The 144,179-nt window shown below is 40.1% G+C and overlaps 4 protein-coding genes across 8 annotated transcripts; 2 read left to right on the top strand and 2 right to left on the bottom strand.

The window, feature by feature from the left end:
• Positions 1-7,089: 7,089 nt before the first annotated feature.
• On the top strand, positions 7,090-14,774 carry LOC140267431 (serine/threonine-protein kinase pdik1l-B). The gene is made up of 4 exons (XM_072362703.1): positions 7,090-7,257; positions 7,709-8,470; positions 9,406-9,631; positions 13,968-14,774. The coding sequence occupies exons 2-4, from the start codon at positions 7,724-7,726 to the stop codon at positions 14,210-14,212; spliced, it is 1,218 nt and encodes a 405-aa protein (XP_072218804.1). The 5' UTR covers positions 7,090-7,257; positions 7,709-7,723; the 3' UTR covers positions 14,213-14,774.
• Positions 14,775-18,316: 3,542 nt separating this feature from the next.
• Positions 18,317-42,900, bottom strand: elp3 (elongator acetyltransferase complex subunit 3). The gene is made up of 15 exons (XM_072362523.1): positions 42,746-42,900; positions 42,358-42,457; positions 41,908-42,046; positions 41,168-41,238; positions 40,816-40,879; positions 40,574-40,642; positions 39,790-39,944; positions 33,328-33,489; positions 31,827-31,953; positions 25,146-25,339; positions 24,016-24,106; positions 22,036-22,101; positions 21,645-21,872; positions 21,335-21,416; positions 18,317-18,981 (listed from the first exon to the last, which is right to left on the bottom strand). The coding sequence occupies exons 1-15, from the start codon at positions 42,765-42,767 to the stop codon at positions 18,890-18,892; spliced, it is 1,662 nt and encodes a 553-aa protein (XP_072218624.1). The 5' UTR covers positions 42,768-42,900; the 3' UTR covers positions 18,317-18,889.
• A 282-nt stretch (positions 42,901-43,182) lies between these two features.
• Positions 43,183-77,669, top strand: LOC140267294 (kinesin-like protein KIF13B). Its single transcript, XM_072362524.1, has 42 exons — positions 43,183-43,311; positions 43,434-43,525; positions 43,792-43,874; positions 44,424-44,517; positions 49,994-50,006; positions 50,123-50,183; positions 50,685-50,777; positions 52,585-52,765; positions 52,881-52,968; positions 53,072-53,206; positions 53,516-53,628; positions 54,569-54,680; positions 54,953-55,165; positions 55,269-55,379; positions 55,632-55,766; positions 55,916-56,046; positions 56,201-56,287; positions 56,467-56,657; positions 57,473-57,701; positions 57,851-58,013; positions 58,900-59,046; positions 59,322-59,471; positions 59,673-59,801; positions 60,083-60,256; positions 60,347-60,504; positions 60,723-60,855; positions 61,131-61,274; positions 61,387-61,416; positions 61,501-61,600; positions 62,053-62,179; positions 63,256-63,311; positions 63,412-63,530; positions 63,614-63,790; positions 66,866-66,958; positions 67,141-67,293; positions 67,620-67,697; positions 68,086-68,142; positions 69,707-69,800; positions 70,091-70,173; positions 73,826-73,891; positions 75,415-76,696; positions 76,781-77,669. The coding sequence occupies exons 3-42, from the start codon at positions 43,805-43,807 to the stop codon at positions 77,023-77,025; spliced, it is 6,015 nt and encodes a 2,004-aa protein (XP_072218625.1). The 5' UTR covers positions 43,183-43,311; positions 43,434-43,525; positions 43,792-43,804; the 3' UTR covers positions 77,026-77,669.
• A 943-nt stretch (positions 77,670-78,612) lies between these two features.
• Positions 78,613-103,448, bottom strand: LOC140267295 (homeobox-containing protein 1-like). 5 transcript variants are annotated; one of them, XM_072362526.1, is made up of 10 exons: positions 103,259-103,448; positions 100,610-101,281; positions 92,958-93,043; positions 91,128-91,238; positions 86,684-86,837; positions 86,400-86,482; positions 85,216-85,311; positions 84,672-84,766; positions 84,247-84,330; positions 78,613-82,438 (listed from the first exon to the last, which is right to left on the bottom strand). In XM_072362526.1, exons 2-10 carry the CDS (start codon positions 101,275-101,277, stop codon positions 82,265-82,267), a joined length of 1,551 nt encoding a protein of 516 aa, XP_072218627.1. In that variant the 5' UTR covers positions 101,278-101,281; positions 103,259-103,448; the 3' UTR covers positions 78,613-82,264. The 5 variants fall into 5 exon arrangements, with proteins under 5 accessions (XP_072218627.1, XP_072218628.1, XP_072218630.1 ...); XM_072362527.1 differs by having other exon boundaries at positions 84,672-84,763; positions 100,610-101,284; XM_072362529.1 differs by having other exon boundaries at positions 78,613-82,451; positions 84,672-84,763; positions 100,610-101,284.
• Positions 103,449-144,179: the final 40,731 nt, after the last annotated feature.

The following is a 144,179-nucleotide window of genomic DNA, read 5'->3' on the forward strand; positions in this document are numbered from 1 at the left end:
AATGATTAGAAACACAAATAGTAGAAATAATTGCTTCAAAAAACAGCCATCTCACAATATTAAAGCAGTAAAGCGAACGAAAGTGAGCAATTCAGTGAAGGTTAATTTAATGTGATGAGAAATAAAGACAAATATAAATGGAACCATAAAATATTTTGATTGGTACTTACTTCTTTAACATAAAGAATGATTAATAAAATGCTGAGATAAAAAGGAAACGGTTATTCTTTCCAGGTTTGCAAGATGTTTAATATGCTTTGTTCTAAAATATCTTAGTGGACAGACAAGCAGAACTTGTGTATGTATCATCTACTTCAAGATATTCTTGCTGATAAACTCTGTTTTCCAGTAATGAAACATAATCACATATGAATACTTGATTCTTCTTATAAAGTACAAAATAGTTTTATTCAACATCTGTAACAAACTCACTTTCACTTCCATCTTTTTCTTCTCGATGGGCGGCAAAACTGCTGACTGATGGTCCATAAGCTCCCTGCCAAGGGTGTGTACAGCTCTCACAAATAGCTGCAAGCAAAACTGACTTGTGTTTGGCTCAAGCTCCTTGCCCCCTCTCCGTCTCATCCAGCTGAGGTGTTTTACCGTCCTGCTGCACAATCAAACCCAACCATGTGAAACCGAGTGAGGGATCTCTGTGGTTTGTTTATGGCGGCCAGGGCTCGCTCCTGTCAAGACACAACTGACTGTTATTAACAGCAGGACCGAAAATTAATTTGGCCTGGAAAAGGATTTAATTTCCATCCCAAAAGCCACTGTAATTTCATATAGAAGAAGAATTACACCTATACTTGGGAAATCTGCTGAGTCAACCACTAAAGACTCAGGAAACTTTTATTTCAGAGTGTAAGTATTCAACCAGACATATAGCATTATATTATTTTTGTGTATACGGCCCATGCCGCATAACTTCCCCACATATTTTCTTTCCAGTGCCACATGCTGCTTCAAGAGGGAAATATGAAAAGCATTTTATTTCCATAAAAACTATATAAACAGATTTTGTATACATATAACACTCTTTATATGTATATACATTGGGTTTTCACAACAAACATGTTGTGGAAGACAACGTGTTCCAATGGATAGCTGGCTTGCTGAGGAAGAAATTAAACATTTATAGGAATGGCTGCTGTGTAACTAAATATGATGCACTGAAGAGATGTGTACTGATGTTAACTCTGTGTTGGGAAGCTCGGGATGGACCTCAGGTTTAATGCAGGGGTTTTGACCTCAATCACAGTAATAATTGCTCTTGCCCCTCCTGTTGGTGTACTACTTAATTAGCATGCAAAGCTGCCACAGAAACACCATTAGTCTGAAAACAGCTGTAATTAAAACTATAATTCTATTTGGACTCGTCAACATCTTTATGGGGAGCCAGCAAATTTAATTTGTAAAAAAAAATCATATTTGGGATTCTTTTGTTTGGTTCCCAAAAATGGCTTCCTGGAAAATTCCTCAACCAGAATGCACTCTGTCTTTGCCCAATAGTGGCATCCAAAAATCTGTCAAAGCAAGTGATATATTATAATAGAATAAAGGGCATCTGCTTCGAGATAAAAACAAGTGAAGTGTGACTGACTCCATCTTCTTCAAGTAATGGAGAGATTTCATAATTGGCATTGTTGATAAAAGCTATGGATCACCTCCGTGACGCACACTCTTCAAACCTGCTCTTTTTCTTTCACAGCATGCTTCAGTGGAATGAATCACCATGTTTCCTATTATATTATCTAAGAATACACACACAAACACAAGGTATTAACAGTCATCACCACCGTTGTTGCTCCTCCACCAAAAAACAGTCAATACTGATTCAGCACCCACTCACTGTGTGTGTGTGTGTGTGTGTTTGCGTGCGTGCGTGTGTGTGTGCTGCGTGCGTGTGTGTGTGTGTTTTGCTCACAAAGTCTTGTGATTGAGACTGCAGCAAAAGCAGGGAGTTTGGTCTTATTTTGGTGTATTTCTTTTTTATAAAAAAGGCTTTTTTACAAAACCGCCCCAGACCATAATAATCTACTAAGCCATTTATAACTAATTATACTCTCAATGACTGTTTTTTTTCTGTGCATCACAATCTTCGTATGTTGTTATGTGTACATAATTGTACAGCTATCTGTAGTATAATGTGATTTTAAAGCAATAAAATATTTACATGTACATTTTCAATCATATTGTATATGGAAAGGATCAAATACAGACAGAAATTAAACATTTGCCATAAACTCCCTTTGCAGCACATCAGTTTCATGCTCATCATCACTATCAAATAAATTCAAATCAATGATTATTGTAAAACACAATATGTATTTTTTTTCTTTAGGCAGAGTAAAACTGAACAGCTTCTTGAGTATGCATATGGGGACAGAAACATAACCATAAACTATTTGTTTACTATAAACAAATTGTATCTGCATCATTAAAGTCTGGTAAAGCAGATATAAATGTTTGTTCAGGTTTGTCACATCACAGCAAAATGTGTTATTATCTACCCAGCCAAAAATGACAGATTAAAACAATTACCAAGTAAATTAGATTTCACAGTCATGTGAAAATGAGCAGTGTTCTCTGCTCTGAGACACTGGGCAAACTATGGGGCAAACAGAGCTGAACTAATTTAAAATTAACGAAAGTACTTAGATGTGGAATCACAAACAAACACTGAAATTAAATATTTTGGTCACTCTGGACTAACATCATTAAATTGCGCATCTTACAGGGTGTGGTATAGCTCACACAACTCGTTAAGCTGGCGCCCCATGTAAAGAGTTCTGTAGTTCCTTGATGCAAGTTTGAGTTCTGGCCTGGACCTCTACCCCCTTTTCTGTCTACCTACTTTCAAATAAAGGCCACTAGCGCCAAAAAAATAAATAAATACATTGAAAAAAATTGTGCATCTAACATTCTAATAATGGGTATGTAGGTGTTATATTAAGCCAAGAGTGCAGTGTGACTACGCCAGCAGAGGTGGGGGAGAGTCAATCTGATGATTGCAGCAGTGTATCTGGTAATCTCAGCTGTCTCTGGTAAAAGTTTGTAAAACCACCAGGTGAAAAAATGAGGCAGGTGTTGACAATGATTTTCAAAACTATCACTGTGGCTTTCACGGATCATTGTTACTTCCTCAGTTCTCAGAGTAGGTACACAGCACTGTGACCTTAGTGGTGCAGGGCTTATTCTTCACAAATGTAACCCATGATGTGTAGTAACTCCACTAAGTATGTGCACACAAAGTCCCCAACTTGAACCTTAACTTGGGCCATCTAACCGCTAAGTATAAACAGATTTTCTGAGCTTGTTGCAGTCCCTCCAACACCTGCAGTGGTGCCATGTTTCAATTTTGCTCTTCACAAATACCAGTTGTTCTCATTTTTTCTTGTCAATTTTAATGAGCAGTTCAAGTTCAGGAGACTGTCATCCAGTGCAATTCTATGATGACGGCATAACAGCAAGCTTGTTTTCAGCTACACAATTAAATTGTAAGGTTTGCTTGTCCAAGGCTAATTCATTGTAGTACGTCTATTCATATAATCACACGGTCAGAGACAGAGGTGGCCACAATTAACATTTTTCCATACAAATAAAATTGACCAAATGTGTTTCTGTTGTTCTGGTGGCATTTTCTGTGACTCTTTATCATCCCAACCTACAAATTTTGGAATTCAGTTTGAACAGACAGATGAACCATCATGCTCAATACTCTCCCAGTTGCTATTCTGTATTCAAAAAACTTGAAAAAGCAGACCTGTCCACTGGCTATTGGAGTCAGATGCTTTTAATAACAGCATGTGCCAGTATCCAGGCAAACAAAATTCCCAGCCAGGACATACAATCTTCATCTGCACAAGAAGCCATAACTTGCTAATGCAGAAGGGGAAGGAAGTATATACCATATACAATAAGAAAAAACAAAAGACAACATAGATTTTAAAAAAAAAATAGAAAAGCAAACACAGTAGTGTTGTGTATGTGTTTTAACTAATGTCACAGAGAGTTGGTCTCTCTTGAAACATGAATATCAGTTATTCAGTTTCATCACTCAATATGGTTATGTTGTGAAAACTTTGTTTTGGAGAAATTAAAATGACTAATCAGAGGAGATAACGTTAGATAACGGCTTATAAAACCTACCGACGTTTATAAAACCTGCACATACCCTCTAATTTTGGTTTACAAAGGGTTCATCCCTTCAATAAGGCAAGCTCAAATGCCCAGTGTGCATAATGTTGCTTGTCTCTTGAGGAATACTGTAATAACACCTAGTGATTCAACATGGTATAGCAAACAAAGCCCTCCTAAGAAGGGAACTATAAATAGCTTTTTTAAATTACCCTACACCAATAAAAACATAGTTAGGAATATGACAAATTCACAGAGCTGTTTAAATTGTTCTGAACTATAATCAAGACAGTCAGTATGCCTATCAACCCTGACAGTAACTTAACACGATCAGGCATCTTCATAAACTATATCAGCATGCCAACTGGGCATCAGGTCTGTCACTGAAGGAGCTCACTCTGACTGGCTGTTCAAAATAGTGAATGAGTACACAAGAAAGACGGCAGCAGTAACTTTAGAAAGTATACGGCTAACGTTATCTAATAGTTTGCTGACTTATATATATATATATATATATATATATATATATATATATATATATATATATATATATACATAGGTATGTATTTGTATCTGCTGATACTTAACAATAAAATCTAGTACATCCAATCTTGTTGCAAAGGGAGGAGTTGGCATTCACTATAATATATTAGAATTATAAAAAGAAAAAAAAGAGCAAAGTTAAAATGAATATCTCTTACAATATTTGTGCAGCTCATTTGAAATACCACTGGTATGTCAACTAAATAGTCAACACGCAACTCAACATATTAATATTTATAACATTGAAACAGCATAAATGTTTTTGATAATGCACAGTTTAGCCTACAGAAATACCACACAGTATTATTTGAAAAGTCATTCATTTTAAAAGATTTTATTTGGCCTTTGTGTTTCAGGATAAAAAGTTTAACCTAATGTTTTATTAAGCTGACTGTCTGTCCTCTCTCTGACCTACTGTAAATCCCCATTTGATCAGAATAAGAGGTACTGTGTCGTCTCAAAGACAGTTATAAATAATGATAATGTCATTAAGTCATTTTCTAGATACAGTCAGTAATCTTTAGCCAGTGGTGTTGCAAGACACAAAGCTCTTCTCTAGGGTAGAGGCTCCCTCATTACTCAAATCATATCTTCATTTTGTTGTTACGTGTGTAAACAATGCTATATATGTTAGATGCTAAGCTCTCTATTACTGTTATTGCCACACAGCTTATGTTGAAACTATTACAATGACGAGTAAAGGTAAAAATATAGAATAGGAATAGGAATATTTATGAAAAAAATGTTTCCACATACATTATGAACTCTGATAAATATTTAGTAATAAAAGTGACACTTTGAATGTTAAAGCAAATAACAGTAAGATGTTCTAGGTTACTGTGGTAAGTGCCCCCTCAGTTCCATCTCTGGGATGTGGTCTTTTCTGTCTCACATCTGCCTCGTCTACTTTTTGTTTTGTCCTGACATACTTCTCAAATTCTTTCTCTAGGTCTCTTTACTGCTTTCTCTCATCATCCTCTGTGACCTCCCATGTGGTCATCCAGGAGGCAATCAAACAAACCAAACAGAATTTAAAGCCTAATCATAAGTAAAAGGGTAAGCAGCTCGGATAAAGCTAACATTAATCATCCATCACCATCATAGCTAGGCTTGATATAGTTTGTTACTAAACTCACTTCAGTTGTCTGTTGTGTTATGCTGCAGTCAAACTTGCTCTGTCAGCTGCATCTGAACCTTTCTCTATGCTGAACTCTTGATGCGATATACTCAAAAGTGAGAAGATACTGGGGTACAGCTTATCAATGCTGGGACATGTTACTTATTTGGCAGAAATACAACCTGCTCTTTCTAGCTAGGTTTCAATTAGAACGGCATGAAAATGTGAACAGGCCTAGCTATCTTTTCATTTCCTTGAAATGAGAAGTTTAAGATGAGCCTAATTTTTTCAACTTCTGTGGTCCTCGAAACGTTGGAATCTGAAACAGAAATTGCTGGAAAAAAATTAGAGAAATAAAGAAGTAGAATTAAAGAATAGATGTCACTGAAAGTAATAAACATTTTAGTCAACCATAGAAAAAAGTCCAATAAGTAGTTTCATAAATTAACATTGGCATGATATAACCTGTCGAATCGGAAACCAGTCCTTTTTTCACTTTAGGGAACTTGCCAACAAACCAAAAGCTGCCGCTTAAAGACCAGAGCAATTAACCTTTGTCTTTTTATCCAAGATGGCAGTGAAATATGAATTGTCACTCCTTTCTTGCATTTCCTTCAACTTCGGACATGGATCAGTTTATCCCACAGAATTTGACTCACCCTCCCCAGCTGGTATTAAGGGGAAAAAATAACAATTCTACCAATTCAGGCCAAATAGTTGGCAAAATGATCTTCAGATAAATTACAAACATGCAACATAAATATTTTTAGTCCTGGCGTTAATGCATAAATACTGTATATATGCATCAATATATATTTATCTGGCTTAAAGACGTCCACTCCGCTTACTTCGCCACCCTACCTACACACGACAACAATTTTCCCTCCTCACCATCGTCTCTATGTATTGCAATAGACCGAGGTCCAGCTAATGTACTGCTACAATGAATAATCTCTTGGGTGCGTTATATCAACGCATTTTGGCTAAGATAACATTTATAAACCTGTTTGAGCTATCAGGCATTGCCACTTTATCGTTTTTAAATGTATTATTATGACGTAAAGTCATCGTTTGTGAACACTGGCTCTTCGTCAACTATTTCTATTCCCTTCATATTCTGTTCATTTCCGTATCACAACAGGCCATGTACGGCTCAGAGCTTACTGTCGGTTGGTTTAAACAGTTCGAATCTTTTTAAGAGCTCTGCTCCCAACCAATTGTAACAAGCGTCTTAGATACGGTAGCCAATCGTGATGCACGTTTACGTTGAGCGGGACGTTCCGAAATTAGACACGGAAGTCTGTTTTGTTTGTTGACCGTCGCTTTTCTGTTATTTAACTTTATTCGATTATCAGAGACTGAGACAAGGCTAAAGTAATTCGACGTAGTACGAAACGGACTGTCACTTATGTGGCCTGCGTACGTAAGGCTTTATGATATAAACTGCTCTTGCGTGGGTAAGTCGGAAATCAAAATAACAGATCAGATCTAACGTTAGAGGATTGCGTTTCGCTTCCCTTTTTGACTAGTTGCCACAGTCAGTGTTATGTTTAACTTGCTCAGGAAGTTAACTGGTCTCGAGGGTCACTTTGAATATTTATATCATTGTATAAGTTTCTAAATTTTCATCTGAAAACCTATGGTCACTTGACATCAGCCCATGAATAACGGTTAAAGATTTGTTTTGTATTTACCTTGAGTAAAAGGTTAGCAGTAGCACAGCGGCGAAGTTTGCTAGTTGTGACTAGCTATACAATGTCATATTTTAGCTTTTAGAACCCCTGAACGTTTACCTACTGTTTTACAGAGCTGTCCATATGTTAGTTAATCAACCACTTTATTCAGCCTTTCTTTATCTATGACTTATTGATCATGCTAAAAAAAAAAAACATGTTTTGTTTTTGTCAGGCCCCCAGTTTAAAGATGGAGGAGCTGTACACCTTAGAGAAGGAGGTTGGACGAGGCAGTTATGGTGTCGTCTTTGAGGGCCATATGGCCAAAACAGGACACAGGGTGGCCATTAAACGACTCCCCTGCAGCAACCCGGAGTGTATTGAACTCTACCTGCAAGAACTGTGGGCCATGAGAACCATGGGCCATGCAAAGAACCATCTCAATGTCATCGCCCTTCACAGCTGCCTCCTGCAGACCGGACAAAGGAGCCTGAAACCTTTAAGACCAGGGAAGCTGCCTCTGCGTCTAGTTGAGAGTGTGCTAAAGGGCAGTATGGGTGGAGCACCACAAAGTCAGGAAAGAAACAACGTCCAGTCCACCACCCAGAGAAGGACTAACCCTGCCTCTAGACTTCAGGATCGGACAAACACTGCCCAGGGGGGAGCTAAGCTCCCTGACACGACTAAATCGAGTACATCTGATTCGACAACCCCACAAAGGCCTCCAAACCGAGCCAGGAAGAGATCTGCCCAGAGGGAGGAAGAGCAGCCTGGACCTCTGCGCTGCTTGGCCCTGTGGCTTGTGATGGAGTACTGTGATGGAGGTGACTTGAATCAGTACCTGCTCTCCAGACCCCCAGATGCCCAGCGTAACCATAGCGTGGTGCAACAGCTCTGCAGTGCTGTGGCCTTTCTGCATAGTTTGGGTGTCATTCATAGAGACCTGAAGCCTGACAATGTTCTGGTCTGTGTGACGCCAAAAGGCCCTGTTGTTAAGGTTGGTATATTGTTGTGGTGTGTCACTATTTTCCTCTCATATCATGGCATCAAACTTTTAGTGAAACTAACTGTTCAGAATTGAGGGAAGTACAGTACTTTTTTCTCAGTGAGTGTTTGATCTTCACAGATCACAGAAGCAAACAAAACAAAGCTAAATCTGATCTGCTGATATAAAATCTAAATGCCAAACATATCTATATCTTGGACTCTTGGACATCAAAATGAGCACTTGAAAAGGCCGATATGTATTTGTGTATTGATTCAGGACTCTAGATAAGGGCTGCAGCTACTGATTTTCTCTTTCGCTTGATCTACAAAACATCAAATGGTTGTGAAAAATGTCTGTCAAAATTTCCCCTAAGCCAAAGGTAAGTCATTATCATCAAAGCCAAAGATATTCAATTTCGCTTATTAGAAATAATGTGGCATTTGAGATGCTAAGACATTGACATGTTTGGCATTTTCAAAAGAAAAATGGAGGGGGGTAAGTTAGGCAGCCAGTTGTTACAGCGCCATGTTTTCCAAACCTTGAATTTTTTTTCTTTTGTTTACATACTCACATGTCAATAGAATGATAGAAAGCAAACAAAGAAAATCCCTATCCTAACCACCAATCACAAACTAATGAATGTTCAGTTGATTGTCAAAGAAGACAAACAAAATCTAGAAAACACTTAGTTTCTGAGAAGCTTGAATTGGCAAAATCAACAGTTAAGGGACTTTGTTTTTCAACTATTCAAACAGTTGTTGATTATTTGTTTTCCACATCTTGACATGTAGAGCAAGCCCATGTCGGTAGACTCATGTAAAGATTTAAAAGGGGGGAAATAAATGTCTTGGAGTCACATATTTAAGCAAAGTGTGCTGAAGCTTTGTGCTGACATAAGTCATATTGTGTATCTCTGTCAATTAATCTCCCTGCTCCACCTCAAGGTGGCAGATTTTGGTCTGAGTAAGATGTGTGAAGGCGTGATGGACGGCGATCGGACCAGGCAGCGCTTCTCCTCCACCTGTGGCTCTGACTTCTACATGGCTCCAGAGGTGTGGGGCGGGCTGAGCTACACTGCACAGGCAGACATCTTCTCCCTGGGTGTGATGTTCTGGGCTGTCCTGGAGAGAATCACTTTTCTGGAGGAAGGGGCGACGCAGGAGCAGCTGGGTAAGTGTAAAAAAGAGACACCAACATTACACATCATGACAACTGGCTGTTGACTGTCCTCACCAATCACAGCGCTTTCAGAGAGGCGGCAGAGGTTGAGTGTGTGGTCAGACAGGTTGACGTGTCACACTGAATCAAGTTTGACTTAATGAACTGGTACATATTAAAAATGTCAAAGACTATACATCATACATTCATCACCCATGGATAGTACAATTACCTAAATGGCGAAGAGATGAATGATGATTCATGATCATGTTGATATGGATTGTTGTACCTTGAATTCCTAATGCAAGCTGACAGTATGTAATTCAGCCTTCTGCGCTACAAAAGTAGTGTTGCTGCTGGCAACATATATCTGAGCAGTGTCTGTGGCATAGTGTCATTTTTTTTTGTATATGTTCTATTACCTCTACCCACATTTGGGCCATAATGGAGTGCATTAATATAGCATCAGCCTTCATCAATGAAGATTGGTTACATTTTGCAAAACTATAGATGAGTTGGTATTTGAGTAATGTAATTATACTTTATTTGTCTGTATTATACATTAAGCTAGACACACTCACAGATAATGAACTGTTTTTTTTCCCCAGAAAACCGCACAATTCCAGTTAGAAAGTTTGGGAGAAAAGTCGAAATTGACTTGGTTTTAGAGCTGCACTCCTTAAGTTTGGTGTGGGAACATTTTGGATGTAAGATGAACGTGGGAGGACAGCCCATTAACGGGACCTTGCTGATATATCAACTTTGATATATATAAACAATCTCACAAAAGTGGCTATGCGGCTAACCCTAAAAGCATCTGTTATTAAATGTCCTAACCACTCTAGACACTGGAGTGGGTGCATGTCGCCTGTTAAGGAATGAATGGCTCTGCTGCACAATGTTTTGTTAGCGGAACCCAAGAGTTATTTTTCCAGATAATGTGATGCTGACGTTACACATAGATGACAGTCAAAGACTGCGTAGATTTGGAATATTTGACACATTTGCTAAGGTCTAAATTAAATGTCTGTTTTTTTATTAATTAAAAGTTTTGGCCAAATTACTCTTAGGCAGTCCCTAAACTCCCCTTTCATCCACAAATCTCAACCTCTTTTAAATCAGTCTGTTTTAGGGTGTGGTGTGACCCGCTCACTCACTCCACTCCACTGCTCTGTTCCACATGGTCTGTCTCTTTTGAGAAATTGGAAGTACTCAGTAACCTTTGAAGCACATTATTATCATATGAAACAGCATGCAGTGTATAACCTAACACTTTCACACACTTGAAACTGATTTTCTTCTCTCACATTTCCTATTTCTGCAGTTCGATCAAACCATGTTGCGAGCCATGTGTTGAACTGGCCCAGGTTGTTAAAACACATCCCCACACACAGAGGAATGCAACCGCCAGCTGGCCATTTAGTACACCAGTCAAAAATCACGTTACTTATACTGGCTCTCTAAACTCTGGGTTTCACTGTTGCATCATTTCTCTGTGAAAAAGCAAAACGCAAGATTCAACTTCACACTTCTGAGGTCCAGCGAATGCAGTATGATTTGGAGTTGAAGGGAAATATCAATGATGTATCTAGATCTCTCTAATCAAACCAAGAAAAAAATTAATGTTTTGTTATTTTCCTTCATATACTGTAGGTCTTCTATTTGCATGCAGTCTGTCTCCTTTAAACCTGCACAGAGTGCATTCACTTAGGTAAAAAAGTAGGTAAATCAAAGGTGGTGCATTCGAGTCCGGCCGGGTATGGATATGTGAAGTTTATCTTGTTCCTTGGCTGCACGATTCGAGTTTTCTCACTTTTAACTTTTAGCTGTAATAAACAAAATCCAATCAGTCAACAGCAGTGGTTCAGATAATAAGATAAGATCTGATATGAATCAGAAACAGTTTTCATCGCAAAGTAGGTTTACACATTCAAGGATTTTGTTGTGGTGTGCTGGTGCTTTGTTTTCTGAATAATTGAATAAAAACAATAATTAAGAACAGTAAGTGAAAGTTAAAGTGACACAATGGAATAGATAGATAGATAGATAGATAGATAGATAGATAGATAGATAGATAGATAGATAGATAGATAGATAGATAGATAGATAGATAGATACTTTATTGATCCAGAAGCAAAATTCAAGCATCCAGTAGCAGTAACATAACATATATTGAACATACATTAGAATTAATTAATTAAGCATACACAGGTTCTGGTACTGGTAAGCATTAAAATGACAATATCATTGATCACACATATTTTTTGGATTATATATCTTGCAAGTGAAATTAGTGCAGGACTAGTCACTGCAAAGCCTACAGTCGCTGTGCAGTTCTGTTGAGAGAGATTTTGATTCATCTTTCTCTGTCCCGGTTTCCCATCAAAACCCCATGTGGCCCCACCACGTCTTAATACATGAGAGCACGGCAACTCAGTTCTGCTCTGCGCGCCGCTGTCAGAGAGAAATTAAATGGCCGTAATACAAATGTCTCATTTCATTCACAAAAATGGGGACCGACCACAGCAGCTGGCTGGGGAATATGGACTATTATCTCTGAATTTAGTGCCTGCAAAACTGCTTGAGTCACTGAGACTTCATCAGGCTGATTGACAGGGTTACTGTTGGTGGGAGAGGGGACATTTGAGTAGATTTTAACATAAAAAGCAAAAAGGAATTTAACAGCCCCGATCCTTTCTTTTAGGGAGAGGCTTTTTAAGGCTTTTTGCAGTTGATATATATTGGTCCATTATTTAACGTTCTCCTCCCTCGAGATGCACAAATCTACAGTTATTAGACAAGGCAGGATAGGGGGAAAGAAGAAAGACTACACATGCAGTGTGTAGAATCAGAGCTGACCATTAAAATAGTTCTACATGTGCTTGAGGCCTATAAGTAATCAAGAGATTAAGTACCAGTTGATGAATTTATTTATTATTTTCATGGATAATCCTCTTTGATTTCAGCACTTGATGTATTTTAGGTTTGCAACAACATTTTTTAAAAAGATTTCTCTTCATTAACCTGCAAATTTATTTCAATTTATCATGTAGTCTAAAGAAATGTAAAGCATTGACAAATGACAAATTCGAATTGGTAGTGGCCAAAGTTTTTCTTATGCTCTTTTAATTATTCTGATCAGCAACCAAGAACAAGAACTGTGGCTTCCTCTCTACTGAGGAAGAAAGTAAAAGGAACTTGGCCCAACTTGGCAAGTCTGAATAAACATATTGGCAGATGTAGCGTTGGCTATTTAAAAGGGTTATTATGTGCAATAAAACATGTAACATATAACATCCAGAGGATGTCATGGTTGGTTGAACATATAAAGGCAACACAGGAACATGCCATTAGAAAAAACTTGTTGACAGTGTTCTAAAATGTTGCTCAAAAACGAGCAGTTTTGCCTTAAAAATGAAACACGGAGATATGGACTGCCAGTGAGGTCTGTGGTTTACGGAGTCTAGACGTGACAGGGTAATATTGACATGATTTTCACTCCACCAACCGCCAGCTGTCTGTTTAGTCTCTTAAGTATTCTTGTCTGTTGTGCAAATACAACTCACAGTACTTTAGCTACCAGACTGTAGCTTGTTGTTATGAAAAGCAATAACAATGTCAGGACCTTGTTTTAATTAATTATCTTTTTTTTTTTTTAGATGTGGAAATATTAGCTCCTTTTTATTTAATTTCTGTTATATGGTTTGTGTCCCTTAAAGCTTTACGGCACACAACAAGCTCATTCCCAGTTTGGTTCTGTGGTTTTGCAGATTAGCGTGTGCCCACTTGTAATCAACTGTCCCCCTCCTCTGTCAAATGTCGATTTGCAGCACTCTAAACCCACACTAGTTTACTCTAAATGCTCCTTTGCAAGAGCCAGAGAGCCAAGTATGACCCACAGTGAATCAAGACCTCATGCATTGGACCCAAATAGAATCAAAGTCCAGTACAGCTGAGAATGGTAATTGAATTTTATGATATTTATAGCTTTGGTGAAGCCTCCAAAAAAAGTCAGAGCAACTCGTTATTACTCCAGTTTAAAAAAACAAAAACAAAAACCGACAAAGCAAAACATACTTTTGGTTTGAATGAGATTCATAACATTTATTAACTTTTATTGGTCACATTTCTCATAGAAAAAATGTTGTTGGCTGGTCATAGTATAATTTTTGATTTATAAACTGAACGATTAACTAATCACATCTTTTACACAATTTGCAGTTTCTGAAAAATATGCAAACCAGCAGTTACTGAGACCAGGGGACTCCCTGCAGTCTATGTTGCTAGAGAGAGACGGGAAGCTCCTGGATGGTAAATTATCTGGATTTCCCAAATGTTTGTTCTGTAGGTGCCTACGTGTGCAAGGGCCGCTCAGGCTGGTTGATGCCACTCGGGGAAGCTCTGTGGGAGAATGCTGACCTTCAGCTGTGCATCCCTATGAAGTTTAAGAGAGCGCCCCCGCTGCCACCCCCTCCTGGTCCAGCCATGTGTGCCCTGCTTTTAGACATGCTCGCCTCAAACCCGGATGCTCGGCCCCCAGCAGACCAGCTGGAGGCCAGAGTGCGCTCTGCTTTGAAAGTGGACTCCCACTGACACAAAGTGTGCTTAAGAGACTGTAATGGCTCCTCTGTAGCCACGATGAAACCAACTCTGGACCCTTCTGACTGCAGTTCTTCCTGCAGGAGTCAACAATAGCTGCTTTGCTGTCTCAGGATAGCGGGGATAATATATTTGTATAACATGGGATTACAGGTGCTTTTTCTTTCATGGAAACAGGAGCTCAGGTTATTAACGGTGTGGATGGTGACATAAAGGGAAAACGGGGATTAACTAGTAGAGGTCCACTCAAGCTTTGAGATTCTCTTGTCGAAAGTGGTCCCTTTGACCTCAAACCCTCTGCTTATAAAACACAGAGTCATGTTCAAACAAATCCATGCAGAGATTTAGTGGGACCCTATGTGTTTCCTGTGAGCATGCTGTGGCGCTTTGCCTTGAATACTTGACATAGAAAATCTATTTTAATCCTTGTATACAAGGTTGAACTGGGCTACAGAGGATTGCTGCTGTTTGTCTTGCAGTGTTTTGTGCGTAATATCTGCTTTAAGTTGGGTTTTGATTTTCTTCTTTGTGGACATCAAACCTTTTTACTTGTTTAAAATATATACATAGGCATATATATATATATATATATATATATATATATATATATATATATATATATATATATGCCTGATATTTGAACAGTTTGTGCTTGTGTTGTTTGCCCAGATATTTCACTGTATTTACATGTAGCATTCACCGAGACATAGGATGTCTTAAAAGATGGGGGGAAAATTAAATCGGAACAGTATAAAGCCCTACCATAAATAACTGCAACACTAATTATTTATATTAATTGTCTACACTGTATTGTTGCAGTGTGGTAGCATTTCTTCAAATAAAGTATATGTGCATAAGCTAAATGTGACTGAGAACTTTCCAAAGAGAAAAAAGAATTCTGTCTTTAACTTTTAAAGTAATTTTTCTGGGTTGTTGCATCACATAACTTTGCGTTTGAGTTTTAGTTTCCTGTTTTGTGTCTCTGCAGTTTTTTCCCCTCTCATTTGTTCCATGTGTGAATTTCCTTTTTTTTGTCTTTCTTTTTTTTAATATTGCTTGAAAATGTCTAGATTTCTTGTTGGGGCTTATTTTTATTGTAAACATTTCCTCATCATTTCACCAGTTTGTACAAAAAAAAGTTTAAGTTACGGTATATTTTGTTGGATCTGTACTTACGCCTGAAAGAGCTTGCAGCATGAGGGTCACTGTCACTAATGATCACTGATATACTATCCTCTTATGAACAGGAAATTAAAAACAGGCATTAGGAATGTTGCCGATCATATATCATATCCTCGTCACATCTACACCATTTATTACTGATCATCAATCTTAGTCACAGACTTGCAGTTACTTAAGTTTTGTTTTCACAAGCTTGGGAAAAAGTATTCTGTATTACTACATGGACTGTGTCCAGAAACTCTTAAATGGAATATGAATTAAATAAAGATGAAATTTTAAACAATGATTGGTGACATCTGTTTTGTGATTCATGAGAAACGTGTTTGTAGTCTTGTTAAAGTCAGTATGGCGATCTACAAAATGACACTGCAATAAAATGCAATGCAACGTAACCACCGATCTATTTTCTCAGTTTGTGGTGCTCAGCGGTGTCAGTTCAGACGAGAAGAGTAACCCCAACCCCCCTGCTCTGCTCCATAAATTGTTTGACACATCTGTGATCTCTCCTAGTCTCCGACAGTAGATACTTTAACTTAAAAAAAAAAGGAAGAAGTCTCCAACGATGAGAGATGATGTTAGCTGATATGAGGCCTCAGCAGTCTGAGATGTATTTTGTTAAGGTACACACATCCCCTCAATTCTTCACTGAGCTTCTTGGAGGAATAACAGGAGAGAATTTAGAGCTAAAAAGAAAATCTTTGGTGGACCGGAGGTCAAAAGGGCACTCGCACATAACATTTTGTGTTAAAGTGTGAAAAAACAAAGTTCACATCATAGTTGTTTCAGACAGAAACCCATGTACACTACGTGGGGAAAAGAAAAAATAATTCAGTGGCTGAAATCTAATTTCTTTGTTAGCTAAGTAGTAGCACCACGATGCTTTTACAAGGAGTTGATGTTAAGCGTTCAGTAGTAATGTCTTCAACATCACCTTAGCTTAGCATCAGCTTATTACAGTAAGAGGCCATATTGAATAGTTCCCATATGAAAGCTCAAGGAAGAGAATGCCCTCTTCGCTAGACAAGTGGCAAAATTAGACACCATAATGGCAATCAGTGGTTATGCTACTGGCATAATTTCAGAATTGTGCTAAATCAAATGGAAATTTAAACAAATACACCAATTATTTTGTTATATTAAGTGAGGATGGACAGTTGTAATGACAAATTTGAAGAGATATAGATCTCAAGAGTGTTTTATTTTGTTTTATGGTTATATTATATATCCATGCACCTCTATGACTATTTTGCTTTCAGGTGGTTTTATGCTACAAAATCTGAACTGGTCACTACTACTGATATTTGCCTTTAACACTTCTTCTGAGTATAACAATTGCATCCTCATGGCTTCTCTTCACCCAGTACACTACAGTTCCAGTACAACTTGAGATGTTGGTGTTGGGCAGGAAGCTGGATACTGGGAACATTTGCATGGTGTTGGAACAATTGCTTCATTTTAAACGTAAAAAACAAAGCTAACTGTTGCATTTGGGAGGATCAAGAATAAGCTGGACACTCTTTCCAGACCATGAAAAGAGGTAGAGGTGGTGAAGAGGTATCCATTCCTAGGTGTTCTTTCATTTTCATTTCAGTCATCTGATCTTCGCAGGTTCAGAGCCAATGACTCAAAGAAATGAACAAATAAGCAGTAAGGACAGTTACAGGAGTTCATTCCTGAAATAGCCTTACTTTATGACATTTGTTTTTATTTAGTTTTTTTTTCTGATGATCAATAATATATTGCAACAATCTAATTTCACTTTGTGATTAATAAAGTATAATTCAAGTCTGAAATGTATGAAATAGTTGTAAAACAGGACTTATGCTGTTTGTAAATCTAGTATTATAATTGCATCTAGCAATGCAAAGTAAAAACACCTCCAGTACGTTCTCCTCTTTCACTGTAGAAATCTTTGCAGACAAGCCCTGTAACCTTCAGTTAAGTGAACTCTCATCACTTCTGCTAATGCTGCAGTGAAGATTAGAGTAATGAAACTCTGCCTCTAGTACAGCACAAATCAGCTCAGCACAGACTCTGCGAGTGTGAGGCTGGGTGGGGGGTGGCTTTCAGATTTCACAGCTGATAGCAGAGGTGAGCAAGCATGGAGGGGAAATGCGAATGCGGCCTATTCCTCAATGCGTCAGGACTGCAACACCAACACAGTCCCAACACAGGGGCCGCATCCAGGAAATTGTGCGTGACCGTTCAGCTTCAGTCACCCCATGCAGTTGGAATCTATATGAGACATAGGTTGTCGAAGGCTTTCGGGCTTTATTGCTTACTATTCTTCAAATGACAAATCCTTTCCAGTAACAGTGTGGCTGAACACAGCATTCAGTCAATGTTCAATAGACATGTAGCTGATGGAGATGTAACTGGAAAGGCTGGATCAAATGAGCCAGGTAAACAGTCTCATAAGGCAATCATTAGGGGTCTTCTGGAAGGGCTGGCACCATTGACATTGTGGAATACATTACAGGAGCCACTATGATGTTGTGACCTTTCTTCAGAGGCTGAGACCTTTTTGGCTATTCATTCATTTAAGTTAAATTACTGAAATGTCTCGCCACATGAAAGACTCACACAGTGAAGGGCACAAAACAGTAACTGAAATTAACTTTATTCTTTGAGAAAGAAGAATAAATGGTTTTGTGATTGTCTGGGTTTCTCTGCTCCAGCTGCTGCCCCGCAACCCGATCCTCGGAGCAGCGGCAGACGATGGATGGATGGACATGAGGCCCAAGAATGCATGACAAATAAACAAGAAAAATGATTCATCTGAGGGGCTTTAAAAAGCAATTTATGTAATATTACTATTAATTTCTTGCCCCATAATTCAAAACTGTGAAATTATAAAACGGGTACCCAGTGAGGACCCTTCATTCATCCACTGCCAACCATTAATGAACGCTTGACTCAAAATGGATTTTCTTTTTAATAGCAACATAAAACACGATTAACTCAAACCATGATGTTCTCAGGCATCTCATCTCAGACAAACACACAGGAACTACTCAAGAAGTATCTAAACATTATGGAACATTTAACATTGGAGTGAAATTGAAAATCCTTTGGCAGGTTTGTTTTTACTCCATATCAGATGCAATCGGTGCTGCTTGTGAGTTCAAAGTCAAGACACCGGTGGCATCCAGGACCCACTGGCTTGAACGTCGAATTCCAGATGCGTCTACATCTCGCTGTCTTTGCCATGACTGTGCCTGTAAAATATGTTTGCCTCTTAAAGTGACCTCTAAACCTCAGCAAAAAGATGAGAGTGATAAATAGTAAATAGCTTTACTTTCATAGTCCTTTCACACATCTTCTTATCTTAATAAAACCGAGGAAATGCAGCAGCATTGCCTGATGTGTTTTAGATAAAAGCAGATACACGGGCTGTGCAAAGAATCTATGATACTGGAACAGTTTCACTGCAAAATGTGCAGCAATTATTGTTTGATTTAAAAAAAAAAGGTAAAAACACAGCAGGGTTCAGTCCATTCTTGGACCATAGAGGTCCTTCACCATATATGGTCCCTCCAACTCATAACCCATCTTTCTGTAGTAGTTCCTTGTTCCTACACCTGCAATAAAAAGCACACAAAACAACAGTATTTGAGAATTTGAGCAACTGCCACAATGAAAAATTCACTGCTGCTTCTACTGCTGCTTTTTGTCATACATCAACATTTTACTTTTCATCACAAAGTTACTTTGTGTCTGACTGTTGCAATGGTACAAATGTGGCTGTTCCAGCTTACCACATCTCTATAGATGCATTTGTCAGCAGATAAGAAAACTATAGCAGCAAATTTAGAAACCACTAACGTGCACTGGCCAATTTGTTTTAATACTCAAAGCTCCCTACTCACTACATAGAGCTCAGAAATTCATATACAGTCAATGCGGATAAATGCTGTACACTGGTTTAACTGATTTAGTTATTTCTATCTAAAATTTAAAAAAAGATTATATCAAAATTACATGTTTGTAAAAGATATAAATTAAACAACTTAGGTATTTGAGTATTTGTATAAATGTATATGGCAGAAGAGGAAGAGTTCAACTAAACTTAGGCTACGTTCAGACTGCAGGTCTTAATGCACAATTCCAATTTACTGCTCAAATTTGATTTTTTGTTTGGCTGTTCACATCCCCTCTTTAAATGTGGCCCGTCTATGGATTGCTGTGTGAACAGCTCACGCTCCTGAAGTGACCCGCAAGTGCAGTTGATCATTGATGACATCACCATAGACCACCCAGGATGGTGTTTACAGAAGCTACCATGGCAACGGCAACCGGTACGGCAGGACTGACTGTATGGCTAATTGCTAAAAATCAGGACACTCAAGTCTCACGAGACACGCATTTCAACAAGTTCTCACGCTCACATGCCACACATGGTATTTCTCAAACTGAAAAAAAAAAAAATCTATATAATATAAATGTTTCTGCCGCGCCACTATCGCTACGGAAACAGCAGGAAACAACATGTCTCCCATAAGTCTGGGCAGAGCAACACGAACAACAACACTAATAATAATATAAGTAATGAAAGACCTGTCTAACCCCCCACCCCGGCTGGGATTCTCACTCTTGCCTTCATTCATAACTTGAGACCCCTGCTAAAAAGAAGAAAATTCAGATGTTAGTGATGGCTCTATGCGGAGCAATAACCGCAACAACCACAGAGAAGTATTTGTATGCGGCGTCGGATCCAGGAGTGGTGGGATCAAGTTGTGGCTGGTTACACGGAGCAGGAATTCTTCCAGAACTTTAGAATGTCGAGGAATACCTTTCATCACATTTGTCAGCGCCTCTCACTGAGACTTTCAAGAGGAGACATGTCGTTCAGGAGATCTCGCGAGTGGGAGTGGGGCTATATTGGGTAGCAACGGGGGCGAGTTACCGCACCTTGGCCAACCTGTTTTACATCGCAAAGTCCTCCGTTTGCGCTGTTGTGCATGACTTCTGCAAAGCTGTGCACCAGGTCCTCATGCCCGACTATATTAAATACCCCAGGCAGACGATCTCCAGGAGGTGCTGCATGGTTTCAGGCAGAGATGGGGAATCCCCCCAGTGTGCTGGGGCGATCGACGGGAGCAGTGCAACACGGCTCAGAATGACGTCAAAGTTGCATTAAATGCGACCAGGCTGTTCAGACTGCGGTCGCAAAAAAATAAATAAATAAATAAATCAGATACATATCCGATTCAGAACCCCATTTAAAAGTGGCCTGATTCCGATTAGAAAATGTCAGCTTCAATGAGACTTGTGCTGTTCACACTGTCAAAAGCAGATTGGATATGGGTCACATATGAGCGAGGCCTTAATGTCTTTTTGCCATGAACCCAACTTATGTGTTCCATCTGTCCAGATATTTTCAATAGAGCTGATGTCTTTGGGGTCATCGTCCTGCTGGAACACCTTTTTATGTTTTCAACTGCCTGCTTGATGGCTTTAGTTTATGCTGACGCAGTCTCCCTTATGATTCCACCTACTTCGTTTCAGACAGGCAGCAAAACAGTCCCAGAGCATGATGCTACTTCCACCATACAAAACCATGTTCCTTGGAATGAATTATTAAACTTAGTTCCACCAAACATACTTTTGGTCATTGTGGCCAAACAACTCAATCATTGTTTAATCTTTTCTTTAAAGGAATTTTAACAAAGTGGAAGTCTGAAAGAATAGTAAAAGTGACTACACCTCCAAAGAACTTGTATTTGCATACAAATGTTTGAACTGATGATTCTGGAGTCTACTGTAGTTTATAAATGGCTCCATTAGACATTTCCTGACTTGAGTAAATCTAAAATCCGAAATCCGAGTTTCTCAGACGCCATCAGCTGCAGTCATTCATGATCACTAACAATGCGTAGTCAGATTGAAAGAGGCCTGAAAATAAATGACACCAAACCGTGCCTCATTTCTTACCCGAAATAACAGCCAGTTTTCCAGAGCCATGTTCATCTCTGGCAATTCTCTCAGCCTCCTCCATCAGCATCATACCAAATCCCTACAGAGGAAGGAGAACAGATAAAAAGGATCCAGCATTTTTCAAAACATTTTGAGCCTATTAATCTGAAACATCTCCTTTCTGCGGTGTGACAAAGAAAACAGGGCAGGCGGGATCTGTGACAGTGCAGGAGAAAAACAGTCCCATCCATAGCGAGGAAAAACATTCAATGTGCTGGGTGAGGCAGCCAATTCTTGTTTGCGTGTATGTCTGTATAAATATAGCCACCTGATGCTGGAACTTGCTGGGGTCTCGGCTGCTCACAGGAACCACGCTGCCGTACACATGCAGTTCTCGGACGATGGATACTCCTCCTTTCAGCTCTGGGCGAAACGATTGCGGAGAGCAGCGGCGCAGTCGTAGCAGGCCAATCAGGATGTCCTGCTCCGGGTCCTCGTAGGACAGGAAGGTCTCCCAGCCACCGTTGGCAACATAGTCCCTCCTCACAAGCTCCACCTGTATACACATCCGTTAATTGTTGGGGTGTTCAAAAATACATTTCTCTCTCTATTAGTTTAAAGCAAACTATACAAGTTCTTTATCTTTTTGCATGAATAGTTTCTTAACCATTGCAAAACCCCATCTTTCATCTGCTGTTTTCAGTCTCTGAACAGGTTACCTGGTAAGGCCTGACTTTGTGGTGAATCTCCTGAATGCCCACTTCTCGAGTTCTCACATCCCGACACTGAACACATAGACAGACAAATGGGTAAAACTAATTAAGAGACAAAATCTTAGGACAGACCTGAGAACTGCCCTTACATGCACAAGGAATGTACAGGAAATACTGTATACTGGTTTATGCGTTGCAGTATGTAAAACTGTGAAGTAAAAGTGACATCAGTGACTTAGTGATATTATCCACTCTTTACACCACATTACTGTTAGTGCTAACCCAACATTTTCTAGAGACACTAGCTCAATTTAAAAAGCAGACGGGTAGCATGCAGATAGAAAGAGTTACAGAGAAAAGAACACATTTTGCAGTTACTTTCATGGTGTTTTAGAAAGTGGGTCAGTATAAATCATTACAGAAAGCAATGGAATAAGAATACGTGGACACGGTGAGCTGTTAAATAAAAAGCTCCTCAACAAGACAGACAACATTGCTGTGTCTCAAACTGTGCAGTATGAAATAACACGCTCTCAATGACAGGAAAGGGCAAAAAGGGAACAAATAAAATATGAAGTACAACTGTACAAATGCATCAGTGGCTCAGATGTTTACGATAGTTTCTCAAAAGTATTTGCTGTTGTATTAAAGAAATCTGCCATTACTATGGCAACCACTAATGTTTCCACATCAACCAGTTCAACCAAATTAACTGTGTTTAAATTATGATGTTTAAGACTTTCTGTTTCAAGGATAAATACTGACATTCTGCCTGAATGGCAACAGAAATATCAGAGCAGAATAGCAGAGAAGATGAAAACCAGTTAGAAAAGTTTTTTTTAGCAGGAAACTAGGTCAAAGTTTGGATAATTATAGTTATCACTATGTACAACATAATCACAACAGTTTTGTAGATAGGTAGTGCAATATCTGACATGAAATGCAACACAGTTCTTAGCCAGTTTCTACCACTCTGTGAAAAAGAGATTTTGCTAATGAATTATACTAAATTACAAAGAAAAGCTAAGAAAATGCACTCAGTGTGTTTAAAGAAAGAAAAGAGAAAACAGCTAATATTTGTATGGCAGCACTTCAACCTGACACTCAATAAATTCTACTTGAATGCTCTTGCAAAGGCTTATGTCACAACTGGGTCCCTCCGTTTGTCGCAGGATTGTCGTCTAGCAGCTCCTACACCACGCTTAAGACAATCAGAACTCTTTTCATGTGTCGTCCCACGATGGTGGAATGACCTACCGAGCGCTACCAGAACAGGGGCGTCCCTGTCTATCTTCAAGAAGCTCTTGAAAACCCAGCTCTTCAGAGAGCACCTCCTATCCTAGCACTTACCTTGTACTTCCCTGCCCCCTCTATCTCTGCATTTTATCTTTCTGTATTTTCCTCTATTCCTGCACTCCATCTCTACACTGTCACCTCTGACTAGTGGTTTCCTTCTATGTAGTTTATTGTTAGTTGTTTTGTAAATATATATATATATATTGCTTGTTATATCCTTATTTGTAAGTCGCTTTGGATAAAAGCGTCTGCTAAATACATAAACAAACATAAATACCTGTAGTGTTTTTAAATGAAGCTAACAGAGAGCTCTTTATCTCATAGTCTTCCTGTGATGATAGTTTTTATCTCAAGTCTTCTTTGATGGAAATTGGTAGGGGGTCTCCTGCCTCAAGTGACTAAAGTTGCAATCCACTTCTACTTGCCGACATGGATCCAATAAATTTGGAAGAGAAGGTGCTCAGTTCTATCTTCATCTATACCTATTTTAGAGGTTTTCTGCCACCTTATCCTATCATAGTAACACATGAAAATGGCTCTGACAGTCAGCATTTGTTGTTTGGCAGCCACCACCTGAGTCTTACAGAACCTTTTATGGATTGCATCCCAGCTGGAAAGTCTATTAGCTTCCTGACTCACAATAAGCTGACACAGTCTTTGAGGCTAAAATGAAAGACCTTTGAGTCTTACCTCAGTGCCCATGTCCTTCATCCTGGAGAGCGCCAGCTCTCTCAGGTTGCCGTGTTCCACCCCAGAGCTAACCAGCGGCATGGGGATGTCCCTGGTGGGTGGTGCAGCAGTAAGAAACAGGAAAGTGAAAGATGGCAGGTGAGATAATGGAAGAATAGCTTTAAACCGCAGTAAAGAGGCAACCATATGACTTTAAACTATGCCATATTCTGCTACAGCATTTCAATCAAGTTGAGGTCTGGACTATTGCAACACCTTAATTATTTTCTTTTTCAGATATTCGGTTTTAGATTTGCTGCTGTGTTTGGGATCATCGTCCTGTTGATTACGCAGTTTCAGCCAAGCTTTAGCTGTCAGACAGATGGCCTCACATTCGACTCTTGAATACTTTGGCATTCAGTTCAATGACTGCAAGCACCCAGGTCCTGTTGCTGAAAAACAAGCCCAAATCATCAGCCCTTCAACACTGTATTTAACAGTCAGTATGAAGTGTTTGTGCCGTTATGCTGCGTTTGGGTTTTCTTCAAACATGGAGCTGTGTATTATGACCAAACATCTCCACTTTGTTCTCGTCTGTCCAAAGGACATGACTCTAGAAGTCCGAAACTGTGCTGTCATGTCATGCTCTTCTTTATTTATGAGGAGAAAGAAGAGGCTTTTTCCTGCAACCTTACAAAGAGGTCATAGTCGTTTTGTAATTGTACCGTCATCTACTTCAACATTTAATATCCTATTGAGGCCTGTAGAGTCTGAGGTGTAGCTCGTGTTTTTTAAATTTCTCTGAACATTGCATTCTGAGCTTGACCTCAGGTGGAGATTGTTTAGAAATGGTCTTATAATCCTTCTCAGATTGATGGGCTGCAATTGTTTCTCTAAGGTCATTGCAGATGTCTCTCCTACTTGGCATTGTTTTAACAAACACCTGAATGCTCCAGACCAGCAAAGTACCAAAACGTCTGTTTTTATAGAGGTGCTCAGATTTGCTGATGATCAGTTTACTAAGTGGATAATGTCTTGATTTTAAACTGATGTCTTCCCACAGTGAGACCAAAATAGGATAATTAATCAATAATAACATAAAAGTATTGCCTAATGCCAAGCCTTATAATTGGGACTATAAATTCCCTCACCTCTGCACCCGGTACACTCGTGTCCAGGGTGGCACCAGTGCCAAAATTCTGGCCACCAGGTCCACCAGAGCACTCGGCGTGTAACTCTTGTACCGCCCCGTCTTCCACAGCTCATATAGACCTGTACCTCGGATTACAAGGGTTGGGTAGAGCTTCAAACCATCAGGTCTGAACGCCGGATTCTCAAAAAACTCCTGCAACACAGTCCATCATTACACAACCATTAAACCGTCACACGTGTTTAACAATAACTGCTTAAAACATGTTTAAAGGCTATTTTACTGAAATGTGGATTTGTACAAACAATATTTAGCTGATTTTCTGTTCTGGGTTTTCAGAGCAGGTCTATAACAAGTATTCCATGGAGCAGAGGGATTTAGTATATTAGCTGAGTAAAAGTGGACTCTAACAATGGAAGATTATAAATAGGTCTATTACAGTGCATAAGCCTAAGACTTGCAACTAGCTAACTAACTGTTCTGCCTGCATCACAGAAATGAGTCCACCTCCGCCAGAACACAAGCTGTCTAATTAAACTGCAGATTAATAATGAAAACAAGAAAACTGGATTCATTTTGTGAAAAGTGAAGCTGAAATAAAATAATAATACATTTGTAGTGCCCTTTACATCGCAAGATCTCAAAGGGCTACAGTTTAAAAAAAGAAAATAAAAACAAGTAAGCAGTTCAGTATAAAAGTAAAACGAATTTGGCAGACATCTAAGAGGGGGGACCATATGTTTTGCAAAAAAGAAATGTGACAACATCGCAGACTTGGCATCACCTCAGCTCACCTGATAGTTTCACAAACTTTGACTGTCAGGTATGATTTAATGGATCTCTTCTTTTCCCTGTTGGTGTGTTCACATTGTGCCGGTATCTCAGCTGAATCCTCAGCAGGACACACCCGCCACCAGAATGGAAGTTGCACAATTCAACAATGTTGGCAACTTATTCCAAAGCTGGAAGATGATGAAAATATTTCATATCTGCGGTGTGCATTTGCGATTTCACATTCAAGAAGATTAAGATTCGGCTAAAACAAGCTTGTGTTTAAACTGGTTCATTTGAGCTGTTCTGAGATCTGTCTGTGAGGGTCTTCAGTGAACATGCCATGAGAGTACTGCACATTTTCTTATAATTAAATAGTTAATAACACATCTGTCTGAGATGTGACAAACTTAAAACGTAGATTTATTTTACTCAGGCTCTGTAATTGCATTTCTGACAAAATCAGGTTAACATAACACACATACTACTTTCTCAAGTTACTGTGTTGTGTAATAAATCATGTAAACAGAAAGACTGAAGTAAAAATAAATACGTTCGTCTAAACTATGAAAAAAAGGGAAAATATTTAATGCTTATCAAATTTTGACACTGGCAAATAGAAATGGTGAAAGTTCAGTATAAATTAGTACATTTGCAAAGGCACTTAATCCTTAACCTGAAAGCAGACATCCACTGTGCTCATTCAAAGCAAAGAACATCACTGCAGTGCTCAGTTATATAATAGAAGGGCACAAATGTTGTGACCTGGTTTAGTGCAGTGAGGGGAATCGGTGCAATTTCCAGTCATTCTCCTCCCCTCTGCGCGAACTGTCATGATCAGGACCGTGAAGATCTGGAATCGAGGCACATTCTCCAAAATAGGCTGCATTATCAGTATCTCATAATCTCTCTCCCGTCACAGCTCATAATCACACGAGGACGTGTCCCACATGGCCCTGCAGTAAACCTAAAGGGAGGGGGCAGCTAATCTGACAAATAATGCGTGTTTGAGATAATTTTAGGAGATTCTGCACCTGCCACCATTTTGAATGGCACATCACAGCTCCTAAATGTTGGTAGAGAGGAACACTGTTAAGCACGACTAACCTAAGGCACGAAATAAGTGAGAGACAGACTCAGGCTGGAAGGAAATGGCAATCGAATTCCACCCTCAGGACACAAGACAGATGCAAAGTCCACCTGGTGTTGCCCTCTGCAGGGACCGAAATGGCCCATGACGACAGCAGACACCCGGTGGGATCATTAAAAAACAAAGTCTCAGTTAATAGTTGTAAAGGAACCATGTTTGCCTGAATGAGAATAATGAAAAAAAGAAAGGGAAAAGAAGAATTCCTGCTTGCTTAAATGGAAAATCGGGGTTGATCCCGTGATCGGATCGGGACATCCCTAGTTTTCATGGATGCTCTTTCAGAGTTAATATGCCACCACTGAAATCTCAGCTCCCGCTTACATCTTATGTGCAATGTTTACTTCAAATCAAAATCCCATTGGACAGTGCAAGCAAACAAATATTTAAAAATGTAAGAGCTGGACATTTTGTTAATCCATTTCCTGCTTAATCTCTTTAAGAGTTACAGTCAAGCTGGACCCTGGGTGCAGGACAGCAGTGTAAACGTGGCTGAAATCAACCACAGATATCTCACTCAGGATAGAGAAAACATGTTTAACTCACTGATGTTATGTGGACATTTACAGTATTGTGGAAAATTATTGAACCACACCACATTTCTTTAGATTTTTATTCCAAAGAGCCATACTTCCTTCTAAGTGCTCTTAAGCAGCAGCTCTCGAGGCTTTCTGAAGTGATGATTCATCTGTTTTCTCTGTACACTCGCTTCTTTTTCACAAATTTTCAGTCCAGTCTGACAATTTTCAGAGGAACATGTTTAGAGTTTATCATGCCACTTAACATGCCACTTAACACTGACATATGATTCATTCAAGCATAAAACTAACTCAAACTCGCTCAAGGGATGAATCAGTTTAGTGTCTAAACATAACATAACAGAAAAACTTGAACCAACAGAAAAAAGAACCAATTTAAAAATAGTATCTTTTGGCTCTTTGTTACCAGCAGCCTGCCCCAAAGACACATCATTTGCCCCGATTTCTTTAGTTACATCTACAAATCATGCCAAAGATAACACAGTCTGACCATTCTAAATCAGAATAAGAACAACTGGACTTCTTTTTTGGTTCTTGAAGACTTTTCACCTCTCACCAGAAAGGCTCCTTCAGTTTTAACTAGATGGTTGGGAGTTTCACCTTATAAGTAGCTTATAAGTAATTCCTGTCTAAAAGTTGGCCTCAAGGGGGGACAACCTTTACATAGAAGGATGTGAAAAACAATGACCTGCAATAAAAGAACACCAAGCAACTGGTACAGATATGTGGTTGACTCAAGATGTCAAGGCTTTCACAGAACACATCAACAGCAATATAAAGTCCCCAAGGGAGGAAGCAAAAAAACAACAAGCTATCTTTTTCAGACTGTGCTGTGAACATTGAGGAACGACGGAAGCCTCAACTTTGGGGTTTATCGGAAACCTAAACACACAGAGCATACATACCTGCTTTTTGACCAGCCATTGAAATACAATCTGGCTGTAATCAGAACTCTAAACCATTGGGCTGAGAATGTTCCTACAAAATCAGTGGGAAAACACATTAAAAAAAGCACCTCAGATTTGTAGATGTCCAAACTGGGCCTTTGTCAAATTAGCTAAGAAATCTGGAGAAAACAACACGAACAAAGAAGATAAAAAGAAGTGGCACAAAAATGTCGTCACTCTCTCCCCACAACACCCTCAGACAGAGACTGGTGCACCCAAACACAATGGTGGCATTGTACGTCCATTGTTAAACTGGAAAAAAAACATCCTTGAACAGCTGAGGTATCACCTTCGCAGCACCACAATGCAGCTTTGATGGGATGTGAAATATCTACAAGAACCAAGAAAAGACATTGAGTTACCCTCATTCAATCTCTTAGGATTACGGTGACCTGGATGACTGTGAGTCTACACCAACAACACAGTTTGACAGACTAAATAGTATTTTTGCACCAACAAGGTGATTCCCAAAAAGCAATTAGTCAATAACTCAGCATATCTCAGCATGGTGTGCAGTGTCTGCAGAGAGTGAACAAGTGGAGGGCAAAAGAAAAGGTGTCAGGCCCAAACAGGTATCTACAGAAAATGGATGTGATGTTTGAAGCTCCACAGGCAGTCATATCAAATACTAACTTTCAGAATTATTATTATTATTATTATTAAAACTATATTTCTGTATTATATACTGTATTTCTGCATAAATTCTAATAAACTGATGTTGTCATTTTCCTGGTAATATATAAAGAAATGAGTGATTCAAGACTTCTGCACAGTACTGTAGATCAGGATTTAACTTCTCAACTGAGTAACGATAGCATGACGGTTATTTTCTGTATCACAGATTTTCACAAATGGAATATGTTAAAATGCAAATGAGACTTCAGTTAATCAAACATGCAGCGATTTGCATATGTGTCAAATTGACAAAGTGGAGTGAAAATTTAAATGTCAAGTTTTTGCAAATGATCTCTCTGCGACACTGAAATTAGACAAATTGTTTCCTGGACTGTCTAAGCTTACGCTATCAAAAGCTAGAAACCTGTAAACAGTTAGTCTACAGTAGCTGTCACACTTGCTGGGAAAAGTCTGCCAGTGCTCACTGTGCCGTGGAAGATTAGTTATAGTGAAGAGATTAGATATGGTGAAGAGGAGCAAAAAGAAGTCACACACAAGTCGTATAATCTAAGTGTCAGTTTGATAAGAAAAGAGAGGAGCAAGGCAGAGAGGGAGAGGGTGTGATTGGAAGAGGACAAAGGGGTGATGGCAGGGAGATTGGTGACAGGAGGGAAGAGACAGCATCAAGTGGAAAGTTAGGACTGGAGAGGGAAGAGATAAGGACGAAGGGAGAAATAGCAGAGGAGGGGAAAAAAAGGTATATGGCAAAAGAGACAAACAAGGAAACAGGACAGATAAAATATTGAGAGCGAAAAGAAGAACTGAAGTCTAGACAGGAGAAGTGACGGTAGAAACGCAACAGAAGAAGAAAGGAAGAGACTTTGAGGGCCAAATAAACATTTAATCCGCTTCCTCTCACGGTGTTGACTAGCTGCTGCTCTTTGTTTTACCACCATAATATAATTCACTTCGATGTTTTTTTGGAAAAAGAAATGCTGGTGCTTCTACAAAGTACTGCACAACAGACCATAATACATTTACAGGAGAGTCAATTAAATTTGTCAATCTAAAAGAATTTAAATGTTTTACAAACACATTTGTGCACATTTACGATTGGGAAAATGTGTACTGAAAACCTCAAAATTTTCAAATTCACACTGAAACACAAAGCCAGTGTGTTGGAATATATCCACAATGGAAAATCCTTCTACGCTTCCATATTACATCTTTACACCTTTTTCATGTTTAAAAAAAAAACAAAAAACTTTTATAAGCAGTTAAAAAATGCATTAGCAGTTTAAATGTACACGTAAAAGAGGGAGAAAGCAAAATCACCGTGGGCTCTGACATAGTGATGTTTTTAGTTTAGAGTCTCACCTGCGTAGATAATAATAATAAGAGGCATTTTAATCACTTGATTTATGTTTTAGTACTGAAGAAATAAACCAAATGAGCTGGAACTGCACGCAGCTTCAAATCCAGCCTCCATTAACATCCTACAGTCAGGCATGTTGGGAGGAAACGTTGCCTCAATCTGCACATACATATCATAGCTGTTTCTAATCAGAAAAGCAAAGTGAGCCTGCTGCTGAGGAACATCTGATAGGATTTTCTATCAAGTCACATCAGAGTGACGGCTGTGAGCAACTGTCACGGCTTTTGCTCTGCTATTTTAAGCTGATACACCAAGGACTCACTGTAAGGTACGTGCTGATAATGCACTCTGATACCAAGTAAAGAAAGTAGGATTACTAATATCACAAGTGATAAACTTCATGATCAACTAGGTGCGTGAATTTAATGCTATTTTTAGTCAGAAGTTCTGAAGTTTTCCTTTATTTTGTTTCACTTGTTAGTGACTGCAACTTTGTATGCTTAAATCCAGCCAACAAATAATATCTAGGTGTCTTTGTTGTTGTGTCATTAAAAGTTGAGCACAGCCACAGTGTGACTATCTGCAGAGAGCTTATGTTTCCCTTATATTCCATAACAAATCTATATTTAAATGACTTGAGCAGAATATGGTGATTGAAAGTTGGGTCGAATCTAGCAAACTTCAGATCAGCTCCAAACAAAACATGTCAGCTTCTCTCCTGGGACGATTAATCCGTTACAGGAATATTTTCATCGGGTCCTTTTCTTATGACATTGTTTCGAGTTGCTTTCCTCGGTAGGGAGTTGCTGCCAGGGCTGGAAGTTGATAAACTTCTCTTGTAGGACATTCAATCATTACTTCTGTTTAGTCATGATCTGAAGGGATGTTCACACGCCTGCTTCCGAAGAGCAAAACCTCTGACAAAACCTTGGACTGGCCAGAGACTCCAGTTACTGGTTTTATTAACAAAAGCCTGAAAACAGAGCTTAAAGGATTTGTAGAGGTCCACTTTCCCTCACCTGAATTACATAACGCTGACAAGTCATTATGGACTTTTTCTGCCCAATGATGCCACATAATAACTGCCTAAAATGGAAGTATTTTCAGTCTTTTAGGAGATAAAATTCATAGGGACATGTTTTCCTTTACCCCTGACCTATTAATGTGGACTTTGTTATGAACGAATAATGAAAATATTCTAACTTCCACAATCTCTCCTAGGTCTGGAATGTATTTGCACTTTCAGTGAAAACCTTATGGTTCTGTGTTGGTAAGAAAACATGCTTACAATAAACTGCTCCACATCCCTCTCCATGCCCACGTTCGGCAGGTCTGGCATCATATGTGCGACCACTTTGAAGCCAGCGTCCTTTGCCAGGTGGAAAGATTCACACACAGCTCGTACTGTGTGGCCTCTGGAGAAGACACACATGTGAACAGACCAAATTAAATTGATAATACAAAGATTAAATACTCATATCCACCCATCTATCATTTAAACACAATCAGATCTACAGCCATGGTGTTATGACTACTGCCTTGTGTAAAGTACTGTTCAAAAGTCTTGAGCCACCTCTCTTTTCTTTATACACTGCCTGGAAAATATAAAAAGGTATGCCAGTTTTTTTAGAATTATTGCAAACATAAATTAAAGGAAACAAGCTTGAAAGTCAATATTTGGGATGAGCGCCTTTATTCTTCAACACAGCCTGAACCCTCTCAGACAAGCTTTCTTGTTATTTCTTTTGTTGTCTTAGGGAACCGTTCTCCAGGCTTCTCGACGGACATTCCAAAGTTATTCCTTTGATGTTGGATGCTTTCTGTTTCATTCTCTGTCAAGATGAACCCACACTGCTTCAATAATGTTAAGGTTTGGCCTGAAAATCAGTGTGTGATCACAGTCCAGTTCTTTGGCATATCTCAGTCTTTTCTCCCTGTTACCCTACCTTAAGAATAATTTCTTGACAGCCATCCTTCCATGGAGACCATTTCTGATGAGGCTTCAGTGAACAGTAGATGGAGCAACTGACAGACCAGATGTATCTCTCAGGTCTTTGCTGGATTCTGTTCCAATTTCTTAAGGACATCACTTTTAGATACTGTTCATGTGCCATTATTTTATTTTTTTTTGGTCTGCCACTTCTTTTGTCCTCAACTTCTCCAGTTTATTTTAATTCTTTGATGAAATATGCCAAGATTTCTGCTCATAGCTCTTCAGGAACCATTTTGTTGACGCATAAATATTATATTAGGGCTTTAAAATTGAGTTATTTTACCGTTTTAATCAATGCAACTTAATAAACGGGGAACAAATATTGAGCTTTCTTTTGACAGGTTGCGAGTGTAAAAGTGCCCGAAGAGACAATTGAAAATCAGTTCTTTTCTAAGTTGTTAGTTATGCATAAACAGAACCCTGGTTCATCCCTCAAATTAGGTGGGGTTCATTTATACTTAAATGATTCCTAGGTCAGTGTTAAGTTAACAAAGACAAACAAAAAAAAAACAATGACGACAACAACAACAAAAGAAACAACAACACATTCCTCTGAAAATGGATAGGTACAAGGTCTGGACTGAAAATATGAGGGGGGGGGGGGGGGGGAGCCAATCTACCAAGAAAAACTTATTTAAAAGACCGTCAACAAGTCTGGAGAACGACTACTCAAGAGAGTAAAAAGACTACAAGAAGTCTGGCTTCTTGGAAAAAAAAAACACAAAATAATGAGGGGTGGCTCAAGAATTTTGCGCTGTATAGTACAAGTATATGCAGCTTCCTGAGTCATGCTTACCTGTTCGTGTCGCGGGCCACATCTTCATAAACACTCTGGACTCCTATCTCCAGCCGGGTGCAGCCGTAGCTCAGCATGTCACTGAGGTGGCGCTTCAAGCAATAATCTGGCCGCGTCTCTATAGTGATTCCTACACATTTGGTATTACTGCGCTCGGAGTACCTGCAGGAAGAAACCGTTTCAGTCACTTCAGTCGATGTTATTTCTGTACATTATATTAATCTAATCACATTTTTAAATCCATTTTTAGTACATAGATGATGGCTTTTTAATTCAACCATTTAGTCTCAATGAGACTTAATATTACTAAATATTTGAGGGTGTTATGTGGATGGGAAATATTACTAGCATCATTTAGCAACATCAATTTACACGCTGTAAGTTTAAATGGCTCATTAACCAGGCAGTTAACACTAACCTCACAGTAATGACAAACTAATGCAGAAAAGATAAAGCCCCTATTCACCCCTATTTATTTATTTGTTTTTTTTTAAGTTGAGTTTTGGTGTTTACAGGTTAATATAAGTATCTCTGTTTCTCATACAGGTCGAGAGTCAAAAATAATATTTTCAATGACAAAGGATCAACTAACTCTGTAATATGAGAGGCCCCACCACACTGCAATTCCCTCACCATATTTTCATGATCTTTTAGCTCAGTGTTTCCATTTTGAGGCCAAGAAACTTTAACTTTGTCAACTGGGGACAAAAGCATGTAAGCAAAACTTACATTAGCAAAAAAGATTAATACCTTTGAAACAAAGGAAAAAGTACATCTACAAGATCAGATTTGTTTTCCCATTTTGTTGTCATATTCTTTATTTTCATTGGAGGACAAAGCAAAAGTATCCGTTTTTTTTTCCAGTTATCATCTCTATCCCCTTGCTGTACTTATATATACATACCATATTCCCTACGTAGCTTACAGTAAAACACATCACCATTCCCAAAAAAAACAAAACAAAAAAACCCAGAATGCAATGATTTCCAATTTTCATAGACAAATGTTTTATTCACAATAAAATGCAGAAAAAGAAAATTCTAATGTTGAAAGAGAGAAATTTTGCTACTTCATGAAAAAAATTAGCTCATTTTGAATTGGACTACAACATGTCTCAAAGTTTGGACGGGCCTGTGTTCACCACTGTGTGGTCTTTTCTTTTAACAGTCTGTTGTTGAACCTTTAGAGGAGGATTATTGTACGATGTAGGATACTAGTTGCTTGATAGTCCTGGATCTTATTTGTTGTATTTTTTTCCGTTTTATGAAGCGCTAAATTAATTGGTGAAAGGTCATGACTGCACACAGACCAGCCCCACACCTGGACTCTACTACTTGAATTTGGCTGCCACCGAAATCCAATCAACATGCCAACAAGATCATCAGGAAGGCTGGCTCCGTCCTGGGGGTCCAGCTGGACTCTTTGTTGGTGGTGTCTGAGAGGAGGATGCTGTGTAAACTGCACAGCATCCTGGACAACAACACTCACCCTCTCTACCAGGTGCTTACCTCCCACAGAAGCACCTTCAGCAACAGACTCATTCCACCCCTTTGTAGGATTGAACGCCAGAGGAAGTCCTTTCTGCCTGTGGCCATCAGACTCTCAAATTCATCTACCTCAGGTCGAGAGAGGATTAGTGGAAACACTGCGTCCTGAGGCCAAATACCAATGTCACTTTACCCACTTTACAATGACACTTCTCCTAATCACTTGCTTGTACATAATGTTTTCTTTATTGAGGCTGCTATTTGCACTCAGTTACTTGTGTTATTTTATCTTATTTGTCTATTTTGTTTTTATTTTGTACTTTCCCCCTTGTTCCATAACTGTTGCACAGCAATTTCCCTCGGGATAAATAAAGCCTCTTGAATCTTGAACAACAACATGAGATCATATTTTAGTAAAATATCAAAATGTCTCATTTATTGAGACTCGTAGCAAAATGTATATGTTCCCATCCATCCATTTTCTATACCTGCTTAATCAAAATAGTGGTTTATGAGATCTGTAAATCATTACATCCTGTCTACCTACATTTTACGTAAGGTGTCCCAGGTTTTTGGGGACTGTATTCAACATTCGGAAGAATACAAATGTAGCTGACTGCAGGACAATCTCAAACCTTTGCAAATGATCACCTAATGAAGTTTATCAGCCTGCCACACTAAAAACTCTAATGTTGTAAATCATGATAATAAAACAACTTATTGCTACAAGAAGCATGCAGATGTAGAATGTGACCATCAGTGATGCAGCATGTTTTCCTGTCTTCTGTAAATGTAATCTCAAGACGGATGCATTCTCAGAGTCATCTAGCCTGAATCTGACTCACAAAACACAAAAACAACACAAGTGACCCAACAGAAACGTCATCTCAAAACACTAGCCAGTTGTCATTTTCTCCACTCCAGCTGCTCCAATGACCATTAGCTCTTCTCATGCAAGTCCACATTCCCTCGAATTTTGTATCTGCTGACAATAAATGTCCATCTTTTACAGTCTGCTGCCTGATTTACTCTAATTACAAGAGTTTATGCTCCAGAGAGGATGATCAGATTGTGTGAGGTGAATCAATAAAAAGTCTATTATCTCAGGCGATTATCTCAAGGCATCTCGCTGCTGCAATCAGATCAAGAGAATGGAGCGCGTGGTGAGAAGCAGAGATGTGAGCATCATACTCACAAGCTTTTTTTGATGCCCTAACATTGGATATATCACAAGCACAGATGCACACAATGAGCCTGGGGCTCTCCCTTCACCAAACCAAGTGCGTCGTCCTTTCAAAGCCAAACGACAGTCTCCACAATTACTGTAATCACAGTATCTTAAAGCATGCTGATAGCAGAACAGGGTATTTTTAGGCACACCTGCACCAACGAGTATACCAACGCACCCAGTGATAGATGCATACATATGACAAAGGAGACACACACACAAATAATTAAACTGGCCTCTTGGGTCTTGTTAGGCTTTAAGAAAGAAAATGGGTCCTGCTGACAAAACTGTCAGTGAGCTTTTCATTCCTGTGAAAAAGCCATCATTTGGTCCAATCATACGAATGAGGTAACTCTTAAGAAAGTGCACTTTTTTTTTTCTTTGACTATTCCTGCTCCAAATTATCGTGAAAGTTACAACTCATCCATACTGAGCAGACGTGTGCCTGATTTCATTCAAAGCTGGCCTAACTGAGCAAGCGAGAAATCGATTGAAGTAACTGAAAAGGACTTATGGAGAGTGGCCTCACTTATCTTCCCCCCACATTTTCAATGGGTTTATTCAACAGTTGAGTCTGTGGAGCTGGCCGTCAAGTCTTAGCTTTCCACAGGATGTTACAGTCTGAGCAGAACAAGGATGGGCCGAATAATTCTTATAATACATAGTAATATGTAATCCCAAAACAAAAAGGTTGGGATAATATGGGGAAAATATATAATAATAGTAATATTGTTAAATCTAGTTGACGTCAAACAAGTGATTTAAACAGATAATTACAATAATGAGAACAAAAGCAGCATAGAAGATTTAGAAACAATAGAACCAGGATAAAAATAAAATGGCATAATCCATCGTTACCAGATGTTGTGGCAGTAACTAATAACCAGATCTATGAAAACATGCACCAATAAAGCTTTCTATAAAAGGGTTCTATAAAAGAAGCCCAAGAAAAATAGACTTTTCCACGCCCTGTCTGAGAGAATGCGGTCATTAAGTGTTAAAACGAAAATTTGTAAGGCGATGGACGAAAATACATTCAAATGATCTACATTTGTTTTTTCAAAAATTAATCTCTTAGTTTTGTATGTTGCCCGAATTCTTTTTAGTTGAATTTTTAATTGCATTTTAAATAAATTACTATAAAATAAATATAGTTAAAATGAGTAGCATATTATTGCAACAAAAGTAGCAATACTGCCATGTTAAAATATTCCTTTACAGATGTGATGTGAAGTCCTCATTCCAATCTGATGCACGCAGCCTTTTAAATGCATCCATTTGTGACCAAATCCATATTTTTGACACACTCGTTATGCATTTCATTCGCACTTCAGCCGCTGAGTAACCTGCACTGTTAACAAAATAGGTAGATGTCTCACTGACTGACTGCCACCTGTAAGCACTGGAAAAGGAGAGCTGTGGAGGGTACAGGGTAGTGACAGATCCTGCAGCAGGAGGCAAAACTGTACGATTTATGCTTGTTTTGACAGGCAAAATTCTTATTTTGAGGAAAACAAATAACCAACTGCACATTACTCATACAGTCACACACCTGGCAACACTACCACAGATTCCACCATAACGTTCTTCTTCTTCTTCGTCGCTCTCTACACAGTATCCATCTTTTACTTATGTCCGTGATATGGACAAGATTTTAATACCAAAAAAAACTACTTTTAAAAAATACAGTGAAAATTTGTCATAGATCTTTGGCATAGTCACACATTTTGGAACGTGTTGCAAACCTGAAATACTAAAAAAAATACTTTTTTTTAAAAATTCTTTTGCATTGTCCCATGTATCCCTGCGACCCTGAATTGGATTAAGCGGGTAGAGTAAATAGATGTATGGATTTTTCTGTGCCTTCCCAAATTTTTTCCGAGTCTGGTTTTAACACCAACTGGCTGGGGAACACAACAGATAAAACCAAAAGAAAACCAGAATCATTTTCATGAAGGTGAACCGTTGTTCATTTTAATGCAGTGTACTGAGTATGTAATACAAATCGATAGAAAATAATAAAACAAATGCCTGACACATCTGAAATAAGTGATGCCACCTGTTAAAGATTCTCTGAAAATATAGTAACAAAACCTGTAACTGAGGAAGAAATATAAACAGCAACGCTGCCTAAAACAACGCTGCTAACATGTCAGCTCGGCCTTTTTGTTATTCTTAGTTAATGCAGGTCAAGTCTTGATCAGATTTTCTCATTTCTGTTTTAAAGCCCTTGCAGTAATATCCAGGAGGACATTATACAGTGAATCAAAAAGAAAGAAACAGTGCATGGTAGACTGATTCCCTCTGGTGGACAGAATAAGAAAAACAAGAAAAAGCATTGTTGCTTCAGAACTCTTTTGCTGTCAAAAAAGAGTGACAACACAAATGTACTGTATAAAAATGGTTCTAAAAAGACTATAGACAAATAAAGTTAAACTCAAGTTAAGTTCATGAAAGCAAACTCTGAAAACCCAAAGCAACTACGATGCCACCTGAAGGACCAAAATGGTGTCACAATTCTCTCAAAAGAGCTAAATGAAATCCATTCAAAGGCCAACACATGACTACTATTAATTGTCACACTATCCCATTAAAGTAAGAAAACTTCCTGTGTCTGTATATGGGAAGAGGTTAGCAAAAGAATGGAAAGAAAATAAAGAGAGAGCAAAAGGGAATGGAGGTCATTAATTTGGGCGGGTTAGGAAGAAGTGGTCTGATGGTCCTCCCCCTGTTTATTCTGAATATTACCCACTTTACTTCATGGTTCAAGCAAAATCTTAAACACAACTCTCGCCTTTTCTACAGCCAATTATGTTGGAGATATCTTAGATATAAAGGAAAACACAAAACCTGGCTCCAGATGACAATTTGAAATATAAGAACAATCAAGTCTTCAGGTTTCTAGTAACCCTATGAAGTATATCCCTGCTGATTCAACACACATAAAGGCATAATGTTCTCTTCTGTAGCTTTAATTTTAGAAAGTAATCTCGTTAAATGTGCACGTGAAGATACTTGTTAGTTTGACCAAATCTGGACTTTTTTAAATACATGTAAGGACCACATCATCTACAAAAAGTAAAGAGGAAATTCTAAGTCAACCAAATTTCCAAGTTGTAATGCTAAGATGATTATGTTAAAGGTGTTATTGGTGTTAAATTCAACATTAGTATATATTCTTTAAAAAAAATCAATTTCTTAGTTTCAGCACTTCATGATCTTTTTTTATTATTTTCAGAAATAGAATATAAGTATCTGTAGGGTTTATATATTGCAAAAATTCAGTCTTATTGACATGAAGTATCTTCATAAAGCAAGATTACATGACAAAAAAAAGTTATTTGTTAGTCTGACCAAATCTGGACTTTTTTAAATACATGTAAACACGTTAAGTCTGACCAAAATTGTATGACACTGAGATTCTCAAAACCTGATTTACACACCCAGAATAGATTAGGCATAATGTAAATAAATAAAAAAGAATCCATCGCAACCATTTTTGAAACACTAGTTCATCTGTTGGTCTCTCAACAGAACTACCAAAACAAGCCAAATGAAACATTGAGAGTTGGAGCATGAGCAAAGGAACTCAATGTTAGTGTGGATCTTGTTTTCTACAAGTTTGTGTTGATCTTCATATGCTGGACTGGGTCACCACAGATGTCATTATTACAACAGTGCAGTGTGTTAGTGCTGCGAGACACCAAAGAAAAGACACAGACAGTATCACTTTAGCTTAATGAGTACCTGACGGCCTCGGTGACATTGTTGGAGGTGTGTCCTGACAGGGCATCATGGAGGTTCCTGATGAAGTAGTCTCTGTACTCTTCAGGCAGAGCCATGAAGGTCCCACCCATGACAATGAACTCTACTTTGTCAACACTGTGGCCCAGCTGCTTCAGCTGCAAATCACACACAAGGTTGCAAACAATTTGGTCATATGGAGGGATTTAATTGGTTGGGATTGGGATTACAGTGAGATTAAATAACATCTGGAAAAACATATAAAGATAAAAGATATAAAATATATTGGAATAATAAATAAAACCTTCAACCTGATTCACATGAAACTGACTTCCAAAAGGCAAAACACCACGAAAAACATAAAAACTGAGACAAACTGAGATTAACATCACAGATTTCCACATAAAACTGCTTTAGCTAATGGCTTTGGACTAGTGAATTAGATTAATGGGAACAATGGCATAAAAACAGTGGCATAATGAGGGTCAGGTCATGTGTGCTGATGAAAGCTATGATGCTCATTACAGCATTCAAAATAAATCATCATTGCTCATAATGATGTAACTGCAGAGGCTGATTTGTGGAAGTTGCTGCTTTAATGAGAGGTTAATCATGTGACCATATGAAAGTAGCCAAATTCCACAGCTACCAAACAGAGGACAATGCATCGAGCAAATAAATTGAGCAGTTTTAATGCTACTCCAACCAAACCACGTGCAATTTGCATGGGTCATTAATGGGACATAAAATGGCTATGAATACAGTAGAAGTGTATCGAGTCACTGACCTGCTCAACTCGGTGTCTGGTTTGAAGATAGGGGTCATAGCGAGCTCGGATTGCTCTCATGGACGTTGGCTAATGGAGACAAAAGACAAACAAAAAATAATTATTCAAATACAAAAAATAAAATATTTAAAGTCTGATTTACTAGAAATAAAGTGAACTGGGTTCATTAAAAGAAAAGCAAACAAATTTCCAGCAAAAACACGACTTTATTTAGGCATACAGATAGAAAATAAGAGCTTTACCTCATAGCCTGTGTAAGATTGTGTGGAGTACTCAAAATCTGAATCCGGTCCACCAGGACAGTAGCTGCCAAAATAAAGATGGATTTAACACAAAAATACATATCTGAACATGAGATCAGAGAAAGAAAAAAAAAAAGCATTCTTTACATCCATGTCAGGAAAAGGTCAGAAAGCAAAACGAAGGCTTCAAAAATTACATTTACCAATTTGAAGTTTTTGTAAGAACAATCATTTGCATTACCAAGTTCTGTTCACAGCACCAGAGTATAGATTAAACGAAAAAAGCCCACAATATTTACATTTATTTCACAAGAACAACAAAATAAAAAAACAAAATGAGTGTGTCACTTACACACAGATGTTTCCTGTAAAGCTGATGTGAGGGCATCGATGAGGTTTGCACATCACAGCCACAACTGCGATCTATGACAGACCCATTTGTGTTGAACATTTAAAGAACATTTTTAGGATCAATTCAAACTTTAATCATTCAATTATCATCTTTTTAAAAGAAAAATGTATGTAAAATGAAAGCTAAAGCTGAACAACATCATTCCACCACTCTTATACAGTACAGCCATCTTTACACAGAAATATAAAAAAATTTCAGGCTTAAGTAGGGGCAAATCGGTTCGCACTTTTCCCGCAGTTGCTGTTCATGCATGCTTCAGAAGACTTTCTGCTGGAGACGTGCTCTCACAGCTTGAAATGTGAGGGAGGTGGTACAAGGGAATTTCTGAATGGAGCACGCAGGAGGGCAGGTATGAAGCAGTCATCATGTCAGAAATAATTTGCTGCTACATTTGCACAGAGATTTTACCCGAGTGCCGGGGAAATAAGTCTGCACAGGAAGTCTAAAGCCAATGCATGCGGTCAACCTTGTTCACAAATTCCAGCCCAACCCCCTGGAACATTTTCAAAACATTTCAGGACGTTAGTGCAACTGTGAATACTGCTTATGGACGGGGCTGAATCACGTCTCTTATTGGAAATTATGAAGGAAGTTGGGGAAAATTATGAAGAAAATTTGGGGAAATTTAGAGGATGCCACTAGAAGACAGAATGACAGATGGAAGAATGAGTGCTTCTCACCCCACTGGCAGTACGGATAGGTTTCGCTTTGAGTTTGGGAACCAGAGCACGACGATACTGCGGTGGGACAGCTGCAATGATATCCACCAAACGAGGCTGGGCTTCTAGTCCATATTTAGCTGAGGTCTTAGTCTTCACCCTGTTCGAAAACAGGTTCAGTGTATGTTGTAGAGTTTGAAAGAAAAAGAGTGTCGCCACAATGTGACTGAAAAAGGAAATGTACACAGTAATGGATAGTCGTGCTAGGAAAATGACCAATTACCACACACATGGTTGCCTACAGTATCAATGTTTTTTTTAATAAGTCTGTGAATATATTTCTTAACAAATAATGATACCTACATAAATATATTTATCATCCAGAGCTGTAATGTAGATCAGTTTTAAGCTTCTGATGAAAAAGCTATTGACAGCAAGGAGTTGAGTGTCTTCGTAAAAAAAATGTCTTACTTGTTGAGATTGATGTCTTTGCCCTCTTCGTGGGCTTCGACCAGCTGCTTGATGACATCAGCGATGGTCATCATCATCAACTCAGCTCTGCTGAGGTCACCTGTCAGTGAGCAATATTTAAACGGAGATTAAGCAAGCTGCGTTTATATGCTCCAGGAGTCCTAAACGCAAACTAGATAAAACTTTTTACAAACGTGAAATTTATATTTAAAAAAAACCCCTTCAAAACCACCTAATCCACTTTACAAAAGGAAAACGTTACCAACTCCTCTGCGGTTATCATAAGACGAAGACATACTAGCGGTTAGCATTAGCAAGAAGCTACAGCCAGTCGAGCCACTTTAAAAAGCCATTTCAGATATTTTTGAATAATTCGTCGCACACTCACTCTTTTTCTTTGGCTTCCCCATATCTTCTTGTGGACACAAAGTTAAGTTTCACACGAATTGGCGTTTCTTAAACCGCCTACATCTACCTTATAACTCAAGAGAGCCCGGAAAAAAATAGTAAACAACTCCACGTTGCGTCAAATTACGGCATCTATCGCACACACGTCGAAATTGTCGTAAAATAATGCAAACGCTCATTTTTCCCCTTCATAAAGTGGCACTCATGTATAAATGTCTTCATTATTTAGTAGTGCGACAGGTGTAGCTTTGCTCTGTTAATAAAACCAGCGCCAAAGTGAGGATATCTTTATTAAAACATCTCAATGTGGTTTTGATAACCGTCCACGGAGGAGCACAGACTTGTATTGCATGTGGATCCACGCAGTGGCGCTGAATCCCCTCTTAAACCCACTGTTGTAGCGCGTGCGGGGCAGCTTGAAGCTCACTGACTAAATCTTACCGCAAATCCCTTTAGCTGAGAGGTGACATGGCTTGACTGATCTCTGCGGGAAGTTTCAGGAAATGCAACAGGTGGAATAGCTGGGGGAATCAACTGTAGACTCTCGTAAGTGTTACTAGACTTCCAAACAGACATAAAGTTTACCAGTGTGGGCTCTGTTGGGGGGCAGTTACAGTTGCGGTAAGTATGAACAAATTTGACTCTGTATGTTCGCCGCTGTTACCCAGCCCTCATTTAGCGTCCCCGGCTAGCTGTGTGTAACTACTTGAAGGTGCCTGTGAGAGACGGACAGAGCAACAACTGCGCAATCCTTCGCACGGTTAGTTAACTGCTCTTAACGAAATAGTTTGTCCCAAACTGTATTTTTGCCTGTTTGTTTATGTATATTTTTTATCTCGTTATAAAGTATTCGGAAGTTATTGTGAATGTAGAATAAACACAGATACAGTTTCAAACTGTACAGACGGCCAAATTAAATCATGTCTTCGTGTATAATTCGGGGGAATACGCGGTATTTAGATCTTGTTTGAAGTACATACAGAGTATAACTGGTTTTATTTGTATTCATTCATTGACTTGCCGCAGGTCAAGTGGCACCATGGATGACAACAACCTCAGTGACTCCAATGTAAAGGTCGCAGTTCGCGTCCGGCCCATGAACAGGAGAGGTGAGTATTGTGTCACAGAAAACTCCTCTCTTTAATACAAATGACCAATGCTAGGAAATGTTATTCGTTTTTCTTTCTTTCTTTTGTTTGTTCTTGATGGGTTTGAGAGGCTAGAACAAATTTTCAGTATTTGAAAGTATTTTTCAAAGTATTTCCTCCACTCCTCCGCTTTTCTTCGCGGTCTTCTTCGGGAGTATTAAACTGGTCGTAATGTTTGCTCAGGCAAGTCCTGGATGAATCATCCTCAATAAAACTATTTCCTGCCTGTCTGTGTTGTGATCATGAGGGACTGGCACACACAGTGAGTGAGTGACACCTGTTAGAGCAGTCGGTGACCCCACTGAAAAAGTCACTAACAGTGCATTATTGCTGCTTTTTAAACAGTTTAGATAGTACATTGTGATAGATGGAGAGCCCCCTTTCTAGTGGGCTCTGCTCTGAATTTAAGTCTAAAAAAAGCATTTAGTTAATAGTTAGTATATATATATATATATATATATATATATATATATATATATAAATAAATGTTCAATATTCTTCTCATTTCAGAAAAAGACCTAAAAACAAAATGTGTGGTGGAGATGGAGGGAAACCAGACAGTTCTTCATCCAGCCATCACTAATGTGAACAAAGGAGACCCCCGGTAAGATGAAAGATGCAATGGTTTTGCGCCCTAGTTTGACACATTATCATCCGTGTATGGTTATGCCCTTTACCTTTGCAGTCATTGCTCCAGTTAAGTTTTTATTTCTTTCATACTTTTGCCATAACAGATTCCAAACTTGATATTTATATTGATATTTTTAACTTCTCCTGCCGTCTGTAATGTTGTTTAACATAGTGCTTTGTGTTTGTTAGCTTGATTTGAACCCTTGTGACAGAACATCGTGTTTTTTGGAGGAATCTAATTGTTGAAAGATGTTTGAAATTGGAGTTTTTCTAGTGCAGCTTCTCTGACAAGCTGCTGTGATGGTGTGAAGATGCTTTCCTTCGGTGAAATAAACTTTTTCTTGAGCACTGTAGTGCCATAATGGATTATTATTAAAAATAGCATAATATCTGTAAAAAGACAAATCCAATAATTGTACTTGTAGCCATCTGCAACATCTGCAATTTTGAAAAGAAAGTGTCTGATTGTCATTTAAAACCAACATATTGGGTTTAAACGTCCCCGTTAGCGGTTGCTGGTGCCGAAAAAAGTCTTTACTTCTAGGTCCCCTGGCAGGCCTCCTCTTTCCTTGATCCTCCAAGGTGATTTTAGGACCTTAGACATCCTTTTACAATATTTGGCTGCAAAGTGTTTCCAGGTCACAAGCAGGATGACTGAGGAGAGGAGAAAGGGCTGAAATTTGACAAATGAGATGAGATGAGCAAGTGCTCTGTAAGCCCCACCCCCACGACTGTGACATCACTTGAAGGCCCAGAATGTCTTGTTCGCTGTACAGTAGGACTTCAAGAGATTGCATAAAAGAGATTTGACTCAGAGGTCTCAGACTCATTCTCCTGACATCTGCAAAAAATGAATAGGCAGCTGCTTGCTTACTGAACAGTAGGCAGTGGAATTGATGCATAATTAAACCACACAACAGCTTTTAAACTCAATAGAAAGGTCATCAGCTCTTAAAATTCTTGATCCCTGTTGAGTCATGTCTCTGTTTTCTTCTGGGAAAGGGCCCAATCATATGGGTGTGTTGAATAAGGGCAGGACACTTTCTGCACGTTCAGAGATTTCTTAATCAAGCAGGGTTTCTGGGGGTCCTCAAATGCTTCAGTGCTAAGGATGAACAAAAACCCGTCTGGTTAGCACGCACAGTTTCGTGGAAGCGCTTGGGATCAAAACCTCGCCTACCCTCCTTGTGTTTCTCCCTTCCATTTCTTCCTCCTCCCCCATCTGTCCTCACTTTATCGTTGCTCTCTTTACAAAGGGTGTGTCTGTTCCAGCTCAGTCCTGCTCAGGTAGTCAGCTATGCATTCAAGGAATAAGAACAAAAGACAAAGAAGCAGGGAAAGAATTCAGACAGGTTTTTAATCACTTATTTATGCTTGCAGTGAGTTTAAAAATGTGTCTGTGTCATATCTGACAGCACAATAGGTCAGTTATTCAAATGTTGAGAAAATTCTGCTGTCGCCGGTAGGTGTTCCCTGAAGGTTTTGGCCCTTGCTCGGTTTTTCTTGCTCAGTAAATGTGCTTCAGAGTAATCCCCTGCAGACACGAAAGAATAAATCTCTGTCTTTGTGAGGAAAGTTTTCTATTTCATAATTTTTTGTTCTGCATGTATCTGTGCGCTTCCTCTGCCCCAACATGCTTCAGCGCTGGTATGTTTCCCCGTTGGGGATCGACGTGAACGGGTTTTACAGGCTCTTACAGGCTCTTACAGGCTCTCACAGGCTCTCACAGGCTCTCACAGGCTCTCACAATAGAAAAGCGCTGTCAAGGCTCCACAGCAGTACCAAGGTCAAACGGTGTCTAAACTGAAAAATTTACAACAGCCAATGAGCACTGTCCTAAACTTGGAAGCATATTTTTCCGTATTAAGGCACCCTTGATTATTGTCCAAGTAGACTGTAGTGTGAGTATGTTGGCTGCATTATCGTGATCAAAATTTGTGTGAAGCTTTGTTTGTTGGAGAACTTACTGACCAGCCACTTTTGAAAAGTTTTTGCTAAGTCAGCTTACTGCCTGAGTGGTTGAACTGAATTAGGCACATCCCTCCGGGAGTGTTAATATGTTACAGCACCCCTGGTAGCTGCAACCAAGAATTCAGCAGGGGCTGTCAGACTATTGAGACTGTAGAGATTAATGAAGCCCTGTTACTGCTTTCATAACTTGGAAGAACACCAGCAGTCAGCAGACCTTTAAAACTACAGTCCCCTTTAACCGCACCAGCTTTCAACAGAACATTTCTATATAACCTTTTATTAGAATGACCAGTTTAGATAGTTGTATTCATATATAGCATCCCAAGTGTTTGCTGGTTTGATACTCTGATGCTGCACAGGTGATGTAAAGTATCTGTAATGTAGTTTAGACAAGCCGTGTAGGCTAGCATGTCATTGTTGTTCAGACTTTGATGACCTATCTTCTTCCTCCTCCTGAAGTGACTCCTTGGCAATGCAAAGCTCCGCCAGTTATCTCAGGAATGTCCTCGCCAGCCCAGTAGAAGAGAGGAGTTAATGCTGCTCTTTCATGGATCAGCCAGTTTTCACATAGGGAGGCCTTGTTTCATTGCAGCTCCCCCATTTGTTTGGCCACGACTAAATTCTTTTTAAACCCCAAAGTGAAATACTTCTACCTGAGTGAAGGCAATGTTTTGAGTGCTGCATTTCAAATAGAATTTCCCTGGAGACTGAGGTTTAATGACAATTTATTTGATATACAGCCACGGTTCTTTTTGGTACTTTTAAATGCCTCTGCAGTGGTGTATTTGAAAATGCTGCCAAGTCACCTCTTTCATACCATTTATTTATTCATTTTTTTTACGTTGGCTTGCATTAATATTCTGTAGAATTGGCACCAGTCTCAAATTTCTTTTTAGAAGGCAGTAGCTGTGATTCAGTTCTCCGGTTTAAAGAAGCATTTTGATGTTTTATCGCAGTTACAGGGCAAGAGCCAGTGTTAGCCTAACTAGACAGCCTCTTTTTTTCAGGTATTTCAACTATGTTTATGTCTTAGAAAAAGAATCTCTGTAACAAGACTAACTGCGGGAGAAAAGAGAACGGGGAAAATGGCAAATCCTAACTGACAGCCTTTTAAAGATTTGCTTCCAAGTTAGTGTTTGTTAATCTAAACAATTAAACTTATATCAGCCCATCAGTTTATGTGAATGGACATTTAGTGCCGACAGAACATGTATTTGTGTGTGTACAAAGATAAATAAAAAAGTAAATTTTTCTTGTTATTTTTTTTTTTTTTTGTCTTCACTTCCCTACTTCTACACACAAAACATTCATTACAAAGGCATTCTTTGTAATGAATTCAGCTGAAACAAGGAAAATACCAGCATGGGCAGGAACATACCACCACGTGCTTCTATGGCATGATTGAGATTGATTGATTTGGTATTTGGAGTTTATGCTTCATTGCTGGAACACCCAACTCATAAGAAGCAACAGTAGCATTCATGGAAGTGCACAGAACAACAGCATCAGTGGAAAAGTTTAGTCTTATAGTCATGACATTATCCCTTTTGATGTAGCAATGTTGATCACAGCAACTTGTGTTAAATTGAGCTCTCATGTTGATTTTATACTCGAGCAGAAATGGTCCACTTGTAATGGAGAACAACCCAGAAGCTGCACTAGACCGTAGAACATGTTTGATAATTAAATTCAACAATCATTTGCTGGAATGCAGGGATGGGTTGAGTGACTGATGCATGGGATGCCACTGTGGTTGGGATGAACACACTGACTATGTTTTAAAGTGATCTGTGAAGAATGTAGAGGTTTGGGGAGGGTTGGCATCTCAGGGACACCAGAAGGCTGGGAGGTCCTAGTGCTGCTCACAGTCATTTTTTTTTTTTAAAGCTTTGCTATGGTTAAAACACCTTTGACTATATCCTTGAAACCCTCTCTTCCAGCTCCACTGACTCCCAGCCGGACTCATGTCACACTCATTTGCTAACTCTGCCTCTCCTGCGAACATTTGCTGGGCCTAAAGCATCTGTTCAGAGAGCGCAAGTCACAGCACAAGCATGTTTATGTATTTTACTCATGTACTCGTCCATAGAAATGTGCAGTATGTGAGCAGGACTTTGTTATCAAGCATAGACGGAGTATAAAATGATTGATCCTTAGGCACTGGCACAGACATAAATTGTCTCGCTTCTCAATTACTTTGAATTAGATGACATCTTTCACTGCTGAACTGACTTCTGGGTCTGCTGCTTTTACTTCGCTAGCATAGCTTGCAGTGGAGAAGTTGAGAATAGTTAAACTTTTCAAGCAGAGGCAGAGACTTGCCAGAATAGTCATGGTCTTGTGACTGTTTCTCGCTACAATTCCAAACGTCAGGCCCACACACCTCAGTGCGTTGAGCCAGCGCACAAGAAGCTGCAGAAAATGTCGTGATTTGTGTGGGCTTTGGTGACTAAAATTATAAGTTTGCTGTCATGGTTGTCTGTTTTTAGTAACTATGTTGAAAAATGTGTATTTTGAATAGTAATATTATGTCTGAAAAGCAGCAGAACCGCCTGCATAGTTGGGAATTTATACTGTACTAGCAAAGGGACAATGCACATAATTACTTTTACGTTGCTAAAATGACTTGTATTGTAAGTATTGTGAGCAGTTCTCACCATAGAAATGTTTTCACACACGTTCAGACATTTTAAACTTCTGGGTGGATACACACTGCTTGCTCTTGATTTTTCTGTACTGTACCACAGAATTATGGATCTCAAAGCTCTGATTATTTCTTGAGCTTAACAAATAATCTTGCTTTATCCATTTTACAAATATTACAAAAATTAAAAAGCGGGGCAGAAATATCATTTTAACAACAAAAAAAAGGGAAGAATAAGCTAAAGCACCACAGAGGAAGGGCTGCTACAGTATGGAATACATGTTGCGAAGAGGTTATATTTCCCTGCTTTTCTTCAAGCTTGATATCAACAGAGTTTTTTTCTTTTCTTTTTTTTAAACATTCTAACTATTAAAATCCTTCATTGTACATATAAGTAGTGGGCACCTCAAAGAGCAGCAAGGTTATAGAAACAGTCTTGCAACTTCAAGGGTTAGTAGATAAAGATGCTTCAGACTGGTATGATAAATTATTTGATCAACGGCTACTGCCTCGACAGCTTAAGGATGCGACTGTACTGCATGTGTGAAGTGACCATTAAGCTTTATCAGGTCACAGTTGACTTACTATGAATGTTCATAAAAGGCGTTAGCGTGACATTTCTGTGCTTTGTCCTAAATCTTGAGATATTTCTAATTGGACCAAAAGGTCAGGGGAATGAATTTTTTTCAGTGCTGCACAGGATGCCATGCAATAAATATTGTGTTGGAATGTTCCTGTAGTGTATAGATTTATGGTTTGGTTGTAGTCACCGCAAGATTTTCAGTAGTTCAGTTCATTTGAAATTGATTTATTTTTTTCTCTCTTCTATCTGCAGGAACCAACCAAAGGTAAATATTAAACTGAACTTTTATTTTTACAATGAGGGCCACACAATTCTAGTGATATAGGCAATCTTTGTAGTTTTATGTGTAAATACAAATTTCATCTTGCATGTTTCCTTCAGGCTTTTGCCTATGACTACTGTTTCTGGTCTATGGATGAATCCCAAAAAGATAAGTTTGCAGGTTGGTACATTTTCTCAGTGTCACTGCATGCTTAATGATTTGGCACGCTCTGTTTTTAGCTCATGTGTAGCTCCACTGGGTGAGTCATTTCTTCAACTTATCTCCTGACAGAATGTTTCCTGAGATTCAGAGCTATTTGTGGAGTTGAAGAAAGGGACTGCTTAGGGGGCAGCATGAGGAGTTACACATTGTTTGACTCTAGATTAGTTCTGTGGTCTGTGATATTACTATTGTGGTTTTGATAGTTTCTCAACTTCATCAGATACATCTGATGCATTAGAAACTAATGTGCCCCCCGCCTGTTCTCTGCCTTTGGTCTTGTCCTGTAAGGAAAGAGAACAGTTACCTCTCTGTTTTCTTTGTATGAATCTTTTTTGCTCTTTAACATCTCCGCCCTTATTGGGTTTTTTTTTTTTCAACTTCTTTTTAAAAAACTTTTCGGTCTAATGTTTTTAAAGTCTGTACTTTGAAATGCTGATGTGATTTGTGATGTTGGTGCAGGTCAGGATGTGGTGTTCCAGTGTCTTGGGGAGAGTCTGCTGGACAATGCCTTCATGGGCTACAATGCCTGCATCTTTGCTTACGGACAAACAGGTAACATTACACCTGTAATAGTTGCCATATTCAGACCTATTTGAAGGTGGGATTGATTTAATCATTATTAGTAGTAGTAGTAGTAGTATTTCCACTGTAAGACAAAGACTTCCCTCTTATGTACTTATTTCCCTCTGCTCAAAAACATTTCATGTGTGTGATTTTTGGTTTTCTGTTCATCGTGATGGAACATCATGACAAGACTTAAAAAAAGGAAAAGTGTGCGGTTTAGGTTGGACTGAAAAAATCTTACAGGAGGAGCATCTGTGCTGCCCCATTTCTGATCTATCTGAAACCCATAATCTCACATTCAATAACCATTTTTGGCCAACTGTTAAGGGAGGAGTCAGGCTGTACTCTCTGCTTCTTTCTAGAGATGCACTGATCTGCTTTCATTTTGGGCTGAGTTCTGGATACCTGAATTTGGACATTTTCTGGTAGATTTCCTAAAGATGCTGGAAGCACACTGTTGGCTATACTGCTGCATTTTGGACTTGGGTTTATAGTTATATTTACATATTTACAGATGAGAGGATGACTTCGTGGTCAAACAGCACTTCTTGTGTAGTATGTTCAGGGGACTAAAACAGCGGTCTTTATTGATTCCATGGCTTTATTTTATGGAAGCGTTCCTACAAGCTGTGTAGGGTGACTCTGAAAGTGAAGAATCTAAACTGGAATTTGGACATTAATGATTTTATTGTTTGCATTTATGTTTTTGCTACTCTGACACGTTTAAACATTTTCTATGAACAAAGGGCTGCGTGGTATGTCAAAAAGAATTGTGCCTTGGTATTTTCAGACAGAATAGGCTTTTACTGTATTCTCGATGTATATTTACTATTATGATGTTGAACAGCAAGTACAGTATTTGCATTCTGCTTTCTGTCAACCAGCTGTTAACATCTGTTAAACAATGAATGGACCATGATGCAGCAGCACGTGTGGTGTTTGATCGACCAAAAAAGTACACGTCACTCAATTACTCAATGAACTCCAGTGCCTTCTCATGGCTGCCCAAATCAAATTCAAGTCACTAATTCTCGCCCACAGAGGGGATTGCAGGGTCTTCACCCTGCTATCTAAACTCATTCAGACAGTCTTATGCTCCTTATAGAGCACTATGTTCATCTTGGGAATGCTTTACTGGTACTGCCATCCCTACACAAAAGGCTGTCTTGTTCAAAACTTTTCTTATTCGCAGTTCCATGATGATTAAAAAAAAAAAGCTAACAAGTGATGTCAGAGCAGAGGTATCCCTCTCCTTTTGAAAACTCATCTCTGCACTTGGCTATTGATTTAGCACTCGTTGTATAAACAAGGGTTTTTTTGCATTCAGGCTTGAATGTTGTTTCCTTACTTTCAAGTGGCTTTGGATAAAATTGTCTGCTAAATAACTGAATGTAAATGTAAACCTCTGTCTGCTTCTCTTTTACAGTCTCTGCTCACATGTCCTGTATTTTAGTACAACAGAATTCCTAATGAGGCCGTTCTTACCTGCGCTTTTTTACATTTCTGTCATCAGACAGTGTAATGAGTCAGAAATGACAACTGAAGTAACGTCCCTTAAGACTACATTTTAAACTAGCAGCCACTGATTTTACAAATGCAACGTTGTCAGAATCTATATGCAACTCTCTATGAGTCTCCTTTAGGCATATTGCTGTTCCTTCCACATCACTGAGAGAAACTTGTCCATACGGTGATTTACTTAATGTCTGCAGTTAACATAATGAAATGCACAAAGTTTGGATCATTGCCTGGTTTGTTATTCTGTATGATGGGCCTCTACTCTGTGTGTCTTCAGGTTCTGGGAAGTCGTACACCATGATGGGTTCGGCAGAGCAGCCCGGTCTGATCCCTCGTCTCTGCAGCTCCCTGTTTAGCAGAACTGTGCAGGAGGCTCGCGAGGGAGAGAACTTTACTGTTGAGGTGTCCTTCATGGAGATTTACAACGAGAAGGTCCGAGACCTGCTTGACCCAAAAGGGTGAGGACATGGAGCCATACTGTATTTCATTGCTCCTGTTTCTGTGACTTTGTTTTGACTTCAAGGGGACATAATTCATCAGTCAGTCCTCATTTTTGCTTGCTTCCTTCTATAGGAATCGACAAGCTCTTAGAGTAAGAGAGCACAAGGTTTTGGGGCCTTATGTTGACTGTCTGTCCCGCCTGGCAGTGGCCAGCTACAAGGTAACACAAATCTTATAAACCCTTTTTTTTTTTTTTTTTACTTTAAATACACTGTGTTGCCATGGGAAAGAAGATATATTATAGGGATGGATGTTTTCAACAGGACATAGAGTCTCTGATGTCAGAAGGAAATAAATCTCGCACAGTGGCAGCCACAAACATGAACGAAGAGAGCAGTAGATCCCATGCTGTGTTCAACATCATCCTCACACACACACTCTTGGACCTGCAGTCTGGGGTAAGATGCAGATTTTTCTAGTATTTCTTCTTTTGGGACTAAGATCTGAACATACACATGTCTTTTAAATAGCTTGTTTTGTCCTATTGGTGAGTTCCAAGAGTATTGTTTTCCACCACTGTTGTTTTTTCTCGATGTCATACTTTTGGATCCTGTTTTGATTAACAGTATCAATAGTATATCGGTGTCGAAGTACTATATAGTCATTAATTTTTTATTTTCGCATTACTGCACAAATCATGCCGTGGCTAATACAAATGAAGGGATTTTAATGTGCTGAATGTGTGTGTTCTTATGTGTTTGCTCCAGACGAGTGGAGAGAAGGTGAGCAAGCTGAGTCTGGTGGATCTTGCTGGAAGTGAGCGGGCAGCAAAGACCGGAGCTGCGGGGGAAAGGCTCAAAGAAGGCAGCAACATCAACAAGTGAGCTGACGTCAAATAATACTTCATAATGTTTTTACCTTCAGAGTCGAAATCAAATGACCAAGCAGTCTTCCTCAAAAGGGATTACTGGTTGCTATTTGATATTACTCTGAATATCATTAGCCGCATTTGGACAGAGATGTTCCAAGAACTGTCCACCTCGAATTGAGTTCTGTGAACTGCCCTTCCCCAGGGGAACCGTTTCATTTTTCATTCGCACATGAGTCAGGGACCTTGACAGGGACTGATGTGACGCAATCGTCTGCGACAGAGACGTGTTACTTTAGCGCCACACACAACAACAAAATAAAAGTAAGGATAGAAGAAAACAACACCACCAAGAAGCTAATATGGAGAGCGAGGAGGCCACCATGTTCATGGTCTGCATGACGATAATATTAATCATGGACGATCACATCAGGCGTCTAAGATCAAGGCTGGAAGAGCACACAGCGAGAGTCAGGAGACGAAGAATCCAGCAGCAGGCGATACTTCTTTGTTTCATGAAGGAAAGAAGGAGAGCAGAGCGCCACAGACAAAGGGGACGACGTGTAAGTTTAACTTATTAAACATGCACCGGTTGTGTTCCTGTCATATGAGTAAACATTTCAGACAAGGGGCGTAGCAACCAACCACCAAACACCTACGTCATATGTGTTCCTATGGAACCCAGAAAAGACCCTGCGTCGGAGAAGGAGCTAAAATGGTTATAGGAACTATTATGGTCCCTAGTTCCTGTATGTCTGAATGTGCGAAAAACATCCCCAATTCCTGAAAAGGTTATAGGAACTGCAAAAAGTTCCTACAGTGGGAATGCGCCTATTAATGATATTCAATGGGCCTTTTTTAAGCTAAGATTAGTTGGGGAATGTGTGGACTTTTTATCCATCCATTATGGCTTCTGCCCTAAAATCTCCCCCCTTTCTGTGCATCCTTGCAGGTCTCTCAGCACTCTGGGGTTAGTCATCTCAGCCTTGGCTGATCAGGGAGCAGGAAAGAACAAAAGCAAGTTTGTTCCTTACAGAGACTCTGTGCTCACCTGGCTCCTCAAGGTACAAAAGAAAAGAAGTTTCAAAGCCCAGCTGGTTATTTTCATTAGTTCTGCTTAATTCGGAGGACTCTAATTAATTAAAAAGTTTATTTTTAACGGTTAAATATAGCTTTGCTTTCAGCAACTTAGCTCTCTGCTTATAAAACATTCTCGTTTTAGATATTTAGTTAAAAATCCAAGAAATCAAACTGGTGCATTTTATTTGTTTTACATGGTACCAGTGTTTTTTATGACATTACATGCACATTTAGAGTTTTGGCTTTACAACTGCAGGACAGCCTCGGAGGGAACAGCCGGACTGCCATGGTTGCCACCATCAGCCCAGCAGCAGACAACTATGACGAGACGCTTTCCACTCTGCGTTATGCCGACAGGGCCAAGAGCATCATCAACCACGCTGTGGTGAACGAAGATCCCAACGCCAGGATCATCCGCGAGCTCCGAGAGGAGGTGGAGAAGCTGAGGGAGCAGCTCACTGAGGCTGAGGTGCGGAGTTATCTAAGCTTGGCTCAGCCTGTGAAAGTGCAGGGAGTATGATGGATGACACAGTAATGTGTGCAGAATGTAATGCAGCTGCTGTCACTTTCAGTCTATGAAGGCCCCGGAGCTGAAGGAGCGACTGGAAGAGTCAGAGAAACTCATCCAAGGGATGACTGTGACTTGGGAAGAGAAACTCAGGAAGACTGAGGCAATCGCACAGGTAACACACACATACACGCACACACATCCTTCTGCATATTAAACTCATTCTTGTTAAACTTGAACACCTCAAAAATTGGAGTTGGCACCCTGAATTAAGTCAAAACATGAGACTTTTTTTTAAATTCAGGATTTACTTATTTTGAATGGTGTTCTCAGTTTAGCTGCTTCTCTGTTTTGTCCTATATTAATTTTATCAAGCAAAACAGCTAATCTACTCAGGTATTTATTATGATATATGTACTTTCTTTAGGAGCGTCAGAAGCAGCTGGAAAGCCTGGGTATCTCTCTTCAGTCATCTGGCATCAGAGTTGTGGAAGACAAGTGTTTTCTGGTCAACCTTAATGCTGACCCCGCCCTCAACGAGTTGCTGGTCTACTACCTCAAAGTACTGGACACAAATATGTGCTATGAAATATTTGTATAAAACTCATTGATCAGCTTGCTTAACAAATGCACACATCTTCATTCTATTCATCCTGGTTAATGATGTGTTTTCTGAGCATCTCTTCTCTGTGTGCTGCTGCCTCGGCCCAGGAGCACACCCGTGTGGGCTCAGCCAACTCTCAGGACATCCAACTATGTGGGATGGCCATCCAAGCCGAGCATTGCGTCATCGACATCACAGAGAACAACAGCGTGGTGCTCACGCCTCACCGCAACGCGCGGTATGTAGTCACACAATACTGCAAGTCCTGCATCTTCACTGAGTGCAGCACAGGGATAAGTAGTTTTAGCTCACAAACACTCAGCAAGGGGCTTTTTTTAACATCCTGTACGGGAACCACATTGTGTTTCAAGCTTCCGTTTTTACTTCTTCAGAACATATGTAAACGGTGCTGCAGTCACCAGTCCAGTTCAGCTGCAACATGGTGACAGAATTCTCTGGGGAAACAACCACTTCTTCAGGTCTGTGTCAGATTTGTAACTGCTGTTTTATTTCTCACAATAACATATCACTATGGTATTTTTAACGTTCTCCAAAAAAACACTTCTTTGTTTTTCCTTCCTATTTTTACACTTCCTCTTTTTCTCACTCTGTCACATACACCCTCACACAATTACCATCTGTCCATGCACAAGCACAGGATCAACCTACCCAGGCATATGATCCACGCAGGGAGTGAGGACGAAGAAGGCGGAGCAGCGATGAAGACGTGCCTGAGCACAGAGCGGCTTGAGGTCGATTTGGACACGTTCAGCGACGTGTCGAGCGAGCTGAGCTTCGGCTACGAGTTTGCCCAGGCCGAGGTCATGATGAAAGGCATGGGCACCAATGGTGAGTCGCACTGAAATCACAAACACGATAAAAAATATGGTGCTTTACATCAAGAAATAACATAAGAATTTCTATTAAAAATGCGCTTGTTTTGTGATTGTGGTCATGCAGTGACAGAGCATTATTCATCATTTTGTACAGCCAGTGGCTCAGTTTCATCACCCTTGTCTCTTCTTTCAACCAAAAACAAACACCGCTTAATTTTTTAGTACGAGTCTCCAGCCCAATCAAACAACATATTGTTTATTACTAGAGCTAATTGTTCATTAGTGTTAGACTTCTTTTCATAAAAATGCATTTTCAGCGTGAAACTTTTAGAGTGGCTTTATTCTTCAAGATAAACAAAATACTTGCCTAACAGCCTTATCAATGGCAGCTTGTGCAATACAATCCAAATGATCAGAGCCCAGATGATTCTAAAGTGGGCCCTGATTTGAGTATTTACCATATAATAATTTGCCACTGGGTTGTGGTTTGAGTAAAGAATGCAGTGCTTTAACAACACACTCTGCTTACCAGAGCCGAGATAATGAGGCAAATATTGGACTGAGAGCTACAAAGCAATTCCACTTTGTTTGGTTTGCCTAAACAACAGTTCATTAGTTTGTCAGGATGGACTGTTCTTCTAAACTTTCCCATATTTCTCAAGGAAGCTGACATGAACTGGCTGGCGAAATCTTGCACATTAATCTTGAATGATTCACCGATACTTTAGGTGCTAATTTTCATTTGATAAGACAAACACTTTTGCTGTTGTTCTTAATCTATTCTTCTCCCTTTCTTTTGTCATCTGTGTCATCCTCCTCCTCATCCAGACCCCATGCAGTCAGTTTTGAAGACCCTGGGGAGGCAGTACGAGGAGGAGAAGCGCTGTGCCCTGGAGCGCCAGAGGCTGATGTACGAGCAGGAGCTGCAACAGCTCCGCCAGAGACTCACCCCTGAGAAACCCTCCCACCTCCTGGATGCATCAGGCCTCGCGGTCAGTGCTACTGCTGTAACATCATCCGCCTCTCATAAACGGATGCGGCGCTGGAGCGAGGACAGGTGACACCCAGCTACAGAATGTGGAACTTCTACCGTGTCCTGTAGTTCACATGAGTTTAACTACAGATACAGATACAGATATCCAGCACACTCTGTATAACTTACATGTTTATGCTTGTGTGTTTAGTTTTTTTTCTTTTCTGTTATAGAGAAGCGATGATGACCCGCAGCCTGCGGCGTCTGAGGGAGCAGATAGTTCGGGCCAAACTGCTGGCCCAGGAGGCTACCTTCATTGCTGAGGAGCTCAACAAGAGGACTGAGTATCTTGTAACTCTACAGATACCTGCTGCTAACCTGGATGCTAACAGGAAGGTAGGATGTGTGGAGTCTTTGAGTCTAAATAAGAAAAAAATGTCAAATTAGCTGTGTAACACTGCAGCTGTTGGAGGAGGCTCTATCGGAAACACCATCTAGGAAGCAGGAAGTGATGTGGAGACAGTAACACCTATGTTATAGAGAAACATATCAATAATCAGCTAAAGCCCGTCTCTAAAACAGCAGTTTTTGTTCAGCATTTCAGATTTAATCATGTGTAAAAACAGCTGTCTTTTCATCGATTCGCCTCCTGATGATATCCCAGACAGCAAAATCCAATCTAAACATTTAAATGCAATCAGACAGAAGTACATGTGTATATATGTTGTTTCCTGACATTGTATTATTAAAATTTACATTGAATAAACATTAGATTGGCAAACCATAACTTTATTAGAATTAATTTTAATAAGAAAAAAGGGATGGTGTGTTGACATTTCAATTTCATATTTAACCATAATACTTTGTTGATTCTATGTCTTTTCAATATTTTATCTATTAAAAGGTAGACCCTCCCAACTTTTTCAACTTTTTCACAAATTTTCATCACTGCAAATATTAGTAATATCATATAGTTATAGATTATTATATAGAATGTAATATTATATAGATTTCTTAGTAAGAAGTTGTTTGAATAACTGAGGAGATTTCCAGTTATCCTCTATTATGGGTCAGAGCTAAGTTTCAGTGTTTAAAGTTTAGGAGCGTTATGAGCTGATGTTATCCACCGGCTGTCTGTGTGGAATGACATGCAAAACTCTCAAGGGTAGCTCTAGTTAATAAAAAAGAATTAAAAAAACACCTTTAGTTCCTTTTCGGAATCTGATGTCAGGTAAGCGTATAAAAATGTGTTTTGTTTTGGTTTTTTTCCCCGTCACCATAGCGGGATGCAGTTCTGAGTGAGCCGGCCATCCAGGTTCGTCGTAAAAGTAAGGGGAACCAGATCTGGGCTCTGGAGAAGATGGAGAACAGGCTGGTGGACATGAGGGAGCTCTACCAAGAGTGGAAGGACTTTGATGAGGATAATCCTGTGAGTGAATACATAGCTAGTTATATCAGATGACATTCTGCAACTCTGAGTTATTCAGTATTTAATATTAGAGAAACAAAACATGTAAAGTAAGAGCAAAGTATGTAGACAGGAAACGTAAGCCAAAATTCCTGTTTTTACAATGTTTGAGATACCCTTAGAAACTACTTACAAAGGGAGCTGACGAGGAGCCTGTTGTCAGACCAGATTCATTCATCACTCACAACAATTCACAACACAGTTTTTTTTGTTTGTTATTTTTTACCTTCATCCAGGTGATGTGGTCCTATTTCAAACGTGCCGACCCCTTCTTTGACGAGCAGGAGAACCACAGTCTGATTGGCGTGGCCAACATTTTCTTGGCCTGCCTGTTCTATGACGTCAAACTGACATATGCAGTGCCCATCATCAACCAGAAAGGAGAGGTGGGAGTCCAGTAGGAGATTCAGTTTTTTATGTAGTACAGTTCTGTTATTTGTATCAGTCCCTATGGTCTGTGTCTGAGGCATGTAGCACATTGTAGGCCCAAACAAGGAGACCAAAAACGGACACAAAAGACTTTTTCATTTGTCAAGTGACCAGAAACACAACTCCAGATTAAAGCTGTGCCTGTGTGTGTTTGTCAGGTTGCAGGTCGGTTGCATGTGGGGGTGTGGCGAGGTACAGAGAGCTCTGAAGATGAAAGTGCCGAACAGCCTGGCACTCAGCTGAGCAACACAGAAGGAGATCCTCAGGAGCGCAATCTGGACTGTGTGGTGAGAGGATGAAAATATTGTCTCCTTTATTTATTCATTGATTTATTTAGTTGGTTAGTTAATCAGTCATTCATGTATTAATGGAAGTGAGCCAAATCCAAGAAGACATTCAGTAAAACATCTAATAATTAATTGCTAAACTCTCTCTCTCTTGGACATTTGTATCATGATTTTGTAGGCAGTAGCTTTTTAGCTAAAGGTGCCATAAATGGTTCCAAACTAATAATGGTTCAGGTAGAAAGTATAGTTGTTGTATCGCTGTCTGTTTATCTGTCGCCCAGATAAAAATCCTCCAGGCCACTGGTCTTCCTCGCCACCTCTCCAACTTCGTCTTCTGTCAGTATCACTTCTGGGGGCAGGAGATGCCTGTGTTCACTGCTCCAGAGGTGGCGTCATCCAGTTCATCATCTGCCTCCAGAGACCCTCAGTGCACTGTGGTCTTTGACAGTGCCAAGGTAAAGACTTAAAGAAAAACCGAAACAAACAAGAGACAGTTGTCACTGAAAAAACCCAGATATTTTCATCCTCTGTTCCTTTCTCCTAAGGAGTTGTCTGTTCCCCTATCAGAGGACTTTGTGGAGTTTCTGGCAGAGGGGGCAGTAGCTATTGAAGTTTACGGCCACAAACAGGCCAACCATCGCAGGAACCTGGCGTTGTGGGACCTGGGAGTGATTCAAGCGAAGACCAGATCTCTCAGAGAGAGGTTTGGTTACAGAAACACTCATTTTCAAATCTTACAGTTTTATATGTAGCTGTTTATTAGTTCGCTGTTTTTCTCTGAGCTAGATGTGTAAATGTGGCATTATTTTGATCCAGTGTATAGATGTACTACATGCTTACAAAAAAATGACAAAATGTGATCATGCAGGTGTGTTGAACATAATTTTTACTGCTGTGCCCTGATGATTCGGCCTTTTGCAGGTGGAGTGAAGTGACCCGGCGGCTGGAGCTGTGGGTGCAGCTGATGGAGCTGAATGAGGCGGGAGAATTCACTGCTGTAGAAGTTATTCCTGCTAATGATGTCCGCACTGGAGGAATCTTCCAGCTCAGACAGGTATCTTGACTTTTAAAACCTTTTTTGTATATTTGAACATCTTAATTCCCAATAGGGACAAATTTAATAGGGTCACAATAAATTCTGAGTTTTGCTCCTTTGAGTCCTAATAACCAGAATTTAATTATAAGACGGGCCCAGCTTGTTCTGCATTGAACTGTATGTCATTCCTTTATTGAGTGTTAATATAAGTAAAAAAGGGAATTAGACTCTGCCTTACTGTGACTGCCTGTCAGTAACTGTTACTGTTCTCTGATATGAATCTATACCTGCAGGGTCAGTCTCGTAGGGTTCGGGTGGCATTACGTTCAGTCCCAGACTCGGGCACCATGCCCCTCATCACAGCCTCTATCCTGTCTGTGTCCATTGGGGATGTGAAAGTTCAGCAAATGCGTCACTCCAAAAATTACACCCAACTGGTGAGGGCTCCTTTTCTTCACAGTCCCTGCTGCTGATTAGAAATATTACTTGGCAATATTTCTAATCAAATGTCTGACTTGGGAAAAAAATGTTCTCTCAATTTCAATTTAGGATAGTGGTGAAGAAATGGACAGCTATCAAGTAAGTCAATTTTAACTAAATTAGCAGAATATGTAACTTGAACAGAGGGAAAACCTGAACATGACTGTGTATCCCTGTGTGTAGGAGGTGGACCTGGAGAGGATGAGGGAACAATGGTTGGTCACACTCACTCAGAGGCAGGAGTATCTGGACCAGCAGCTACAGAAGATAGTCTCCAAACCAGGTAGAGCTGCAAACACACACAGCCTAAGAAAGTCTATCTCAGAACACAAGTCTAATAGGGGAAGAAAAATGATGAATAGCTGCAGCATCAGCAAAGCTCTGCCACAAAAGATCAACTGTGACTTCATTTTTACGCCTGACTCCTTTTCATTAAAAAATGTATGTGTAGGTGTATAATTTTTTGCAGCACAAGGACTGTATTTTTTATTTTTATTTAGCTGTCACTGACTGTCAGTGATTTGAAAGTCAGCTTTAATATAAAGTCACAATAAAGCAGATTCAGTAGTGCAGCCATGTAGATAAATGGCATTAGAAGTATTAGATTTTCTCTTTAATATCTGCATACTCCATTTGTAACATTGTATTTTCTAACAGGTAAAGGTTTTTATTGTAACTGTTTTTTACTTGATTGTGTGTGTTTGTTTGTTTTTTTGTTTGTGTGTGTGCATGAAGACAAGTCAGAGGATGATGTTGAAAGAGAATCCCAGCTGCTGGAGTGTCGTTTGACCCTCACAGAAGAACGGAATGCTGTCCTGGTCCCGTCAGCAGGAAGTGGCATCCCTGGTGCACCGGTGGAGAGGTGTGTTCGTGTGTATGTTTTTTGACCTCATTAAGACAGCTTTTGGTAAAATCACTGACCTTACAGAGACCAGTAGTCCATATGTGAACCGACTTGTGGTTCTAATGAGGCAGAATGTAATTTCTGACATCCTGCTTCAGGTTAAGGATCTTTATTACACTTAGAAATGTAAAAACATTTATCTGTAAGCTGTAGTTATCAGTTATCTTGCAGATGAAATATTAACATTATGGTTCCTCATATGTAGCATACCTTAGCAAACCTGTATCCACTGCACTGTGTCAGCAGTGAAGGATGGTCCGGCTTCTCCACCTAAACATTCTATTCTTGTGGTGTAGAAGACTTTGGCTGGCTTGTAGTTTAAACCAATCACAATTGTCCTGGGCGGGGCTTACAGTACCCCTGTAAAATGACGCTTAAGAGGAACATGTTGTGGTGAAATGGGTGTGTAAACATGCAAACTTATCACCACCGATGTAGTAAACATAGCATTTGTAGCTCTTTACAACCATTTATATAAAGAACCAGACAGGTCAGATCTTTGTCAGAACTTTACATTTTCAGCAAGCCAGTTTCACCTTAGAGTGGCCAAAATGAGCAGCCGGTCGACAGGCTTATCCCATCCCACATTAGTCAACATCTAGAGAGTCAAACTATCAAACAGATGGTATTATAGGTGGCTATAAATTAAACTTCATAAAAGTAGTATGTAAAGAAAGACCTTGTATCTTTTGGTTATGCACTTTTCCTTACAGAGCACTCAGTCAGTTGAGGATTCAAAGAATAAAACAAAATTGCAGAATCTGAGATTAATTATCACACCACAAGTCCCTGTTACACTGAACAGGATCTAAAAGCTTAGATAATTTAGTCAAAAACTGTGACCAAACATTTTTCACTCTTTCTGCTCAGAAGTGGCAGTTATTAAGATAAAATGTTAATCACTCACTAATAAAACATATCCATGTAAGTGTTAATAATCTAGTCTTTTTTGCAAGTAATTACTGTCTTATTAGAAACGTTGACGGAACCATCAAAGCCTCTGTTTCATGGAGTTTAATCAGAGATTTCCACAGAGTTCCTGTCTCTGGAATGGAAACACACATTCCTGTCCTGTTCCTGGATCTCAGTGGTATGTTGTCCTCACTGTTTTTTGCTGTTGAAAATTAGCAAAATGATCCATTCTGAAGGCACTCATCTTCTGTCATTTTCTGTCTTTCTCCTCCCTCCAGCCGATGATTTCCAGGCCAGTCTGTCAGCTCCACTGGCTGGAGGACTCGATGCACTACTCAGTGGGGAAGATGACGATGACTTCTTTGAACTTCATATTGTTAAGAACTACAGTCCAGAGGTACGTAGACATTGGCTTGTCTTGTGCAACCCCTTCGATTTCAAAGCTGCAAATCCTAACTGTCCATCCTGATTTTGATCCAGGTGAAGGTGGAGGCCTCCTGGGACTCGACAGTTCACGAGTGTCCCCAGCTGAGTCGGGTGGCGTCCGCTGACCAGAGGGTCTACCTAACAGTCCGTGCTGTGGTGCAGCTGAGCCACCCAGCCCACATGCAGCTGGTCCTCAGGAAACGCATCTGTGTAAATGTCGCAGGGAGGCAGGTGGGTGGCCATGGGGCATGATGGCAAACTGACATAGTCACATATTTTATTGGCACATTTCCACCAGGGTTGGGCGATATATCTCCAACTTAACCTCCCAAAAACTGAACTGCTTGTCTTTCCAGCCAATCCAACCATACAACACAGCATCTGCATCCAAACTGAATCCCTATCTCTTGCTCCATCAAAGGTTGCTAGAAACTTGGGTGTCATGATTGATGACCAACTAACCTTCAAAGATCACGTTACCTCAGTTGCTCGTTCGTGCCGCTTTGCATTGCTAAACATAAGAAAGATCAGACCATACCTAACCCAACATATCACCCAACTCCTGGTGCAGGCCATGGTCATCTCCCGCCTTGACTACTGCAATGCTCTCCTAACTGGTCTCCCAGCCTGTGCTGTGAAACCTCTGCAGATGGTCCAGAACGCGGCGGCGCGTCTGGTCTTCGATCAGCCTAAAAGAACACACGTCACCCCTCTGTTCATTGAACTGGCTACCCTTAGCCGCCCGCATCAAATTCAAGTCTCTGATGTTAGCCTACAAAGTGCTTAATGGAACGGTTCCCATCTACTTGAATGCTCTTGCAAAGGCTTATGTCACAACTCGGTCCCTCCGTTGGTCCCAGGATTGTCATCTAGCAGTGCCTACACCACGCCTAAGACAATCCAAACTCTTTTCATGTGTCGTCCCACGATGGTGGAATGACCTACCGAGCGCTACCAGAACAGGGGCGTCCCTGTCTATCTTCAAGAAGCTCTTGAAAACCCAGCTCTTCAGAGAGCATCTCCTATCCCAGCACTTACCTTGCACTTACCTACCCCCTCTATCTCTGCACTTTATCTTTCTGCACTTCTTTCTATGCCTGCACCCTATCTCTACTCTGTCACCTCTGACATAGTCAGACAAGTGGGTTCCTTTTATGTAGTTTATTGTTAGCTTTATATAGCTTGTTAAATCTTCATTTTTATGTCGCTTTGGATAAAAGCGTCTGCTAAATACATAAACACATAAACACAAACACATATACTGACTTTTTTTTATATATATGCTGGTATTTTTTTCTTTTCAAACAGTTTATGAAATTAGGGAATGATATTTAGACCAATATCATCTGGAGAGCTGCCAGTGTGTATTTTTTCTGGCTGCGCACCCTCACCTTTCCCTGTTTGTCAGTAACATGCTGAGCTGCCCTTAATTGTAACTTTTCCTCTTTGTTATAAACTTGAAGGCTTTATTTACAAAAAAATAAATAAATATGTAACCAGCCTTGTATAAATGATTTATTAGACAAAATGTGTCTCAATACTTAAGTCTTAAGACCAATGAAGCTGCAGCTTTTTGTTAACACAGAATACCCCAAACTAACCCAAATTGTTGACTCACATATTTAGATTTTTTTCAAGCCTAAATAGTGAAATCTACACAGCAGAGCTCCGTTAAGAGTTTCAGTTCTGCCTTAAATCCCTCTTTGTCTCTCTCACACATGCATGTTACATCAACGTTCCCTTTTTAATACACCCACAGCTGACAGAAACACAATCAACAAGAAGAATACTTGTTGGCTTACCTCAGCCAGATTTGCAGGAGGAGCAATTGACGTGAATGTGAGTGAGAGGGTATAAAATGAAGGCCTTGTGTTGCTTCTGATGTCAATATAATGAGAGAAAATCTTGAGTATTGGCAAAAGGTTGATGGTAAAGTACTGAGGAAAACATGAGAGGGTTTTAATTTGTTTGGTCTTTGCAACATTTATGTCATTTAATTTAATCTAAAATATAGTGCTTGTGACTTAAATTGTGCATGTGGCATCGAGTTAAAACTGAACTTAAAGCCGATTTCTAAAAAAAATGTTTTTGTACTTATATATATATATATATATATATACAGGGTATTCGTAGTGTATTTAAAAAGTCTTAAAACGTCTAAAATACAATAATTTGCATTTAAGGCCTTAAAATGTCTAAAATTATCTTAAAATTTCATAAAATGTCTTAAATACGATTTTGAAAGGTCTTAAAAATGTATTAACATTACTTTTATTTAAAACAAATGCATAAACTTCAGACTTGCTTTTAATTATTTAATTTTTTGAGGACGCTATAACATAACAACAAAACTGAATTAAAGTACCTGTGCACCCCGGTCAGAATTTATCGAGCACAACTAGTTAGTGTGTTGTGCGTGCGCCCCGGTGTGTTGGCGTACGACATCTTTTTTTCTGTTATTGCTCCGTTGCGGTGTTTTAATGAAGCGGGGGATCACCGGCGGCACGGCGCACCCAGCATGTGTTCACACCCAGGCAGGTGTCTCTCGTCCGTGTGCGCTGTTACCGACACACGTAAACTTCGATCTGACTACATATATTCTCTGTCATAGTGACAAGCTGCTGTTGCATATAAGCGACGTCCCGTGTCCCGTTAACGATGTTTTTTCCTCTGGAATCCGCTCCGGAAACGAGAGCAATCTAACGCTACATGCAATGACACACGCATGAAATTGTTGAGAAACCCTAACGTCATGATGTTAGTACACAATTTAAATCACATTACTGTGCACCAAGTCACCTAATGTTACTGTAATTACTGTATTTTCATGTCTCCATTAATATGGCCCTTCACAATCCAATTCTTCTTCATCCCTTTGTTTACATTGAAGTGTTGCAATTCAAAAATGGGGGAGGGGGCTCAGTAGTAGTTAACAGTAGAACAAATATTAGTTCACAATAGAGAGGCTTATGGTGTTTTTAGTTAGGTTAAGCATTTTGTATTCCAATGTGAAAGAGCTGTAAAAAAAAATCCTATCTAAGTAATTCCAGGCCTGGAGTTTCCTTCATGCCTTTTGTACTTTTTTGCCAGTATGGTTGTGAAATGGGTCTTAAATTGTATTCATTATGGTCTTTTAAAAATTCTTCAATTTGACTTGTTGAAACCTGCATATATATTATATATCACCATTCACCTGGAAATATTGGGATATGAATGTTGGTTCTTATCGCCCAGCCCTGATTTACACACACAACTTACACACACAAGCTGCTTTGAGAATATGTTGCCACTTGTTGTCGTCGGCAGGGTTTTGCTCAGAGCCTGCTAAAGAGAATGTCTCAGCGCAGCACCATCCCCGGCTGTGGAGTCACATTTGAAATAGTTTCAAACATCCCAGGTGTAAGTATCAACTGCAGCAATACTTTTTCAAATAGAAACCACACTTCAGCACTAGTATACATTGCCAGTACAAAATGTTATGCTGAGTATTTTGCTAAGTAGCATGATGATGTAGTTAAATGGCATCCCAGCATGGTTAATGGAGGTCCTGGCCTTTACATTTTACACTCCTGTTCCCACAGGACATCCACGGCCCAGAGGATAGGGAGATGCTGGCCAGGTTGGCTGCCAGCGCCGAGGAGGACCAGTCAGCCGACAGAGAGGCAGCCATAGAGAAATACCTTCGCAGTGTTCTGGCTGTGGAGAACATCCTCACTCTGGACAGACTCAGACAGGTCAGGGAATATAACTCATGAATATCAGAAATGATGAGGGTTGAGTTTGAAGACTGAATGTGAATATTCTTACATTAAGATTACAATGAATCTGTTAGCTCTTTCAGAATTCTCCTTGTTTTACTGTGGCCCTAACATATAGATGTGGGTTCACCTTGAGCTAGAATGAGGACATGCTTTTCTTCATTCACGAAAGAGGTGCATTTTAAATCAAACAAATCAAACAGAGATTTATTAAAACACACAACCCTTGTCTTTGTGTGTGTGTGTGTTCGTGCATGTGCGTGCATGTGCGTGCGTGTGTGTGCGTGCGTGTGTGTGTGCAGGAGGTGACTGTAAGAGAACAGCTTGCAGTCAAGGGGAAAGCTGCCAGACGCTGCCTGAGCTCCCCAAACATCAACCAGGTAAGAGACTCAGGTGTGAATTTAGCACTGAAGACCTGCTTTCCACATTAAAAGGTTTTTTTCTTTCTTCAGCTGGTATAGGCAATCAGTCGCATTAATGCTGGCTGATCCTTTGCACCGAGCTGTCCAGGTTTAGGCTTTTGTAGTGATATGATGATCAGGTGTTGCTGGTCTAGTTGAGGTTCTGCTTTGTAATAAATAACTGGGGGTGATTAAAAGTTTCAAGGAGTAACTGACCTGTGGCTTGTTTTTTTTTTTTTTTTTTTTTTTTTCAGGGGCTCAAGTATTATTTCATGATGTGTTTCATTCCTTTGTTTTTAACCAGTCTCCCTGCTGTTAACCTGTCTTACTAATATCTAACCACCCATCACTGTAACCCTTTAACCAGCTGTCAGCCAGCAGTCTGGATCTCTACTACTCCTCTCTTAAGCTCAGTGACTTCAAGGTTAGTTACAAATGCTCTCATTTATAACAACAGATATTTTATACACTCCTGTTTTTCAGTAGATTGAACTGTTTGTACCATTTTGCTTCACAAACTACAAATTAGAACTAACTAACTAAATTTTGATTTGTGCCTTGACTTGGTAATGTGGGGTTGTCTAGCTGATGTAAGTAAATGCACAGAAATAGCATTCTGTCACGTCTTAGTTTTGTTATGTTTTAAGTTTCTGGTTAGTCTTTAGTTTTAGTTTCTCTTGCCCTGCCATCAGCTTCACTCACTTCACCTGTGCTTTTCCCCTCAGCTGCACTCCATCACCATTCACCCCATATAAACAGTTATTGGAGACTCACGAACATTAAAAGAAGCATTAAAAGACTGAATATAAAAAAATAAAAAGGTTAATGAAAGATTTTGAAGCAAGGATTCCTACAGATGTATATTAGATTATTACTAAATAGTAACAGTAATTAATGGAACAATATTTTCTAAAGCAGAGTTGTGAGGTAGATCAGCTGAGTTAAAAAAAAAAACTATTTCTCTGATGGTAATTTTATTTTTATTTTATATTTTGCACTTTAAAAAGAAGTGAAATACAGTGGATTTTATCTTTTATTAAGATTATTGTTTTAATCCAATAGACATGTGCAGACAAGCTCACAGTTTATGTAGATGATTATATCATCTGCATATGCAACTAATTTCTTTCCCAGTTCTCCTTGTTGCTGTTTCTCTGTCCCTGACTCTCCTCTGTAAGAATTTCCTTATGTCCATGACCACGATGACGGCAGTCCATCAATGTGTAGTGGTTCATATAGCCTACTACGCTTCGATTGGCAAATTGTGTGGGCTACTATCCGCTGATAAATATGACGTGCGGGTCACAGTATCTTGCCTTCCAACTCTGATTTTGGGCGCTACTCGTGACACACAGTCCATTCGCTGAACATGCACAGACACACCCAATGCCTGTGAATACAACCTCTTCACTTTACTCTTTGGTAGACCTATGCAGCATTGGCTAAAGTAGGTTACGTGGTTGAAATAGTAAAAATTGTGCCTATGTTATTCTTCCTTGGCACATCAGTCGTAGCGTAGTCTGAAGGATGTATATGGGAATATTTACAGGGGCACAACGCATGTTTACAGGGGAATGTGCCCCGGTAAAAAGTGTCTGGTGACGTGCCTGATATCACCTGAACATGTTATGAGTGTAAAATTATGAATAACTGTCAGATCACAGTATACCTTAAATGCCTTTATGGTAGTGAATAAATGGTTGAAAAAAATTAGCTTCAACTTTAATTAAATAGTTTCAATAGCTTAACGCTAATGGCGAAACCTGATGGATCAATGGTTGAATAGAATAGAATAGAATAGAAATAGAATAGAATAGAAAAATACTTTATTCATCCCCCAGTGGGGGAAATTCAGATTCAAATCAGCTGCTGTAAAGGGGAGCAGTGTTAGCAGCTCTTCGTGTTCACAAGTCGAGGCTGCTAAAGGTCACAAATGATTGAAATGCTCCTTTAAGCCTCATGTGTGTCATCCCCTTCTGTGTGTGCAGGGCTGGGAGAGTTATCAGGACCTTTCTGTGGTACCTTCGCCATCCAGACGCTCACTGGCCAGCTCTGTGTCCCAGAACCTGAACTCAGAGACAGGTACATCAGATAAAACCTTTATCTTCTAAAATAATTCTTCTCTGTCATTTCCACTGCTGTCTCTCTATCATCAGCTGTGTGTTTGTTTTTTTGCCGGTGGCCAACTACATCTTTCCTTTAGCTCTGGTTCTCATTTTGGCTCTTGTTTTTCAATTTCCCCTTCTTCCTTCCTCAAAAACCTTATCTTTTGTTTTTTTATTCCCACCCTCCACTTCTCTTTTTCTGCTTCTGCAACTTCTCCTTCCCTTTACGGGTGGATTCAGGTTTTGCTGCGTCTTATCTCCCCCCAGTAAAGGCTGTACCCAAGCTTCTGAAGTCGCTGCTTCCTGGTGGGAAAGAAGATAGCAGAGACCAGCCAGCTGCCCAACAGCAGGTACACTCATTGAGGCAGTTCACCGTACACTGGATTTAAGTTTGTTTCCTACTTGCTGTTATATCAGGAAATTCAAGTACACATGCATCACTGCAATGTGAATCTAAATATCTCCTCTACTAATCTGCAGCTAGTCCCATTTCCTCTGTCACCATGGAAATGGGGCTTATGTAGATGAAAATACAATTAGTAACAAATAGATAAGAAATAAATGCCTCAGTGCCCAAGATGACTGGTTTACAGGAATAAATAAACGAGGAACATGAAAGTGCACCTGTGTTTCAACCTCTTAACATGTTTTTAAGATCATAGAAGGAGCTCTTTTCAAGGAGACCATGTTGTGATTAACAAAGATTTCATGTTGTCAGAAACATTTAAAGAACAAAGCAATTGGGTTTTAATATACCACCAAATTTAACAGACAGATTGAGGTCCAAACTGTGATCTTTGAATCACAAACTTGGTTTCTATTGCTAGTTTTGATATTCATGTTTGACAATACATGAAAATGAAAAGAAAAAGGAATAAAAAATAAATAAATCCCAAAGCAGTTTTTGCTTTGTGTTATTTGGTAAAGTAATACAGAGCTGGGATCTCTTGAATCATGATTATCAATTGGGCTCAGTATTCAGTATGCACAACAGCCAATCAGAGTGAGCAAAATGTATTAATTCCATCACTGCTTTATATGTACCCGACAGCAGATTGTTGGCTTCTTGTACAAAGATCATGAGTAGAAGTAAATGGACATCTTATACCAAAAAGAAACCTTATACCAATGCACATGAAAGTTTAGAAACTCGCTTGAGTTGCACTACATGACTGTTAGGGGAAATGGAAACAATTTTTCAAATTGCAAAGATTTAAGTCATCAGCAAATATGGTCTGAGCTAGTTAACAAAATCACAGGACTGAACGGCACCTTCGCACATATATTATAATGTCCCAAATATCCCCAGAGATTAAAATAATTCCTGAAGAAAATTTCTCTCCATTTTCCTCTGGTGGATGTCCACCACAGTGTTTGTTTCCAGTACTTCTTCTATTGTGTTACATCTACAAGGAATGTAGCCTATACCGCCACCGACTGGTGACACTATGCAGTCTATAGCATTTGTTTTGTGTAACTTTTCAAAAAATCCCTTCAGATTGACTTCATAGTCAAAAGTCAAATTCACGACACGATCAGCGGACTGTTCACCCCTGCGCTGAAATAATGATTAAACGTATATGTCCTCGTTAAGAGCCATTGCTCCTAATGAACTCGGGTAAATGGAAGGCCAGTCTGCATGTTTGCTGAATCAAAACCAAGTTATTATAGTAGCTTTGTTAAGAACATAATTATCAGCATGCAGAGCACAAACAATGCAGGAGCCTCTCGTGATTGATGTAGTTTTTGTGATCACAGCAGAACTTCTACATACAAACAGCCCCCTCAGAGACAGGAGCACACTGTGCGTGTAGCAGGGTTAATTAGGAGCAGGTGAACCCTGCCGTCCTGACATGTCTCTTCCCACTCCTTCGCCACCTCCTCTCCCACTGATCTCCAATCATGTGTCATTGAGACCCAGGGGTCTGCAGCTTTTGCATGGCAGCCAAACACTACAGCTTTTGATTTGACTGATGAGCACATTGAAGTGTGAAGGGAAGCTAATTAGGGAAACCACGTGTCGGGGTGTTGGATTGGAGTGGAAACCCATCAGGCCTCAGCGGCTCTTTGTTTGAGGCCATCGCTCTAATTAGAGCTCTTTGCTCCTTTCTGCCACAGATGTTTAAGGTCAACACAAAAACAAAAGCCTAAAGATAGCAAATCATGGCTGCCTGGTAAGGTGTCATTTGAAACAGTGAGGGATTGAAGTTAAAGTTAAAAATTTATTTCACAAAGTTCTAACATTTCAGGAGACAGAAATAAACTCCAGGTTATATTTTACGTGAAGCAGGACAGTGCTGTGCCATTTAAAAACATCATGACTGCTGTTAACTGTCGGTTCCTGCACACAGCACAGGTTCATGCCAGACTCTGTGTGGACGCTGTATTTTTCATCAGCCATTTTCAAACATGACGTGCAACATTAATTGCATCGTCATTCTGGTAAAGCAACATGCTTTAGTCATTCAGGCTTTGGTCACTTTTACATCAATGTTCCTCAGCCCAGTGTTTTGCATTTGAAAGTATTTCTATGAATGGTCAGACAGTGAGCAGAAACTTCAGCTGCAGCACAAACATATTAAAGGAGTTTTCTCTTGTTCATTTGACCCAGGTGCTATGAAAAACATCTTGCTGCTATATCAGCTAATTATTTTCTGAAAAATTACAGAGGAGGAAGGTCCTTTGGCCAGTACTTTTATTTATTTATTTAATCAAGCGACCTGTCAGATTTCTCGTAACAGCTGAATCACCTCTGCTGTGTGCAGCCTTCTATTAATGTGACTGCAGCAGAATTGTGTAGTGTTGAAACTAACGTGTATGATACCAGGCCACATCTGGTTGGATTGCCATTTTAAAATGTTCTGTTCAATACAGTTCAGTCTTTTGCAACAGCTCACAATATGCTGACCCTGGGCTCTTTAAACTCATTTAAACGTGGCAACAAATTACTTTCTTTTACCTTTAGATTAATTAATGCAGGTCATGTCTGAGCAGGGCTTTAGTGCCGTCAAACAGGAAAACAAAAATGACGTAGCTGACTCAGTAATTCAATCCTTAATACAGTCCATTTTATTTGATTATTTTTTTCAGATTGTGTGTATCTGTTAGTATTAAGATGATCAGAGAGTAGACGGCCATTCTTGTGCACCTGACTGGTTGTGTTAACTTGCAGGTTTACTGTCCTGATGCAGAAAGGGATAGGATAGATGTGTTTGACCTGCTTTCTGATGTAAAACCTTTTGACGACGTAGGTTGTGTCAACATTGTCTGAATCAAACTGCTTAATTTTGATGTTCTATCACATGATGCATGAGTCAGCCAGTCACCCTGATTCATATCCCTCACCTGTCCTCATTTATCAAACATCATATTAGGATTAAACACCTTAAGATATGAAATTATGTTTTTTCTTTTTAAGCTGTTATCCTTGTAAAAACATAAAGCAAGTCAGACATTTTTTTTCAACTGACAAATCATAAAGCATGGTAAAGGTTGGTTAAAAAGCTAAATGAATTTCGGTGTAGTTATAATTAAGTGCAATTATCCTTCTTGTTTCAGCTGTTTACCCTGATTATTTATCTGAGTGATCTGATGAACAAATGTTTAAATTGCACTTTGAGCATCTTATATGAACACCTTTCAAGAATAAATTGGCTATCGATTCCTTTTTTATCATTTAATACAGTAAACTGATTGCGCACGTGATTTTTTTAGACTCATCTGACCAAGTTGTCAGATGGTCAAACTTGTTATATGATTGTCGGTATTTGTGTTCTTTGTCCTCCACATGCTCTGCTTCTGTTACTGTCATGCCTTACAACTCCTCATTCAGTGTGCAATAAACAGGTTTGCAATGATATTTAATCACCAGGTTTGAGATGGGCTGAAATGACACCAATCAACTTGAAAACCTCAGTGCTGATTACCAGCTTCAAGAAGTTTCCATATGTATGTGAAATGACATTGCCTTATAAAATCTTTCATGTTCCTTCACTGTTGCAGAATTTGCCGCGCATCATGGTGCAATCAGCCAGTGTTGACGAGGGAATAGGCAAACGTCAGCAGCCGGTAAGTTCTCGGCCCTAAACCTAAAACCCTAACTTAAATTATCTGCATCTGCTCAAGAGCAGCCTTCTTTCATCTGCTGAAATTTAGCAAAACTCGAAACAACCTGTTCCAAAGCAATGCTGAAAAACAGGTATTTCATCACATTTAGGCTGGACTGCTGTGATGTCATTTTAGGTGGGAGTCCAAACAATTCCTTAAAAACATTTGACTTGATCCAAAATGCTGCAATCAGAGTACTGAGTACAGAGTTTCTGCCAAGAGAGGTTACATTCCCCCTATCTTAGCCTTTCTACACGGACTTCCTGTTACATTTAGAGTATAATTTAAAAACCTTCTTATCACAAAGAAAGCCCTTAAGAGCCAAGCTCTGTCTTATCTGAAAGATCTCATCATTCCATATCACCAGAACTCTTTGCTCTGAGCGCTGGCCTCCTTGTTATTTCCAGAATTTCCAGGACCAGAATGGGAGGCAGAGCCTTTAGTTTTCAGGCTGTGGAACCAGCTTCCAGTTTGGGTATAGGACACGGACATCCTCTCTGTTTGAAGATTAAGCTTAAAACACACCTTTTTGGAAGATCTTTTCTCTCTTTTTGTCTCGTATACTTTTTATGGTTTTATCAAGTCCTTTTGCGTTTCACTGCTATTTGTGAACACTTTTTATTTGTTTTGTACTCATAGTTTTGCACTTTGTGTGGCGCCCCTGCTTGAAAAGTTCTATATAGATAAGCCTGAGTTGACTTGAACACCAGGAATGAGGGACATTCTTTGGATTCTTCTTGATCTGAAGTAATAAGATAAAACATAATTGTCAGCTTGAGATTTTTCCATTTTCTGTGAAATCGACCCTCTTGTGTAAACCATTGTATAGTAGTTTTATATAAAAATTGACACGCACTGTTTGCCACATGTTAATTGGTTTAGAAAAGTGTAAAGATCTGCTTTCAGTCCTGAACATCAGCTTGATCTGATTCAATCCATTCCTCTGTACAAAGCAGCTTCAGCTCTGGGATATATCACATGAATTGCTCGCCTCAGGTCCTTTCAAATTTCTGTTGGCAACTTGTTGTCTTGTGGCATGACCCGCTTTATTTTGGGAGAAATGAAGCTGTCCACAAGAATTCAGCGGTAGTGTTCTGTGTTTTACTGTTGTTCTATCAATGGTGGTGAGCAGCAAAACAGGCCCATACCATGACACTACCACCACTATATATCAGAATGGATGAGGTTTTATGCTGGATTTTGCTTTCACTTAAGATAAAGCTTCAAATTTTTTCAAGTTTTTTTTTTTTTGTCTTGATTTTAAGGTATTAGGTGCCACAGCGAATACACAAAGCAGATAAATAAGTAGCATGCTGCCTCTCCAGTACTAAAGAGAAAACAAATAAAAATGCGGGGAAGTAATTAGCGTACAAATGGACGCAGAGGACCTTTGTGTATGTTGGAACCAGTAACTGCTATTTCACAAGTTCCCCCAAACAGCTTGTTCTGGGCACTAACGCCATTGTTCCCATGGTTTCCCTTAGGTTCCCATTGAAGAAATGATTCCTGCCGATGTCCAAACTGAGAACCCCAGATCCGTCCCCCTCCCACCGCCAATCATCCCAGAGACTGAGGACTTCACCCCCAGTGGTTACATGTCGACCAGCATATCTACAATGACACTTTCAGACGTCTACACGCTGAGCTGGGACCTGCCTCCTTCATCCAGCAGCAGGACCGGTGGATTTGAGGAGGCGCCAGAAGAAAAGGAAGAGGAAAATAAAGTGACAAAGGAGCTCTCGCCGGAGCAATCTGAGCCTCAGAGTTCACTGGCGGGTTTGAACGAGAAGGCAGGTGAGAGGATAGACCAGCACCTGTCCAAACCAAGTGATTCTTTGTCAGATTCATTTCAGAGTCAACAAGGGTCAAATCAGTCTCCATCAGTCCAGCTGAAGGACGTTGAGGAGCCTGACCCAGGTACAGTAACAAAGATGGAAAAGCAAACTAAACAAAATAAAGACTTAACAACTAACCACATTGGATCAGAACAACTGGACAATTCAGATACACACTTTGATTCAGTGACAGAACACGAAAATGAAACCAAACATGTAGAATTACTGCAAACACAACCACTGACTGAAGATCTTAATACAAAGAAAGAAAGTCGGCTCTCACCTCACAATGAAACAGAACCATCTGACCAAGAAGTTAACAGCAAGCAGGAGTCAGTTGTTCCAAAGCAGCCCAAACAGGACCAGGCAGGTTCTGACAGTACTCTGGATCTGGCTCCAAACCTGATCCCAGCTTTGCCTGAAGCTTCATCTCCTGCTTCAGAACCAAACAGAGACTCTGATCTTCAAGCTTCAACCAACAAATCAGCTTCTGACCCTCGCACTTCCCCCTCAGCTACAGAAGAAGTCCAGCAGTTGTCACCCCTCGATTCTTCCAAAGCAGCTGCTGATGCTGCTCCTCAACTGTCAATGGCTCAGCCTGCAGGCAACCCCTTCAAGATCCAGAAAGTGAAGTCTTATGACCTCAAATTCTTTCAGCAGATTGTGGTTGAGGACGGCGGTAAGCCTGCACAGGTGGACCGGGCCAGCAGTCTCGGGACAGGACTTAACCTTGCAGTGCCATCAGAGAACCTGGAAATTATCTCCGATTCGGAGGAAGGAGATGAAGCTGCTTCCGCCGTTCTTCCGGATTGGTTGAAAGAAGGGGAGTTTGTGACTGTGGGGACGAATAAGAGCGGCACAGTGCGGTATGTTGGGCCCACAGATTTTGCAAAGGGTACTTGGGTTGGAGTTGAACTGGAGGTACCGGCAGGTGAGCTTATCGTTACATTTGCACTCATTTCACCTCATTCTTGCTCCAGATTATTATCCTTAATCTTTCTTGGTCTGTTTCCAGGAAAGAACGACGGCTCAGTGGGCGGGAAGCACTACTTCCATTGTAACCCTGGTTACGGGGTGCTGGTAAAGCCTGACAGGGTAACCCGCGGCGGTGCTAAACGCCGTCGCCAGCAGCAGAAGTGCAGAAGTGCCAACCTGTCTGGGTCCAGTCCAAACCTGGCAGCCCTCACTGCTCTGGCGAAAGGAGAGGCGGGAGCAGGTGGTCGCAGCAGAGGAGAGAACCGCAAGTCGTGGAACACCTGAGACGTGTGTTAAACTGCTCATCATGTACTCACAGGAGTGTATTTGGCAGATTTACTACAGGTTGCTCTGTTAGTTTCGATGAGTCTCTGTGAACGGGCACGGTCTTCGATTTGCTGAAACAGGAGAAACTACAGAGAAGTGTTGATTGTTTAATCAAAGAATGTGAATGTTTTTTTAGATACAACAAGCATTTCTCAGTTTCGTATTTTAAGCTTATTTATTCTGGTTTAAAATGCATTTAAAGCCTGAAAATAAGAACATTCTTTATGTCACACACTTGGCAATTTAGTTTGACCACACAGTCAAATACATCAGGGTTGGTTTACTTATTCCAGTACTGAAGCAACACTTTTATTTGCTTAAATTTATTTTGTTTTAAAGTTACAATCTGTGGACTAAATTCTTTTCTTAGTACTGTGTGATTGGATGCTGTTATTTTATTCTTGTGCCTTGAAGTGACAATGACTACTGCTCAGCACATGTGCCTTAATGATGCAACACCTAATTCTATCATGTTGGTCAAGTCTTCACAAGGGGCTTGTTTGGGTCACTTGAATATGTATTTTGTTTTATTTTTTAAATCTGTTAAACTTGCACAAATTCTCAAACAATCCAACATTGTAAATCAGTCTCTGCTTGGGAAATCTGTGTATAAATGCTGATTTGGACATGGCTTTATGTGATATTTTCTTTTTGGCAGATGTCCAAAAGGTATTTCATACATATGTGCATTTGAACTGATCATTTTGACTGTCCGAATGATTATTTATTTGAATATAAAGACATGATATTGATGTTAAGTAAATGTCTGCTTTCATCAGCTTGAGTGATGAGCGTGTTTGGAAATAATGAATGAAACCAGATAAACTGTCATTGATATAGCTTTATTCTTTTATACATTATATCATACTAAAATAAACACAAGTTAAAAAAAATGAACAAAGAAACTGTACAAAAAAATGTATATATACTACATCTTAATTACAGAACAGTCTACTGTCCAAAAAAGGCACTAAATTCTGAAATGGGCAATACAGTAATTTTGAACATAACTAGGTTTGTGAGCGATACAACAGCATTAAGTCCTCTTTTTCTGAGCTATACTGAGATGAAGTGGAGGATGTTTTAGAGGGAGGGGGGAAGGGGGGGGCGCACTGACAGACATGTTGGCCCTCACAAACCACAAGAGGACACCCCCTTCAGAGTGAGCATTAGCACTGGCGCGCACGACGTACAGTGAGAAGAGGTTGTTTCAGGTGTCTCCGGGAAAAATAAACAGCATTTTTACTTTTTCACAAAAAAGAACAGCACCTGAGGGTTGTTTCTTCCACCACGTAAACATTTCAGTCAAGCTCGAGCCGACAGATTTAAAAGAAAGTAAAAAAATAGAATAAGAATTAACACTGGTATTTGCCAACTGGGTCATGGCATTTCTTAAAGTCAAAGGCAGTTGATTAAAGTGTCTTAATGTGAGATATTGATCTCTGTAGGCTGCAGGCAGCGGCCCCCCCAAACTGTTTGTGTGAGAACGTCATACCAAACTCCACACAAAGTTTCTCAACTCTACACAGATACTCAAACAAAAACAAAAACAATTAATGTAATGCCTGCTTTTGATAGCGTTTTCTCCTATATGCTACTATGTTGCATTTGTTAAAGCTTTTGTAGTGAAGCCTTCGTGATACAAGTCAAAATTCCTAAATTGTAGTTTTTAAGTCAGATATGGCATTCGTAATGCACACGTCAGTTGTGTTTCTAACGGCTGCTACAGCCTTAGTCTGGCAGTGGAACAACAGGTATTTATATTTTCATTCAGCCTTAAACAAATCAGTATTTAGTGCAACTATGTCTAACCGCTGTTCTGTGTGAGCTACACTCGTGTTTTGGGGACATCAAAAAGGCCAGATTTTACAAGGGAGTCTGGTATGACGTTTCATCTGGAGACCATAACATACAGTTCATGTGATATGGTTATAAAGAAGAAGTTGCACTGAAATGTTCACCCCAATACGCATTACCCCCCATTATAGAACACTGAATATTTGCTGCTTCAGTTGATGGCTCTGAGGACAGAAGGTTAGATTTCAAGCTTTGTTAACGGCGATATTAATTTTTCATAAGGTGCATCATCATTCGCCTTTCATAACACAGCTTACTGCCTCAGATACAAATAGAGGGGAGACTGTTGCACAGTCAAATGAGGGATGACACAAAAGAAACAATGTTTAAATGATTTTTTTTTTTTTTAAAGAAATTTAAAAGCATAATTTAACAACAAAGCATGTTTCATTTAAAAACATGTCATTCCTTTTTGTACACCATAAAAATAAAAAGAGCATAAATACATATATTTTTTTCAAAGTTATACCTTTTTGAAACCAGTTTTGTATCGTTGTATTGCAGCTTCTTACATACTAAAGTAGTACAATGAAAATGGAGCTTTACTAGACTGCCAGAGGACAACCACACACCTTTAAAACTCTATGTTAAACACTTTCAGTGTCGTGACAGGTCGTCATCACTAGCATCCGATCTACGAGTCAAGTGAGTCATCGGTTTTGTTTTGTCCCGTTTGAAGAATATTTTCTCAGTTCTCCAAAACCATCAGACAGAAGAGCCTGCACTAGAAGAGTTCCACATTGTAGGGAATTCATTTACTCGCTTCCTGCGACAAGAGTTGGATGATCAGATAAACGCTCTCATTAGTGTTAGTTAAACATGAAGCCAAAGCTCTACAAAGACTCGAAACGGAAGAACCACCACATCACTCTGTGTCTTATATATTAAACCCATACAGCGCGTCTGTGAAAACGAAGCTTTATGGTGTCGTGTGCTATAGATAGTTCTTAGCTGAGCTTGAAGAAGAAGCAGGAGAAACCGACTATTGCCTCAAAAGCTCCACAACGGACATGTTTGTCTTATGTCGAGGAGTTATTGCCATTTTTCTCAGAGCTATAGCATATGGCACAAAATGGGAGGCAGAGTCCTGTGTTCCTGAGTTTGACTCCAACTGTTTGTCATATAAGAGATAACATGGTAAACAGTCATTCGGAAGCCTCAAATTTGCCATCCGTTTGTTGCCATCTTGTTTAAATGAACAAGATACTTGAAACCTGAGTGGTTTAAAAAAATAAAAATTAAAAAAATTAAAAAAGCCAATCTTTAAGGCCCCTATTCAATGATAAAATTATATTACCAGCACACAAGTCCTGACTCAAGCTAAAGACACTGTAATGGTTTGTGAATATATATGGGCCTAGGATTTCATGAGGAAAGTTGATGCTTTTTGAATTGGAGGAACCAGAGATGTTTAGGAGGCGGCGCATTGCAACCATTGGTGGTATAGGACTCTATTACAATACTAATCTGCTTGTTTCTCAACCTTCAGCCAAAGCTCAAAAATACTGGCTCTGTCAAATTGGAGGTGGCAGCAGTAACAACCTTCTCATCCAACTCTTGGCAAAAATAAATAAATAAAAAGCTTATCAAACATTCCAGCTTCTATTTTAACTTGGTCTCCCCAAGAACAAATCTCAATTTCCCAAAGAAAACTGTTAATACTCGACTTCTATGTAGAACCAAAATACAGGCCAGGCTTACGGCTTAATTTTCAGATCGAAATGGTTTTGGAGACATTTCATGCAGGACAAAAGAATACGGTGAGAAATAGTTTCTAACATAATCACTTTAAATGTATTTGTTTGATTCTGATTCCTGTCAATAATGACCTTTGAGGCTCTCTCTATACATATGTTCTTACAATTTCCAGTGCTGATTTACTCTAAATTGATGTCTGTTTTGATTAAAAAAAATTTAAAAAGGCAAAATTTCTTAGGGCAAATATAAAAAGGCAACGTCACAGAAGTAGTAAATAGCTTCAGGGTATTTCATCATTATATGAGCGCCTGCTAATATCTACCTTTACTGACATAAGTCTACTGTAGTGTCAAGCCTACAGCGGTTTGCTAAGCTTCACTGAATTTGAAAGGAGGAAAAAAAAAAAAACACACCAAAGGAGTTAGCAGAAATTTGGATTCACTCGGACACTGTTCTTAGATCAGTCTAAGTATATTTACCTTTGGCATGGATGACATTTAAAACAAAGCACAAGTGCCCCTTATTAGATAGCTTAAGAAGTTTGTTTCATTATCACATTTACCCTGGACTGATCCTCGTAGACTCAAGTACTAAAGAATAGTGTCACTCAGGAGCTTAATACAAAGGCCAAATGATAATTTGTGTATCCAGTTGCCATTTGAACTAAAAAAAGAAAAGAAAAACTGCCGTAGCTGCTGATGGAAATTAAACCTAACATCAATTTTGGTGAATATTCGTCAGAAACACCAGCCTACACAGAGAAAATAAGGAACATCTGTCTGTTTGAAGTTAAGGCTACTTCTTTTCAGCAGACCTTTTTGGAAAGTAGGGGTTTGGTTATTAATCCAAGGCAGCAGCTCCACTGCAAGCAAACAAAAAGAAAACTCCACTGAGGAATGACAAATAAAGAGGGCAAAAGACAGACAGATAATATGCTGCCGTGCTGCCAGAGAGGGGGAAGAGGAAGCTCTCTCCAGAGATGATGATGCTCTTCGGATGAATTGCACTATGATGAGGTGGATTTGAGGGGCAGGGAAGTAGGCAGGTAGCACAACATGAGGCGAGTGTGACTGAGAACCTTAAGAGCCATATGTGTATATATATTATATATACAGTACACATTATTTTTCTGAGGTTGACGTTGAGGTGAGATAGACTGAGAATCGGCTCAGACAACCAGGCTGGAGAGGGAAGGAGAAAGGGCAGCAAGGAAGAGGAACGAGAAGAGGTGTCCTGTGAGCAGAGTGTGCAGAGGGGGAGGAGAGGAGCTCCTGGGAAACGCAGTCCCACACAGGAGTCACCGTTTTGGGTGGTTGGAGAGTTTAAGGACCGGGATTCCCCTTTTTTCTTATTTCACTGGATCATTTTCACAGAGGAGAACAAAGAGTCTACAGTGACCAATTTCAACCAGCTGTTCCAATATATTGAGTAAAATGGGGAGAGGGAATAATTACCGTTTACATGGACAATGTGGGAGGAGGGGAGGGAGGGGGGGGGGGCAGGGAAGAAGAAGCAGTTGGCCGTGGGGCAGACTGAGGAACAGAAGGTTTATTAGGAAACATTATTTTGGTCTTTTTTTCTTTTTTTTAGCTCCCCCAGTTTCACCATCATTTATACTCCTCCTCCTTTTGCCCTTCTTGACTCAATTTTTCATTCCCTTGCTCTCATCCTGGTTCCTGTGTTGTTCATTCATCCTCCAGGGACTCCGTCTTGATATCATTGGGGACGCCTCCGGTTCTGGACAGGGCCAGGATGGTGTGGTTGACAGCGGCCATTTCCACAGCCAGAGAGATGGGGTCCTGGTGCTCGCTTTGCGCTGCGTTGTCGTCCTGCCACACAGAGAAACAGAGGGGGAACGGGGGGCAGAAAGGAAGACAGGCAGTGTCAAGAGGGTTACAATTCATCCCATTTAAAAAAAAAACATGGTTTAAAATAATAATAAAACGGTGTACTTATGATAAATCTAACAGGTTTTAAGTTGCTCTTTATAACAACTCCATGGAGATGACTTTACAGCTAAATCTTAAATTAATCCAACATAAAACACACACTCCTAATTTAATGACTTAATATGCGGTTCTGCTCCAGCATCCCTGAGCTTTTCATCTGTTATAAGAGCTTAAGAGGGCCTACAAACCATTCCGCCTGGGCCAACAGATTTGCCTACTAAGAAAGCCCAACTTACTTTGTTCAAACTAAAAACACATACACATTTTGGTGAGACACATTTTATTGATAAACTCTGCATGACATCTTGAAGTTCCCTGCAGATGGCAGGCTCATCCCACATAGTAATGTGTTTTCCGTCTTTCAGTAATGAATCTCAGTTGCATTGCAAAGTGAATTCCCAAACGCTCATTATGGTCATCATTTATGTGACAGCTGACGTCGCACAACTTGTGTTGTTCATCTTGTCCACCGTCAATGGTACAGATGCTAACAGCCATAATTAATGGCATCTATGGACAGTGTATTAATGTCAGGTGGGAGAGTTACTACTTTTTTTATTATTACTATTATTATTTCCTTGACCTATTTTGCCTGCAAAACAAGGGAAGTAAATGTCAAGTCAAATGTATTTGTTTAGCACATTTCATGTACAAAACAATTCAAAGTGCTTTACATAAAATAAAAGCACTTTGAATTGTTTTGTATATGGCCACAAACTTCAACCTGCATAAATATTCATACAGAAAACAATTACCTAAAGGTACTGTTGCCAAAAATGGTTCTACAAGCTGATGAGTCACAGAATGTACTTTCTTCTACACACACTACTTCTGCAACCAACAACCAACTACTACCTACTACTTCTGAGCTCCTGTCCTATAGACCAATGGTGCAAAGACATGGTGCAATATGCTGTTCTAAGTTATTAAAAAATAGTGAAAAAGAAAAGTGAAAAAAAAAATCTATGTGAACAGGAGTAAATATCAGGTCTATCCAATTTAGTGTGAAGAGTGAGTGAGAAGAGTTTCACCAGCTGATAAAAGAGCTGCAGAATTATCCTTCAAATTAGCCCTATATTCTGTACACTGTACAACTCTTTAAAAAATTTTTTTTAAAAATCATCTCTGATGTAGGGAAAATCTGTTCTAGAACCTAAAAAACACTGGAACAGGTTGCTGTGTAAATATGACTGATAGGACACTAAGTTGTATTAATTTTTGAATGTGCAACAATATTAAGTAATGACAAATAGTAAATAGTGGGGTGCAAACGCTGTGAAACCCTGTTTCCAGAAAAGTTGGGATAGTTATGCATCAGTTTACTGAAGAGGAGACAGACCATCCAGTATGTTATCATCATTATATTGTCTTTGTACAATTATCAATCTATAATGAGCTGAATTTGCAGATTTGCAAATCAATTTTTTTCCAGGTTGTACAATACAGCAATGCTTGTTACACACACACCAAAACACACAAACGCATAACTGTCATACCTGTGACAGGAGGTCATGAGCAAGCTTTGCTTTGCTTTAAAGAGTCACAATCAATTCTACTAATTCAGGCTTGCGTCTTAATCATCTATCCACAAAATTATTAAGCAGTGGTGTAAGCACAAGTTGCAATGTTTCAGTGTGTGTGTGTGTGTGTGTGTGTGTGTGTGTGTAGGAGCTACCTGTGTTGGCGAAGTGGGCTCCAACCGATAAAGGCCAAATGGCCGGCTGAGAGGTCTCTTGTCAAAATAAGGGAGGTCACAAGCCTGGAAGAATTTCAACAAACAGGATTACTGTGCTGCGTTAATGGGAGGAATGCTACTTTCCGTTGCTTCAGCGCTGTTTCCACTGGTTACAAAGAGGGGAAAAAAGCAGTGTGACCATCTGGTAATTAATAGAGGCGTCACATCTTTAAGAAACTGAGAATTTTTGTGTATTTGTGAGGATGTTCCTTAAAAACGAGGACATAGTGCTTGGTAGAGAAACTGAAATACAAGACGAGTATGTAAAGATACAGCATGAGGTGTAGAGACTGTTGGTTTGTCTTCACATGAGTCTGTTGCAGGACAGTCTGGAAAATTAATCTGGTTTGTGTGCCACACTCCACCTGCTCTGAGAAGTCGTTGCCATCAATGTCATCGCTGTTGGAGTGTCCCCCCGGACTCTGCACGTCTATGCCATGACTCTCCAGGATTGTGGCTTCTTGGAGGAAGAGGATGGATTATTAGATTTACGATTAATCACCAAAACCAGACTGATTTGACATTTCTAACACATAAAACATCAGACCACATCATTTTAACATTTACTGCATGGACAGAACGGGTCAAACCTTTAACTGCTATCAAACTAAAGATGAACATTAGCACAAAAAGACAAAGAAATTAACTGAGTGAAACAAGGTTTTTATTTCACTGTAGTTATGTTGACATCTTTCCAAAAGTTTTCCAATTGGATAACAAATATCCAATTATTGACTATCATAAGCCTAATTAGAATGGTAGTCTGAATTAATTAATGATGAGCTAATAAGGACAGGAAGTATGTAAGATAAAAGTCATGTAAGCACAGAAGGATGGTATTAGATGTGTAGTGTTCTGTCACCAACAGCCACTTTGGACACCAGTGGTCCCTTCTCAAAGCCACATTACCAATGTTGGCTCGTCTCTTGATCTCTTTGCGACGATTGGCAAACCAGTTGTAAACTTTTAAGGAGGTGACCCGCTCAAGATCAGACAACTTCTTCCCTGGAGGAGGACAAAAAAGAAAAATGCATTTACCACTTTATATGACAGCACATACTTCCCCATGAATTCTCCTCTGAGTTGAGCATCTAAGCATGTTCGCTGTGCAGAACGTGAAGCTAATAAGCAAATTTGTGATTTTTGGATATAGAAAACCAACTGATTCAGCTCAACTTTGTTAAGTCTTTTTCCTTTCTGCTGTGCGTTTACTGTATCATGCCAGGATTATGCTTGCTGCATTTGGTCATAGTGCCAGTGAACTGTACTGTCTACACAGCGGTTTCTCTTAATGGCTCATTAAAGCAAAGAAAGAGTCAAAGTACGGATTCACATCTTTGTCCAATAAAGTAAATTCTGATCAACACAGCGTTGTACCTATAATCTCCTTGAATATTTACAGTAGTGTCTGCTGCAGCAGCTCAGGACATATCGTGTCTTCTTTGTGTTCTTTTGGTAATCAGCTAAGTTGTTGCAAAGCTATGAAAACAACATCCCGATCCATTCATGGGGATCTCTGGAGACCTCTCACAGCCACACTTCAAACTCCCAAATGTTTATCAACTCATAATAATTGAATTTTTATTGAATTTTTTTTAATTTCATTTTGTTATCAATCATTAACAATAATTCATATTGTAGCGATATTATCCATCAGGGATTAATGCATAATTATATAACTGAACTGAAATATATAATGTATGAGCTACAAAGCTACAAAAATTCTGAAACAGGGATGCTTCATGCACATCTTAAACTTTGCAGAATAAAACACCTATTAAAAAAATAAATAAATAAATAAATCACCATATTAACAATGGGAAACTCCCGAATGAGTGCCACAGATTTGATAGTCGTAAAAATTTGTTACATATCAGTTTTTGTTCCAGCTATTAATCTATTGGGCACCATAACACCCAAGTATAGACAACAATAAATATATAGTGTATTTCACATCAAAGATGTATGAATATTTGAAGAATACTGGGGACATTTTTTATTTTTTTAAATGACAGGCAAAGGAAGCTACATATACCAAAAAGCATATAGTACGTAAGTAATTCATCCTGTCTGGCACATTTTGTGTAGCTTACCTGGCTTCTGAATTACAGCATTGCAGGCATTTGCAATCTCCTCCCTCTTGGCCTCATCTGGGTACTGGTTGTCATTGAAGTAGCTATAAAAAGCCCAACAGTCGCAATGAATAAATCAATTTCTCCAAAAAAGGAACAAACTGGAGTTACTGCTGTGGCATATTATGTATGTTATACTACCAGGCCAATAGTGAGAGTCACAGACTTTATTTTCTCATTGTCAAGGTTGCGAGAGCTCATTGAGGAAATAAACGCACATCTTCTCAGGATCCTTTCATCCTCACCTCTCCATCACAGCCAGGCACTCTTTTCTCCAAGTGAAGCGGCTTCCCCGACGCAGCCGGAAGGTTCCAGGAGCCGTGGTGAGGGGTGGTGGGGTTTGCCTCCACTCCATCTCCTCCAGAGGCAGCGGAGCTGGCCGCATGTTTAGAGTGGCACCTGGAGCGGCAGAACCACTAATCAGTTACAACTGAAAAAATGTTTCAGAGAGAGAAAAGCCATAGTAAGTCTGCAGGTGTTTTTGTGGTTTGGAAGCACAAACTGAGCTACTATAACTCACAGAGCGCAGTAATGTGTGTTGGTGCACAAACGGACAGAAAGACCATATCATTAAAAAACGTACAGAATATACACCTGCTTAAGCTGACCTCACAATATATCCCCACTCTAAACTTTACTAAATAGTGCTGACGAAGACTCTGCTGCCTCCTCAGAAGTCATGACCACAGCAGAAACAACAACCACACAAACAGTCGATTTGCACTCAGACTCATAAAATTTACACATTACGGCTCACATGTGATATGTGGTCAGAGGTTCACACACTCCATCATAAAGAGGTCTAACTGGGTCACACAGTCCAGGTTGTCAGAACAGCATGAATGAGGCTGTCTGTTTCTCTGCAGCAGTGATGGAGGGGTGTGTTCTGGGCTGGGCTCAGTCTGGCCATAAATAGCACAGAGCAGTTTCTAGTGCTGATGGTGTTGGCAGGGCTCCACCAAGAAGCATGCCGCAGAGGAAGACGAGAGGAATGTCTGCTGCCAGGCTATAGGTGGATACAGCATATGCACGATGGGTTGTTTTTTCACAGCAGAAAACTACCATGAAAACTACAAGATCAAGTCAAACAAAGTTATTTCGGTTTGGTTATTCTGGTTTCTATATATGCCAATCCTGATTTTCTTTCATGGCAAAAAATAACGCATTTTTGTTGGTTAAGTAACGGGAAATATACAAGTCCAACCTTTGGAAAAGTCTGGATGACGTGGCTTTGGTGTTTTGGGCCATTTTTTTAGTCCGGGTTCCCAAGCCACGAGGCCACTGACCAGCACAGCATTTGCTGCTGGGCTGCGAGTGGTCCATCAATCAATACTTCAAATTCCTCAAAATAAACGCTAACTGTGCAGTGGTGACACTGAATGCAACCGAGCCTGCATAGCTGCAGCTTTCTCACTGGAAGTACAGGGACAGTGAACAGACAGGGGCACATCGGACATGTTCCGAACATTAGCACCGATTTTGGTTGAGACCCCTTTCAACTCAGACAAATTCAAAGAGGAGCAATAACTCCTCGTTAGAATTTGCTAATTTGAGACTTGATCCTTTAAGGGCGTGTTAACACTTCGGAGGTTTAGTTTGATTAAAACAAACACTGGTGCTACAGCTCCGTTAGTGCAGATCATTTGAAGAAGTGAGCGCTGTCATTTGAACTTTATCCACTCATAACAAACAAATTGAGACTAATTCGTACACATCAAAATGAACTCTGGTGCACTTGGATGTAAATATGAATACAACACAAAGACATACAAACATATAATAAGTGATTCTTTCTTGATGCTTTCCTAATTCTTCTCATGTTTTGCTAATTAAAGCTCGGTAAAGGTGTCAGATCCACCGTTTCCTTTCAGCATATCTTCACTTATACGTCTAATTTGGTCTTTAAATACTATTTTGACTATATACATCAAAAGTCCTTTGTGACGTCTTCACTGGTCAAAACACCACCGACTATAGCCTAACTAAATCCAGGCTGCGCATTTATCCTGACATATGGCATTGTTTTGGAAGTTTTTAAGTTGTGTTAGAGAAGCTGTCAAATCAAGGGGTGACCTTACCCATCGGCCTCTGATCAGGCATCTGTTGCTCTATGAAGGAAAATGCCAGTGTGAACAGCAACCAGTGTGAACCCCAGGGTTCATTTCTGCTGGGGTCCAGATCGGGGAACCAAACAACTAACGCACTTTAAAACTTCAAATCCAACACAGTTTCAATTTGGAGCAACAATGAGGCCATTTAGGTTCAATATTCAAAGTCGTTATTAAGAACAGAGGGAAAAAAAAAAGGGAAAGCATAGCTTCAGCAATAAATGAGAACTACCAAGTAAAAGCTCACAGAAGATTCCCAAAAAGTTCAAAGAGTTCCTGGCAGAATTGGATACAACAGAAAACATAAATAAGCTCACAGAATATGTCAGCTGGGACTAAATGTGAAAAAGGAACTTGAAAAAGGACATGTTATTAGAAATGTTATTTCAGCATCTTTCAGAATCTTTAAAAAAATAAAAGTGAACCAAAAGTATACCAGCTGCCTGTTTTGGAACAAGACTCCTGACCTAAAACCCACAGAGCACTTGTGGAATGCCACGGAGAAAACAAGGAAATGTTCAAGTCTGGATAAACTCTGCTATATGAAACATGGAGGACACTTTCACCACTGTAAGAACAGACACTGGCTGATTCAAGGAGCAAATAAATAAAACAGATCTACAAGTTAAAATCTAAAATATTAAACATGACAACCTTGTGGTCCTTTTATGTCTCTGAATCACAAATCTATTGCTTAATCACATAAAACCTTTTTTCCTGTGAACTGCTTTGTTTGAATAAGAAAATAAATGTTGTGTGATTTGATATTTAACTAAATTAAATTTCTTTAAGCGGGCCTTAAATGTCCACAGAACTTTCTGGAGCTACTCATGTATTACCACAGGTTCTTTTATTTGCACAGCCCTGATCAGTCAAAGTATGTCATTATAACAGAACTTTGTTGGGGATTGTTCGTAACTTACAAAGTTAAGCTTGATGAGACTTGCCAATTGCGTCTGACCCAGCAAAGATTCAAAACATATGACTCAAACTGTTTTCAATCTGAGCGAGCAAACAATAAACATAACTGACTGGTGTTCTCCCACATACAATATCCCAGTGATTAGGTAATTATTCAAGAAGGGCTCTCTCCATTATCCTCTTGTGGATGTCCACAACAGTTGTTGTTTGTTTGTTTTTTCTCGAGGTACATTTCCAATAAGGACATCTACTTCTCCTACTAAATAACAATCCCTACTGAATTATAAACTCTAATTACAACAGAAAATATATAGGAAGCACTTGACAATCTCTGTGCTCAGAAGGCAATGGAATATATTGAGCCCTGCGATTGGTGGGCCCTTTTATAGGGTTACAGAGAGCAACATGACAGTAATGCATTAAGGGATTTATTTTAGTGTTTAATTTATTGAACATCCTTTCTTTAAATGGGTGGACTGTTCTGCCGGCTGTGGGACCAAATAAGGAGCTACCCGAAGGCTTTTCAGTGAACGTTTTAACTGGAAAATGGATCTGATGAAAAGAAGACCAGCCAGCGAGCTTGTTGATCATGATAGCAGAAGACAGTGAGGAGGATATCGTTATCAACTGATTACCTGCGCAAAAGAAGACCTACACTGAGCTGAATTTGATGCAGAAAATCGATTCGAGCAGCTATACAGGGTACTCCTGGATGACAGGACCAATCAAAGCACAAAGGTTTTACAGCTGGGTTGATTTTCCATTTGGAAAAATGGGGGTTCTGATTAAAGAAGTTTAACCAAGTCAACTCATCAGTTTTCAATCATTCAATAGAAAGTAACAAAATATTTGTGGGTTGCAGTTCCAACTGAATAAATCCACTGCTTTGTAGCCTGTGTTACAACTTATTTGAGAAAACATGTGTCATGATTAATCAGTGATTAAATGACAGAATGAAGTTCATTCAATTTCAATTAAATTTAGTCTATCTATGTAGCACCAAATCACAACAAAGTTCATCTTAAGGCACTTCAATGATACAGTCCCATTCAAGCCAATTGACTGCAATGACTCAGATCAAGGCATCATTAGCAGGCTTGTGCAGAGCTTAACAATCTTTGGAAGAGATCCATTTCATCTGAATCAGGTGTGTTGAAGCATCTAAAACGATGTGTCCCGGATGCGAGTGTCCCGACTGTAGAATGTAGAAACTGTAGAATCATGTAATTGAGTTGGTTTTGGTGTGTTCAGCCTTTTTTCTGCCCTACTTTGTTGCCCTGCTTCGTCACCCCCAGAGTATATGTACAGCTTGTGTGATGATGATATTCCTTGAAACATGAGCTATTATTGTTTTTGGGAACAACACGGTTTCAAAACTTACTCTGCCAGACTATTGCCTTAACTTTTGTTTGGAGCTGAAGTGGTGAAAGGGAACTTTTGCTGTTCGTCAAGTATCTAAAAGGACAATTGCAAGGTTTCTTTTTTTAATCTTTTGATAAACTACTGCCATCTTTTGAGCAAATTTTGCAATAGTGTTCTGAGTCTTTAAATGTGCATGAAATATAAACTGTGGACCATTGTGTTTCTACACCTGGAAAAAAATGTGTTTTTTTTTTTTTTAAAAGGTGAGCAGTGTGCGCTCTATTAAAGCCATGTGTACCTGGCGTGGTTTTCTCCAGCGTGTACCAGCGGTAGAAGGCTCTCTTCTTCTGCTCACTGAGGTCGGAGCCGTGCTGCAGCAGCCAATGGGAGATCCTGCTCTGGCTGATGCCTGGAAAGCAGTCAGACATCGAATTACAATATGTCGAGCACAAGCAAAATCTGTAGACATCTGTTGGAAGAACTCAAAAGACACGGAGGAGAATATCAGATGGTTGAAGTGTTTTCTTCTCCTGCAGCTCTGAATCCATTTCTTCTCTCACGCCTCTCTTATATAAGCAGCGATAATCGAGAAACTGCTCCACGCTACACTGCTACAGTGCCTACGTTTTAAATTCTACCAGTATTACAACAGTGGTTATGATGCTTCTTTGTTAACTCAGGTTTTCCTCCTCAGGCTTTCTGTCCACTCACATGAAAAGCGGGGTTTACGAGTCATTTTAAGGCTTCTTCGACATAAAATAAACAAATCAAATCACATGGTACTTCATTCATTAAAAAGAGAGTTGTATGAACGGAGAAGTTTGAAAAATATGAAGATGATTATGGAAAACAATTGCTCCAATTAGGACAACAGAGGACTGCTGCCAAAAACTGTTCATAGTGCGGATTAGTAAGTTAATGCATAGCGGCTGTTTACACCACGACCGCTGCCCATGAATCTAAAACTTCAAATGTGGTACACAGGTCAACTTTGAAGATGAAGGTTAAATTACAGATCTTCTGTCAGTTGTTTGATAATTCAACATTTATCAAAAGTCAATTAGGCACTTCCAATTTTGTACTGATGTCAGACATAAACTTCCAATCCATCTGCCTGATAACATTTAAATGTTTCAGTTCAATTTTGCCATCTGGCATATCATCAGGACAAGAATCGGTTCACGATTTCAACAGAGCCACTGACCTCACATCATGGAACACTCCGCAGGGGCCTGCACAACAAATCAGGTGCAACAAATCCTGGTTATCTTCAGCTTATCTCATTTTAGGAAATAAAAGTAAAAACTGTTGGTATCAAATTTTTGAAAGTCAGCGAGAACAAACTTTTAGAGTGATCAGTTCCCATTTAAAACCGTTCACAGAGTCAGTCTGTTTGACTCCTCAGAGTCAGAGACTCTTTCTCAGTCCAGTTTTCATCTGTTCATTTTTGGCGAGAACCGATTGTTCCAAAGATGCTTTTACATGTGTTGATCTCTTATATCCAAACCTAAACTTCTCTGGAGCAGTGAAAGTTACTATGGTGATACAGCCTGGCCAAAACTAAGGCAGTCTGGTGATACTGAAAAACTAGAAGGTTATGAGCAGATTTGCCAACCTCACTAACATTTACTGCTGAAGGCCAGAACATAAACACAGTAAACAGAAAAGAGTCATGTTTCCAACATCCTTGGAACCGTTAAGGCAGGGATGTCAACACACGTGATTCAGATTAAATGGATCTCGTCAAAAGATTGTTAAATTCTGCACAAACCAGCTAATGAAGCACCAATCTGAATCAGGTGTGTTGGAGCAGGGAAATATCGAAAATCTTTTGGAGTTTGAAATCCCTGGTTTAAGGCATTCTGACTCACCTGCTGTGCTTTTATATTGTTTCTGTGAAATGATGCAGACAAATAAAGAGCAGTAATTAGACTGGATCAAATCCAGAGCTCTCTCTGATGTTTGAGGGGGCAGCTAGAGAAATCAATGTAGTTCCCTGACATGTATCCAGCAACATGGAAATAACTTCTAACTAAAACTAAGAGAAGAACCAAAGTGATCAAACATTTCCAGTAAATGCATTAAATAACCAACATGACTTTATTCATGCATTTTTGTTGCTACTAACCAGTCACTTGTGCCACCACTGCCTGAGAGATCCTCCTGTTCCCTAGGAAAGCTTTGATCTCTTCTTTCACCAGACTGCTGTCCCTTCTGCAAACACAGAGAACACAGAAACACCACTTAACAGACTGTCTGCGATCCAATCAAGAATGCAAGTGGCATTTCAAAGAGATTTCTAAAAGTAGCGTAAATAGCTACATGACAAACAAACAAAAATATACAGTGACTGTTGGAGGGATGAAGTGCTGATGCACATGCAGAATGACGGCTTTTATTTTTGCACCGTTTATCTGGATTTACTCGTGTTCAAATGCCATATCATTCCAGCATTATAAATGTGTAATGCTTTTATCGCAGACGCTGTACTCATTTACATCATTTGTTTCTTATTCCCCACAAGAACAGACTCCTTTTCATGAGTTTCTGTATTGCAGCCATTCACAGAAAACCATTATACAGCCTCCTCATCCTGGTCTACATTTTGACAGCATTACTGTGCTTTGTTCTTTTCTGCGGCTTCTGCATAATCAACGCAGTATTTTATAGAAGCACAAAAGGCGGTGGCTCTGGAACCGAGCCATAATCAAGTAATCTATATTTTCAGAATGTATTTAAGGAGCATGTTTTTGCAATCTCTAGCCTCGGTGGGAAATATACACATATGTACATATATTAGGGCTGGGCACAATAACGTTATTTTTGCGTTAACGAATGAATTCATTATCGCTGACAATTATTTGTCTCCCATTAACGCGTTTTTTATTATTTTTATTTTAAATGTCTGTTGCTCATCGGCTTTTATTTTGAAACAGTCCATCGTGGGCGAGCCTAGTATGTTGCTTACTGCTGCGGCTCACAGGAAACAGTCAGAAAAGAAAAGAATGACGGATGAAGCCGGCAAAACAAACGTGGAGAAGGTTACGGAACTTTTACATGGCCATTTTCATTTCAAAGTTCTTTCAGACGGCGCAGACTGTGTTTGGTGCATTTATCCATAATAAAGAGTATAGTTATTTTTTTCCCCACAGGAAAGAATTTCCAGTTTTCCAATATCCTCCACATCAGCCTCTTGCAGTGCAGCTAAAATTAGAGCTCGAAAGCGCTGCTTGTATCGACACTGGCAAATCAATGTAGCACAAGCTGCTGTACAAGACCAAGGGAGAGTGGGGTGAGGAGGAGGAAGGAGGGGGTGTGTTGGATGCCAACCCAAAGGCCAGAACCTTGCGAAGAAGGAAATGTTCACTTTAAAGAGAGAGAAATTGGAAGGGCACTGTGGGATTGTTGACACGCTAAGACCTTGAGACGCATACATAAACACACACGCACATACCCTGCTGGGTGTGATGCAGAGAGAACGAAGGCTTCTGGACATTACTTAACTTTTTCAGCTGTCTAAATATGATGTGTAATCTAATGCAGAGACAGGTAATGCACTACATGGTATGAAGCCTGAGCCCTAAATGCCTATTTTCACTGCGACTGTTCATACAGGGGAGCCAGAAGGCAGCAGGAGCCCACCACAGTAGGAAGAGAGGGGCTAATGTGTGAAGTGCTAAGAAGGATGGAAGAAATGGCTGGCTTGCAAAGAATGATAGATGATAGACCTGTCTGAGTAATGAGCCTAACTGGATGTTACTAAATGCAATTTCATGTACTGTTTCCACTAGGTGCAGGATTCTTCTTGGAAAATGTAATCTTGAATCTTTTCCCAACGCCTTTCACAGACTCCTTCCCTAATGCAACCCACTCTTTATTGTTTCTTATCCATAGTCTACATAAGGCTTCAAGTCCACCTCAGTTATTTATCTTTGTGGTCTATTTATTGTGTGGAGGACAAATGCACTAACCACAGCTCATGTGTTCTCATGCTAAAAGAAAAAAAAATCTTCAAATGAATAATTGCCTGACAACTCTCGCTTTTCCTTTGTGTTCAGTGGGGTTTGTGGTCACTTTGTACAATCCCAATTCTATAAGCATTGTCTTACAAAATGTTCCAGATGTGTAGTTCCATAGGCACTCAGTGGAGTTACATGAGTGCCATCGAATCGGATTAATGGCTAAATTACAAAGAGACTGAGTTATTCAGTTCATGTAGACATATTAATCTGACCAAAAATGTTTTGTTTTTTTTAATTTTTAAAAAACGGATCGTATCGGGTTACTCGTGATTGGATTAAGACCCTGAGATAACTCTATCCAAATGTACACTGAATGTGCATGGAGACGATATTACTGTTGTTGTTGCCGCCGTCGGAAAGAAATAAACAACGGCCCGTTGTGCATCGCGTGTTGGTGGTGGTGAAGACATCAACTGGTAGTGGCTCTATTAGCGATAGTTAAAATGGGTACAGCGCCACTTATCGTACCGGAGTATGACATGCTTTGTGCCAGTGATTCGATTCATTCAGCGCCATATATCCAAAGATAATTACCCTTGCTCAGATAAGGAGCATAACCCAACTATAGCTATAATCGAGTTATTCTCATCATGTAGACCCACTGACTGATGCATCACCATACCGTCGGAGATACAGGCTTCTGAACGGAGTGCAAAGAACAAGCCAGATGGTCTCTCCTCTTTAGTCCGGAGAACGTGGTGTGCGTGATTTACAGAATGAATTTCCAATTTTGATTCGTCCGACCACAGAAAAGATTTCCACCTCGCCTCAGTCCATTTTAAATGAGCTTTGGCTCGGAGAAGACGGTGACATTTCTGGATCACTTGTTATGTGCCAAGGTAAACAATGACAATGATTTCTGGAAGTGTTCCTGAGCCCATGCAGGGATTTGTTTGACGGAATCATGCTTATTTTTAATGCAGGGTCAACCTAAGGTCCTGAAGATCATGGACATTCAATTTGGATTTTCAACTCCATTGTATACAGAGACCTCTCCAGATTCTCTGAATATTTTGATGATAATACGTACAGTTGGTGATTAAGGTTGCAACAATTAGTCAAGGCTGTCGACAAAAAAAAAAAAAAAAAAAAGTGTCAAGGGTCTGGGAGCATTTCACCCTCGACACCCAGGAAAAAAAGATTATCTGTAAGAGGAAGCCCGTTGGAGCTCTGGGAGATTCTCAGTATGATATTTAGATATTTAGCTTGTTAGCGTAGCCTGCTAGCTAAATAAGCAGAGTTGTCTTGGATTTTAACATTAAAGTGCAACATTGAAATTGTATTATTCAACTTCACAGTCCGGAGTTACAACCACGCTGTATTCTTTTTCACTTGTTCACTTTTTGATTGTTTTGACTGTTGGTGCATTACTGCCAGCCGTCTTCTTAGCATTTTCAGTTAATGTTAAAAGTCAAGATATAATATGACTTGAATGTATCCTTTTTCAGTTTTTGATTGTTTTAATTAGTAATTAACTGATTAGTTGATGACTATTTGACTATCAAAATAGTCGTTAGTTGCAGCCCTATTGCTGATGGAATATTCAAAGTCTTGAACATTAATAACAATATTGTGAAGTTGCTTCCCAACTTATAAAAATGTTTTTACAAAGTGCTTTATCATTGTTCATCTTTACTACTGAGAGACTTTGCCTCTCTACGACGCTCTTTTTATACTAAATCCCATTACTGACCTGTTGCCAATTAACCTAATCAATAGGACTATGTTCCTCCAGCTGTTTCTTTATAGAACCAATTACTTTTCCAGTCTTCAATGTCTGACATTGTGATTGGTTGCTGACATTTTACATTTCCATGTTTTTTGTAAATAAAATATTGGGTGTTTCTATTTACTCTCCTTTCTTTATCATTTATAATCGGCTCGGCAGCCCTACTACTTAGCTGTCCACCTGGTGGCAGGGTCTATATATTTTCTGTAAAACAAAATAACCTAAACACTCCCAATGTGATGATGCCCAACAGGGATTTCTTGGATTATTGTTGTTACTGTTGTTGTATTGTTTGGGTTGATTGGCAACTATCAAAAGGTTTAGCTTCATAATAATTCAGTTCTTAATTGTCAAGGGTTTATTCAGAGACTTATATACATTTACCTTTACTGGGGGGCTGATAACAGCCTGGCTATGTTTGTGATGCTCTCATCATCGTACAAGCTCAACGTAGGTAAGAGGACCTCGGTAGGGAATGAGGTCAAAGCGATAGGGGTTAGTCACTACTGGTCTATTCAAATGTCAAGGGTTTGTTGTTCTGTTTTTTTTTGTTGTTTTTTTTCTCCGTCTCTGGTATTACCCATGTTACATCTATGTTACCTGCTCTGCTGTACACAGGTTTAGTTGCTCCAGTCCCCATATTAAAATCAATTAAATAATGACAAATACACCCGTGCAGTACAGATGTTTAACTTTCAATGTTAAAGGTATCAATATAAAAAGGAAGCGTATTATTAACTACTTGAAGCAACACCAGATTGATATAGCTCTACTGCAGGAAACCCACCTGAATGAAATGGAGCATGATAAATTAAAACAAGGGGGTTACAACCAGGTGTACATTTCTTCCTACACCTCACGAGCTAGAGGAGTTGCCATACTAATTAATAAAAAAATTAATTTCTGATTAATTTCCACCTATAAAGACAAAGGAGGGCGATGGGTTGTTGATCAAGGCACAATTTTCTCCCAATCCATCACTCTAGTAAATATATATGTACCCAATTATGATGATCCCCAGTTTTTTCACAATAATTTTATCAACTTAACAAGCCCCCACAGTGAAATGTTCATTGGGGGAGGTCATCAACCAAGCAGACAACTCCAACACAAGCAGCAAAAGCATTGAAAACGGAGCTCCAAAACTTTGGTCTCTGTGATATTTGGCGCAGGCAGAACCACCTAACCCGAGAATACTCCTTATACTCCCCAACCCATTACAGCAACTCAAGAATGTATCTCTTCTTGGTTCCTTTGGCTAAAGCCCATACAATTCCTCCATGCGAATATTTAGCAAGAACTATTTCTGACCACACGGGGCTTTTGATCATAGTCCCTTCCACTGAATCTTCTAGCTCTCTTAAAAGATGGCGCTTCAGTTCTCATCTACTTAACGATTTTGAATTTACTGAGTTTGTTAATAAGCAATTAGATTTTTTTTTTTTAGATAAATCAGAACTCCGCCTCATCTAATGTTGTTTGGGAATCAATGAAGGCATACATGAGAGGTCAAATCATATCATAAACATACGGTAAACGTAAAAAATATAGATCAAAAGTGAAAAGTCTAGAAAAAGAAATAAAACAACTCGACAGGGAGCACCTCGTTTCACAAAACAAAGAAATTAGACAAACTTCAACAAAGCAACTAGAATACAACACTACAACCACTCAGAAAATAGAGAATGCAATGAGAAGGACGAAGCAAAGATTTTATTAGCAAGAGGATAGAGCCGGCAAACTTCTTGCCTGGCAAATTCGGAGGGAAGAAGCTCAGAGAGAAATATATATCTTGAAATCAGGCTCTAATAGAATTACTAACCCAAAAGAAATAAACAGCACCTTTAAGCAATTTTATAAAGGAGTCTATACAACCCAAGGTAGCTGTCCTGAACAAATAGAATTATTTTTAGATAAATACGACCTTAAAAAGCTTAAAGGGGAGGCAAGGGAGAGCTTAGAGGGAGTTATTACAGAAAAACAAATATTAGAAGCCAAACTTAAGTCAGGTAAATCCCCCAGCCTGGATGGCTTTCCTGTTGAATTTTTTAAGGCTTTTCTGCCCATACTACCTAACCCCTTACGGTTAATGTATAATCATGCTATTGGAATTGGAAAGCTACCAGAATCTTTAGAACTGGCGCTAATCACGGTGCAACCTAAACCAGGTAAGGACCCGAAATGATGTAGTTCATACAGACCAATCTCACTTTTATCTACAGACTACAAAATATTCTCTAAAACACTCTTGTTACGATTAGGAAAACACATTCCAGTTTTAATTAATTTAGACCAAACTGGACTTATCCAGAATCGCTACCCAATCGATCAGACTTTTTTTTTTTAACATCATACATGCCTCTGAAACAGATAGCTCTCCAACAATAGCCGTGTCTTTAGACACGGAAAAAGCTTTTGGCCGCGTATCTTTATGAGGTAATGTACAGAATGAATTTTGGCCCCACTTTCTGTAAATTGGTTAAGATGTTATACAGAAGCTCAACGGCTCAAATTCAAACAAATAATGATGTTTCTTCTAAAATTGCTCTCTCACACTCCACAAGGCAGGGTTGCGGTCTCTCGCCCTTGTTATTCGCACTAGCAACTGAACCACTAGCGGTGGCAATAAGATCACACCCATCAATTAAAAGGGAAACATATACGAGGGGACACTCAAATTTCGCTGTATGCAGACGATGTCCCAATTTATTTATTTAACAGAACTTGAGTCATCAATACCCGCATTGTTAGAAACATTAACCGAATACAGCGCTATTTCTGGATATAAGATTAATCTCAATAAAAGTCATGCCACTTAACACAGCTGGAACTAAAATATCGAGACACAATATACCCGTCCAATGGAGTCCAGAGAAATTGACAGATCTGGGCCTTCAGATTTCTAATGCACGTTCAAGGGCTTTCTCTTTGAACCATGTCCCTCTACTTAAAAAAAACTGAAGCAGACCTCAACAGATGGGCGAACCAACCTTTGTCTTTGATAGGTCGTATTAATTGTATTAAAATGAGTGTTCTGCCAAAATTCCTCTTAGATATTCCTCCTCTCCGTTTCAAATGCTACCCATTGCTATACCTAAATACTTTTTTAGACATCCGAATTCACCGGTATCTAAGTTTATATGGAAAGCTAAGACTCCCAGAATTAAGTTAAAAATCCTTCAGGGAACACCTCAGGAAGGAGGATTGAGCCTCACCAACTTTGAAACTTATTACTGTGCAGCACAACGCCGGGCAGGTATGAGTGAGAGAACATATGGAACTGAGGCAAGACACAGAATTTATATCATGCTGTTCCATCTGTAACCAAGAGGGGGGTTGCTGTAATTTTGCTTCCCATACCGACACCAATATGGACCAATAGTTCTTATTGCGCTCAAGAAAAAAAATAATAATAAAAAATAAAACTTAAATCAACAGTTAAAAATGAGAAAATGGGGGCAAACATCATCTGCTGATGAAGTTCATGTGACACTAAGCTGACATTGTAGAGATTGATAACTTCTGTCTCTACTTCAACTTTAATATATGTACGTGTTCCAACAGCAGCTGCAAACAATGGGGCTTCAGTTGAGTTCCACTTGGTGCTATTTTAGACGCGACAGAAAATGTGCTTTCTTGCCTTTCCATTATGAACATTATTGCCAGTAAAGACAATCTGCCACCTCCAACCTAGTAATTCTGTAACACTCATGCTTTTCAAAATGGAAATACATATGTCAGAGGAAAAGCATGACAGAAAAAGCCTCCAAGATTGCTCTTAAAAGCACCTGTAGTGTGTTCTTCTGTGGTTTAAACACACAAAGGCATTACAGATCCAAAGTGGATGAAGGCTTTGAGATCAGCATCGGAATGTCACAATAACGAGAGAAATCTCAGAGGATTATCTGGTCACGTGATCACAACAAACAGTCAAGTTCTAAATGCATGAACACCGAAAGGTTGCTATCTGCAAAGTAAAGTTATTAAAACAAACATTACAGAGAGCATGTCATCTCCATTGATATTTACCTCATCAGCTCCTCCACCTTATCATCAATGTCCAGGTCTTCTTCTGTAGCTTCAAACCCAAACGCTCGTGTTGCCGCCGCACTGTTCACAGGATACCGCGGAGGAGACAGCTTCCCATTGGGTGTCGCAGCTAGGCTGTCACGACCATTCTGAGCCAACGCCACCAGAGCCACAGGTGATGGCAGGATAGCAGATGGTGGCGGCGGACCAGGGGGTGGAGAGGTGTTGTAGCTGTTGCTGGGAGACAGTGAGAGTCCCCCACCGCTGTTGAACTGTGTCTGCGTGGCCGTGGAGATTTTGGAGGTCATGGAAGAGGTGGTAGCGGTTGAGTGATCACCGGTGCCGCCTTCGGTGCTGTTGCTGCCATTGCATGACACAGAAGTGGTGGTGGTTGCAGAGGCAGTGGTGTTATTGTTGAACGCTGTGGTAGTAGTATTGGAGGCAGAGTTGTTGGTGCAGCTGTTTGCCGCGCCTACTCCATAACAGGACGAGGAGGAGGAGGAAGAAGAGGTGCGGCGACCAAACTTGTCGCCATGCTCCCGGTCCAGCCGGTCTAAAGTGTCAAGCGCATGCAAGATCTCCTGCTTGGTCATGCCGGAGCGACGCAGCCTCTGCAGCAGATCTATCTGCTCGATGGTGAAGCGTGGCTCCTCGCTGAACTCAGACATCCTGCTGCTTAATGAGAGACACAGCAGAAAGCATGTGAAAGAGAAGAGAAAGAAGAGGAGGGAAAGGAAACAGGATATTCAGGGGGGCGTTAAGGAAAGTAGGAAGAAAACCAGCGGAAAGTCAAGAATAAATCAGACAGATAAAGAGATGGTGGAGGCAACAGAGGAAATGAGAGGATTAAGTAGCAAAGAATAAGAAGGGACACAGTTGCTGATGGAGAAAAATGAGAATGATGGAGAAGAGAGGGAAAGACAGGTAGTGGAGGAGAGTAAAAGAATAAAGCCAAAAGGAAAGGGGAAAACTACAGGAAGAAAATAAAGAGGCAGCAGATTTTAAAAAAAGGAAGACAAAAGCAAGACAAAGAAGTGTGAAAGAAAAGGGAAGGGAGGGGCAGGGCATAAAATCATCTATTTTTGGGAACCAGCAGGCAGAGAGCTGGAGTCACCTTGACAGCTGATGCTATCTTAACATTCTGATTGTCGTTCTTTAAGAGCTACTATATAATCCCTGCTCTGCACACCACCCACGCTGCATGTTTTTCATAAGCGATTTGCTGTGCTCAAAATCAATGCCACTGGAATCAGACTGCGGCAGATTTTCCATTTTGTGTGGCAGCCCAACCTATGGTTGATATGATAAATGGTTTGAAAGGGGTCACTGGCATTTTGCTACGTCTGTGTTACTCGAAAAAAAAAATGCTTTCAGGGTGCAATTTCACGTTATTCTGCAGGAAAGTAATATTACAGTGGCGAATATAAGAAATTACAAGTCTGATGTCAAAACGAGAGGAACTATTCCAGACACACACAGAGGAAAGTCACTTTGGGAGAGCACTGAAATAGAGTAACTGTGCAGCATGACAGGTCAGCAGCACTGGTGAATATTAACTCATCCCTTAGTTGTCATTTTAAACTCATAAAGGAAGCTGCTAAAGCTGTGAATCATTATAAAGATCTGTCCCATCTACCTGGGATGGAATTTAAACCATAACTGTTCCAATGGCAACTTTAACAATGAGCATCATTATTTTTAACCACGAGTGCACTTGTGTGTTACTCTTCCTTATGTGTGCAAATGTACAAAATACATAAAACACTGAGCCTCTTAATTAATTACCCATTTTGATCAAGTATTAACCAAGTTAACAATTCACTTTGACCCAAACTGGTTTAACTGGAGAAACACAACGAGGAGGAGTAAACCCTGCAGGAAGTCAGAGATTCAACTTTATGTTTATTCCTTCACTGGAGAAAAGCAGATCAAACTGGGCTACTTGACAGATGGTGAAGCAAACTTCGTTTTGCCCACATCCCTACCGGATTGGATAACAGTCCGAACTAGTTGAAAAACTTAGAGAACACCACGTTGGTGATTCTATTTCAGTTGTCCATAATGCAACAGATGAGGTTTTCCTACCTTTACACAAAGTTTGCGTGCGTCAGACGTTTCTGACTAAACTCTTAACGGTTCAATGGGGTGTCCTAATCGTCAAAGTGACCATACTTGGTCGGCGATGTCTCCTCCACCATGTGTTTTTTGTTTTGCCGACTAAACGGACCCGCAGTGAGAGCACAAATCTGTCCCTCTTTTCGGCGCTGCGGGCGAATCGCTGGCGGTGCCAGCTTTCACGCCCTAAGCCCAAAAGCTAAGGTTAGCAAATGTTTCCGTGGAACACGGACAAGGAGCAATCGGACGTTAAATCAAGACAGCTTGCAGCATTCAAACGCTCAATGAATTGTATCATTCCCAGTGGTCCTGTTGTTGCATTTAAACTGACCACAGTTCGCTGACATCACAGAACACGACTTGCAACGTAACATGAGCTATTTCGGTCACATTGGGGCTGTGGAGTGATTAGCATAATATGCTAACCATGCCAACGCTGATACTAGCTGGCGTTAGCCGCCGTCGCTGGCTAGCGAACGTTTGATATTAATAACATCACTTTTAGTATTGTAGGTAGCTAAGTATATGACTTACCTCGGTTCAAATCGTCCACTTAACCATTTAATTTTAGAACTAAAGCAAAGGCCAGCTGTGTCGTTTACTACAGACGAACAATAGAGCAATTTGATAACAGTGCCCTGCGCGACCCTTTTCCAAGGATTTCTAATCAGAGGCGAATAATTTGCCTCTCTGCTTTGTCTGTCTGACAACAGCCATATTGACAACTAACACCTCCGACTAGCTCAGAGGGAACTGTAGTTTTACTCCTCCAAAGACCTCTGCCATGCGGCGGCGTTTTCCAAACTAAAAACTACAAGTCCCTGGAATAAGAGCGAGGGGGAGCTGATGGTTCGCTGATCTACAGCTGTCACAAAAAAAGGCGATGCAGTTTTTTATGTGGCTATAGCAGCTGCCCTTCCTAACTACGTTTATACTAGCTCATCGACCACCCGCTGTCTGGCACAAGTAAAACTACATCTCCATCTGCAAAACGTGTGATAATATTCACAAAAAATTTACTGTGGAACAGGGCTCTACATTAACTTTTACGATCACCAGCCAATGTGGCTGGTAAGTTTCTGAAGTTACCAGCCAATCAGAATTTCCACTAGCCACATTTTTTTCCCGTGCAAAAAAACAGAGGAGAGCCACTGAATTAATTTGATCATTTTATTAACAAAAGCTTTAAATTAATCTTACAGTGAAGTTGGGAATGTATAGCCAATTAAAATAATTACAATAAAATTAAACTTAAGTACATACAAAAATTATCCGAAACATTTTATTACTCATGAACCCTTGCATACAATTCAGGGGTCTAATTTGACCAATTTTTTGTACATAAAAAAACAAACAAACAAACAAACATTTCTTTTTAGCTAGAAATTTGATGATTTATTTTAATGTGACCCTTAATATACAAAAATTGAAATATTTTACAACTTTCTAAACATGTTTTAGTGCAAATAATGCGCAAAATTATGTACAAAGAGACTAATTATGAGGGGGATACTGTAAATTGCTTGAATACAAACAGTATGTAAAGGCTAATCATCGTCAGAGCTCTCTGAACTGACTTCGTACTCAGAGCCCCCGTCTAAATCAGTTCCATTTTTCCCTTTTCTCACACAGCGTGGCCGGCGTGTGCACACACTGTCACCATGCCAGATTTCTATGGCTTTGCATGGGTCAAAGTCTTTGATGTCTGGTGTTTTCAAGAGGTCAGCGAGTGTCTCTCCTTTCGGACTTGAGCGCCAGTCACTCTTTACCTGCTTCACAACACTAAATCCCCTCTCACAGTCAGCTGTACTTGTTGGAATGGTGAGGAGGGCATCAAACAGATCTAGGACATCAGGATACTCATGGTGCACCATTCTGTTGACTGTAGGCCAGGTCTTCTCAAAGGTCCCTGTTGCAGGGTCAGATAGACAATACAAAATGAGATGTTACGGTATGCACTTTCAATGACTTTCAAGCACATGGAAAACAAATTTTCAAATGCAACTTTAGTTAGTAAAAGATGACATCACCTTTGGATTGTACCTTTAACAAATGACCTACTCTAGACTCAAGAGTAATTCCACTGTAAATTGACCCATAGCCCTATTGTTCAAGGTCATCACAAGGTACATCAGATGTTTTTCTTAAACTTAATTTTCTTAAACTTTATTCAACAGTACCTTGGCTGAACCCTGTAGTGTATAGTAGTGTTTTCAGAATGGTCCACTGATCTGGAATCAAGTCGATATCCACTCCAGCTGTCAGTAGAAGAGGTCGGAAGTGACTAATAACCTGGTCTACGTCATCATCGCCAAAATCTGAGAACAAAGGGGAAAAACGTTGATACAAAGTTAACGCTGCAGTCTGTAACTATTTTTGTGTTATATCTATATCTGTGGGGAGGGGCTTAGAAGTTAACTCTCGGTGGGCGGTCCTCTCACTAAGGTTAGAGCTTTAAAAAATTCACTACAGCACACTGAAGGTATCAGAACTGCACGGAAAGAACTGTGTTTCTGCTAGTGTAAGTTTTTTCTAAGCTTCTTGCCTAATTCAATATCTGTTGTTGTTGAGAAAGTGATCAAAACCCATCCGTGGGTGAAACCTGTTGCCTAGTTGCCTCGGTTGGGCCATCGCAAAGCAATCAGAGTATTCAGGAGCTGTGAATGGGCGGTCACTCTCCTCTCTGAAAACACTTGTTGGTTAACTCTCGGTGGGCGGTCCTCTCACTAAGGTTAGAGCTTTAAAAAATTCACTACAGCACACTGAAGGTATCGGAGGGCGGTCTCAGCCTAGTGCAATTAGCCAACACATGAACGGCTGTGCACAACATAAAGTAAGGGGTGGCACCTGAAGCGTCAGCCATTCTCGTGTGAAGACATTCTTGGGTAAAGACTAGCATGTCTACCTGCGCGTGTCCACCGAGCAAGGCCACTGAACAAGGCAAACCTGTCCTACTTGCCTCATCCATGTCGCTCTGGCCTCGCCACCTGCTTTAAAATGTGCCTCAAACCCATTCCTGTTGTCTCCGGCTCGCACAGAAGGTTTCACACAACAAAACGCCACCGCAACCTTAACAACCTCCGCTCTCTAAAGCCCACTTCACTCTGTGACACACCCTTGTCTGTGGGGTTGTGAAATTGCCAATCAGCGGTAAAAAATGCAGATTTCATTATGGCGTGACATGAACATCCACCTTGACAATCCTAACTCTTCTGATTTTCTGACACTAATGCACTCGTTTGAGCTACAACTGCTCAGCAGTCCTCCGACCCATAAAGGTGGCAAAGTGCTCGATCTCGTTTTCTCAAGAAACTGTGCCACAGAGGCCCTATCTGTCACACCTCTGTATTTCTCTGACCACTATTTCATTCAGTTCAGAGTGAGTCTCCCGAAACTTTTTTCCACCTTCAAAATTCTACTTAATCCTCCGCCACCTGCTACCAATCTAACAGCAATCTAACTGCCTAATTTTTTACTGACAAAGTGGCAGTTATAAGCAAACAGTTTACCAAACCTGGTACCAAAAAAATCTGCATGCAGAAGTTCTACTGCATCATTTTCCTCATTTACCCCTCTCACTCAGAGCAGTGTGTCTAAACTTCACACATGTAGCCGTCCTACTACATGCCCGCTGGACCCCGTTCCTACTAATCTTCTCCAATCCATTGCTCCTACTGTAACTGCAGCAGTCACGCATGTGATTAATGCTTCACCGACATCGGGCACATTTCCTACCACATTCAAGCAAGGTCAGGTTACACTGCTGCTCAAGAAACCTTCCCTCCCTCCAACTCATGTGGAGAATTATTGGCCGGTCTCGCTCCTCCCGTTTCTGTCTAAACTCATTGAAAGGGCGGTCTTTAAGCAGGTCACCAATTACCTCTCACATAACAACCTCCCCATAACAACCTCCCCAAACCAATCGCGGTTTAAAAGTGGACACTCCACCGAAACAGCTCTGTTAGCTGTGACAGAAGCCTTAAAAGAAGCCATAGTGACAGCTAAGTACTCTGTACTTATCCTGCTCGACTTATCAGCTGCATTTGACACTGTCAACCACAGTATCCTTTTGTCCATACTCTCTAGCATGGGCATCACAGGGAGAGCACACTCCTGGTTTGAATCATAACTCACTGGTCGGTCCTTCAAAGTATCCTGGCTTGGTCACACTTCTGCAGCGTACCACCTCGCCACAGGGGTCCCCCAAGGCTCAGTACTGGGACCTCTTCTCTTTGCCATATACACCAACTCACTGGGACAGATCATCCAATCACATGGCTTCTCATACCAATGTTATGCTGATGATACCCAGCTCTATCTATCATTCCCACCTGATGACCACACGGTCTCAGCACGAATCTTAGACTGTCTCTCTGACATATCAACATGGATGAAAGCCCATCACCTCCAACTTAACCTTCCAAAAACTGAACTGCTTGTCTTCACAGCCAAACCAACCATTCACCACAGCATCTGCATCCAAACCGAATCCCTATCTCTTGCTCCATCAAAGGTTGCTAGAAACTTGGGTGTCATGATTGATGACCAACTAACCTTCAAAGATCACGTTACCTCGGTTGCTTGTTCGTGCCGCTTTGCATTACTAAACATAAGAAAGATCAGACCATACCTAACCCAAGATGCCACCCAACTCCTGGTGCAGGCCATGGTCATCTCCCGCCTTGACTACTGCAATGCTCTCCTAACTGGTCTCCCAGCCTGTGCTGTGAAATCTCTGCAGATGGTCCAGAACGCGGTGGCGCGTCTGGTCTTCGATCAACCTAAAAGAGCACACGTCACCCCTCTGTTCATTGAACTCCACTGGCTACCCTTAGCCGCCCGCATCAAATTCAAGTCACTGATGTTAGCCTACAAAGTGCTTAATGGAACAGCTCCCTTCTACTTGAATGCTCGTGCAAAGGCTTATGTCACAACTCGGTCCCTCCGTTCGCCCCAGGATTGTCGTCTAGCAGTGCCTACACCACGCCTAAGACAATCCAAACTCTTTTCATGTGTCATCCCACGATGGTGGAATGACCTACCGAGCGCTACCAGAACAGGGGTAGCGCTATCTATCTTCAAGAAACTCTTGAAAACCCAGTTCTTCAGAGAGCACCTCCTATCCCAGCACTTACCTTGTACTTACCTACCCCCTCTATCTTTGCACTTTATCTTTCTGCACTTCTTTCTATGCCTGCACCCTCTACTCTGTCAGCTCTGACAGAGTCAAACTAGTGGGTTCCTTCCAGATTCAACTTCTCCCTCTCATATCGGCCAGGGTCCCGCAACATCAAGCCTGATGCCTAGTCTTGACAGTTCCAGGAGGAGGAGAAGGAGGTTGGCAAACCCGATACATTCTTCCAGCCTCACGTCTCATCGCCACACTTACCTGGGAGGTGGAGGAGAGAGTCAGAATCGCCCTTCAGGAACCCCCCCCCCCGGGCCCAGTTCCTGTCCACCAGAACGCCTGTACGTTCCACCTGACCTCCGGTCCGAGGTCCTCCAGTGGGCTCACAGCTCCAAACTCACCTGCCACCCTGGGATCCAGCGAACTAAGGAGGCTGTGCAGCATCGCTTCTGGTGGTCCACTCTGGCTGAGGATACTCGGAGCTTCGTCAACGCCTGCCCCACCTGCAACCAACATAAAGCTACGCTCCAAGCTTCTGCTGGTCTGTTGCACCCGCTACCTGTACCTCATCGTGCATGGTCACACATCTCCCTGGACTTTGTTACCGGTCTACCACTGTCCAGCGGCAACACCACCATTCTGACAGTTGTGGACCGGTTTAGCAAGATGGCCCACTTCGTGCCCCTTCCCAAACTCCCTTTATGGCTGAAGGGACTGCTAAACTGTTGCTGAAACATGTGGTCCATCTCCATGGTATCCCAGTGGATGTGGTGTCTGATCGGGGTCCCCAGTTGACCTCTGTTTTCTAGAGAGAATTCTGCTTGCTCCTGGGGGCCACCGTCAGCTTCTCGTCGGGATACCATCCCCAGTCTAACGGTCAGAAGGAGCGCAAGAATCAGGAGTTGGAGACGGCACTCCGCTACATGACATCACAATCCCCATCGTCTTGGTCCCAACAGCTCCTGTGGGTAGAATACTCCCACAACACCCTGACCAGTTCCGCCACAGGCCTCTCTCCTGTCCAGTCTGTCTACGGCTACCAGCCACCTGTGTTCCCAACCCTAGAGAGAGAGACTTCCTGTCCAGGCCTTCATCCGCCGCTGCCGCAGGACCTGGATCTGAGCTTGAGTGGCCCTCCTCAAAGCCGCTGGTCGCTATGCCTCTTCCTCCAACTGCCACCGCTCCCAGGCTCCAGAATATCAGCTAGGTCAAAAGGTTTGGCTCTCTACCCTTGACCTTCCCCTGAGGGTGGAGTCAAAGAAGCTGGCCCCTCACTTCATTGGTCCCTTCGAGGTGGTCAAGATCATCAACCCGGCAGCGGTGAGACTCAAACTTTCTAGATCTATACGCCTCCATCCCACATTCCATGTCTCCAGAACCAAGCCGGTCCAAGAGAGTGCCCTGGCCCCCGCCATCCCACCTCCTACACCACCTCGTTTCCTTGAAGGGGGCCTCACCTACACGGTCCGCCGTCTCCTGCAGTCCCGCCGATGTGAGAGGGGCCTCCAATACCTGGTGGACTGGGAAGGATACGGCCCAGAGGAGAGATCCTGGGTCCCTGCCAGACACATACTGGATCACCATCTCATTAGGGATTTTCATCAGCGTCACCCCAATCAACCCACCAGAACCAATCATATCCCCAGACCACGGACTCCACCCCTCCGACCATCCCATCAATCAGAACCATCAGATGACGAGTCCAACACTGATGGGTGCAGCGATAACCCCCTCTCTGACGCGGAAAACGCATTCCCTACTGTTGGGGATGAGGGGATGGAGGTGGACATCTCGGACGAATATTCAGCTGCTACGTTTTGGCGGAAGTGACGTCATCGCCGCCCGAGAGTCTGCACAGCGGGGCTAACAGTCTGTGGTTTCTAAACGGCTGCAAAAGAGTTAATCAGCAGGAATAGTGCTATCTGCCAAAGAACAGTTCCAAACATGTTTGTGCATCAATAACAAGTAAGACGGTTGATTCCGAGTGTTTGTTAAGTTTAATGTTAGGATATACTTTCAGTTTTGTTTGTGACTTGAGCATAGCTAGTTTACTTTGTGTTGAAGTGAATGTGTTCGTATCTAAGTTGTTTATTATTTAACATAACATGTTGTGAGCAATTGGAATAATTGTGTTTATTATTTTGTTGCTTTATTGACAGAAAAACCACAAACAAACTTCTGTTCATTGCAAGATTGTTTTAAGAGAGGAATACAAACCTATTGAAGCTAAAGCATCGTCTCATCCTTTCCTTGCCAATCACCTCCACCTGCCTGCACTAACACAGTTAGATAAACTCCCTGGCCTTAAGTGTTGTTCTGGCCGACATACCAGGTCGAGAGTGGTGATAGCTACGACTAGCACCTCTACTTTGAAATTATTAGTTCCTACCACTAAATGATTAGTTTTGTGTTTTTCTTTAGCATATATTCAGCAATCCTGACAGAACATATATATCCACATATATATCCAATATCCTCCCCCTCCCCTACCTCTTTGATAGGCATATCCTTTCTCTTCACGGCCGACTGTCTCAACCATCGCCACATCTTGTTTGTGTTTGTATTCTTCCAGCCTCACGTCTCATCGCCACACTTACCTGGGAGGTGGAGGAGAGAGTCAGAATCCCACATTAGGTGCCAGACTGATTACATTCTCTCAAGTCACCATAAAAAAAAGGTTATGGATGCTTCTGTCTCTGGCACGGGATTTAAAAGGGGATTCAAAAAAATCTACAAGAGATTAGAAATAGGTAATTCCTCTAAGGAAGATGATCTGCAAGTAGTGCAGCTTTAAAAATTTTTTTGAAACAACCATCCAAGATTGGCCAACCCAGAAAATTCATGAACTTCGTGGTTATATGACGTCTTCAAGAACTACTAAGGCTCTGAAAGTAATCCTGACAGCTATTGCAGAGAGAGATTTCAGAATGTACATGTACAAACGAGGAGTGTCAGGAAACAGCCATTTTCTGTCCAAAAAAAAGGAATACACAACCAATCACTCAACCTTTTGGAATAATGTGCTCTGAAAAGAGGAATCAAACAGAACCATGTGACCACAGTAAAAATGAAAACAGACAACTTTTCAGGATAAGTATCTCTTCCCAACTAGGAAGCATGACAGTGTAAGTGTTATGGTTTGGGGTTTCACTGTTGTCTCAGGGCAGTTTGCAGTCACTGACTGAACTAGATGTGTCCTATCAAAGAATGCTGGAATCTGAAATAGAATGGAGTAGAATGGAAAGTAGGGACACACCGAATATTGTAAAGAATATATTTGGCCGAATGACAGCGCGTTTTAATGACGCAAGCAAACAACGCGGTAAACATAAACAAAGATGGCGACAGTGTGGAGATATTTTAAACTGTCGGCGACAGAGCATGTGAACGGAGCTGAGCGGTAAGAATAGACTCGTGGTGTGAGCGGTATCGGAGCAATCGCCCCTTCCATTTTATAAAAACTCACTCCACGCTCTGACTATATTTTACACGCTCCACTCCCCACTCGCTCCCCGCTGAGCTCCATTCACACACTCTGGTCGGAGAGTGAGAAAAGAATTTTGGTTTGCAACGAATGTTTAACCGAAGTATCTAGAGGGGGTTCCTCTGCAAGCACACACTTATTGGGATATACCTAAGCCTTCAGTTTGCCTTATTAGCCTACTGTGACTAAGTAGACTTGTGTCAAAAAGACAATTAATTTGTTTTGGGTTTATCCACTTTTATGCACTTTAGTTTTTTTGAGAACGGACTTCTAATGCAGGTTTTTTGTTTGAAGGCCTACAGAGTAGATATTTCTGAACTCAGTTATATAGGGCTGATATAGATGTTGTCAAGATTTATGTTCTGTTTCATGTCTTGTCTCGTCATTTCCCCTTGGAAATGTTCCCCTTGGTCCCTCGTGTTCTCAAATAGTCTGCGTCTCCCTTTGTCCTGTACCAGTATGTTGCGTCCTGTTACGACCTTCATCACTCGCGTCCTGAATCACATTCATAGTCTTGCCTCGAACCTACAGTCGAGCGACTCTCCTTTTTTTGTAATTTATCCATAGTCATAGTTTATGTATTTATTAACTCACGGTAAGTTTCATAGCTCTGTTTTGTTCCTCCCGTTTGGAGAGATTTTTGGTTTGATAATATTTCATAGAAACCTCCGCTAGCGGAGCGATTTGTGTTGGATCGTAAAGATCTTTGTGGCGCCGTCAAAGGTGTGCCGGTAGTTAATTGTTAAGTTTCATAGTGCCTCTGTTTTCAAGAGAGCTTCTTTTTGTTTAAGTCTGCCTCAGCGAGAGTGCATGAGTTTATTTTGTAATCTTTAATAGCCTTTGTTCTCCTCCCAGAGTGGAGAGGGTTTTTGTTTATAAAATTTCATACCTGCACTCTCCTTCACTATAGTTAGCGAGCAGAGCGCTTTTAGGACTTTCACAGCCATTTGATTTGCTCTGTGAGGAGATCCTCATCCTGCCTTGCCTTGCTGTGCTGTGTTTATTAAATAAACATCTTTGAATCTGAACCGACCCTGCACTTGTGTCCTGTGTCCTGAGGCCGTGACAGATGTGAAACTACTTGAACTAATATTCAAATGTCAGAATATTAAATAAACATTTACTTTCTTTGAAAATCATGTCTAAAAATGTATTTTGTTTAAGCCATATTTAAAAAAATAATAATAATTAAAAACTTAACAACCACATTCGGTATTAGGCCAAGTGTTTGATTTTTCTTCGGCTTTGGCCGCAAATTTTCTATTCGGTGCATCCCTAATGGAAAGTAGACCTGTTAGCAAGATAATGGACCTCAGCACAGTGGCCAAATCATTTAGATTCCTACAGAAGAACTGGGACATTGTAGTAAGGTAACAACCTAGATCAGATTAAAATGTCATGTGGACAGGAATTGGGATGGGGGATTTGAAAAAGGTGGTACATAAGAAAACCCTCAAACACGTCAACACGTGATTCAAACTGAAACAACAGTTTAAGATAGCATCTGAGTTATAACACAATCTTGAACCCTGATTTCTAGCTTGACACTTATATAGAAATAGAATAGTTTTTGTTGTCATATTCTCAAATATTCATATAGCTCAATTAAAATATTTACAATGATTGTGTATTAGAACAAAAATGATAAATAAATTGATTAATTAGTGAATGTGAGAAAAAAACATGTCAGCAGTCACAGTTAAAATGTCTTATGGCTGTGGGGACAAAGGACCTCCTGAACCTCTCAGTCCTTCAGCGCAGTGAGATGAGCCTCTCGCTGCAGCTGCTCCTCTGTCCTGCCAGGATGCTGTAGTGGGAGTGTTTATTGTTCACCATCAAAGAATATAACTTCCTCTTCATCCGCTGCTCCACCACAGTTCTGAGAGGGTCCAGCTTCCTGCCTATCACAGAACTGGCTATTTTCACCAATTTGTCCAGGTGCCTACAGTTTTTGTCTGTAGCGCGACTCCCCCAGCAGAAAACAGCATAGAACAGTGCACTCCCAATAACACTGTGATAAAACATGCACAGCATATCACTGCAGACAATGAAGGAGCTGAGCCGTCTCAGGAAGAAGAGACAGCTCTGTCCCTTCCTGTACACCGTATCTATGTTGGCAGACCACCCTAGTTTATTGTCCAATATCACTCCCAGGTATTTGTAGGACTGCACAGTCTTTATCTCCTCTTCCTCAATGCAGACTGACTGACATGGTGCTTTAGATCTCTTGAAATCCACCACCGGCTCCTTGGTCTTGGTGGTGTTCAGGAGAAGACAGTTATTTTTGGTCCAGTCAGTAAAGGCCTCCACAAGGTTCCTGTCCTCCCCCTCCTGACCACCACGCACACTTGCCACAACAGCTGTATCATCAGAATACTTCAGTATGTGGCAGGAGTCTGAGTTGCATCTAAAGTCCATAGAGGGTGAAAAGAAAAGGAACTAAAACAGTGGTGGAGCCCCAGTACTGCATTCCAGCGTTCAAGAAACACATCTCCCCATCCTGACATACTGAGGTACAGTCCTTCAGATGCCTTCAACACACTCAATCTGGGCCTACCGCCTTCCCTGACCAAAGTTTCCTGAGCTCATCTCCCACCTTCCATATAGTTAGAGACAGGGGAAGCTGCTGAGGTTGTAGCAGAGGGATGGCGGCAGAAGTGATGTTGGTGTTAGTCACAAAGATGGGGATGGGGGTGTAGTTACGGTGAGATGATATTTTCGAAGGAGCAGTCGCAGAGGTGGAGGTGTGGCTGGACAGAGGAGGCCTGTTGGTGGGAGAAGCTGCAGAGGTGTAGGTGCAGCTGGGCAGAGGATGCCAGACGGTAGAAGCTGATGGAGAGGTGGAGGTACAGCTGGGTAAATGGGGGTCTGACGGTGGGAGCAACTGCAGAGGTGGAGGTACAGCTGGGTAGAGGAGGTGAATATAATAATGTTTTCTACATTTTATTTTTTAAATAATTTTTACCTAATCAAGCTATCAAAAATCACAAACTGAAGCACAGGCAAAGTCCATAGGGTGGAAAAGAATGTGTCAGTAGAGCACACAATTCCACAGGATTATTCTAGCTTTAGATATGAATGATCTAAACGTGTAAGAAGTCATAGCTCTCATTTTAACGTAATCATAATACCAGGATTAAGCTGCATAACTTGCAAACATATATTCAGGCCTGCTTGTATATTTGTCATCTGTAATGTTTCAAATGTGCACGGACCAGGTTGTTTACTCAGCTACTTCAGGAGGAAGAAGGTCAGCAATTAGGGAAAAATGAAAAGAGTCTTAATTCTGGAGGGAAAATGGATCCAGGTCGCTAACTTAGCACGCGTCTCATTTACACATTTACACTGAAAACACAGGCCATACAAGTTAATCATTAATTTATTTTTTTTTTGCTGTGCTGTGTCTGCCTCATTTCAATCTGCACCTGCTTCGTCTCTGCAGAGCTGTTGCAATTATACTCCACACCACATCATTCTCTGTGATAAGTGAGTTCTGGCTCAGGTATACAATTCTGTTCTTTGACCTGCTATTATGGCATTTCATCAAAGGAGCAGTGGTAATAAATACTTAATTTGAAACTAACAATTGTGCAAAATTCCAGAAGAGCAAAATTTGTGTGAGCTTAAGTCCTGTTGAGGATCACATAATGCAGAGTTTAGAAACAGAGGTCATGCTGTGAAATCAGAGCACGGCATCACCAATGACAAGTGTTCCCCTGAAGTACTCCTGAACAAGGCAGTTTAACCTAATTTGCCACAGTGGAGGTGTTAAGTATACCGATTAAATTTGAAACATATGTGTTGCACATTGGCTTACGATGAATATTAATGGTGTCGCAGCAGTTGTCAAGGGCTTCACGTTCATGAATAATGCATGATGGTCTCTCCGCGCTCTTGATGATGCATAGATGATGAATATACTACGTTCACAGTTACCAATGTGTGAAGTTCTATATAGCATATTTGTGACAGAGATACAGAGATATTTTAAATGGGGTGTGAATGCCATGTCAGGGAGTGTGAAATTTACCATTCAGCCTGGTGGTCATACTGCCCCCATGTGACAACTCTTGAAAACAAAAGGATCCAACAACAAGTCAGTCTTTGGGAATTTTATCTTTGAACATATCTTTTTTTTTTTTTTTAAATTTGCATTAATTTTACACGTTGGTGTTTTTCTGTGGATTATTCACGTTGTTGTTGTTTGTTTTTTGTTTTTTTTCACTATAAGGTAGTGAAACTAGTTTCTTCACAGCTGTCTAAGTTGGGAAACACAAGTAAACTGAATGTTGTCCAGCTACTGTGGTTAACTAGATTTTTTTTCTCCCCATTTTTTCTTAATTTGACTGTCACAACAGGTGTGTGAACAAATATTTTGTCATGTTTAATGATAGCCAGACAATTTCCTCAAACATCCAACCCTTTTCTAACAGGACAATTACTTTATTATTGCCTCTTTAGCTGGTTAGTAAGATTTTCTTTTAATTTTCTGTTTGAGAGAAAAGGAGGATGTATATGATATAGTGCTTTTGTATAATGTGACATTCCTCTTGTGAATAAAATCCAAGTATCTTTATGCAGTGGACCTGTCCAGGGTGTACCCCGCCTCTCACCCGATGACTACTGGGATAGGCTTCAGCCCCCCGCGACCCGACTGATGGATAAAGTGGATATAGAAAATGGATGGATGGATGGATATGGAGTGGTGGGATGTTACTAAAACAAATCCTTAAATACTGTTCTTAGGTGAAAAATGTATACTTCTGTTCAACTGCACCTAGGATACAAATACTGTAGTTGTTATCTCTATCACATCGGTCAGACAGTTAAGTTGCAAGTTATTGTGTAAACCACAGCTTTTCAAATCCTTTTTCTCCAGTCAAACCGTGGGTCTCCAAATGTGCCTATTTTGAATTTTCAGATGATGTGAAAGATAATTGTTCTTCAGTGGATTTTGAAATACATATATGCCTCTTAAAAATAAACAAACTAAGTATCAAAGTATGCAGTATAAGCAGGAAATTGAATTTGCCACAAGGCACATACAGAGCTGTTTGTCTAAGTAAATGAGAACTGGATTTTCTTATTTGAGATTTGTTGAGTAACAGCAACTTTAATGGCGTTCTGTGATACTTTGACAACTCTTTTTTTTAACTCCCTCCCATCTTCTCCATGGTGGATGGCAATAGGAGTGTCATATATGATATTCCCCACGTTTATTGTTTTGTCATTATTCATTTAGGGCCTCTGACATATAACAGAAGGAAACTAGTGCGACAAAAAACTACGCCACCGTCAAAATAATGCAAAATAAGCCTACTTATATCAATACATAGGTCACTAGGAGATAAGTAAGTTGAGATAGTCCCTTCCTAGCGCCCTTCCCAGTTTCCTACAGCCTTCCAGAAACCTCCTAATGGCTTTCGAGTGCAGTCTAGAACTCAGTGCGCAGCTGCCCACCCAACATGGTTTGATCCTTGAATAGTGGATACTTGAACATCCCACAGAAACTTCAAAAGAACACCGAGAATACTTTTTTCACCGCTTGTTGTTCGCGTTTGGCTTGCATACCGAGTGGCTGCTCATGTGAGTATGCAGGTTGGTGCTTAAAGCGACCACAGCGACGCCGCTGTTGTTTAGCCAGCTGTTTTGGTCAGCGATGTTAGCTGGCTAGCAGCGTCAGTCAGCTAACATAAACTTAGCTAGCGTGTAGGAGGGGAAGGGGGTGGATGGATGGGTACATGCGCGACGTGTTGTTGTGGTGATACAATGAAGCTAAAACGAGCCCTCTGTGGTGATGAGAGAGCTTGTCTGAATGTGAGGTGTTCCAGGTTCGCATATGCTTCAGTGCAGTTGTCGCTAGCTTGCGAACAAATAGGGTCACCTGTGGTTTGAAATAAGGCCGAAGCTACCATGATAACGTCATATTTGGCTGGTAGTGGACACAGTGACACGTTCCAGCATGAAGTTGAGATTAAAACTTGGAACCAACCATTTAAGATGTAGTAGTTGTATCTGTTTTTACGTTCACTTGTACGACTAAATAGAGTAACATCTAGAGTCATCATAAAGCGTATTAAGGTGCATTGTAACAAATGGAGCATCTTCCTAAAACTGTATCAGAGCTACCAAATTCTGTCTTTTAAAGTGGGAAATTTCGAAATTCATTGCAGTAAGCCCCGCTGTTCTGCCTCCCTGCTGTGTCTGGCCGTGTTGTTCGAGAAAATGTGTTAGCAGACACACAACACAGAGTTCGGTGTGGTGAAAAGACGTTGCTCAACTCATTTATTTGAACACCTACATATGGAAACAGAAGTTTGCACGGCATTGAAGTCCAGTTTCATGTGTCAGTTAATCTAAAGCGTGTCCAACTCTTATCACTAATGAAACCATCACTATTCAACTGAGCTTATTTTGTTGTTGTTATTGCTGTCACTGTTTAATTCTTTAAAACTAGATGGAACAGCTAAGTGTATGTGTGTTGAAGAATTATTGCACTGCATCAAGAGAGCTACAGAAACACCTGCTGATACTGTTGGATGGGATTTGAATGCAGAATAGTCTGGTATAGAAAGTGGAGATTCAGAGTTCTTGCAGCCTTCTGTGAATCAGCATTATATGAACCCCCCCACCTCCAAAAATGTTTTTCCTGCCTTGTGACTGCTGGTGCCCACAGAAAAACAGTTGTGATTAATTACAGAGTTGATGAAAAGTTTATCCTTTTATTAATACTTTAATCTTATCAGAGTTTCTTGGAGGCATCTACGTATGATTGTCTTATGTCCATCTAAACAACAAACGCAGGCTAAAATCTCCTCCCAATAATTTACAGAGAGTACATGGAACACATGTGGCCCCAAACATACTCTCAAACTACAGTCTTAATGTGCAACGCATAATGGATCTGCCCCCTCCACCACCAAGATAATTTGACTTTAATGCTACCGAAAATGTGTAGATGTGGAAAACTTTTGCCCCAGGCTATGCTTTCCCTCCCCATTATTTCCCCTTGTCCTCCTGTAGGTGCTTGTATGTTTCAGAAAAAAAAACACTAGAGGGCACTCTTATGCTTTTTATTCCCCTGATCAACTTTGTGGTCACCGTGTACTAAGGGTCTCCTGTGGGGGGCTCTCTGGTGGGATTTTCTGAAAACGCACTTCATCATCAGCAGCACCCATGTTGCAGTTAACGTTTGCCTGCTGATACAATGTGCAGGAGAGGGTTTCAAAGATGAACTTTTTTGTGAAGGCTTTTGTGAGTTTTTGGGGCTGAATCTCACATAGTCTTTTAGCCATCATCTAAGTGTTGTTCTGTAAACAGCACATTGATTTTGTGTTTACCTTTGTGTTTGATTTCTTATTTCAGTATATACCCAAACATGCTTCAACAAACTGCTTCATTTGTTGTTGTTTTTTTTTGTTGTTTTTTTTCAATTAACTGAGCCAGTTTTCAGAGCAATTATCTATCTCATTCTAAATCTGGTCCCCCAGCCCTCACTGCTCCCTCACTATCACTGATTGCTTGTTATATCTGACTTTGCCACCCCAACTCCTGCCTAAATGTTTTTGAATCCCCCACCCTGGCCTGCCAGCCCTTAATGAACAACTGGCCTGGACAGCTGGCTGTAACAGCTGCTCACCATTTCATTTTGGCCTCTGTCTGCATCTGAGCAAGTTTTCTACATAGCGTTGTCTTTTCGTGAGCCAGTCTTTCTGTTTCTAAATCAGTCTTGATGCTATCCTTGTCACCATTTCAGCAAATTGCCTGCTGAATCCAGTTTTTTTTTAGCATGTTTTTTTTATGATGTCAGCAGTATTTGCACTGCTTACGTTTGCTCTTAACTTTGCTTGGTCTGCGATTGTCAGTGTCCTCTTTGTCTTTAAAGTTTTGCCAGTATCAATTTATAGAAGTGTTATTTCCACCCCTGTGCTCTCTTATGTTCTTTTTACCCTCATTACCTTCAGCTGACAACATTGGTATTTGTCTTCATTACCACAGAATGAATCCCTTATGTTATCTGAGCTAAAACGGCTTGGTTAAATAGTAATTTGTCCGACTGCTGATAATATGTTATAACTTTTCCAGATTGTAAGTGCTGGTTTTTAGTTCAAGAAAATGTTCCCTGGGCACTGATGGTTAAATGCTTTCCTCATTTTTTTAAGTCATAAAGAAATCTTTATGTAATATTTTGAGAGAGAAGTTTATCATTTACAGCCTCTTTTTCTGACAATTTCATAGCTGTGCAATAGTACGCGCAATAGTACACGTTCATTAATTCGTCTTAAAGTATTGGTGAAATAAAGACAGATAATGAATTATTTAAAGGCTGCATTGTCTATGCCCCCGTTCACTCCCTTATATGGATCTCGAGAAATCTATTTATCTTTTGAAGGACGCCAACTTTCACTAAACAGCTCTCGGTGAGTAGATGAACGTATTTCATGCCAGAAATAAGGTCTAGGTTTAAAAATACCGGAGTTCCCCTTTAAGGAGGGTGATGTAATGCACTAGCAGGCCAAAAGTTTTGGAAATTGTCACAAAAAGAGGCTGTAAATGGTAGACTTGTCTCTCAAAATATTACATACAGATTTCTTTATGACCTCAAAAAATGAGGAAAGGAGTAACTCCACTATCCAGGGACTGGATAGTGTAGTGGTATGATTGCCACCTTCCATGTGGGAGACCTGAGTTCAAATCTCCTGCATGGAAGGTATTACCTCCAGTAGGGGTCCTTAGGCAAGACCCCCTTACCTTACCTGCCTACCTGTAAGTCGCTTTGGATAAAAGTGTCTGCTAAATAAATACATAAACATAAACATCTCAGGCCGTCTATGTAAAGGTCCTCCTTTGACTTCTGTAGAAAATGACAAACACGGTTGAAAATCTGGTTCCATTTCGGAATCAAGTTGTGAAAGTTCAGTAGATATGACAGAGCGGAGGACAAATTTTGTGTGTATGCATGGCAATAAATCTGATCTTAATCTTAAAGAGGATGAACGTACTGTGTCTTTCCCCATTCATTTACTATGACCGGAGTTGCAATTGGGGGATTGAGCTATCAAAAACCCTGACGCGATGACGCAAGTGACCTTTAGTCCTGTTGCTGATGTGCAGTTGTCGGTATTGTAATTCATCCTGCCTTGCTGTGAGCAGTATCCTCTGCTTTTCTTCCTCAGTGCAGCACAGGGGTTAATCGTGCTGTGAGCTGGCTGACACTGGAGGTATGACTGCACACTTGCTGCCTATAATTCAAACTGTTGCATTGCTTGCTTTGATGTGGAGCTGAGGAATAGGGACACTGGTGGGTCTTGTGGACACCTGTGGCACCAGCATGCCTAATCTCTGTCAGTCTTTCTGGAGACTAGAAACTGCTATGCAGCATGGATTTGCGTCTTCTGGTGCTGACAAGTTAGCTGGACAGATCCATGGAGGATTTCTGAGAGAGAGATATCCCAGACCTTAGGAGACAAAGCCTTGTGCTATCAGACCTGTTAAACATGTGGACATTAGATACATGTTTTGCTTTCACGAAGGATGAAATACAATCCAGGATTCAAATTTCAAAGTTTTAGTCTTGACCTAAGAGAACAGACTCACTGGTGTGAGGGAATGTGAAACAGTCTGTCAGACAGTTTCGTGACCAATGTATTCTGCAGCAATGGATTTTTAGTTTTTTAAGAAATGAAGGAAAAAAAAATAGAATAGCCAAATAGTGAAAAGACACTTCATACAAAGAGCTTACTGCAAGCAATGAATGACACACATTCTACACAGTTTTTCAGCCTGAGCCCTATTTATTGGCAGTTGTAAGTTAATGTGCACTTAAGTTTTTGCAGCCTGATGCATATTGAGCAGTAGAGCAATGTTATAGCTACAAAGTTATAACAAGGGGAAGAATTAAAATGTCTTGTATTTGAAACTGAAAGGCTCCAATTGTCATTATAAGCAGAAAGTCTGATGCACACTGTACGAGTTTCAGCTGTCCCAGATGAAAGATGACCGATATAAAAGAATTTGGGAAATATTATAGATTTTAGCTAAAAAACAGTAGTCCTACACTGGGCAGTGACAGCGGTTCAGAGACCACAGTAGCCACAGATAGCCAGGGCCAAATTTCTGACAGCATTAGAAATGTGATTCTTACAGGCAGCCGTGGCTCAGTGGTGAGAGTGGGTCATCCAATAGCCTGAAGGTTGGCGGTTCGATCTCCATTCTCACTGGGTGCTGGGTGCTGTGAATGGCTACCCAGTGTATGGCATCTGTCTCTATGAGTGTGTGACCATGTGCATGTGTGTGTCAACAACATGTGCCAACCTGGCTGGGTTAAGTGGACAAATTTCATGTGTATGCATGACAAATAAATCTTTACCGATCATAACTGATCCAATCAGATTTATAAAACCCTCACTTTTTCAATCAGTCTGGTTTTATATACATTTTTAAAAAGGCAAACCACAGAGTGCATGTCTGTTTTGCTGGTCTTGATAAAACCTTGACAGGTTAACAAGGCATACGTGTTGTAAAATCCACTGAAGTGACTAATTTTAATCCATGAACTGATAGATGCTATATTTCATTGTAAACTTTGTAGATTTTTTTTATTTTTTATTGTCGTTGGTGTTTGACATGTGCTTTCTTGATAGATATCCTGTTGTGCTTTAACTCTGCAAAAGATGAAGAATTATCAGGGTCTTATGCTGATATATTTTAATGTCACTGGAATATGGAGGATGATTTTAAATCACAGTACCGGTCCCAGTTTTCCCGAGGAGAAGTAAGGGGCACGGAAAGGAAAGGAAAAATAAATGAATGTGGTTCAGGTGCACTAACCCCAAAGACAGATCAAATGCACAGGAATTTCTTTGAAAGCTTGCATTTTCCGTCCTGCTATCCCTCCCAGTAAGTTCTACTGAACTTCATTGAGTTTGCGGGAATATTAACCACAGATGGGAATTTATATTTGATTTTAGCATTCTTCTATTTGTGGAAATGGATGCTGTTTCTCTGTCCTAATGATCATTTTAAGACCTATCTGAACTAGACTGTCTTTTCAATTGCTTTCCATATTTATTTTTGTGGCTACTAAACCAAGTTTTTCTTTAAAGGTTTTGTTGGCTCGAGTGGCCTATACTCACAAGAAACACGACAGGAAACAGGACAGAGAGAGTTGACATTCAGCAAAGGGCCACAGGCCGGAATCGAACCCAGGACAGTTGCTAAGGGGCAAAGAGTCTCTTTACATGGGCAACTCGCTCAGCCCAGAACTGAACACAAATTTCAACCAAAAGTTAGGTGGTGGTGTTGCTTCACTGCATCATCTTTTGGTTGTTTTGCTCTTGAGGCAAATCCCTACAGACGGGAGCCTCATTAGGGTTTGTTGCACAAACTAGAGAATGTTGACTGTCTGAGGGACCAACTAGGCCCCATCTCAGAGGGACACATGTTTCTTGCTGAGGACTGACCCTGGAGCTCTGGGCCTTGTCAAATCATATTTGGCTCAAATGCGTCCCAGTCATGCGCTCAGTTACCTCTGAACAAGCTTTACTGAGGCTTGTGTGCAAAATGGAACTAAAGGGTTTAATAAAAGGAGAGCACTTCTAATTTAGTATTTAGTATTTAGTAATTTAGTGAATGAAGGCAAAATGTGATGTGTCTGAAATGTGTAGAGAGACTTGAGTGACAAATCAAAGCATTTTTGTTAGAGTATTGCAGGAAGCTTTATGTAAGCACAAACCAACAGAATTATCATGATTATAATGAAGCTAAAAAAGGAAAAGTAGTGGAAATTAAACCTAGCACAAGACCAGCAGCCTCTCCTACCACTTGTATCAGCAATGAAAAAAATGATTACTATTACAGTTGCTGTAGCTCCAGAGCTATCCACAGAGATAGATTTGGAAGTTGCTGGTTTCAGTTCTCTGCTTCACAACTTTACATGTCAAAGCATCCTTGGACAAGTTGCTGAAACCCATGATTGCTCCCAATGTGTTACCTGTAAAATGTGTTGGATAAAAGCTTCTACTAAGTTAATGTAATGTAATTGTTAAAATTGAAACACTAAACACATGTGCATAACTAATCTTGATGAAGGTCTGTGAAACACAACATCAACATCCGAATTGTAATATAAGCACATAGAACATGTCTTGTGTGACAGAACATGCTTGGCATTGCTGATGTCTACAAACTTTGTGGTTCAATTTTATCAATTAGTTGGTCTTTTTTAGTTCTTGTGATTCTGTTGTTCGGGATTTTTGTGGTTAATTTATTGCAGCCAGAGGTGTAACTGTAATACATGCGCTCTGTGGAGCCTTCATCTCTTCACTTGACTATGATGACATAAGCTACCAGCAGATAATCAGCCAACTAAATACGCACATGAGCTCATTTGACTGTATAAAAAAAAGATATGGATGAAATGGTTTTGAGTTTAATTCTGAATTGAATGGCGATCACGTCATCATGACGTGACATTGTAAGGTGAAGTCAAGGCAATTCAATTTGATTGGGCAAGCTTGTCTGACTAGTCTATTTTACAGGGGGCGTTCTGTCTGCTTTTAGCTTGATGTAGTATCATTGTCTTTCATGTTTGGAATTGACAGCTGGGATTCTGATTAAAAAGGGTGGTTAGTAAATGTATAGTCTGTGCAATGTCACCTTGAATAAGGGTTGGTCAAAAGAACAGTAGTTATACAGTTTTGAGTTTCAAGAACTTTATTCTGAGTATCTTAACAAATTAATTGCCCACTGTCACTGGTTGTACACTGTGAGGTACAGGCTAAAACCACTCTTGAAGCTCTTCAGTTATTTTCATTAATTTATTTCTTGTTTTGTTTTTTTGTTCTTCTTTATTTTTTATTATATTTTTAATGTTCTCAAGCAACAATTTTGTCTTAGGTGTTACAAGTTATCAAATGGAAACAGGAAGCAGTTAAATGTCATTCACAGGATGATTTAGCTCACATGTTTTACCTAAACAGAGGAGCAGAGTTAGTCATCAAAAAGATGCCAGTTATTGTGTCCACTATACATTTTTACAAAATGTATAGAAACCCATTTTCGGATGAAAATGGGTTTCTCTGTTAAAGCTGCTGCCCCCGCGACCCGACCCTCGGATAGGCGGTAGATGATGGATGGATGGATGGTTCATCGGCACTTAATTCTCAAGATGGTCTTAATCCTTACAAATTACAGTTCCAAGTCTGGGGTGCAAGTAATTCTTACCAGGACTGTACTGCCCTTTTGACATATCAGTTGCGCCAATTGTGCAAAAGAATAAGTCCTCCTTAACTTGCAGCTGTTCCTCTTTGGCAGTTTAGGCGTGCCAGACAGAGAGGGATCCACTCCACATCAGTGTGTGCTTCCAAATACCAAGTTGACAATGCGGATTCACTGAGTGACGACAGCGTTGGTGGTTAGAGCTATGCTTTTCACAATGCCGACATCCCCTAACACATAGCCCATTGTCTCTGGTACTACCTCTCTTGCCGTCTCAGAGGGATATCATAGGCAAATCAACTTCAAACTCCCTCTATACAGCCTCCTTTCCGATATGACGCTGATGCTAAACTCAACCAGTTTTCTAAAGGAATGTTATCAAATACTGACATAACTTTTGATGTTCTTTGGTCTCTGTGTGATGTTAAAGTCCACACACAGTCTTAACACAGTCAACGAATAGGAGATTTTCATTTATTCATCTTCATTTCATTTCACCTCATTCTTTTTAGATTTATTATAGGGTCACCACCATCGTCTTTTGGACATCCTGTTTTGAGAAGGAAGGAATGAAAATGGGCATGCTAGAGATTATTATCAAAACCACCAAAGCTACCAATTGTTCCCTCTAATTGCAGTGTTCTCTCCACAACAGTCATATCTGTTTACAAACGGTCTGGTCAGAAAATGTAATGGGAACTCAAATGTGACACCAGTTAGACAAATATGAGAGTCTCTGTTGAAAGTGGTTAAGTGGAAAATGTGACATCTTATTTTTCGTTTTTCAATGAAATTGGCTAGAACTAGCTTCAATGGATTGGCTAAAATGAGAAAAGCTCAGAAAACAGCTGCTCCTCACACAGTGCTCTGTTGACCCTCTGTATAATGACACATAGTGCAAGTCCAAACCCCCCTAATTCTTACTTAACACCACAATGCACCACACCACTTAATCATTACTGACAAACCTCTGACTCTGCAAGGACTCCCATTTGATAAATGCAATTCACCTCACGGCTTATCATCAAGAGATTAAACAAATGCAGGTAAAAGAAGAAAGTGTGACTAATCTATTCTCATGTTGACAGATTTCCAAATGTCCTTTGCTATGCTGATGATACTCAGCTGTACTTATCTATGAAACCTGATGAAACCAATAGGTTGGTCAGACTACAAGCATGTCTTAAAGACTTGGATGACTCAGAACTGTCTGCTTCTAAATTCAGACAAAATTGAAGGACATGAGAGCTTCAGGGAGAAATTGTCTAGTTATATAGTTACTCTAGATGGTATTTCCTTGGGTTCTAGTTCTACAGTGAGGAACCTTGGAGTTGTTTTTAACCAGAATTTATCATTAAATCAGGTTTCTAGGACTGCCTTCTTTCACCTTTATAGTATTGCCTAAATCAGGAACATCCTGTCTCAGAGTGATGCAGAAAAACTAGTTCATGCATTTGTTACTTCAAGATTGGATATATTAGCTAGGACATTGTTTTTGAATTGGCTCTATATGAATGAATTGGATTATTTTTGATATTTTTAATTAATTAATTAATTGGATTTCATTGGATTATGATTACAATGAATTGAACTCCAATTGGCTTGAACTGGACTATATTATTTAAGTGCCTTGAGGTGACGTTTGTTGTAATTTGGCGCTATATAAATAAATTGAATTGAAAATTGACAGATACCAATTGGCCTATAAGTAAGAAATGTTTAAAAAGGAATTTTTCAAGGCTCTCTCATTATTCGTTTCCTTGGGTGTGATCCTCAAAGCTCATGTTTGACATTTTGAAACATTCAAAGTCCTTATTTCCAAGTGTCAGGTCTCAGTGGACTATCTTTTTGAAACAGTCTTCTCAAACAATATCCACATTATTTGACCATTTACACAGAGCCTTGGTGACACTAAAGAGACCCATAATCCCTGACAATGTGCCCTGTGACTGAGCAAAGAGGCAGCTTAAATGGAAAATGGACTTTAATGATCACAGATGGAGAACTAGTTTATTCAGATGTTTTTCCTCTTCTGTATCACTATCAGAACAATATTACATTCAACAAGCACTTTTACCAAAAGTAAGTTTTTGGCTTGCATGGCAGGCTTTTATCTTGATAATTGTTCCATGTCTCTACTTTGCTACTTCTTTTCCTTAACCCAAATAACAAGTGTCATTCATGAAACAATCCCAAGCAAGATGAGAGAGGAGCTGAATTGATGTGCTGCACCTACCTCAACCGAGAATCAAGACTTTCGTAGTTTGAATTGTAAACGATAAAACAAATGCCAAATAATCTGTGACTTGGTTGAATATACTTGGGAAGCCATTAATGTAACTGAGCAGCAAGTTTTTTCTATGTATGGGTAAGGGTGGACCTAAATAACATGAATGTCCCCTGGTAGCTGCTTGAGTTCTTGAGTATGGTTGACAAATGGGTCGCCCAGCCTATGTTGGAAAGCATTGGTGTGTTTGTGGAGAAACTAATGTTTATCAAAAGAATATGATAGGTAGGCAGAGAGTTCACTCTGGATGTGTACCACATGTTATGCATGTGACAAAGCTTTATGCGAAGATGGTTGAGGTAGTCAAACACATGGAATTGTGTGGTCATCTGTACCTTGGACTACAGGCCCTGGATGCAGAGTATGTGATGGGGATGCCCAGTTGAGAGGAGTTGACCAGCGGAAAATCTCACTCTCATGGAGAGGGACAAGATCCTCATTGATTTCTCCACTGTCACTGCGACCCAGGCGAAGCTCATTACTCACCTAAAACATCCGTAGCGGGCGATCGGAGCATGACGGCCACGGACAACACCACCCTGCCATGGACCGGCTCCAAGCTGAGGGATCCCTGGTCAGTGGTGCACAGGGGTGCGGGGCTCGTCCTTCTTGTCGTCTTGTCGTTTAGATTACTGTAATGCCCTGCTGTCTGGTCTTCCAAAAAAGAGTATTTTTAATCTTCAGCTACTCCAAAATTCAGCCGCACAAGTGCTGACAAGGACCAGAGGGCGGGAGCACATTACACCAGTTTTAAAATCGCTCCATTGGCTCCCCATACGTTTCAGGATAATTTTCAAGGTTCTTTTACTCTTACTCTTACTCTGAGGTCTTAACGGTCTTGGGCCTTCTTATTTATCAGACTTGCTTTTATCATATCAACCCTCACGTACCCTGAGGTCTTCCGGCACTGGCCTTTTAGAGGGGAACTCCAGTATTTTTAAACCTAGATCTTATTTCTGGCATGAAATACGTTTATCTACTTGCCGATTTTCGCCAAAGTAGTCCCAGTAGAGTGCGTGTGTAGAAATCCCTCCGTTAGCTCTCCTATAGCCGCAAGTAGCCATATAACAGCACCTATAAGCTAACAGAGCTATAGTACACGTTTGTTCATTCATTCTTCTTAAAGTATTGGTGAAATAAAGACAGATAATGCCTTATTTAGAGGCTGCATCGTCCCTGCCCTGTTCACTCTGTTATATGGATATATGCCGATCGCGAGTTTTCTAAATAGCTTCTGATGGACACTGACTTTCGCCAAACTGTTTTCTGTGAGTAGATAAACATATTTCATGCCAGAAATAAGGTCTAGGTTTAAAAATACCAGTGTTTCCCTTTAACAATACCACGTCTTTGATCGAAAGCACACGGGAAGCCGGCTATTAGTTATTATGGCCCCCGATTGTGGAATAGACTGCCGGAGAACCTCAGGGCCGCAGAGACTGTTGTTGTTTTTAAAAAGAGGCTCAAGATTCACCTTTTTAATCAGGCTTTTATTTGATTTTATTGATTTTCATTATTCCTTTTAATCAAACTTTTTATCATATTTATTTTTTGTTCTATATTATTTTAATTATATGTTTTAACTCCATGTCTTAGTTAGGCAGTTTAACTATATGAGCTGATTCATTTCATTTTACACCTTTTGATCTTATTTTACTGTTTTAGTCTTTCAGTTTTTAGCTCCAGTGTTTCCTCATGTGGGCCTACTACATTGGAAGCTGCTTTTGGTCCACTGATGAGGGTGCTGTTCTGTGGACTGCTCTGGCCCGGGTGGCTGGAGAACTCTGCACCTTGATGTGGGGCCTCTTGTCTGCCCGGGTTGGGACTGTCTCTGTGGCACTCCCTGTGGTCGTGGGCCAGGAGCCCTCTCACTGTGTTCGGCCCCCAAAGGTGGCTTTTTCCTTGCCTTGGGTCTGGGTGCCCAGCCATGTCTCTGTCTGATAGGTGCAGTGGGTCTGAGCTTGTGTGTGTGTGTGTGTGTGTATGGGGGGTGAGTGGGTTGGTATGTTCTATCATTGTTGTTTTTAGCCTCTGTGTGGCACTTTGTGTTGCTTTTAAAGTATGAAAGATGCCATATTAATACAATTTGATTTGATTTGGTAGAAAAGTACCTGCTGTCTTTTGGCTATGCAAAAGCACCCATCTGAACACAGTGGTACCAAAACTGATGGGGCCAAGATGAGTACCTCAAAAGAAGAGCTGACTACCCCCTTTTTACCAAAACAGGGTTCAGGGTTGGTGTTAGAGCCAATTCCATGTTGGTTCTATGAATAACTAGCAACAGACTAGTTTAGTTTTCCACAGGCAGAGAGCCACGAGAGCCACTATATATAATTTAAAACATCTAATCCACTAAATGTTTGAACCTCCCATTTCTTTGGTCTTCATTATTCCACACGAAGCACCTGATACAAGTGCTTATTTGCTCTGACCCAGCAAAGAGTTGGTTCCAGTGCTTTGGTGTTTAAAGCAAAATTATTGTCTCTAATCAAGGCGCTGGCTTTGAATCGGCACTGGAGCTGCTTTTGTGGAAGAACAGAAGGTTTCAGTTGAAGTTGCACTCAATAACCACGTGGGGCCAATCAGAAAGAAACCACTGAGCAAATGTATTGACTACACCTCTCCCAGATGGACCTGCAAGACAGAGCTGTGTTAGTTCTGTGCAATCTGAAAAGGGATTGAGTCATTATTGTATAGCATCAAACTTTTTTCCTATGTATTTTTATTGACCATTTATAATACAAACATAGAAACATAATAATTACGGAACATGTAAACAGAGAGAGCAGAAATAGCATGACAGGTTGACAAAAAAAAAAAAAAAAACCCATCCCCTGGAGAAGACCCGCATGGAAAATATCACAAGAACCCTCTTATACGTATCGGAGACTGAGTGTTAAGTTATTTTTTCCAGATGGAGTGTATTAGTTCATTCCTCTAGCCACATCTTAGATATTGGTGTGTTTACAGTCTTCCATAATGTAAGAATATTTTTTTTTGCTATTATAAGACCATATGAAATAAAACATTGTTGTACTTCGTTTAATTTTTTAAAGGTTTCAGACACCCCAAGAATGATAAGTAAGGGTTCTGGCTTTATCACAAACCTCATAACCCCGGACATTATATTAAAAACACCAAACCAGAAATAGTAAATTTTTGGGGCATAGTGCATAACTACGAAGATGGGTTACAATGGTGATACTTTGTGATAAAGTGATACTTCTGGATATATATGATGTAATTTTTCCTTTGAGAAGTGGAGTATGTGTATAATTTTAAATTGAATAAGACAATGTCTTGCACTGTGTGAACAGGTGTTGATCTTCTCAAGGCCCTGTCCCATAGATCATCTGTGATCGGTTCGCCAAATTCTTTCTCCCATTTGCATCTATGTATATGGGCAGGGGCAGGTGGGGGACTTAATGACAGGAGATTATTATGGATGCGTGCGATCAATTTAGGTTCATTTATTGGCAATTTCAGACATCTGTTAATATTTTTGACTCGGTCTGAAAATTCTCCAAATGTCTACGTATATAGTCCCTGATTTGCAGACATTAAAAGAAATTATTATTTTCCAATTCAAATTTCTGCTGTAATTGAGAGAACGAGTCAAATACGCCTTTTATATACAGATCTCCAACACATTTATTACCTTTCTGATTCCACTTAGAAAAGGCTCCACCCAAACCAGATGGGGTAAAAGTGGGGTTTCTATCTATGAGTAATGCAGAGGATATGGATTTAGGTTTATAACTGGATTTGATTTGTTTCCAGATACAAATCATGTTATGAATAATAGGATTGTTGTTATATAATAAGCTACTGATCTTAGTTGGCACTAATAGAATTGTAGCTTGTTCCAGCAGTAGCCAATTAGGTGGGGATTTTCTGGTGTTCAGCCACAAAATAAAAGTCTTAATCGCTGAGGCCCAGTAGTAAAACAAAAAATTTGGAAGTGCTAATCCTCCTGCAGATTTAGGCCTGCAGAGATATTTCTTACCTATTCAGTAAGCTTTGTGTCCTCACAATTAAAGAGTAATTGTTTAAAGACAAAGTTTATTAAGGAATATTGGAATATTTTGAAAGAGATATAGTAATTGTGGAAGTAAGACCATCTTAATCGCATTTATTCTTCCGATCATCGAAATTGGAGTGCATCCCAAAACAATAACCTAGAGCGCAGTTTTGAGGAAGAAAGTTTTGTTGAAAGAGATGTATATGGTCTTGTCACTTCTATACCTAAATAGGTACATTTTTCTGAGGAAATTTTAAATGGGAGATTAATCAGGAATGTCAGATCATCCCTGTGAACTGGCTTTAAGATTAATTATAATAAGAATAATTATGATAAGAATAATTAATCCGATATCCTGCAAAAGTACAGAATAAATTGATTTTATCTAAAAGTACCGGAATAGTAATTTGTGGACATGTTAAATAAAGAATTAAGAATGCAGAACATCATCTGCATACAATGATGTCTTACTAATTGTTTCTTTTGTGGTGTATCCATGTATCTGAGGGTCAAGTCTAATACTTTAAGCCAACGGGGGGGATCCCTTCCTCGTCCCCCTACATAACTTAAATGGGGAGGATAGTGTTCGGTTGGTTAGGATTTGGGTTTAAGGGTTTTTGTAGATGAGTTTAATAAGTGACAAAAAAACCATCTCCGAGATTGAATCTACTGAGAACTTCAAATAAGTATCGCCACTCAATCCGATCAAATGCCTTTTCGGCATCAACCGCAAGTATAACGAGATCAGAGTGTGATTCTCTTCTTGTGTACATGATATTAAAGAGGCGTCTCAGATTGAAAGTAGAATTTCTCTTAGGTACAAAACCCATCTGGTCCTGGTGAACCAATCTCTCCAACAGGGGGCTCAGTCTGTTAGCAAGTATTTTGGCAAATATATAGCATCAACTTTTGTCACAATTAAGCCCTTTCAAGGGAAGTGGTCAAGATCTTGCCCTTCCTCTGACATGTGTTTCTGTGTCACATTAAACCTTATCCACTTCTGCTATGTTGTCTGAAATGGTGTCCATTATTCTGAAACCTTAATTCACCATGGAGACAAATCGAACAAATCTGGAAATATGAGGAGTATTTGACTTTCTGACCAGAGGAACTTTTTACATACATGTTGCAGACTCCCTTTTGCAACTCAATTTTTCACTTTCCTTCTTCATTTTCTCAGCCTGTAGACTGTAATTTGTTCCTGAGTTCCATCTCCTTACTTGCTATAGAACAGCTTGGTTGTTCATTGAAGTGACACAAACCAGAAAGGCTTTGCAAGAGTGGGAAGGTGCTCCAGAGAGAGGGAAAGAGAGTAATTTTGGTCTGGGCCCAAGTCTCTGACCACTGGAAGGCCTGTTGTTTTTGATCCATGACACAGAGTTGGGTGGAGAAAGATAGATGTAAGAATTGAGAAATCGATGAAAGAGGGGAGAAAGCAGACTACAGCATTGGGTCAGCTAAATCCTTTCCTTTTGTTTCACTTGACAAAGACCTTTGCACAGCTTCGGCCCATCCATAAATTGAACTGAAGGGCTGGCTGCCAAGGAGAACGATTTTACATGCCTCTGAGATTCTTTGTGTCTTCATCCTTCTCTGTTTAGTTCTTCCTGTTCCTTCCTGTTTCTTTCTGTCCTTCTCACCCACACTCTTGATAACATTAGACAGTATTGAATTTTTTTTGCTCTGGCCTCGTTGTTCTCACTTTTCCTCTTTGTTCTCTAATTTTTTTCATATTTCATTCTCTGTGACTTTTAATTTAATTTGAGAACCAATGTTATTTGCAGAAATTCATTGTTTATATAAGGATTTAATTGTGTTTAGCCTTGTAAACATAAACTATCTGTTTTTGTTTAGCCTTGCTACTGAAAAATCTGATATTATTCTTTCTCAGCCAGGGGCTTCCCCTCCTCCTTGTGGATTAAAGTTGACGAAAAGCATGTTCACTGATAAATCTTTCCAGATTGTTAAAGTTGTACACACACACCTGTGTGCAAACAATCATGTATGGTACATATACACATGCACATACAAGCACGAACGTACATACACACCCATATAAGTCAGCGTAAGTGAACAACATCAACATTTGGCTTGCATTTCCTTGGCAGCTTCTTTGCAGATGGGGGTGGGGTAGATTGGACAGGGACCCATGAGGCAAGGCATACTTCAAAGTTCTTTGTTTAAAGTACAGTTTTTCATCATTGCTCATTTTGTTTTGGATTCCTGGTGGATGCAGCGGCTCTGTGAGCAGAGCAGACCTCTTTGTGGCTGAGCGAGGGCCTGACTTTCAGGGAGCTGAAAGTTCTGACAGAGTTTCCTGACTGCTCCATGTATTCAACCGTGTTGAACACATGGAGCAGTGGAATTCTCACTATCTGAATAAGCCTTATTTGACCTCGTTTTTGGGCACCACCTTCACTAGAAGGAAAAAAACAGAATCTTACGATTCTGGTATGTTAAATTAATAATCAGTTATTAATTAATAATTAATCAATTCCAGTGTCATATAGTCGCTACTTGTGAATTATCGTTTTGTTGGACTCACACATACGTAAGGAACACATAAACAAAAAAACGGTTGATTTTATATGGTTGATTTGTATATATATGAACCATTTATTAAAATGGGACTGGATAGTGTAGTGGTATGATTTCCACCTTTCGTGTGGAAAGATACTATCTCCAGTAGGGGTCCTTAGGCAAGACCCCCTTACCCTGTTACCCTGTACCCTTACCTGTAAGTCACTTTGTCTGCCAAATGTATAAACATAAATATAAAATTGCAAGCAGCCATGAAGGGGCCCTCGGGGTACCGCACAGCCATCCGTCAAGTGTAGAGCAGGATGTGAGAATCCCAGCCAGGCGTAGTACTACCGGACGTAAAAAGTGACGTTTATGGCCACCAGTAGGTGGTGCTATTAGCATGTGTAAGTTTGGGCATATGTATGATGTATGTATATGTAGTTTGGGTGGAGCTCAGTTGCAGCCTATGAAGTTTGGGGAAGATCAGATAATGTATGGAGAAGTTATAAGTGACTTATTTGACCACCAGTAGGTGGCACTATAAGCATGTGTAATTTCTGGCATATATATGCGTTCTGGGTGAAGCCCAAGTACAGCCTATGAAGTTTGGTGAAGATCGGACAATGTATGCAAAAGTTATAAATGACTTTTTGTTGAGCAGTAGCGACTCCTCAAAGTTTGAGGGTCTGCCACGGACACACCCTTCAGACTTTGGAAAAAATTCTCCTAACTTTTAATCCCCCACGGCAGAAGAGTAATCTGACCAAGTTTGAAGCCGGTAGCATTAAATATCTAGTAGCAGTTCGATCACATGTGAGGTGTGGAAATAGACGGACTTTCCAGCCACCAGTAGGTGGCGCTATAGGTGAGTGTCACTATGCATATGTTCGCTGTCAGAGCAGAGTCCCCGGAAAGCCTATGAAGTTTGGTGAAGATTGGACAATGTATGCAAAAGTTATGAGTGACTTTGTGTTTTGTGGCGAGCAGTGGCGAGTTGTCAAAGTTTGAGGGTCTGCCACGGCAACAACCTTCAGACTTTGGGAAAAATTCTCCTAACTTTTAATCCCCCATGACAGAAGAGTAATCTGACCAAGATTGAAGCTTTTTAAATCTGTAGTTGGAATTCGATCACATGTGAGGTGTGGAAACACAGTGACATTTCCAGCCACCAGCAGGTGGCGGTATAGGTGAGTGTCATTATGTGTATATGTATGCACTCAGGGCAGAGTCCCCGGCAAGTCTATGAAGTTTGGTGAAGATTGGACAATGTATGCAAAAGTTATGAGTGACTTTGTGTTTTGAGGCGAGTCGTCAAAGTTTGAGGGTCTGCCACGGACACACCTTTTAGAATTTGGAAAATCTGATCACAACTTTTAATCCCCCGTGGCTGAAGAGTAAGCCCACCAAGTTAAAAGCTGTTTACATTAAATTTGTAGGAGGAGTTCGATCAAATGCGAGGTGTGGAAAAAGGCAAAATGGAACCAATTTACATTTTCAACTCAAAATGGCCGACTTCCTGTGGACCCGGCGCTATGATGTCTAGAGGCTTTTCTGTGTGTCTGGCCTTGACGAAGGCGTGTCCCGAATTTCGTCCGGCTACTCAAAACTAAGCCCCATGTCACAGATATTTATTAATTTTCTAGGGAGCGCTATAGAGCAATTATGACACAACTACAGTAAAACAAAATGGCACACCAGGCCTGATGCGCATGCCAAAATTAGTGAGTTGTTACGCACGGGAAAGCACTGAAAAATGTGATCAAAGTGCAAAGAATAATAATAATAACGCCAAGAGACACAATAAGGCTTCGCTGCCTTGCAGCTTGGGCCTTAATAATGCCAAGAAATACAATAGGGCTTTGCTGCCATGCAGCTTGGGCCCTAATAAAAATGCCAAGGAATACAATAGGGCTTCGCTGCCTTGCAGCTCGAGCTCCTTCAGATACAATAGGGCTTTCGTTGTTTCACAGCTCGGGCCCTAATAATAACGCCAAGGAATACAATAGGGCTTCGGGCTTGGGTTAATTTATCATTTTAACAGTGAATTCTCTCAACACCCACCGCATACCGTCTAAAATGTAAGAAGAGGGCAGATCTTACTGTTAGGTCAGCTCCAAACCACAGGTAATCGCCAGCGGGTCCAACTGGGTCTCTCTCAGTTACGCGTCTCGCGACCTTCGTTGTGGTTGACTTTCGGGGACTGGACCGGTCGCTCTCTTGCACCGGAGGGGCTTCTGGTGGCTCAGAAGACGAACGGGTGGTGTGTCAGAATTCACCGCAAAGAATGACAAAATTGTCCAAGGGTCGAGTTGGTTTTGGTTGCTGACTAACTCTGATGAGGTGAACTTAAATTCACAAAAGATTGACAAAAAGGTTGACAAGCTTAACGCTGGCTCTCTTCATGAGCAAAACTAGGTGAGCATGTGTGCTATAGAAATGAGACAGGATGACGGACGAACAAAATACGCAAAACGTATCTTTCCACTACATTCTTCTCTTTCTGTCTTTGTTCCGACCTTTTTCTTCCATCTCATCTTCCTCTTCTGCCATTTTCAAAGACTCTCCGCAAGACTCTCATTCCATCACTCTAAAAGTCTCTGTTCTTCATGATTCAATCTCTCTACTCTCTACAATATTCCATGTTCTACTCCGACTTTCTTCTGTTCTCCTTGCGGTTTCCGGAGTTTGATTCGCGGAGGCGGGGGTTACGTTACACTTTCAGCCAATGGTATGCCTGAAACTGTTGTGACGTCTGCCTGGGCGTATTTTGTTAGACGACCTATTCTGGCCGTGGATTAAACATTGTGTTAAACAAAGGAACCTGGTTTCTTCATTTCGTCGTTTCATAAGCATTTGTTGAAAGGATTCTAAAAACACCATAACTTGTTAAGATATAAAGGTTAACGATATAGCATAAACTTATGATATAAGGACATCAAAAACAATGTAACATGATTCAAAATTCAGATGGATATATGTAAAGTTATGACGTATGAATAATGAACCAAACAATGTTATCATGGAATTCAAGGAGAAACAGCTGGAAAACATTGGTTAACAGTTGCATTTTTTCAGATAAATGTCACATGCCATATGCAAGTTGTTGACTTCGTTTTAGGTTGAACTATTCAGTACTACGTACCACTAGGGGGCAATGTGGCTCCATAAGCTGATTAGTCATTTTACAAAATAATGACTTCTTCTGTATCCTTCCACGTACGATCATGAAAAAGGTATTAAAATGCAACTTGTGATATCACTGAGGACATGAAAGAACTTGTACAAAGATTTGCACATTTAATACAGTTTCAAGATTCAGCTGAAAGTTAATCTGGAGGAGGTTATTTCAAAGGTTCCATGAGGCATCCGCTTCTGGTTTGCATCAGAGTCAGGGCAAATGTCACCTTTCGTTTACTTTGACCCAGATAAGATCAGAAGTGTCCTGTTCTGGTTTTCTCCAATATTCTCCTAAGAGGGTCTGTTGTTTGTTCAGTTTAGTTAGCATTAAGTTATTAATGCATTCACCTAAATTTATGGCACAGGTCTGTGGAAAGAGGGGCTGAGAAACTCCCCCAAAATGCTTTCATGGGCAAAGGTTGTTGTAAATCTGAGGATCTCTGGTCCTCACACACAAACATCTCTACACCGGAATGTGGGAAATTTCCAAAGTCTTAAGTTTGAATTAAATTCCATAGCTGACGTCACTGTTTTTGGCGGCAGCAGGTATTTTAATTGAATAAATACTTATTTCACAAAATATGAATTGAAAGAGTGTTAGGAAATGTTCAGCTCTGTACTAACCATTAAACTAACTGTTAAAATGTTATAGGCCCTCTCAAAATGGCACTTTAGAAATGAAGGGGCAAAGGGGTTAGGGAATCAAGCCCCAAAAGCAACCCCCTCTGCACATACATGGGTAAATGTAATATACTATAACCCCACAAGTCCCATTCAATTTCTGTCAGTTAATGTGAGATGATTGAAAGTTGGTCATGTTTTGTGGCTCAAAGTGACATGGAAATCTAGTGGCTTAATAATCACATAGAATAAGTAACAACTGTGTTTGGAAAAGTTTTTTGTCATCTTAAAAATAGATGAGTGATAAAACTTGGGGGGTCATTTCAGTGAGAAACATTTCAGATGCTGTGACGTATAGCTAAAGATGAAAGTGTTTTGTTCATATTTGACAGAAAAATCTGTTTATGTTAAACTTAAGATTGGTTTCTTTGCACTTTAGGCTCTTTAGGTGTACTGTAGTAACGTCTCTAAAATGTCATTATTTAGGGTTGAAGTAAGGAGATGTGTGCCATCTGTACAAATCCTAAGTGCTTGAATAGAAGTCCGGACTTATTTTCAGCTCCAAGAAAGGAAACCCGTTTGCCAACTATTCCCCCCTCAAACATTTCAGACTTTGGCACTAAGTGCATTTGCTTTTTTTGCTGTTTTGCAATGTGTTTCCTGATATCACTTTACCCATTACAGTGTATTCTGTGGTACACACATTAGTTGTTGTTCACATTGATTGCTCATGCAAATTGCTTACTCTACCTACTGTCGTCCCAGAAACCAGAGTCTTCAAGGGCACAAGGCTTGGAGCTAGATAGCTCTCTCTCTCAAATGATCAGAGACCATAGATGTTTAGATGTACACAAGTCTGGATAAGGATGTCCAAGTCTTACGTCACCGTGTTGGACCAAACTCCTGATTGCCTCTGGCTGCCAAGTGCAGATGTGAGCCTCCTCACACAATACATCCTCAGCTGTCAAGGTCAGCTTGAGAGCATTTTACTGCATAATGACTAAAGGTGTAGGCGTGCGTGCGTGTGTGTGTTCTTATAAATTTGTGTTTTAGTCTGTTTGATGTTGATTGCATCCCGTACAAGACATGACATATGAAATGTACTCATAAAGTGACGGTTTTGTAAATGTACTTTAACGAATTGTGGTCCTATATCAAAACTTAACAAACAGTTCAGGTTTGTGGCTCTGAAGAACATCACAAGGGGATCTATGTCATAAAATAACTTCTTTGACAGCTAATCAGTTACTCGGTTATCTCAGTTTTACATTATGCACGAGTTTGCAAATCAGATTTTTTGGGGGGTTTTACACAGCACTGTTTTGAACACATACTGGTAAGTGAATTTTTAGTGATTAGATACTGCCTTTGAGCTATACTGCAACACATTTTTCTATCTTTGCTGCAAGGAGTTGATTCTTTTATTTACATTTTGCAGTGTCTTATGGGAAAATAAGGCAGTTCTCTTATGTCTGCTTTTACTGACATTTAAAAAAATATATGGTATGTACTTTAATGCAGTTGTTTTCTTTAAAGTATCTGTAGATTTAGTTTACAAAAATGAGCAAAATTTAAATGCATCAGTGGGCCAAATGTTCCAAAATTATGAAAAAATCTTTTTTTTACCCCAATGTACTCAGCTGTACAAAACCTGCCTTGTCACATGTGTTTTAGCTAAGTTTTAGCTATTGCATTGCTGTTGTAATGATAACATTTATGGATTAAGGTGGAAAATACATACTAAAATGGTGAGAGAAACCTACGTCTTAATTAGAGTGACCTGACATAATGCAATTACAGCATAGTAATTGGAGTAATAATTTAAAAATGTTCAGAAGGTTATTGGTCGTAGTGTTTTGTTATTGACGTTGGAGGTTAATCTTATGGACAAGATAGTATGCAGAAATAGTGGACACTATACAGTTTACTCTCTGCTGAGTTCTATTTGTATTGCACTCGGGTTTAGTTTCTGTCAGCTGTCAGCATGGCTGCAGCAGACCTGGCCTGAGCCGTGCCATCCGCTGTAACCACGAGCACAGCTTGTTTAAAGACCTCTAGAGACTCTGTGCTAAAGCCTGGCCCGCTGCTTCATTTGGTGGACTTAATTGTGATTTGTGGAGTTATTGTCTTTGGGGTCAACCGCATTCTCTTTTATTGACCAACTGGGGTTCAGGTTAATGTTGTCATTACCCCGGCACCAGTGGAATTTTCTGTGACACGACGTTAAATCTGATTTACAATGTAGACCTTTCCCATCTTTACTGTCACCTTAAGGAGATGCTGTCGAGTGACACTTTAAAAATGAGATAGATGGTTCGTTGCTGATTTTGCTTTTGGAGCAAAAGCAGACAACAGAAACTTTACAGTTTTTACATTAAGTATAAAAACTTTGGCTTAGCTCCTATATTCACATCTGTGTCTCGTTTTGGTGTGTAGTCTTCCCAGAATATTAAAGCACAATGGACTTACTCTTAGTTGAAGGTTACTTCATAGCTTAATGATGGAGTTTTTTCCTCCCGATTCTCATGATTCACCCAAATAATGGCCTATTATTGCAAAACTGCTGTCACCGTCTCTTCTGTTTCCCATGTGCCTCTATTGCACCCATCCTTCCTACGTCTTATTTTATTAGAGAAAGAGAGCCTGCTTTGTTTTTGTAATTATCACTTTGGCTGAAATTACATTTCTGAAGCTTGGCGGTCGCAACAACTTGCCCTTCAGGGTTATATTTAAGTGGCACTTAGGCCCGCTGTAGCTAATCACAAGAATTTATAGAGTGCATCACCAAGAGGCCGGAGGACCAGGGAATGTTTGCTGGCACCCTACTGCAGGTGTTACAAACCTCTTTTCTTTCGTCCCCTTTCTATTATAGCTGCTGATGGAAGACAGCTGGAGCAACTTTGCTTTTTCTCCACTTGTTTTAGAAAGGAGGTTTTGTTAGTGGAATATAATGCTGGCAGCACCCTCTTCCTCCTCCTCCTGTCCCCGTTTACTGCCCTGTCCGGAAAGTCCTCCACATAAAGCTTTCATAATTACACTGATCTTAAGGAGGCCCTTTACGGCCTGCTCTTGTTAAGGGCTCGCATGTTTTGCATATTCCAAGTTCATGTCAAACTCTTAGCCCTTCTCATGTTTCTGGTAATTGGGAGTTTTCACATGGTCCTGAAGGAGGGGGGTAAAGAACAGGGTATGGAAGACAACACAAACAGGAAGGGGAGAATTCAGCGCGGATAGCCAAATTAAGAGTTCCTTAGTTCAGAGGAAAATGTCAAAACTCCAGAGGAATGTACTACAAGATCCAGATGTTGTAACTCCCCAGCATACCCTGACCCTATCATCCTATGTTTGCAAACCGTAACACTGGATTACATTTCATTCATGCTGTCACAGCTCTTTTGGATATTACTTGTGTTCACACCATCATCCACATTGCCCTTTGTTTTTTCTTTACTTTCTTGACTTAAAACAGGAAGTCTTTATTAGGTTCCGCCTATCCAAGGAAACATGTCTGTTCCCCCTGTCCTCTCCCTCCTCCCACCCTCTTTGAATTTCCACCCGATCATGTCTTTGGTCTGGTTTGAGTGAACACAACAGCGGGTCAGAGCTAATGAGCTTGCTCTGATCTAAGAGTACTGCCATGTTTGGGCATTCACCCAGCCTGTGCCAAATGCTTGGAAACGTAGAGAACAGAAGACAGACTTCCCATTAGGGCCTTAAGGAGGCCTTATTTACAGAATTTAAGTCTGGTTATTTGTTTGCTTTGGAGCAAGAAATGCCAGAATGATGTCAAGATAATTTCTGATAAAACTGTGTGAAACCAGGAAGAGCATGTCTCAACATGATGAGGTTAAATGAAGGTAAGGGACTGCTTTGCATCTTAGTATTTGCTCACCCTCCCCAGTCTTGGCTTTTCTTCTCCTCCCCCACCCCATCCCCCTCTTCTATAAGTAACTTTCAGCATGAGAGGTCGGCGTTGTGTTCCTGTAGGATGACCTTTGGTAATGAGAAGGTAGGTTAGTAGGTGACCTGGAAGCACTTTGTCCCCGACTCCTGGGAACTCAAACAATGAACGTACGAAAGCACACAGGAACGGCTGCAGGACTGCAGTCTTGTGTGCTTCGGCCTGCTTTTACACTCATTTGTCATTTCACTGCTTTTACACTCATTTGTCATTTCACTGGAAAAGGAGAATTATAAACAAGAGGTGAATCACCATGACCAATGCCCCTCAGGTGACAGGGCACTACATTCTCAGTTTATATTTGATCTAACAGGGAGTGCTAGCTAAGGTTATTTAGTGTAATCAAAAAAAATTGCATGTTGATATCAAATTGGATTAAAATCAGATGATGCATTTTATTGTAGCTCAAGCCTCAAGCCTCAAATGAGTGAGGTGACAGGTGTGTATGTGAGTGGATGTATACTTTGCGGCACATCTGGGTACTCATCTGTGGGTTCATACTCTTTAGGGGAAAAAAAAGTTTGCTTCTAATAAAAAGCTACTTCTATCGCTTGCTACTGTATTACAACTGAGATCTGACTTGATTTTAAACCAGCCTCACCCATCTGGAGATCATTTAATTTGTTTAGCCACCATAGCCTGTTTTGGTCGTGCTGCTGGCTTTCCTGGCTCTACCCCCACACTGCTGCCTTTATCGCTGGAGATCTTCCATGTTGATATCCATTTGCCATTTGATACTGGCTTAATCTTTTTCCCCTCTTTTAAAAGAGTGGTCCCATTTCAATTTGCATATCTGGCATAGAATCGAACAGCTGAAAAAAGACAAGTGTTGAGAGGAGAGGGTAGATGCTTGTTGGCTGGCATCCATATATTGCAAAGACTGCTGGTCTCAGAGCAACCTTCAATGCTTTTTAAATGATACAGTATTTTGCTAGCATGTACAGTAAATTCAGAACATACTGTATCATATATCATTGGAAAAACAATCAAGGAGGGACAAAGAGAAAGGTATAATGAGGGAAAATGGCAAAATTATTTCTAGGCTGCCTGAGTTTGGTTTGATCTTACTGCAGATTATTCAGACAAAGCAAAACAAGCCTGATGCGGTCACTTGAAAAGATTATTTTATTTTTATTATTCAAGGTGTACCATTCTATGAATTCCTCTTGTCATTAAACCATTGTTGCCTGTTTATGGGACATTATGTCTGTCTATTCTATTGTCCCTGGCTTTGGAAGACTAGTATGCAAGGTATCTGTGGGACGTTGCCCACACGTTTTGAAATAAACCAGATTTCAGTGATGTCTTGTCTGTCTGGAAATGGCTTTCACTCAGAGGAAATGAGTCTACGAAGCATTGCTCAAATTCCTCCCCTCGTGTCATCGCTGCTAAAACAAATAAGGGCGTAGGGGGAAGGATTCTGCCACTGAATCAACAGATTGTTTGTATCTTCATTGGCTCAAAGGGAACATTTTCAGAATTGTGGAAAGGTTGAGATCTAAGGAGTAGCCCCTTTGAACCATATGGCTTTTGTTTTTTTGTTTTTTAATCAACCCCTTTCACTGAAATTGTGCTTTTTAGGAGCTTAGCTTCTGTGCCTTTACATTTAAAGTTTTGAAAGGAGTTTGGCATTGGGAGGGGAGATTACTGGACTCCCTGAGAATTTGAGTGACTTGATTGGAAATGAGAGTAGACTTTGACTCGAGCCATTAAATTAATTGGTGTGTGTGTGTGTGCTTGATCCAGGGCTACCACTGAACTGAGGTAGATGGGAGATGGTTGTATGTGAATTAATTAGGGTCAGACTGGGACCAAATAAGCATGGAAGCTTTTTCCACTTCAGCACACTGTTGTCACATGACTATGGTAAGCTGTATGGAAGAAGTTTTGAGTGATAACGTCCAAGAACAAAACACCAAAACCAAAACTTAGTTTATATTAATACTTCTTTGACCAATTTCCCTATTTTTGGATTTCGTCATCCTATTTATCACATCTACTTAATCTAGCTTTTTTTTCTTGTCCATTGTTCCACCTTCCACTACAGGCACCATTTTAGCCTACATACTGATGTTTTATTTCCTACAAAGAAAAAATAAAGATTTAAACCAATATGAGCTTTAGCTATTGTTGTTGGCTGAAGTGGCGTGTTTGATGATTCCGGCTCTCCACAGATGGTTTCACTTCTTCGGCTATCTTCCTTGCTGGCTCATTCCGCCTCTCTACCTTTACATATACACAACAAATGCATATCAGACTGATAATGTGTTGTGTGAAAAGGCCCCATGTTTACACAGTAACAACACCGTACAATCCATAGATGTGGCTACCTATTAATTGGCTTAGAATGCTCAGGCGCATGAAAAAAATGGCAAAAAATCGTCCCAATTAATCTGTCTCCCTCAACAAGAACCACTCGGTTCTCTTAAGAATAACACCCAGTGTCTTGGAAGACTTGTTTGCCTAGGTATTGAACAGGCATGGACTTCTTTATTTCATTTAATTTTTTTATGTTACTTCTTAAGTCATTTATTTTCTTTTACATACGTGTCAGTGGAAGTCACGTAAACCTTAATTTATTTTCCTCTGGTCTAACAAACATAGTTAATGTTCTATTTTTAGGGAAAACAAGGCCTTTTCTTTAGTTTAAAAATCACAGAACAAATAAGTCTTTCAAGCTCAGTATTACATTTAGGATTTTGTATGGCAAGGATAGGACAGAATATTCTCAACAAGTTATTGATTCTTTTTTTTTTTTCCTTTCTTGTTTTTGAATCATAAGGTAGCTCTCGGTGAGATATTCTCTTGGTATAAGTTTTTCATTTTCAAGTTTAAATGACTCAGTTGCTTGCACTTAAGCTGAGACAGGGAGGCTGGGAAGAAATTTAAGCCTTTTGCTGGTTTAAATAGGTCCTTTTGACCTGAGGTCATAGCTCTAAAAGTTCCTCCATCTTCTCGTTTGTCCACATTCAATCTTTAAATGTGGGCTACCACTCTCTTCATCTTCTCTCTATCGACACACACCTCAGTAATTG

Source organism: Leuresthes tenuis, unplaced genomic scaffold, assembly GCF_036924035.1.
Source record: "Leuresthes tenuis unplaced genomic scaffold, fLeuTen1.0.hap1 SCAF_13, whole genome shotgun sequence".
NCBI lineage: Eukaryota > Metazoa > Chordata > Actinopteri > Atheriniformes > Atherinopsidae > Leuresthes > Leuresthes tenuis.

What these genes read in the sequence shown, in the direction of transcription:
- LOC140267294 (XM_072362524.1), top strand. Translation starts at nt 43,805, where the DNA reads ATGGATGACAACAACCTCAGTGACTCCAATGTAAAGGTCGCAGTTCGC. An exon ending in GACCTGCTTGACCCAAAAGG is followed by an intron (nt 52,766 to 52,880) that starts GTGAGGACATGG and finishes TTCCTTCTATAG; the next exon opens with GAATCGACAAGCTCTTAGAG. An exon ending in TCTTGGACCTGCAGTCTGGG is followed by an intron (nt 53,207 to 53,515) that starts GTAAGATGCAGA and finishes TGTTTGCTCCAG; the next exon opens with ACGAGTGGAGAGAAGGTGAG.
- LOC140267431 (XM_072362703.1), top strand. Translation starts at nt 7,724, where the DNA reads ATGGAGGAGCTGTACACCTTAGAGAAGGAGGTTGGACGAGGCAGTTAT. An exon ending in CAAAAGGCCCTGTTGTTAAG is followed by an intron (nt 8,471 to 9,405) that starts GTTGGTATATTG and finishes CTCCACCTCAAG; the next exon opens with GTGGCAGATTTTGGTCTGAG. An exon ending in GGCGACGCAGGAGCAGCTGG is followed by an intron (nt 9,632 to 13,967) that starts GTAAGTGTAAAA and finishes TTTGTTCTGTAG; the next exon opens with GTGCCTACGTGTGCAAGGGC.
- elp3 (XM_072362523.1), bottom strand. Translation starts at nt 42,767, where the DNA reads ATGGGGAAGCCAAAGAAAAAGA. An exon ending in TTTACAGGAAACATCTGTGT is followed by an intron (nt 40,880 to 41,167) that starts GTAAGTGACACA and finishes TTATTTTGGCAG; the next exon opens with CTACTGTCCTGGTGGACCGG. An exon ending in AATCTTACACAGGCTATGAG is followed by an intron (nt 40,643 to 40,815) that starts GTAAAGCTCTTA and finishes TGTCTCCATTAG; the next exon opens with CCAACGTCCATGAGAGCAAT.
- LOC140267295 (XM_072362526.1), bottom strand. Translation starts at nt 101,277, where the DNA reads ATGTCTGAGTTCAGCGAGGAGCCACGCTTCACCATCGAGCAGATAGAT. An exon ending in GCTGGAGAAAACCACGCCAG is followed by an intron (nt 86,838 to 91,127) that starts GTACACATGGCT and finishes CTGCCGCTCCAG; the next exon opens with GTGCCACTCTAAACATGCGG. An exon ending in AGCCCACTTCGCCAACACAG is followed by an intron (nt 82,439 to 84,246) that starts GTAGCTCCTACA and finishes ACGACAACGCAG; the next exon opens with CGCAAAGCGAGCACCAGGAC.